Here is a 144,179-nt window from a genome sequence, read left to right on the forward strand (position 1 = left end):
TCCTGAGGGAAATATAGGTGCGGATTTCACTGTCTTATTTTCCAGAGTAGATCTAGAAACCTTCCTCCTTCTCCTTATATTTTCACATTATTTTTCTTTAGATATGTAAGAAGCATATTTATACAGCAGTCCAATACAGATTGTGTAAATCAAAGTCACTCCATCCAAATCAGCAGAGCTACACTGTGCTGATTTAAACCAGCTGAGACACCAGCTGAAAACAGTCACAAATTCTGTGGTGGTTTTTGACTTCAGAGTTCCTCCTTTTTCAAGGATATGTGTGATGAGATCTCTCATGTAGCCCACAGACTAGTGCACTGTGTCTTTCATTTTGAAAAGCTGCATATAAGTCTGCATATAAGTCCTAAAGGTGCTTTTAACTGTCCTTGATTATTCTTCCACTAAGTCTGCAGTTAAGCATAGCTCTGAAGAAATACAACTTTCGTACTCTGACTCCAGGATTTTGTTCTGTTTTTTTTTTAAGTACTGACATCCTTTTGCTAGATGTAATAATCAAATAAATACTACTTCAGGAAGCACGTAACTGAACTTAATATTTAAGAAGGAATATCCTCCTCTCTAAAACATCATTGAAAGCTTATACACAGAAGAAAAAAAAGAACAGTTATCTTCTGAACTGTATCAGCATCCTCTGATATAGCCATCTTTAAAGCGCTCCTTTGGGTAATAGTACTAATTAAATCCTGCAATGCTTATTCAGTCTTCTGTCCATAAAAACTCCCACTGATGGGATCTGAGAGTCCTCTGAAAAGCAGGGCTAACTTTATTTACATGTATAGATATGGATTCGGGTGCTTAACACTACACAGTCTGTTGGAAAATGTTGGCCTCCATGCTCAACTGCTGCAGAAGAGGGGGTTTCAGGGTGGGCTGACAATCAAACAGGGTCCCTTTCGACTTCATAGCAGTATGAAGATGCAAAGGAATCTACAGTGTATACTGTTGGATAGATTTTGTTTTTTTCTTTCAATGGAAAAAATAAACATTGAAATGATAGAAAAGGAAATCAATAGTGACTGATTCTATGATATAGAAATAACTTAAGGGACATGAATTCAAGGCAGTGTACAAGAAGTAACTCTTCACATCTAATGCTCTGTTTCTAAACAGATAAAAGCTCTGCGTAAGGTCCTCAATATGAAAACAAAACAAAACAAAACAAACAAACAAACAAAAAAACACAGAAAATTAACTAAACTGCAAAATGAGTTAATCTTATTGTACATGGATAAATCCTTAAAATTTTGTCATAGCTGGGTGATTGCTACATGGCAAAGTGTTGGTTCTGCTAGTAGTTATGGTTTGGTGTCTACAGCCTTGTGCTGTACAGGCTATTTGAGCAGAACTTTTTTCCTTACTGAAGTAGATCTTGTTAGGAAAACTTTTGTGATATTCTTCCTGAATCTTACCAGGTTTTGGGAGTAAGTTCTATATTCCCTACTGGTGTTTACGTGCCAGATCACTGTGATTGTGATCTTCAAAACATTCTGGCTATTCTAGTTTACCTTATCAGGTCCTGGCAACTCTATTTTCAGAAGTCTGATGGAAAATCAGCTGGATTTTGACTTGTAAAACACAAATTTTCAAAGCTGCCTGTTTACGTTTTGATGGTTTGAACTCCAGTGTCCTGAATGTTAAGCGTCTAAATCCCTTTGGCCTTGCAATGCTAAGAGGACTGAAGAGAAATGGGGATGGTTTCTGTATAGCACTTGGAAGAATATCAGGTAGTTTATTTTTGCCTGTTCATCCAGCTGCTCAGCCATTTACCATCCTAATAAGTCTAAGTAGGCAACCTTCTGTTTCCCTAAGGAGTCTAGATTGCCTGCGGCTACGTGGATTGGTCTCTAATAGGCAAAATACCCTATACACAAAAGATGTCATGCTGGTACATTGATTTTTGCTTGTGGAGGGGATTTTATCCTCAGTGTCCATCTCCTCAGCTGTTTTGCAAATGATTCCTGTCCCTTTCATAAAGGCTGTGGATTCCACACACTGGTCCTCAGTCTCTCACTGGGAAGGAACCCCCCTGTGAGGATATACGGACTCCACACCCTGCTGTGGGACCAGGACAGAAGCAGCTAAGGCATTGCCCTGAAAAGCTGCTTGGCATGCAGCATGCCTGCTGCGTTTGGCAGCCTGGCATTTCATGGCTAATCAGCATGTGCTGGAGCACAGACTGCACAGTTTAGGGTGGAACTGACCCCCAAATGTCCCTTTTCAGGAAGGTCTGATTTAGCAGGTCGCACAGCTGAAGTGACTAGGCTGGAAGGTTTCTTTGCTCCTATATCCAAGACGCCCCTGTCTTGGCAGGGATCATCCAGATGGCTGTGCAAAAAGATGAGCAAGGTTGGTTTTGGACTCCAGACCCTTGCAGCCAAGCCATCCCCTCTGGGCTGCCCAGTAAGGTGCTCACACTCATCTCTCATCCCAGCCACAGCTCTGACTCTGGGGACAGAAAATGCCATCTAGCTAGATGTCTGCTACTGTCAGTTTGACATTAATATCTCTAGAAATTAGTGCCTTTACAAGTCAGTCAGGTACTGACGTTTTAAGGTGATTTTAACAACTGGATAACACTGCTGATGGGAAATGAAAACAAATTTTTTATATCAATATTTTTAAAGAATAGAGAAAAAGAGGTTTTATCTGCTGTAGAGTACTCTGTGCTGTGTTTTAAAGGAAACGAGTTTTGTTGTATTTTTCCTTTTTCCTTTTTCTTAGTAGTAGTAGATCAGTTTTTCTGACTGGACACAATGCAGCAGAGAAACTCTGAAGCTTGTAATACCCTTGAACAGGCAGGGAGCTTGCAAAGCAATTATGGGCTTCTGTAGATTAGGATAAATAGCCCCTCTGAACTACAGTGCAGCTCCATACAAAACCAAAGTATGTCCTACAGCAGTTTCTGCTGTGCTTTGATCCATCTTGAACCTGACAAAGACTAACTTGATATATGGCTTTTTTTCATAAGCCTAGCAATAATTAGTAATATATGTGAAGTTTCCAAATAACTAAACTATCTCCTGCTCTTCTTCACCCTTGAAGACCCCAGTGACACTGTTTCTTACCAAAAGATCTTCAAGGAGACCCTAATGTTTTCAGTGCGATATTATGTTCTCATGAGCCCTCAGAATGAGTTGGGATATGGCAGGAAACTGGACAGAGCAAATCAGGAAGATGTGAAGAATACCTTTTCCACTGAAATTTTGAAAGAAATTTTAGAAAACAAAAACACATTCTCAATACTTGCAGGAAGATGCTCAGGTACTTAACCGATCAAAGGTGCACTTAGATCTTAGTGATCATTGGTTATCTAGATGTCATGTGCTTTATTTTTCTTTACATTTGTGCATGACATTTCTGGCACAGAAAGAGGTACACCAATAAATTCTTTATGAACTTTAGGGGATCAAATCTTTATGGGTGGGAAGAAGGAACATGTCCACAGTTTCAACAGTTTTGAGGGACTCTGGGCCTCTGGACTGTGAGGTAAGGAGGCAGAAAAGAGAAAGGCAGTGGATAGGGAGCAGCAGAACTCCTTAATGCACAGATTTTCTCCCTGCACTGGGTTCCAAACTGAGGCTGTGACTGCTGGAGCTGTGTTGGAATCCCACTGCTGGACCAAGGTGCTTCAGTTGAGCCCTCATCCATTTACCATCATTAAAGGAGCCACAATCTTATAAATGAGACATGACTTAGCCATTACTTTCTGGTTATGTTCCAAATGAATAATCGTATTTTACACAGGTTGCATGCTCTTGAGGGAGAGTTTTGATCTATACTTAGGCTACTCGCTATTAATAACGAAGACCTTTACAGAGGTAGGTGATAGCTCATTAACATTCTTCCCAGGACCTTCTATGTTTAGATGTTGTGTAGATAATACTGTCTTCTGGTACAAGTGCTCAGAAAAAAAAAACAAACTAATATAATCGGCAAATTAGCTGCAGAATAATAAGCTTCATTACAGCTAGCCAGCTACTCCAGCCTTCTGCTTTTATCAATGAATTAAAAGCTCTTCATCTGCAGTTATTACTGTAACGTGACACGGCAGCAACACTGAACAGTTGAGAAGGCGATTTTGCTGAGATAGGCATGGTCCCCCACAGACTCTGAGATTCTGTAGCACGCATCCCTAGCTGTGGGATTGTTCTCCATAGTCAAAGATTTCATTTAAAAATAAAACTGCATTACATCCAATGTGCCTGTAAAGGTAGCTTCTAAAATAGTCCTTCAGTGTAGGACAGCATCAGGATGTCAGTCTGAGACTGCAGGCAGACAGGAAATTATCAAGCCTAATTCAGCCACTGCATTCAGCCCTGCATTTTATTTGGAGGACATAGGGAAAATATTCAGGTTTCTGCTCAAAGAGTAGCAGCTGAAAACCTGGAGAAACCCTACCTTCCCTGGGGATTTCTGGGTTTCCCAGTGGTTTATTTGTTGAGCACAGGGTCTCCACTGCTGTCAGTGTCATTTTCTTAGGTATTTATTTTTGTCCAAGGTAGAAATTATAATTTTAATACTTCTCCTTCTCTTTCCTACTGAAGGAAAAGGTGAATTGAGCCAGTTTGTAAAAGAGAAGAGCATTCAGCTGGTTTTAGATATTGCTGAATGAGAGAAGTGGCCAGTGCACTACCTCTACACTAACTCCTGGATGGTGGCAGATGCCCTATGGGAGTTGTTACAGCACTGGAAACAGAACAATTGGCAGCACAGAGACAAACCCATCTGGACTACTGCATTACAGAAAGATATTGCTGAATGAGTAGAGAACATGGTTGTAAAGATCTGTCATGAAGATGCCCACGTACCCAAGGGTTGTGCCATTGAAGAGTATCAAAACAACCAGCAGTTGGACAAGGCGGCTAGGATTGAAGTGGACCAGGTTGATCTGAACTGGCAAAATAATTATATCTAGATGAATTATTCCTAGCTCAGTGGGCTCAGTAGGATTTAGGGCCCTTTATGTTGTTATGTTCTTTCCATGGTGGGTTTCCAATGATGTTCTATGCCAGATACCTGACATTTTAAGGCCAATATGTCTAAAGGTATGGTAATAAATGTATGACAAAAAACAGTTTGGAAAATGTTTTGAAAAGTCTTTTTAAAGCAGATGTTATCTACATATTCGATTGGAAATCCCTATTGACTTCAGCATAGTCTACCCAGGGGTTATGTCTCCCAGGTTCGGAAGAAAAAATCTTTCATTTGAAAGGGATCTTGTCAGTTTGGCTTTTTCAATAGCTGAAACCTTTCTTTTCCAGGTGCAAAGTCCTTTGAGCACTGGTCACCAGACACAAGGACTCAAGGGCTTTGTGGAGGTGGTGACAGAATGAGCATTTTTGGTGCTTGGGTAGACAGGCTTGAGAAACTAATTGGAGTAAGAAAAACGCTACATTTCTCTTGTAGAAAGCCTTCTGCGCTCCTCCTTTCAGTGTACCTGATAGCTTGGTGACTTTGAATTCTTTAGACATGAATTTGCGGTTCAGTATGTGGAAAAGCTTTTTTTCTCACTGAAAATCATACCTCTGAAATAAATGCTTTTACTGAATTTTATTTTTTGCCTGTCAAAAAAGCATCATTTTCCAAGGAAAAAATTTAATCTTTGGTTTAAGAAGACTCAAAGAGAAAGATGGTGTTTTTTTTTTCTGAGTTTGAATTACTTTTCTGTGCATGTATTTCAAAATGCCTGTTTATTTTTGAATCTCTCCCAGACTGGCTGTGGGAAAATGGCATTTTTCTAAGAAAATAATTTTTCCACAGCTTTTCCTTCTTCTTTTTTTTTTTTTTTTTTTCTTTTCTGATCAGTGTTAATAATGATTAATACCAGACATAACTTTGCACCAAGACTTCTTTGGCATATGCCTCCAATAGGATGTATATTATATATTGGCTCCAGGAACAACTACTTCAATCCAGATAACATTAGCCATTGCAGGTGCTCATGGAAGCAGGAAGGGGAATGCTCTCCCCCACAGTCAACTAGATTGCTCCTCCTGCCAAGGAGCTGGTGCAGTGGAGACCTGGTGTCTCCAATTAGCCAAACTTCTCAGCTGAATCAAGAACACTGTTGATGTGCCAAGCATCTGTGGGCTTGTAGTTTTTTGGTGGACTTCTTGGTCACAGATCTCCTGTGCTGGATGCAGGCCAGATATTTTGGTCCTGATGATGGCAATAGCTTTCCAAGGAATGGTCCATTCAAGAGCCATTTACTGTCTATTGTATCTCCTTCAAGAGATTTTTATCCAGCTTTATTTGGGCTAAATGCTGGTTTGAGTTCTGCTGCACATTCATCTCTGTGTAAAGCTGAGGCAGGACTGTTTCTGCGCCAAGGAGAGGCCCATCATTGCAGGAGACAAGAGAACAAACATTCTCACAGTATAATCAATCTTATAGAGCAGATGGATACAGTAATTAGAGCAAAAACAATTTTGCCAAGAATATTAACATTTCAACAGTTTATCAGAATGGGGGTGTTGACACCGGTCAATAATTTTCTGATTATTGCAAAAACATCTTAAGTTGTTGACTGTTTTGCGTGAAATAGGACAGACTAATTTTGGCCTCCTGACCTTGTTTACAGCAACGGGAGGTAGCGTTCCCACCAAAATATTTTTTTAAAAGGCAAACAAACAAACATGTGTTTTTCTATGATTTGAAGGTATCGTAGGCCATAAAGATGTACAGGGTTTCAAAAGAGCATATTTATTTATATTTTACTCAGTCTCTTGTTACTTGGGTGCATGTTGCAAAAAATTAAACAACTGTTGCCAACAGTTAGCACAAGTCAAGCCTACCCATTCCTCCCCCTCTTCCCATGCGTGGATGAGATAAACATCATGACTATGAGCCCAAAAGAAAGAAAAATGAAAAAGAACTTAGAATAATCCAAGACCATCAATGTTTGAAACCTCTGTGCACTGGGTAGGAAACACTGCTTGCTTTCTACCAGCTCAGTAAAAATCTGGCAACTCTTAATGAGACATGGGATGAAATACTGAAGGTATATACAAGTACATGTTAAGTGAAGGATAAAACATTTTACCGCTGTTAGTATGTATATCAGTCATTTGTTTTTTGTTTCCTTTTTGCCCTTCTCACTTGGTTCCTTCTTCCATTTTTTTGAGTACCGAGGCAGCCCTTTCTATTTGCATTTTCTCTCCTCACTGCCCCTCACATGTCTCTGTATAAGATTTTCCTTGTGCTTATTCAGTGCTGGGCCCACTGGTGCTGCTACACAGACCCAGTGCACCAAGGCTTTACCCCATGCTGAAAGGCTACTTCTGAAAGGAACAGCAAGGTCCCTGAGATAACTGTAGGTTATGCAGCTGGATGTGAACTCCTCAAAGAAGTCAGGGCATATCTCCCGAAAGCATTTCTTGCCACTGTAGCTAAGGATTGCTCACATTCAGGTATTGTCAAAGGGTGGATGTTAAGATGTAAATTCACTTTGTTTCATGCTTCACACAAATGAATCATGCAAGTCATGCTCTGGCTGAGACCAGAAAGGAGAAATCAGTGAAAAGGGAATTTCGTTAGTGTTGGGAATTTCCTCAGATGTTCATAGCCTCAAAATATGGCAGTACAGATGATTTGATATCAAACAACAAAAACAGAAAGCTGAAGAGTAGTATGGCCTTAAATCAAATTTGTTTAGCTCCTGGCATGTCTGAGTGCCAGGTGACAATAAGACCAGTTCCTACTGTAAGTCACAGTAACACAGGTACTATCTGAAGTTATACTTGGTGGTCCAGGACATCTGTGGGGCCACAGCAGAACTGACGGCTCAGGAAACAGAGCTAATGTGTTGGCCACCCACTTTTTTGTGCTCTACCTCAATCTTATTCTTAGGATGTGTGTTCAAGAAGTGTAGTCCAATGAACATTAATATGTCTCAGAAATGATGATATCAGATTGCTTGATCCACCTTTGTAGAATAACTCCAGGGAGCTGGCTATGAGGTCTCATATTCTTTCTTGAGGCAGAAGTCAGTTAAGCTTTTTATGCTACAACATCTTGAAAAAAACGTTTTTTCATCTTGCCATAGCAAATAGCCAGAGACCAAAAGGAGAGCAAGGCAGCAGTTGCAGTAGAAAAGGGGCATCTGCTGCTCAGAGCTCTTGCAGCTGCTCTGTGCTGGATGTGATAGGTTAAAGGCTGGACATAAAAGTCCTTGTGAGAATAATTGTCCCATCTACTAACTGTCTGGCAGTGGCTGTTATCAACAGCTGATGTATTGATTAACCAGGGGAGGGAGTGGGTAAGTGGGAAGAATCATATCTGCACAAAAAAGAGCACACAAAATTAAGGCTAAATCACTGTAAATCTGTCCCTGTGAATGCTTGAAGGTCAAGGAGGTGAATCAGAGATCAAGTAGCACTGGACAGAGTGAGAGTCAGTGCACTAAAGGGCCTGAATCAGCCCAGTTTTCAACCATCAAAGTTTAAGAAAATCACCTTCCAGAGGGAGGAGGGAGGAGCAGGGCAGCTGGATGCCAAGCCCTAGGGCAAGCAGTGGCAGATGCTGCACGCTGGAGCAATGCTCTATGGGACATGATGCCAGCCTGAGGGTCTGCCTGCACAGGAATGATACATTGGATTAGGCTCTTCACCTTGGCTTCAGGAATGAGCTGCATCAGATGTGAAATGCAATCACATTGCTTTGATCTGCTTGCCCACGTGGCTTTTTTTTTTTTTTTTTTTTTTTTTGTGAAAAAGGATGTTTACAAACGGTGCTGTGCTCTTGTGTCACACAGTGCCCTAAGGAGGTACCTGGGGCTGCAGTTTCCGTTTATCATCTGCTCCCTGCTCTCAAGTGTGCATTGCAGAAAGCATTTCCACAGCTGGAGGAGACCTGGGATCAAACCAGCACATTCCCATGATTATTCTCCTGGCCATCCTGTAATGCACCTTAAATAGCTTTGAATTGATTTCACATGAAGGAATGATGCAAATATATATCTATTCTTTCCAATTGTCCTGGAAGCCCTCACTTACTTACGTTTACCAGCATGAACCTTTTGAAGAGGAAAGAATAGATCAGCTAAACATGAGTGAAAGTGGGATGGCTACAAGGGAGACTGAAAGAAAGGTGGCACCCCCCAAAAATGGCCTGGTTTCATAGTACCATCTGGGTTAAAGGAGCCTCAGTTAACTTTCACTGCAGTTAGAGCACAGTTATGAATAGTGACTGCACACACACCATGGTGATTACTAAAGTGCTTTGGGTAAAAATTTTTGTGCTGGGATGTGTGGGAGGGAACGCTTTGTAAATAATGAGGTGACCTACTCCTCAATGAAATTATTCAGTCCAGTGGTTTTAAAATCTGGTTATGAACAAGAATAGGTAGTAAAATGTGCAAAATGTACTGAGCAGTGCTGGTTTCAGTCCTCTTGAATTCATCTCACTCATGACTAGGCATACTCAGAACAGCCATTCCCCTTGGTATATTTCAAACATCATCACTGTTTGTGTTACAAGAAATATTGAGTTTTCTTTCTGTATTCACTACTCATGATGTTTCAGGTATTTATTAAAGAAGCAACCTGCCACTACATTTTTGCAAGCTTTCTATATTTTACCTTTCCTCTGAAACTACTTCGTAGCTCTGATCCTTATTTCTGCCTTTTTGCAGGTTATTTCTGTACCTACATCCTGAACCGTGAGTGCTCCTCACTTCATTATTCCTAATGTCTAACTCAGATCTCCTTCAGGTTAAAGTAGTGCAATTCTCCAGTCATCACTAGGCATGACTGGCCCCACTGGGTTTCATGACTGGCCCCACTCCTCCTCCTTTTCAATCTCCTTCACTCTCTCAGCTGATACTGAATCCGTGTTAGTCAGGGGATAAAGCATTTTGCCCACGAAGGCAAGCCAACAGCAACACCTGTACTTATTTCCCAATCCAAGCTGTCATGATGATAATGATAAAGAATTACTTTTCCTGTACTTTTGAAAGGACATCCTCGCCTACATTTCCCTGCTGGGGTTTGCTCTAAGGTAAGGGGTTTTCAAAAACGCTTTCCCCATGTGAAAATGTTGCCTGGGAATGTGGCAGAAGAAAGGAGAGAGAAGAAATTTTGGTGCATACTAAGTGCCCCTTTGAGATGGGGTAAGAAAGGATGTACAAGAAGGATAGCATCACCCATAAGGCTGGTCTTGTGAATGCTGCTTATTTTGTAACATAAGTAAAAAACAGAGTGTTCTTTGCCTTAAACTCTATTGTAGAAGAAAGTCTGCTTCAAAATTAGGAGCATTCTGTGTGAATTTTTGTGGTCCCATCACTTTCAAATCATTGCAAATGATCCCTTAAGATACCAATAGCATTTGAAGCCTTTTGAGGGAACAACCTATTCACCCAAAAACTTTACCTAAAAACTGTGCATGCATATATAGCTCTGCGTGCTAGCAGAATTAACATATATATATATATATATATTTCTGTTCTCTTTCTCTGTGATAAAAATCCAGGCCCTACAGCATGTCTGATTTTTTCAACTCTTATAGTATGCCTAGTTCAAGGAGGAATTGAAGCTGCTTGTGGTTGCATGGTGTCCTGCAGGAAAATGAGAATGTTTTACAGTCTAGGTGTTGCTTTACCATATTATGGGAGTAAGAAACTGACCAGTAAACAAGAGTCCTAACTACATCTGTCATGGCTGCTGTCAGTCTGCAGCTGAAGATGGAAACCTTCATGTCCTGCATAGAGGGATGGCACCAGAGCACATACTTTTAGGGGACCTCTTTTACTGTGGACAGCCGAGGAGATTTGTTTATCCCAGCTCTCTGGTTAGAGACCATGGTATATTTCCGGTCAAGAACTTTTTCAACAGAGTCTTGGTATTACAGTATAGCATTCCTAGGTGACCCTCTATTATGGACTGTAACAAAATCTGTTGTTTCATGCAAGTGAAGCTATTATTACTTTGCTGATGCTCCCATTGTCCTCTGTTACCTTCGTCTTCCTTTTCCTGTTTCTGTCTTGGACATCTATCCTTCTACCCCCTTTACTTCAGTACCCTAGAAACTACTGGTCTGCCTTTGCTCAAAGCAGAACCAGCTTTCTGAGAACAGTGGACTGTTCCAGCAAAGTCATGTGGCTCATAGCATGGATGGTGGTCAGGGAATCACAGAATCATAGAATGGCTTTGGTTGGAAAGCACATTAAAAATTGTCCCAATTCCTCTGTCTTGTGCAGAGTTGCCACCCACTGGATCAGGACATGCATGGCTATCCAAGGAGTGGGTGACATCAGACACACGCAGTCCTTGCTACCTTATGGTAAGCTGTGACACAAAGACCTGAGTGCTTGTCTGTAAACAGGTGACACCTGGACAGGATGGCCCAGGGCAGAAAAAGATGCTGGGGCAAGGCTGGTGCAGAACAATGTGTGTGGGATGTAGGAGGGCTGCCAGCAGGGGAGGGCAGGAAGGCTCCCATGTGAACCTGAGAGCAAACGAACTCGCTGCCAAGTAGCACTGCTCCTGCTCCAAGGAGGATCGCTTATTGCAGTTTGAATTATTAGCTCATTTGTTGTAGTAAAAGACTGCGTGGACGCAAGGCACTGTGTGGAGACCAAACTAAAATTACATCTGTGCACAAAAAAGGCCTGGGAGCGTATTTATATCCCTGCTTTGCCACGGGACTGTTATTCAAAGCACAATATAAATCATTATGTAAAAATCAAAAAACCTTTGGTCTCTGCAATGTATCTGACATAAAAACACACAGTTGACACTAAGCAGAATTGCTAATACTTGATGCTCAAGTAGACTTATGCGGTATTTAATCTACACTGCTGTCAACATATGGGGCATTTGCATTGGCAAATGGACTGAGCAGTAAGGTTTGGTGTTTTCCCAGCACCCAAGCACTCAATCAGAAAATCACTGAAACCATACGGAAGGGAACCATCCTCCTCCACTTGCTGAAACTTTTAATCCTTTTAAATCATTTTTAACCTTTTAAATAATTTTCTTTGAAACCTGGACATTACTTTCCACATCATCTGACCAATTTAATGTAGTGATGCAAACCAGAGCTCAAGAAATCCCGTAGTGTAGGGCATTGTGAAGTTTGTCACTTCACAATGACAAACAACTGTTGTGCCCATGCCTGGGGCATCTAAGTGCCCTCAAGCCATGGCCCTCTTGGAATCTGGACCCTCTCTTTTATTTCTGACTTGAAAAACACTCATTGGAGAGTCCAGCATATCTGCACGAATCTTGTCTCTTAAATATAGATTAATAAGAATCAATGGGGAGTAAAAATACTCCACTTTTTGTGGTAAAACCACAAAACACTGTCAATACTTCAGTTTTACAGTAAAAGCTAAGCCCTGTGAGCCCTGCTCAGCACTCAGGTTCCTCCTTTTTAGGCATTTGGCTTTATTCACAGCTTAAATTTTATTTCTAGTAAGCACTGTTATTTCCTTACACTTCCCTATGTCCATACAAAATACTCTTTTCATATACTCCCGGCGAAGTCCTACTCAGCAGTGAGCTTTACTCACTTCCCAATAAATTGTCTTTTCAGCTCTCAGTTCATGTTGCATTTATAAAGAAATTTCTTTGTTTCAGAAATCAAGGCTGATTTCTTAATCTCTGCAGAAATTAAAAGTTTGTTGACAGGATTATGCCAGATGGTGAGAAAAAGGAACAGAAATGGACATAAGGTATTTTTGAGGTAGTCTCTCCAGTCCATGAGTCAAGGTGACATATGCTTGTAGTAGCTTAACTCCTAACAGCATAAACCTCCTGCATCCGCATAACAGCATCCTTAATATCTGCATCACCTTTGAAGATACTGCTAAGGATTTAACAAAGATGCTTTTGGTCACTCAGGCCAAGATAAAAGCATGCTTTCTACCCACCTACCAGGATCCAAACCCCTATGGAGGTAATATATGACTTCACAGGTCAGTTGACTTGGAAGGTAACCTCAGTTAGGCTAGGACAAGTAAAAGCAAAGATAATGGAAAAGAAACAGCTATAATAATCATGGCCTCTACTTCAGCACCCATAAAACTTAAAAGGATAAAAAGAAATTGCTTTCAAAATAGGAAAGAAAATTTTGTAAATATTTCTTCTTACGCTTTTATAGAATATTGGATTTGTTGCCGCATTTCTGCTAGTAGGAATGCTGCGTGTATTAGCTTTTAGCGTGAAGAGGAGCATACTCCAGGAAAGTGTTTTCTTTCCCTTCTACTCTGGATATGCACATGCATCAGTTTAAAAGTGATTTCACTTTTATTTTCCCATGTCAAGCAGCCCTTTGGTGAGTGGTGCTTGGCTCTTCAGACACCCTTAGGATGCTGGTGGCACTATCCCACAAGTCAGCTCTGCTTGCACAGCCTGTGCCACAGCACACCTGGATCCAGTGACCATGTCACTGAACATGGCATTTCCTCCCCTAGGAATGGAGAACAACAGCATGTGCATAACTCCAACTTTCAGCTGCAGACTTCTCTGACTTTGCATACATTCAAAGCTCACCAGTCGTGATGCCTTAATCAAGAACATTATTAGTGATTGTTTAAAATAATCTTGCTTAGAAGGGCACTGCAATGTGCAAAGCCCATCTTTCCTATGTACTTTGTGACTATTAATGATTTTTTTTTTAATGTTTATACATTAGTGCAAGGAATAGTGTTAGCATAATTCTAGTGTAAAAGAAAACCAGCTGTATCCATTATAAGTGCATTACTGCCAGGAACTGTAAATATGTTTATGCCTGATAGCCTTTTGACTCAATAATATCCTGCTATCTCTGTTGGGCAGGCAAGTTTTTAAACCTACAGAAGACAGGTTATGATTTTCATAACCAAACTGTATTTCTTTTTGAAGTATGTTATCTGTATTCAAGTATTAAGAAGGTCATTAAAAAAAAATCTGCTCATGATTTTAAAGGAGAACAATTGAAATGTCATCTTCAAAGTAGTGACAAGAAGGTACAGTGTGTACTAAGAACAAGTTATATTCCTCACAGTCATACACATACGCAGACAAACCCTGCCGTATCATACCATACAAACAATTTTAATTGTGTAGTTACAGTCAATAACCACTCCTAGTCAGAACATTTCTGCATAAAGAAAATTGTGATACACTTATAAAAACAGCCAGCTGTAACAAAATAACTGGTGTTTTCATAGCAATAAACTCATAAAAAAGAAATACACCTTTATACAGAAAATTTATACAGCTGTAGCTTTAAAATTGATTGTAAACCAAAGGAAGACACATTGCAAACATCAATTATTTTCACATTAATTGCATAAGTTTCTAAGGTGATCTATTAGTTTTATTTACCTAAGCTTATTTGCATGATAGTAAAAATTGCATACAACAATAAGAGTGAAGCTTATAGTATGAATTGCTTGGATAACATAGAGCACTTTTTATAGGCAACTGTGTAAAGCACATTTTCTCTATTTAAAACTTTTAAGACACTTTGTTTTACTGCCCATCAAAATACATTTATAAATAGAAAAAAAAATCAGTATGATAACAAGAGAAGCAATATTACATTTAACGGAAACTTCCAAAAAAATTAATTACAACATGATGCTGCAGGATCTACAAATAAATAATGAGGACTAAATTGTGTTTCACATTTTCTTTTTCATTTTCTTTAAAACCATGTAACAATGAGAATGGAAAAAAAAAAATACAGTGACCTTTATTTCCAAAAGAAAACAAATCTGAATTACGGCAGTGCCATATAATACAAGGCATTTGTTGGCATATGTTATCTTTAAACTGCATTCCACAGTCTATAGTTCTTTTGTAACATACAATAGAACAAGAGTAACAAACTCTTTTTATTTTATTTTTTTTTAAATAAATGTGAGTTTCCAAAGATCAAGTGTGGAGTGCTACAGTAATAATTAAAAACAAGAACATAATGAAAACAAAAAACAGTAAATCACAAAAGTTGTAATGCTTGTCTGAAGGCTCCAGAATCAAAATCACTGGTATCATGCTTATTGGGTACACTCACAGTGTATCCAGTGAACACAAATTAATATCAAACAATCCTCAACGCTTCATCTGTTGCTGCGAAGCAGTTTGTAAAACAGAGTAAAACATCTAGTGCAGTCTGCATTATCCTTTTTTCAACTTTTGTGCAAGTTTTGGAAGATTCATTGGCCAAACAATGAATAATAAAGGTTTTTGACAGAACGCAAGATGGAATTTTTCATTTCATTAGTAAATACCAGTGGCACTGTTGAAAGAAAATAATACTTTTAGATCAGTCTTTCAATTCAGCATTAATCTCTGTGTTCCCTTCTACCGATAACTCTTCTTCTAGTTTAACTGAAAAAAGCGTGTTCGCATTTTTGTCTTGGATGCTGTCTTCTAAATCCTTGAGCAACTCTTCCTCCTTGTATTCTGCAACATCTACCTCCAACCCAGAATTGTCCTTCAGCTTTCCATGGTGTTTGAGATAATACCGCTGGTTCTGAAAGAACTTGATGATGGTGTACTTGGGCAGGTCAAGCTGAGCAGAGAGAGTCTGGATTGCTTCTTCATCAGGATACAGGCCCACGTCTTGTATGAAACTCTGTAGGATCCCTAGGGCTTCAACAGAAATCTTTGTTCGTGGCCGGGGTTTCTGACGATTTTCATCCTCAGATTCAGCTGGTGATGCTACTGTCGGTTGCCTTGGGGGGAGTCTGGGACCCGGTTGCTGTTGCTGTTGCTGCTGTTGTTGCTGTTGCTGCTGCTGCTGTTGCTGCTGCAAGACAAAGCACAAAATTAATTTTTTTTTGTACACATATTCTTGGTAGCATTTTGTGTTACCATGAAAATCCAGGGGAACAATTGCAAAGCTATAGGCAACTGCTTGGTAAGGTGAAGGAAAACAAAACAAAGGGCTCATTACTGATGATAGTACGGTGAACCCAAAATAAATGAGAATTAGTAACCCTCTGCATACCTTGCATGTATCTGCATGTGTGTAAGCAGAGACTGGGATAAAGGACTGTCAGGATGCGGGCAGAGCTGTGGCACCCTGGCTTTGTCTGGCTGGAAACGCCGATGACGTGTCATTGGTATATTTAAGCTGACACACTTTAATGAACGTGCTTCACGAGTCAAGTGCAGACAAGACAAAATGCTAAGTAGGTGACATAGTGTAGGATTAACTTGACCAGCTTAGTCAGAACTGTAGCAAGGGCAAAGTGAGAAAAGTGCCAGATGAGGGCAAACACACAGGAGCTCTGCCAGCAACAGCAGCTGCTGCCCAAAAGCAAGGGCTGCAAATCTCTAGCAATGGCTAGGGTGAGGGACAGGGGAGATCAAGGGAGGAGCTTTATAGCTAAGTGTGGAAATATCCCACCACCAAACTGAGCTGAGCAGCTGCTGAAGCCTCCCCAAACTTGCAAGCACTACTACAGACTGTGAGAGCTGGAAGTGCTTAAAACCACTCTGCCAAACCCAGTCTTCACAAGGACAAAGAGATCAGGAGACAGCAACTCGTTATTTCCCAGGCTGGCACTGGTCCATCTTGCCTGTGGACACGGAGAGGGTCTGTCTTGCCTGCATTCAAGGATCCCGACATACAAACAGGGAACAAATATGTTTACCTACTGCAGTGTTTGTGCTGGGGATTATTCAGTTAATATTTATAAAGCACTAAGATGCAAAGCTTTAAATAAGTTGCACTATTATTATTAGAAGGGAACATGCTGCATTCCAAAAACTGAAGCAATAAAAATGAGCCAGTATGCACATCAGAAGAATAAGATAAAGCAAATCATGATGTAAATAATTAACAAGAGCTTAAAATGAAGTTTGCAAGCATGGATTCAGAAACATTCTTAAAAGGTGAGGCACTGAGCCCTGGAGACAGAAATGTTTTTCTCATCCACTGCTGGAGTATAGTACATTATAAAATCATGTTTAAAATCAAAAGTAAATTTATCAGCTACTGTTTTTGTTGACAATTCTTTAGCTCTGCAGCACAGGAAGCACTGGTTAGTAGATATTTTGGGTCAGCAAATTTCTTGTCATATGGTACAAACCACTAGTTATTATTAATAAACAACAAGCAGTTGCTATCACCACTTTTCATTTCCCTTTGTGACTCTTCCCTCGACAATTTTTTGCATGTCAGAAGTGGTTCCAGAGCTTTTGGTTGCAGCTCACTTGCAGACCTCAGGTAGCACAAGATATAGTAGGGGTAGTATAAATATTGGATTGGAAGTTTCATTTTGCAGTGCTGCTCATGCTTGTGGAGACTTCGTGTAGGTCTCAACACCTATATCAGCAGTCTCTGTTTGAAAAGATCCTGTTATTGTGCGACACAAACACTGATGGAATCTGGGCTCTTGTCTCATCCTTATTCACATTCTTTCATGTTTTATGGTCTGTGAGCAGCCCCATTCAAAGCTTCAAACCCAGAGAGATTCAAGACTACTCCCAGCACGTTAAATTCTTACAAGACTGGAGGGTTTGTATACACAGTTTGAAAACTTGTGTCTTAGCTACATATTTATGCATCTTCAACAATTAGAGTGCAGTAGAAAACAGAAAAGACTCAGGCCCAGTCCCCCAAACCTTTCACTTACAAGCCACATTAAGAGATTACAGTGCAATTGCTTATGGAATAATATTTGTGAGATCAAACACAAAACTTTTATCAATAAGGCAGGAAAATCTAGGTAAGTAGCATAGTGATACAGTGTTTATACTGTGCATAAGCTTCTCCTTTTATCCCTTTAATAAGCCATTTTATTAAAAACAATGTACATTTCCAAACAAATGCTGTTTTATTACTTAATATAGATCTTTCTCTCTTTTTGCTAAATCAAACAGCAAGTTTCCAGGCTTTCACGATTATGTTAGTACTTGATATCCTAAGGGATTGTCTTATTCAGTTTGCTTTATCTTTAATATACACTTGTGCTGTTTCTGCCTGTGAGATAACTTTATCCTCCCTAGTTCTGTAAGTATTTTTCTGCACAGGTGATACAAATAGTATATCAAGGTCTCTGCTAAGGTTGAGAACTCTGAAAAACAGGGGCAATATCCGCCCTGTAACAGGGAGCAGCTAAAAAGCTGACCTCAGGTCTTCATGAGAAGGGATTAAAGAGCCTTCAGCTCAGAGAGCTGCAGATCATAGAATTACAGCATGGCTTGGGTTTGGAAAGGACTTAAAAGCCATCCAGTTCCAAGTCCTCTGTTGTAGACAGGGTTGCCACATACTAGATCAGGCTGCCTAGGGCCCCATCTAACCTAGCCTTGAATACCTCCAGGGACGGGGCATCCCCAGCTTCTCTGGGCAAGCTGTTCCAGGTTTGACCTACAGTATTTAGCAGACGGCCGTCTGCACTCCCAGTCCCGCGGTGCCTGGGTGAGCCAAAGGCTTGGCCTTTCCAGGCTGAGTGTATGGGTCCTGCAAGCCCTCAGTTCTCTCCCTGGCACACTGCCCTCGTGCCAGCTCACCTGAGGAGCAGCACCCAGCCAAGGTCCAGCGGTCACCAGGCCTGGTAAGAAAGCGCCTCTATGCTCTCCTTTCCCAAGGGTGGTGGGAGAGGGGCTCTGAAGGAAAAACAAACAAACATTGACTCATCCCAGGTTCAGCTGGGGTTAAAACAGGCTGAGGAACCAAGTCCCCTTCCCTCACTCCAACCTGGGGTGATCAGCTGCTGAATGCTAAGCCAAGTTTTCATCAGCAGCTCAATAACCTCCTCCTGCTGAGCTGAGCTCTGAGCATCCCTCTCTTGTGGTCATGAGGCCCACCTAGCAGAGGCAGCTAACACAGGAGGCTTGTTCTGTCCACACACGGCTATGCCCAAGCTGCTTTGTCACACAAGCTTGGAAAAACCCAAACTGAAAGAAAAAGTCTGTGTGGTCACCAACTCATCTTTTAATTCAAGTGGCAGACGGCAGTATGCTGTTATCACTTACCAGGAGACCTGTAGTTAGCCTGGCCAGGAGGAAAGAAACACTAATTTCCTTTGCTATGTTTAAAGCATTATTTACTTAGTGCTCTGCTGGATTGGCCAAGGTAAACTAACCTGAATCTGTTCTGCTGGCACATGGATAATGTGGGAAGGCCTGTCACCATGGTGATGAACTGCATTGCTTTCTTGTTCATAAATGGCATCGCGTTCAGGCTGAGGAAGACTGAGGAACCTTCGGATCATGGAGAGATTCTCCCAGAGGGTCCTGTTCTCTGGTGAGGGATCTTCTTTCCAACGTAACAGCTCACAGAGCCATCCCTTGAAGATAACACCAGCAAAACATTAGTTTTTCCTTGCCTTGCAAGGGGCAAGTGAAGGTGAAATGCAGACTTCAGCAGCACTGCATTGTCTCACCTTCTCCTCCAGAAAGTCACAACTTTCCCTGTATATGTTGGATGTGAAACAAACATCAACACACCGAGACTGCCACCCTACTGCACAGACCCCTGCAAGCCACAAGCATTTTGGAAAGCACATTTTACTTGGTCCCACACCACAGTGCTGTTTGTTCAACAAACCCATCGATCAAGGTAGAATCTTCCATCCCCTCCTCCCCTACACGTCCCCTGATGCCATATACTCTTGTCTATTGCCAGTTTTCCTCTGTTTATCCATTGGAGAGCACCAACACTGTTTCAGTAGCTGGTTAATCAGCTGCTGAGCAGTTTTTAAACACTGGTGGTACTTCTCTAGACAAGAAAGTACTCTTGGTACCTGCTTTGACCGCAGAGCTGCCTGATGTAAATCATAACGATAGTGGAATTCCCTAAAGTCCTTTTAAAAGAGAAAAATTATTTGATGAGATGCAGGAAAGTAATATTGTGTTCCTATCTACCATGAGTAGAAATGCCTCTGCAGGTAAATTTATTTGAAAATGATTATCTGTTTCAGTATTTTTCTCATAGACGCTGAAAAAAACAGTCTCACATTTTTGCATAGGGCTTGAGGGGCACATGAAGGAACCTCATGTTTTTGACTTACCCTTCATACCTTTTCCAGGTCACCAAACAGCAAGATGCCTAAAAGCACACCAATCCTAAACCAGCTATTTTTTGGGAAACAAGCTATGAAGCACAGTGTGCATCATCAGCATATTTTTGTATATTAAAATTTTGAAACAAACTATTACATGCATGCAACCTGCATATTTCTTCCTTTTAGCTTCCAGGATCTGTTTTCAAAACTAGGTCTGTGCAATTTTACTTCTTAATGCTGTGGGAAAGATAATGTGACATTTTATTGAATCAACAAATAATATAAATGTACAGAAGCTTTTAGATCCTTCTTACATGTACTGGTAGTTGAAAAATGGTTTATCCAGACTAGTTTACTACTAGATACAATAGATACATAGATACAATATAGATACGTCATTTTCTTGAAGACATTCATATCTTTAGCTAGCAGTTAATAAATGCAGTGTAAAAATATTGCCGTGACAGGAAGAGATGAAAGTAAACAAATAATCTTAATGCGTTCATACTGTATGAGAACATATTTAGTGAGGTGTGTATAAAAATTTCAAGTATATGCTATTGCATAAAAGTGGAAAAGTGAACAAATGACACAGGAGAATATGCCCCCAAGAAACAGAGATAGAATAAAGGACAAATATTGGCAATATCAGAAGGCAAAAATCTGAGTAGGGCCCAAACCAGGAATGGGGCAGACTACAGTTCTTGGTCATGCATATGCTGGGTATTAACCCCAGGTTTAAAAAGTTGATTGAGAAATGTGGCCAAATGCTAGTCTATAAAAATATACAGGCTGTCCCAAATGGAACCATACCGTATGTTTCCAAAACAGGAGTAAGTGTCCATGAATTCTCCCTCTACATCATAAGGATCCATGGGATGTGTTAGCAAGTTAACTCACAAACCCTCCATGCCCCTAACAATATCCACATGCTGCAGTGGTTCTCTCCCTGCCATCCTTCCAAGGCAATAAACATATGACTACTAGCTTTCTGTAGCAAGTTAAAAGGTGCAATCAGAGAGCGTAGGTGGTTTACTGGGGAAGGAGGGGGGAAGATGAAGATAACAAAATTGAAATCTTTTAATTGAAATGTGGTTATAAAATTTTTAATTAAAAAGGAGAAGGTCTGCCGTGAAGGAGAAAAAAATAGTCGTTTGGTTGTCTGGAGTCTGCACTGCTTCACATTAAATCTGTTTGTCCTCTTTCCAATTGTGATGAAACAAAAAGCAGAGCAGCCACAGCAATCAGGTGAAAAACTTCTCCCCTCCAACAACACCTCTTTAAGGTATACTCACAAACCTAAGAAGAAACTGCACTACACATTTAGAAACTGCATTTCTTTTGTCTGGTGACCATGGGAATCCCAGATGCTCTTTTTGAAAAGGACGATGGAAACTCTTTTGAAGTGATCAATAATAAAATAAATCCTAAGCAATCATGGCTTATGCTGATTAAATATATTTCACAACATTTTGTTAACTAAGAAATTCCTTCTCCTCATATCGTCTTTTCTATGTTTCTATGCTTACTAGATCAGTTCTTAATTTTACTAGTTGCTGATGACTAACATTACATTTCCAATACTTTTCTATTAGCCTTTGCACTAAAAAATTGCATCTAATTCTTTATCTAAAAAAGATTTGATGAACTGTAAGATAAAGTAAATCTCTGCCAGCCTTTCACTAAAACACTGATTTTCAGATTCTGAAGACAGTTGCTTCTGACGGTGTGTAGAATAGACTGCTACTCCAACAAAATGTCTCTTTTCCACTCTGTTCTTCATATTGCTGAAGAAGTGAACAATTATTCTGATGAAATATGTGATGGTCAACAGGGAAATGATAGAGTGAATTCTTTTAAAAACAAGGAAATAAGTAATTTTTTGGGACTTCATTTATTTCTGAAAATGCCTGTAAAAGTTGATATCACAAATAATCTTAGAAGAGATGGTGAATGTGCAGTAACAGAAACTCTGGAGATTTATTTAGTTAAAAGGGTGAAAACTTTACTCCAGGATGTTTTCTTGTGTTTAATTTAATTTGTGTTCAGACTTCTCTATTCAACATAAAGCTCATTCATAAAAGTCAGCTAAATGAAAATGTACGAAATGTTTTTGTAACTTTGAGGAAAACTAATGATACAGACTCTTCTAATACTGAATTTTAAGTTCTGCAAAAATTTGTTTCTTTTGCCTCTATTTGATCTATAGAAGAATGAAGCGCTGTAGTTTAATTCACAAATGGACCTAACAAGGCCGATTTTTCTCCTCTTCCACACCTGTAAGTTTAGAGCAATTTCTGTCTAGTTAAGAAAATTTATTCTGAAGGAGAGCTCGGACAACTGTTTTTTTCATGTTTTTATAATCTTAAAGAAGTAGAAAGGGCACTAAAATAATAACAAAATATTTATAACTCAAATTCAAAGACAACCAGCTTCCTTAGCAAGCAGCACATCATTAAAAATGCCTTAAAATAATTAAGCAGATATATCTATGCAGTAAGGCAAACCCCCAAAACTCTGCAATGACATTGGGAAAAACCTCGATTTTAAAACACAGTAAATTTGCCAGGCAACATTACACTGAATATAAAGAGAGTACAAAGCAAAATATAAACATTAGCCACATGTAAATATGTTTGCAGAACTTTCAGGATGTTACTACTTTTCAAACTGACAAAGTTTAATTTGACACCTTCTGTTCTAAAACCTTTGTTTCTATTCAAAATCACGCCTTTAGCTGCTATCAATCACTATGCTCTCCCTATTACTTAAAATACTGGCATAGGCCCTGGATAAACTGAAAATGCCATGCAGATGAATTCTGAGATAATATGTTCAAACCTGTTATATACAACACAAATCCTGTAAAGTTATGTATTGTAAACCTACATTTATTGGGAACTAAAAGTCTTAAATCCATCTGCTACAAAGAAAATACTGTTATGCACTTTCAAGTAACCAAGTACCATCTGCAAAGGTCTTGCTACAGTAAGCAAGAAAATGGTGAAAAAAAAAAAGATGCTAAACCTAAGATATTTAAAATAAATAAGAGTCTTCTGTCTGGTTTTCTGATAGGGATTTAGCAAAGAAACAGAAGACATTAAAGGAAAAAAAATGTGTGAAAGCTGAACTGCCAAACTAATGCAGGAAAAGCGCAAAGAGGATAACTGCCAAGCATTAGAGTCTGCACGACCCATGAGCACCCTTATTTTAAAGCATACATGCATTTTATCTATGTATCCAAATGTTATTTTATTCAGTCTGAGCTGAGCTTTGTTTAAATAAAATGTTCTGCTCTGTCATGCAGTGTCTAAAAAACTATTCTTGCATTCCAATATCTTTCTTACTAAACAAGAAAAAAAAAAAAAAGATAATTGAAATCTGCACTTAAGGTGTAGATACCAATTCTAACTAGATCAAAGAGGGTAGCATTACCAGCACGAAAAATGCTTTCTGGGCAAAGCTTTCCAAGACAGCAATAAACAAGTCCGGAAAGAAAGGACTCTACGGTGGAGCAACTGAACTCTTTTGTTTGGTGAATTTGCTATAGCGATGATCATTTGCCAAATGTTTAATATTTGTTACAAAAAAACTAACAAAGAATGAAACGTTTTAAAAAAGAGCTGTAATTTGAATTCAAGAAGGCAAAACATTTTTCACTATCAATACTAAAATGTGAACAGCTTTTCTTTGGTATAGCATATCTGACATTATTTTGTATCAGTCTCTGGGGCATATAGTATAATAAAAATATATGGCGTTAGAAGAAATCAGTCTAAATAGGGAGGTGTTTGATACAAACATTTTAGCAGAAAGTTGAATTGCATTTCAGCATCTACTGTGAACAAAGACTAATCCATTAAACAGTACTTCGAACTCAAAAAATTGAGTATTGTAGACTAAACTAAAGTAGGCATTTTGAATGAGCACATTTTCAGCAACTAACTATAAAGCTAGCAATTTATCATTCAGCAAATAATTTTCTACTTTTAAAAGAATCTGTAAGTGTTACTTATGCTAATGAAGACTGTTTTTAATCTGCCCACAAACATGCTAAATAGAGGGCAATTTTTTTATTTACAATGCTGAAGGCACTCCAGTTTATAGAACACAGATATGAAATTACACTTGGTAAAATGGGCTCTTAATTGTCTGAGCAACCCAAATCCTTCACCTTTAACACAAAAGCTTAGAGACAAAACAAAGGAAAAGAACTCATGAACTAAACTTAAAATATTGACTGTTTCCCTTCAAAAGCCGTCCAACTTGCTTTACAAATCTCAGTTTTGTTCCAAATAGCTGTGTTCATCATAGATATTTCCATTTCTTTTCAGAACAGAATCCACGCATAAAAGAGAAGAAAAAAAGACTAACATCACCACTACAATATATGCATATAGTCTTAGGCTTCAGTATTAACTTGTAAGCTGTTCATTGTAGAGAAAGGTTGCTTTTGGAAAAGTCATAATACTTCGAATGAGATACATAATGGTAGCATAGAAGTACTGAAAGCATTTTAAATTATTTACTAGGTTAAAAGGGTGAAATGGTACTTTAAATACATCAAATTTCATCATCTGGGCCATTTTTTGGTGGCAAAGTGGTATTGATCTTTCCAAATGCTTAAAATTAACTATTTCCAGAAGGTCATTATTTGATTAAAGGCATTAAAGTTGAGGGCAAGAAATGATGCACTTTGTCTTCCTTCCCATTCAAATAATCATGTAATTTAATCAGAACTATCCCTTCATGTCCTGTAATAAAAATGTTTGTCTTAAGATATTGTTCTTTACCTAACATATTAACCTTTAAATGTTATGAAGTTCTTAAGAATAATCTCTGCTTAGCAAAGATTCTTCCATAATGCAATGAAGGATCCCCAGCATTTAAATTGATAAGGCCAAATTTCCCCTACGCATTGATTGGAAAACGCATTAAACCCTTCAACTGAGATTTCTCACAGTGTTCAACAAGTTCAAAAATTCAGAGTTCGGAATACAGAAGCTCCTGCCTATGGCACTGTGAAGCAAAACATGCACACATTGTTTCAGTACAAAGAAATAAAAGAAATAAGTAGCAATGGACTCTATTTTAGTTTATAATGAAAACGTGGTTTGCTCTACATTAGCTTATCTAGAAAAAGACAGCAGACAACCCATAATGTAGTCTATGAGTGGAGCATTTCATTTTCAGGCTGACACTACTGAAATCTGACTTCTTTCTGGGTGAAATGCCTGTGGGTTCGGACATGGGCACAAGTCCAGATGATCAGAGTGGTCCTTTTTAACCTGAAATATTCTTCTGGAATTTCCTGACTGCGGGAGAATTTATTCTGACTACAGATTTCTTTTTTGACTAAACTTCTGAAGTTGTTCTGGTTATCCCCTATTCAAAGCTGAGTAGACATGTATGTTTTCCAGATGAGATGAAGTCTGTTAGAAGAAAGACCACTAGATAAGTTCACAAAATTTTAAGGAAAAATAATAATCTATCAGGCTTACTAGGTTTTGATAGTGAACAACATATCTGTTATTGAAAAGCTTTTCATTTTAGCTTATCTTTTCAAGTACTTTTAAGAACTGATTTCTGTGTGAACTGATTTCACACTTTCAAGACATTTTGAAAGCTGCCATGAGCGTTGAATAGTTTGAGATTTCTCTGTTTTGCTCACAAAACTGTGCTTGTAATTCATGAACCAAAAGCTGCTGCTCAGCCTGATCCAGATGAGAAGAGCTGGTAGAATAAGAATGCCTCTTCTTGAAATGTGGCCTAAAGTGAAAATAAATGTCCCCAGAAATACGTTTGCTTTATTATTTTCTTCATAATAATCAGTTCTAAGTTTCAAGCTTTGCCTTTGAGCATTCTGCTAAATCAGAGAAAGTTTGAAACCTGAAGCTGTCCTTTATCTCCAGCTATTTCTGGTTTATCTCTTCTATTGGCTTTCATTACTAGAACATTGAAAGGGGAAGCCAGATGTGAATTTTAAGTAAATCTGTATCTGCCATCGTAATAGATGAGATTTAGTAAAACAAACAAACTGAAAACCCCACAACCGCATAGGGCTTTTCAGAAGAAAGGTAAACTTCACTAGCAGGAAAAACTTCCTTTGAAGAAACAGATTATGCCGTTTCCTTAAATTTCTTATCCAACCTATTATTCAGCTGCACCATCTGTCTACATGTTACCTCTACCTTTTCCCTGGGTTGGGAAGAAAAAAACTGACCGAGTTGCCAGAAGTGACGCTGACAGCATTTCATTGCAATTTTTTGGGGTGATATTTTAGGGGAAAAGGATTCCTAATGTCTCTTCTTCCCCCTGCCTTTTCTCCTCTCTAGCTGCAGCATTTACAAATTAAAGATGTCCTTCTATTGTAAACAACCAAACAAAATTAAAAAAATAAAAATAATAAAAAAATATTTTAAAAAGGCAACTTGCTAAAGCAACCTGTAAAATTCAGTGACAGGCAGCAAACAAGTACAGAAACAAAATGATCTAGAGAGCTGGTTGCCCTGCTCCTGCAGTCTTGTCTGTCGGATCAGACCTCTCCCTATGCGGAGACCTGGTGCATGGCTGAGAGCCAGCACTATGGAAAAACTTGTCGGCTTAAGGGCTGAAGCTGTATCAAAGCTGGTATGTGTGGTCCCTGGGTATGAACACTTGAGATGTACCAGCAGCTCACGGGAAGAAAAAAACAGAACATTCCTAACCCGCTAACTCTAAAACTGGCTGAAAACATAAATATCATTACTTTTTAGTTGTGTTCAGAAGGAATTAATAAACTAAATTAAGGGCTTCTCCCAAGTTCGGTTTCTCTGCTCTCAGCCTCCTCCACCTCTCTTTTCCCTTGTTCAAATGTATCTTTTCTACAGTATTGCCTTCAATTGCCTAGCAATGATAGGCACAAGCTCTAATCAAAAACATAATATGCATTCCTTTGAAAATCTTACATAAAATGCAACTACATTCATATGTAAAGAGAAGGGAAAAAGTAATAGATGCAAAAACTATGGGTGAAGCTTCGTTCTGCCTTCCTCTACTTTATATCCATCCTTTTGCACACACACACAATCCAACTGGCATCGTAAGCACGAAATATGCAGGATGAAAATGGACTTCACAATAATAATAATAAAAAAAGAAATATATATTAAAAAAACCCACACACAAGAAAAAACTGCTAATTATTAAATAAGTCAGTCTTAGTCTGGTACATTACTTTTTATGGTATAGGCACATAAAATGGGTCAGTAGGTTTCACAGAGGGTGACTGGTAATATATGGCCCTTTATCTTTCATTTAAGTAGGAAGAAGTACTGATTTCACTGCAATACCAATGCTTCCCTTGAAAGTAAATACAACCCTAAATCCAACCATGACCCTTAATAGCCCATATTTATTTATTCTTAAATGTGCAATCAATTTTTGTATGGAAGCTATATTTACAGTTTAGCTAGAGAAGAGTCTTTAACAGAAAGAGCCTGGCAGTTTTAAAAATCTTTTTTAGTACTATCAATTTACAGCTGAACTGCAAATGTTTATTATTATGTTGCTTATGGAGATTTAACATTTGCTTTGGGGGAAAGACCTCTGGTTAAAAGGCCGTAGGGCCAAAGTGTCACTTCCGCAATTACTTTAAACATGTGCACATCACGTTGTTAGATTTATTTCTTTTTTAAACTTATAATTTCCCAGAGGGAGTAATTTAAATCTGTGGCTCCTCATCATATGCCTTTTTCTTTCCAGAATTCATTTTGGATCATAGGAAGATCCGCTGTGCACTGAGGAACCACACGGTTGATGAGATGCATCAGTCCAAAAAACATGTCTCAAAAGTACTCCTCACACATCTCCGCACACTTTTAGGTCCTAAATCTTTTCCTCTATATTTTTAATTCAGCATTTAAATACATAGAGAAGATTTCTTTTAACATTTCTCTTGCAGCTCAGCTGGATCCTGCGGGTCCAGACCTGTTGTGAACAACATGCAATGCACTGACCATGTCAAAAGCGAGGGAGTCCTAAAAAAACTGAAACCAAACTTGCCCCTAACTTTCCATATTTTGTTAACCACAAAATGGTCAGAAAACTAAGGGTGTCCACTACCTCAATGCATTTTAAAAAATGTTTAAAAATCACCTGTGAAAGACAGAAACCTAGGTGAATGAGAAAGAAGCCAACAGAAACAAATATGTCACACATGGAAAAATAAAAGCAGCAAAGCCCTTGGAAAGCTAAAATCCCCCAAACTGTAGAGTAGTTGCTTGGGGCATCAACTTAAAAGTACAGGAAAGCTGGAGCAAAGGGAAATTGGAGTGAAGGGTTTGATCCTCCTGGCTGTGGCTGGGAGCTAACAGCAGGGCGATATCAGGTGGCTTGTCCCCATGCTGGGGACTAGAGCAGCCACAAAGAATAAGCTCTCTGGGAAGCACAGTGCTGAGTGTCAGGCTTTTTTTTTCACTGGGCTAATTTAAGCCCTTTTAAAATAACTTTTTATTTAAATAGCATTATATACCATTATGCATATTACACTAGAGATGCTAAGTACTCTCATATATAACTAACACCAGTCACCTAAGTAAATCCACAGATGCAAGTGATGCTTGTGCAAATCTTGCTCAGCTGAGGTCCAAAACATCAGGGAATTCTGCTTGGGCCTCTCAGACCAAGCACCCTTACTTCACAAATATCCTGAAAACTATTTTCATTGTCTTCTCAAATGCCATCCTGTAGTAAGGGAACTTGATGCTGTACAAGAATAAAAGTAAGAAAACCATGGAATAGCTATATGAATTCCAAATAAAATTTGGAATATGCAAATTATATAAATATTTGGAAATTTGATTTTTAACCCCCCCAGTTTCCTAGTCTACTCATTATATATCAGTAGTTGGAGTAATTCAAACCAAAAACTATGAAGTTTGACTTAGAAGTAAAATTTGAGGAAACTGAAAAAGGACATAGTCCATTTCTGTCCATTTATGACAAATTGTCAGAAGTAGTTAAATTAGAAATTATCTACATTAAATTGTCATCTCTTACCTCATCATTTACCTCACAATCCTGTCACATTCTTTGGGGTGTTGAATATTTTGAATTATGTGGTGTAATGATAAGGGAGAAAACACTTCTACTCTTCCTTACTTCTCCCTTAGCCCAGCAGCTCTTCTCCTGAATTTCAACTGGTCACTTATTTAGCAAATTGTTTCTCAGAGTGCTGCTGTTTGCAGAAGATGCTTTTATCTCTGCAGTGGCATGTTTTGTAGTGCTCTGTTTCTCAGGACGAAATTTCCCCCGCCATTTCCTGTTTAGGTTGTTTTTAAATGCTTTAGTTTCCTCATGTTAAAAACCCAACATACTGAACCCTCAGAAGCCCCCTCAGAGGATCAGTGGCCTGCCTACTGCACAGGCAATCTGAGGAATGAAGGAGTGGGGATGCATGTGGGATGCCCTATCTGCAGCTATATAATGGGGGACAGTAGTGAAACAGGGGAGAAGGACTGGTAGAAAACCAAGAAAATGATGAGAGCGTAGATGGGAGATGAATGGGATAGGAAGTCGAAGAAAGGCTAAGAGGAGAGCTAGCTGGAGGAGTGAAGGTGGAGAGGAAAACAAAACAGAAGGTGAGGATATTAAAAGCAGGAAGAGAGATAAAGGAAATCCATCCTGCCAGAAACAGCACCTCTTGTCAGGCAGACAGCAGGTGCTGCCTGAGGAGGAGCTGATTCATGCATCTGGAGAGCAGGAACCAAAACACCTCTACCTAGGAAAGGGAAATTAGAAATTAAAGATTCAAAGAAATGAAAACTGGATTTCTGGATCCTTAAGAGAAACCTGACAGTTCACGTTCTGTGTGATCTCATCTCCTGTGAGTCCTTCCTTCCCTCCTGACTTATTTTGCAAACATCTGCAGTCAGGACACTTCTGGGGCTCCTACTTCCCTTACAGAGGTTTCATGCTCTGTGACCAGGCTGCGGGGTGTATGGGTAGCCAAACTGTCCTCTGCAAAATGTGCCATCAAAGTACACCACCCCGGCATACCTTTTTTCAACCAGCCATCTCATGTGCTTTCAATACTGCCACCACATCACAAGCAACTGGCAATGGATAAAATGATCTCTGACTGTAGCCACTTATTTCAAACCTCCTCTGACTGTAGCCACTTATTTCAAACCTCCTCTGGAAGTTTGTTTACAACTTTATGATTGTACAGGTTATGTTTGATGAATTTCTCTCAGCTGTGCTGCACCACTCATCCTGTCTGACAATACCTGCAGAGTCTTTTGGGGAATCCATTCAGTTGCACTCCACACTTACGTTTTTTCCCTGCTGTAAGGATTGGTAGAACTTTCTATCAAAACTCTCTGATTGTTTTCTTTGTGTAGAAAAACTAGCCAATGGTGATCTACTAAAGGGGAAATGGTTTTAAAAATCCTTACTAAGTATTGAAGGCTGCTTAAAGTGGGGGAGTTGAAAAGCTGAACCAAAAAATAAAATAAAATAAAATAAAAATCTGAAAAAAAGTTATCAATTCAAAGGCAACATCTTGATTCATAAAAACTAATCATAATCTGTTTCCACTAGAAATACCAGAATGTTTTCAATAAAACAAATCAATTTTCTCTTTGCCAAAATTCTCACTACTTTGACAATTCTTTAAAAAGCAGCATCTTTTTCCCAGAGGAGGAGGTAAATAGAAGAGTTAGTGCAGAGTCAAAATTCATGGAGAAAAACTTGGGCAGAGGATTTTATTTGCACTAAATTCAGGTGGCAGTGAAGGCTCCATTTTTGGTTAGCGAGGTGTTTGCTGGCATGTTATTCTGAAAAATAGCACAGTAGGATGACTTCTTTAATAAGTGGGCATAAAAAACGGAGATTAGAAAGTCTCAGAGTGAGAGGCAAACCCCCTGTGTGATATCCAATGTCTTTGCCAAAGCAAGGAAGGTTTTTAATAAAGGTTGTGGAGAAATAATCTCCAAAGAAAGCAGCGTTTCTTCACCCCTATATGTTTACCCTTTTATTTCACTGCTTTGCAGTGCAAGGCAGACCTCAACACACACACAAAAGGAAACAACAACCAAAGGGGAAAAAAAAAGAAAAAAGAAAAAAAAAAAAAAAGAGCCTGAAATTTTAGTTACACCACATGTGGTTTTCATTTGTGAAAAATGAACAAGCTGTTTGTGGTTAAACTGTCTAATCTGCTGTTATCAATCTAGCGCTGCATTCAAGATTTACAGGATACATCAGCTTCTGTGCCACATTAGCTGTAAAAGGGAGAGGGGGTGGGAGGAAAAAGGAGGAGGAGAGAGTTTATCCTGAGGAATAATATTTCCAATGCAGCCACACTCACACTACATCTGGTTGTGCTGGTAGCGGCAGTTAAATTGAAATATTTCACAGCGTGTGTCAGAAACATGCAGAATGGTAATTATGACAGATCTGATTAAGCCTGAGTGCCACTCGCTCCCCGGCCAGCTCCGGTTGTGCAGGTGTGACCTTGTGCGTGCCTGCGTGTGTAAATAAAATTAATTACAAGCGAGAGGGCGAAGGCTCCGGTGACATCACAAAGCGGAGAAACTCCCAAGGGGGAGACCTAATGGAATATTTTCCCTCAGTCTAATAATACAGTTCATATTGACTTGAGGTAATTAGTGGGATCATTAAAGCAGTTTTCCCGGCGTATTTGGCTGCCTGATCAGATTAGTGAAAATGTTCTTCAGAACAAGCCCTGTGTGGTCTGCCAGGGAAGGAGGAAATAAAAAGCAACAAAGCATATTTTGGAATGATAAGCAGCGCTGGACTCCTCGCAGGGCACTTTGCAGGGCTGCTCATGGGAGCCTGGCTGCCCCGCTCTCTCAACCATCTCCATGCTTTCATCCCACCCGCACGTGGCCCCGCTTCATGGGATCCAAGACTTTTTTTAATTTGTGTTTCTCTACCCTTCTACACTATCATTCTGCATCCCTCATTACTTAAAATCAGGTAAAAGCCCGGAGGAAGCACTAGCCTTGGACCAACTGCCTTAGGACAACCGGGGGAAGAAGGAGAATAAACACAAGATCGGTTCCCCCCAGCTTTCCTCAAAAACCTGATAGGCCACGGTTAAAAGGATTGCAGGCAATGGATTGAGAATTAGTAACATTTTCATTTCCTAATGAGCTTACCCCAGAAAAAAAAAAAAAAAAAAAAAAAAAAAAAAAGGGGGGGAGAGGGGGAGTGAGCGAGGGGAAGAAAGAAAAAGAAAAAAAAGGAAAAAAACCCAAAAGTTTCACTCTAATATAAAGTCTTCCACGGTAGCAGAACACAGAGCTCTAATCAAGAAATGGACCATTTGTTTAAAAACAGTCTATTGAGCATGCTCTACCTTGCAAATGGAATATGCCAAGCTCTGTCACAGATGGCAAGCTTTGACAGTTCCCATCCGTAGCGTCGATACTCGACAGTTCAGCACAAGATCAGTGACATTCTGTCTCATTAGAGCCACGCTAATTATCACAGCTAGTTTCAGGGGAAACCATGTGTTGCAATGGTCAATTTGAAGGAGTCTGTGCATCAACAAACTGGTAATAAGGATCAGACACCTTATTATATGACAGCATGCTGCCTATGATCTGATTTACTGAATCAGAGGTACTGAGGCAACACTGAAGCCTGATGGGTTATGGAATCATGTGTACACAATGCATATCTGAAATGTGCTTTAAAAAGAAAAAGGAATTATATAGAAACAGCACAAATAAATTTTTTTAAATTGGAAAGCTATAATAATGACATCTTTCATTTGTCATTAAGACATGAAGAACTATTCAATATATCGTCTACCCGCCTTATCTTTAATCAAATCAAATAAGATAAATAATTCAAAATGAAAACTGTAAAATTATGGATTATGCTAAATTATAATTCATTCCGTACTCTGACTTTTCAGTTGCAATAACATGTACCAAACATTCCTTATGTTGTGCCTTCTTGCTTCCTTAACAGAATTTTGTATTTTGTGAAGAGTTTTCTCTGCTTGGCTCTCTTTTGTCATTTGTGCATTTGATGACTTAAACTTGCAGCTCTCCTTGCTTCTTCCCCATACCCTGATCTTTCCATTGGGTCAAGCCACCAAATCCAGAACCTGGTTACCTGTGAACTGGGACTATAACTTGCTTGGTGCCTAGCAGCCCCAGCCCCATGCCTAGCAGGGACACATTGTAAAAAGGAGTATGACAGTTAAGCATTAACTCCAAAATAGCATACGGCAGGTATGTACTGCATTCATCTGGGAAATCCCTCCTTAGGGCTCAAATACTTCCTGAAATTGCCACTAGCTCCTCAACCTGCCCCAGGAGACTCTCACCAGAGCTGTCTGACCCCACATGTAGGGCATGTTCAGGAAGCCGCTTTTTCATACATGTGTCAACATACCCAATATTTGCCCTATTTGCAAAGGGCTGTCAGGCCCTGAGGAATGTTTTGAAGTGGTCAATATTGTCTTTTCTTATGAGTAAAGTATTTTCCACGCTGAACCTTTTCTTCATTGGCTTCAACTCTATCAGAGTTTAATGCTTTTTTATTCCCTGCATGCAGATCTGTGTGGGCAATTGCACACTGACGTGAACCACCTCAGAGGTTTTTTTCTCTTGGGTGCACCACTCCTGACTCAAGAAGCCACAGTCTACTTTTTTTATTTTTATTATTTACTACTCAGTAAGTCTTTTACCCAAGACTCACTGAGAACAACCTGCTTAACCAAGGTCATCTCCATAAAATGGAGATGACCAGGACTGATGTTGGTCCTACTCCACTTCTACCTGGATTGAGCAATAAGCCCGTTAACTGAAATTCATTCAAAAACATTCCTAAAAGAATTTCCTACAGTTTCAGCCTTTATTTCTGAGAAGACATTATGTAAACAAAATTGAGACAAGGGCAGAGGAAGAGCCTAGAGTGCTCTTCTTTTGTTGCTGCAATAGAAATCAAAAAACCTCCTTCCTCCTGACCTGGGTGAGGTAGAACACACTGACTCTGCTGTATGATATTTTGTGAAAGAAGCAAATCAGCTTTATCTGCCAATTTTCACAGCTTCACTGAATGACACGCCACTTTAATGGGGCCGTTCTTGATCAAGCACAGGAGCCCATCTTGCCTTTTCGGTTCACACTCTTTCTCTCCTGTCCCTGCTGACACCCAATCCCATCCCAGCTCCTGCTGCTCATGGCACATCTTCAGCTGTCAGAGCAATCACCACGGGAGTGAGGGGGAAACGTTAAAGAAAATGAAAGGACTCAGCTATGCAGGGGAGACAAAGCAGAAGTGGGGCAAAGGACTGAACCTCAGGCCAGGCCACCCCAGGACCACATGAGGTGCAGCCTCCTGAGGAAGTAGCTTTGAGAATAAATGGAGACCCTCCTTCTAAAGCCACATTGTCACCAAAGATTTAATTCTGGTGATAAAAAGGTTTCTTTTCCCCCCACTGAAAAACGGTTGAATAGACCGTTACATATCTGTGGTAATGGCATGTTACATCTTTGTGCCAGATCCACAATGCTGTGCTTGTTCAATGTGGGAAGCTGTTTAAAAATGACTTTCCTATTAGAGTATATAGCTTAGTCTCTAGATGGAAAAAGCCAGATCAAAGATATAGCATTTATAAAACTGCTGGTTAAAAGATAAAAGTGAGATAACAGACATCAATTTTTCACTATAAATCTCTGGGTTTACTACAACATTAAAATTTCCAGCAAAAGCGGAGTTTTATATACCTGAACTCTAATGGCCTATTCTGAAAATATTTATGTCAGGAAAAGTACAGTATTTGCACACCAAAAGCAATTTTAGTGCCAATGTTTAGCATTCCCTTCCCATTTAACTCTTTCCAATCTACTCACAAGTGGGAGATGCTCTTCTCAATGCCTACTCTGTGCTCCCTCCCAGGCACAGCTTCAGAGGAGGGAATTGCAGTTGAATACTAAGCCCAGAAGAAAACACTTGTCATAGAATTTCACCACACAAAATAATTGTGTGATGGCTTAGGGTGGAGTCTATAGCATGTTCTAAACCACTGTACTTCCATGCTTCACATGCAGAAACTGCTCATTGCAAAGGGTATAACCGCCTAACAGAATTGAAAGCCAGGAACAGAGGGACAGGAAATTAGGCAACATTGTGCAACAGCTTAAAAGTAACGGGTCAAAACTCTCTTTAATTATATAAGGATTCTGAAATTATGGCTAATAATCTATTGGTTCTATTTTGACATTAAAATCAGAACATGATCTTAGGAGACACAAGTGTCCCAGCTGCCAAAGGCTTCAACACACAGGCATTTTTATTCAGGGAGGACAGAGGGTGTGTGACACCCACTTGCACATGCACAGTAATCTTCAGCACTGCGGATGCAGAAGAGTACTCATTTTACCTATTTATTCTGCAATAAACTTATTTAGGAATAATAATGCAAACTAACAGCTATATACTGCAGCACACAGGACTCTCAGAGATGTGGAATTTGGTATCACCTCAGTTTTTGCAAATTGCAATTTCCTAAGTTTAAGAAAGATTTAGCAACATAAGCTGATTTTCACAAAAGTTTTGCTTTTTTCCCCTACTTCACACTATCTTTGCAGGGTAAGCCATAGAAGTTACTTCTCAAAACAGCAAATATACAGGAGCACTACAAGTCTCTACTTCCCTTATCTCTCGAGGCTCCTAGGTTTGTGGGGTTTTGTTTGTTTGTTTGTTTGTTTGTTTTTATGGAATAGAATTAGATTTCAGCATCTGTCACCATCAAAAAACCCCCTCATCCCCGGCTCCCACATGAAAACATTTTAACCAATGCACAGCTATTGAACCATGATGCCTTAATGATCATTACACAAATCAACTTTTTTTTATTTGAAGTAACGAAATTAAGAATGTGCTCTCAGAATTATTTGAATCAGACTGTTGGGTAACAAATTTAATAAAATGCCAATGTGATTAAATTCTAGAAGTAATGCATACCACACAAAATTTTGTGTGGATTCTTTTCATTTTGACTTATTCAGGTGTGCTGATTAATTTTTAGTGAACAATAATGTTAGCATTTGCCCTTCTTCCACTAAAAAACCCTGTGAGTAGAGACAAAATGTGCTAAACATTTCAGTTTTTCATTTCTATATGTTTTTCTAAAGCTCTCTTTTCAACGTAACCTAACAAAAAATATGTAGGCCTATTATGAAGACCAAATGCAATAAAAACATAAGACTTCAAATATTGACACTAGATGGTTTGCCGATCACAATTCTAAAACCCCCCAAAAGATAATATGTATTTAAGTAATTGGAAATATTATCTTCCTCGGTTCCTTAGTATAAACAATGTAACTTTTAAGGAATGTATTTTGATTTTAACAGAATCTGAATAAGATAAGATATTGATCCTGAAATATATAGACATTTTTGAAATACAGATTGTGTGCATTGCTATATGGGAAAAGAATCCAACCAGGAGGAACCTCCTAGCTAAGTACCCAAACTGATTCAAACCCACTTTTTCAGGAGAGCCAAGTGGCAGTTTTTGAGTGAGTCGGCAGCAAAGTACACTGTGAAACTGCAAGTATGCAAATCCTCACTCTTCTAGGGCAGAGCATGATCTCAGTGATAGCACTGCAATCTCCTCCTGCTTCCATCATCCCATTCTTGTGCTATGACCTCTGCTGCATCCAGGTCAAATATGAGGACCATGCGTGGCTGCCAGTGCACCAGGCAACTGTTGTCAAAGGCACTTACACAGCACAAGGGAGGATGCTTGATTTTTACCTCGGCACTACCTAAATAGAAACTTCTGTAGCACATCGTTTAATAGCCCTTCTGTTCAAAGTGCTCTACTCAGCAGAACATTATCTGCAGTCTCCTGGCTCAGGCGAGCCCAGCCACCTTGCAGATGCTAGCTGCTTAGTTAGACACCCAATCTAATACTGACAAAAATCAGTTTCTGGAAAAATAAAAATAAAAATAAAGCCCTCCAGCAAACTTTTATCTTTGTCCACCCAGACACTGTTTTCAGTCACATACTCTTTTCTGCCATAACCCAAGACTTTAATCAAGTTAATCAAGTTTCTATATCCAAAGCAAGAGAAGAAGAATATTCATTTTTCATTGGTGAGGTTTAAAATGAAAATTTTTAACCAACACATAATTTCCTACTATGTGTTCTCCAGACTTTGCATTATAACTTGAAGTGATTATCCCAGGTTCTCCACTCTGGAGTGAGAAACCAATATCCTCAAATTAAAGAGAACAATGAACCATAAGATCCTCTTAAAGAATATGTTTGAACAAGTCTCTAGTTCATGCAAGAGAGACTTCTTTGCCCCTAGAAATATTTCTCTTTACTATTTACAAGCTTCAATGCAGATTTTTTCGCATGACAGATTTCCCTTACTATACATGGCTTTCCTACATTAGTTTTTTTTGTTGTTTTTTTTTTAATAAATATTGATTGTCTGACTAGTACTCAACTGTTAAGGCAAGATCAAACACATTCAGTTTACCTACGAGGTTACTTCTGTGAAGCAAGTTTCTAGTAAAATGGCACTTCGGCTAAATACAGCCTTGAGATCTTGCTAAATAAATAAATAAACATTATTTTCCTTAAATACAGGAGAAAAACAATCTTTGAAAATAAAGACAATCCCCACAATGAATTGGAAAAGAACTGTTTTCTCTTGTATGTTCAGTATACTCAGTAGCACAGTCTGCACAGAATTCTGCACAAGTTTTTGTACTGATGCTGTAAAAAAAACCCTACTCCATCCTTTGGAAGCTTTTGTTCTTCCAATGCTGATTTTAAAAGGGATTAACTGTTTCTTTTCAAATCAGAATTGGAAGAGTTTTTCCAGCTAGAAATTTTAAGATTACATCCTTAAATAAATACAGTAAGACACAAACTCAGATCAAAAGAACGTGGACCAACAGCTGAGATTCATACCTTAGTTTTATGGAGAACAGCAAAAGGGAAGGGAAAGGTGTAGAGAACGGACAGTTCTCCAGCCCCTGGTCTTGACATGTAAATAAAGACATCTGAGGAGCACACAGGTTGGGAGCTGCTGTAACATTCTATCATAATTAGAAACATTTCGAGAGCCCTGTAATTTCCAATCAAAATTACAGTAATTTCTGATATACAAGCCATGATTCATGACAGAAATTTTACATTCCACGGGAGATTATAGTGGCCTGATGTATGACACACTGAGTACAGCACTAACATAAACAATTCAGTTTAATGTTTAAACAGCACTTGGTGTTTAGAATCCCACAATAAAAGAAACATATTATTGTAGAAATTATCACTTTGACAGTGATTGAAGGGTAGGCAGGCATGTGGCCCATAAAGCTGTAATTTTTACAGTCCACAGCTTGAGTTTAATCATTTTGATATAACATTTCCAAACTATCCCTTTAAATGCTCCTTACAACATATAACTTAAGAGACAACAACCTTTCTGTACAGTTAAATGGAATAAATTCCAAAATGTGAACATCAAAAAAGTCAAAGGTCAAATAAAATTAAAAAGAAAGTCAACACTGAAATCCTGAAAGCACAAGAATGAAGGCACAATTAACTGATCGCTGACAGTTTACCCTGGAAGATGCTGTGTTTTCTATGAAGAAACTTTAGAAAAGTACAGGATAAGTGACTGCTTGGACTTACCAACTAATCTGACATGAAAATTTAACATTGCAAGCACTGGTGTTTTAACCATTTCTATCAAGTGTTGACATAGCAGTGGCTTTAGTTGCACCCATTTTTCTATACATTTTCTCAACTTGCATCTTGAGTACATTCTCAGTTACATCGATGCTTCTGCATACTCCAGTGATGTTTCTCAGAAGACCTGTCACTTACGATAATCACATCAACAAGTGCTCACTGATTTCCCTCTCCTGCCACTCAACTTGACAGAAATACTTCAGTTAAAGAAAGCAGGATAGAAAACTACACAACAGTGGCTTAAAACAGAATGTACAATAATGTGTATGCACACACAGGTATCCACGCAGCCATCCTATTCCACAGAGACTATACAAGCTTTCTTAGATATAACTGGTCTGACTGTAATGTGTTTTTTTTTTCTATACACAGACAGTTCTGCCCCAGCTCTGGTGCACATCCTCAGAACTGGGTCTGCTCCACCGATCCCCATTTCTGACTCATTTGAGCAAAAATCAGAACTCTGGCATTCCTCATTACGGAAGAGAGAATTGCAAAATACCAAAGCTCTAAGTCTGCTTTAGCACCACTATAGATGGATTGCACACAGCTTTTGTCTTGTCCATGTCAACTACGGGTTTATGAAACAAACTCTTTCAGAAGTGCCTGACTACAGAATGAAAGGTAACCAGTCCCTACCTGTGGACTTACACAAGCTCCAAACTGTGGCACTGTGCCAGCAGGCTAACTCACAGCCAGTCACTGAAAATTACACAGAAACAGCTCAAAAAGAGATGGGGAGAAAAGTAAGGCCAATGTACTTTACCTGGCTTTTGGTTGCTGCCACCTTTGCAAACAGTGCTTGAGATACCTTAGCTCTCTTCATTTCCTGCTGAATCTCATCATAAATGGAAGCATTAATGTTCATGGAATTATTTTCTGTTTTTCCATTCCTCTCTGTAGCAATAGTAGCAGTTTTGACCTGGAAAATATATGTTATGAGACAATTTTCATTATGGAATAGTCATTTTCCTCTCATTCCCTCCCTAAACAGTTCCCCTCACTGTTTTTTTCCTTTTATTCCATACTGCTCTTACATTCTTTCAGTTTGTTGAAGACTTAGCACTGTAAGTTCTGACAACTGGGAAACGAGAAAATTCAACATATTGTAACAGGTGAATGCATCTGAAATACTTACCATTAGCTGACCACTGTGAATTTTCATGTTATAAAACAAATTATGTGCAAACCTATCAACCAGTCTTGTAGAGACTTGTGAATCTTTATGAGATTTCTTTGCCCCACACACAAATTAAGCAAAAATTATAACTGTGGCACAAAATAATTTCTACTGAAATAACAAAAAGAACAAAAAACAAAAAAAAAACTACCTAAACAAATAAATAAATATTCGCTGTTCACATCCAGTACACTCAATAGCATGGTAGCATAGAAAATCTGTTGCTTCAGATTTAACTTTTTAAAATATTGTCTGATTGGTTTAATTCCTAAGCTGTTTCTTAAAAAAAAAAAAAAAAAAAAAAAGGCAATAATTGCATATTTCAATCACACGTGGAATCAAAATAAGGCTTTCTTAAAACTCTTAATTCTTGATGCATTTCCCTTGCATACTTCAGATACATATTTTTTCAATTATTTATTCTTCTTGAAGCCTGGCTTAAAGAAAAACACATGTAAATAAGACAGAATAACCACACTACTACCCCTTCCGTGTTTGTTGCATCTGCAGTTTATGTGTTATCAATTGAGAGGTACAAAAATCAGCAGTTCTCTGAGAACGTCCTCAGAATATCCCTACAATATTCTCAACAGCTAAGGAAAGCACCTTTCTTTAGCAGCTCCTCTTGCAGCACTTGCCTGAGGTTAGTGGACCTTCAGAGAAGACGAAAGACTGGATTTCTGCCAAGAACCCTCAAGGTGATGATGCAAAATCAAACCTGCAGATTTCAGTTCAAACCTGCTGGTTCATACTGAAGTTGTTGGGAGCTGAATTAATTTAGCCATCCGGAAGTTAGCTGTCTAGTCTAAGTTAGTCATCCAAGCTACTTCTAAGTTTAATGAACAGAGCCAGGCAATTCCAGAGGGTGATTCAGCCTGCTCTCAAGGATGCATCTAAAACCAGTTTCACTATCAGTTAAATCCAGTGTACATCAGCATCTTTCTGTGCTCTTAAGTCCCTTTGGGTTCAAAGGGAAATCATGACAACACAATAATTCATCTTCTAATCTCACTTTATATGAGCTTTCATGTCACAGGTCTCACAACAAGAGAGGCAAAGAGTTTTGGATGAGGGACATATTTAGGAAAATCAACACTCCTAGAAAAGTCACGCTCAATTTAGCTTAACTATCCTCCATGGTACTTTTAAGATAAAATAATCTAGCCTAGAAACTGGGAGTGCATGCCACTTTTGCTGAGCCTGATTCGTCTAGCAGGCATTTACAGAGCTGTGCTAATGCATGATCATTACTAGGAAATGTGAAACCTCAGCAAGGACAAGGTGCATGCATCCACCTGCCTCCTACTGGCAGGCATTGGCCTTTCTGGTGTCTGAAATCAGGAGTCCTTAATCAGAAGGAAAATAGAGAAAAAAATCCCTGATTTCAGAAGAGTTTATCAAATGTCATGCTTCCATCTGCAAAAAAATGGCACCTTGCAGGAGCAACCTGGAGAGTGAGATATTCCTTTTTCTACATTGTGGCATTTTATGCGTGATGCTGCAGCAGAGGATGGCCAAGCCTGGGTCGGTGGCTGCTCAAAAATGTCTGAGGAATCAGGCAACAGGCAGCATGAGAAGCAGTGCCATGAATCTCCTCTTCTTCACACTTTAGCGTGGGGAAACACATACCTCATGCTGAGCAAATTAGCATAGGGTTGCAAGAGCAGGTTCATCTCCTGAATATCATGCAGTGATATAATTTGAAAATTACAAAATCAGTGGCAATTTTATAATCTTTAAATGAAAAGGATTCACTAAAAGATAACTGATGACCAATAGGAACATGAAGTTTACTACTGGAGACAGCAGTCACTGTGAACATGTAAGAATCATGCTAAGTTAATTAGAAAAATAAAAGTGATGGCTTTGTTAACTCATCTTCTTGGACCAGTCATTTAAATTTTGGTGAAGTTATCCTTCCAAAAGAAATACTTGTAACTGATCTTGTAAGGTCCTCAGGGAAAGATAAGAGGATGAAAAGTATTGTCCAAAGACGACATATTTTGGGAAGAAAGCTCTTTGCTGTTTTGATCCTAATCAAAATGTCTTTTCTGTAAGCATGTTGGTTTTCTGATTACCACTCAGCTTCAAAAGACAGTTTCATGTTGTAGTAGTACTTCATACAACGCTGAAATGAGCTGTAGAGTGAACAGCCAGATCATTAAAAACCAGAACTCATACACCTCATTGGAGACAATTTATATCGTGACTCTTGGTCTACACTTTTCCACGTGCAATTTAGTATGGATATGCTTTTAACCTAAGAGAACCATTGAAAATTCTCATTCTGGTTGACAAATCACATCTATTTTTACACAAGACAATAAACTCAATGGCATCTAATGTGTCACTGAAGTTAAAAAAGAAAAAGGCTCATATTGCCCTATTGCCTTTTGCTGATATTGAATTGGAAAACGAACAACAGAAAACACTAATATCTGCATCAAAATGCCATATTAGCCCACATATCTTCAGGAGAATGAAAGTCTTAAATTTATAAAATGGTAGGCTTGGGGATTACTGAGAGTTGTAGTTCACAGCCATATTCCTTCCCTCTCCACTTTACATCACTGGCCAAGTATAAAAATTCTTCCCCTGCTTCTTAACAGTTTCTCTTTAAAGATCAGGTATAGACTGGACTAGATGGACCATTGGTCTGCTCTGGTCTGATGAATTCCATGCAATAATGCTAATTAACCTCTTGGAGAATATCCATACATAAAACTGTTTCATAATTTATACATAGCAAGCATCTAGCCTGCTGTGTTGAATTTAGAATTGAGTTCAAGCTAGAGGCTGTTTGAAGCTGACTTGAAAAAACACCCTCCTCCACAAAAAAAAAAAAAAAAAAAAAAAAAAAAGGAAAAGAGAGAAAGAAACATGGAGAAACAAAAAGCCTCAACATGCAACCTTAGGACTTGGGAGGGGAGGTAGAAAAAGAATTGATTTTGGATAGAAAAACAAAACAGAGCATAATCTCCCATCTTATCTACGCTTAAACACAACCTCTCACTCCACCAACACATATAACCACATTTTCTGTTTAGGAAACAAATCATAGATTAGCAATTTTTTTTTTTTATTATAGTAATCAAATTTTGCAAATACTAACTAAGAAAGGGAGAATTATTTTATAAGCGTAACATTCTGAGAATCAGAAACTCAGTTGGCCATCTCCCTATCACCAATCAATTTAGTCATTTAAAAATACCTGGAAAAAAAATAACACATCTGTCCCCTCCTGGTCTGCCTAGACAGTTATCTTCTCATCAAACAAAGCCAAGTACAGTGGCAAAAAATTCAGTATTCATTTGATTTTCCTAAACAAAGTAGAGGCTATTGTAGAAGGAATAACCAATCTGAAGTGGTTTTCACAAACATGGAAGTTCATTTCTTCCTCATCAAAACTGAAACAAAAAAAAATCTTTTACAACACATTCTCATAAGTACTCTTTTAGCTTGGGAACAAAAATCTTCTTTAATCCTGGTTTAGCTTTTAATATTACATTGTACATTAAAATTCATAAAGTAGTTCATTCCAGGCAAAACAAACTACTTTTCAGTTCTACTCTGCAAATAGCACAGGAGGTACAATAAATGCTGTTGCTTTCAGAACAGCTTTTATCAGGACAAGGTTTACTACTCCATTATTACTGCGGCGCCTGGAAGTGCAGTTATAGTTAAGTGTCAGTGTTTCCATTAACTCTCCTCCATGGTGGTTTTCACGGGGGAAGGAGAGGGTTGCATTTATTATTTTGTTCATTTTGAGTTTCATTAAAGTGCAACTTGGCACAAGGACTACCAAACTAAGTCTCAAATTTAAAAATTAAAATTTTGCTGGTGGTGATGGATGATGTGTGAATTCCAGGGCTCTAACGTGAAACTGCATGAATCAGGCATTATCTTCAGTTCCTGGAAATACAAGTGTGGAAGTTCACTGGTCTTCAAGACCCAAGAAAGCAGTGTCCTCCTCAGTATCAGTCTTTAAGAATGACATCCTTTCTCTGGGATGCAATCTGAAACTGCTTTATCATGAAAAAACTCTAATGCATATTTGTGGTCAGAAGCCAAAATCAAAATCTTTATAAACTGAGTAGCCAAAACTGTAACTCATGCAAGATTTGTGGATATTTCTTAAAAAGTTGGCTTGCTAGAATTGTATTCTGCTCTTGACTTTATGCATATTCTGTTTTTACACAGGGTCACCATGGACCTCAAGAATCAGCACAATTTTTCTTTGGGCAATATGGGTAGAGAGAATAGTTTCTTCCTCAGCACTTCTGAAACTGAGGTCACTTGTTCTGAGGAAGAAGCGTGCATAACTGTAGGATGGCTATCAGCATATACAAGAAAGCAAATCTGTAACTTAGTCACCTGTCTGCATCCTTTCTCCAAGTTGAGGAGGAGGAAGAATCTGCTAGTATGCTAGGAGCCATCCCTAGCATCAACCTGAGGAACTCCATTCACCCTGAACACAGGTGTTGAAGAAGGGAAAAAATGTACGAATAAAGAAATAAAAAAAAAGGATTTTTTTTTTTTTGGTGTGTGGGGGGGAGGAGAGGGGGGGGGGGCTGGAGAGATTGAATTAGATTGCCCTGCAGTACCTACCTGATGGAGATGTGAATGTTTATACTTTTCACTGCCCTGCAAAAGAGCCTGACAGACAAGATTCTGCCCCAGGAAGTGGTAAGGTGAATAACATCCAAGGGAAAATTCTTGTGCACTCTGTCTGTACTCAGCCCATCAGCCAGTAAGATAGTAACAGATGTAACAACTTGACTAGCTCAGAGGGCTAAACACAGTTCTGAAAGCTCATGCATTAGAGGCTAATGATTTCAATTAAAAAAAAATTAGTAAGATTTTGCTTTTTTGTTTAAGTCAGGGAGAAAGGGAAAAGTAAAGGGGACAAAGAGCTTCTTAAAGGATTTCCAAAAAGAATTGGAAACAATCCAGATACATTAGCTCAAGTAGCAACTAGTAAGAATGCTGTAAAAATGAGATAAATTCGGTGCAGTTCCTTCTAACTCAGCCACCAGGGTTTCTGCTTGGTGAGTTCCTACTATCCTATCAGACCTCCAAGGTCACGCTTTCTGTTTTTGCATGTAACAGTATGTAAAATTCACACAGAACAAGCCCAGCTGCTAAATGGTTAAATCTGCTCTACTGTCTGGCCACCAGTTGGCAACACAAAAATGCAAAATAGATTCTTTTCAGGATGTTTATTTTCACATCCTTCCGAAACTGATAACTTGCAATTGCAAAATAAACCTTCATGTGTGGCATATTAGCTTCCATTTTTCATGGTTTCATAGTTTAATTGTTTCAAATGTTACACTGGTCTAAAGACTTAATATTAAATATGCTGGCTGTTGCCTAAATTCTGTTGTCAGGATAAATGGTCTGTTTTGTCTTTCAACAGCTATCCAAGTATTTCACAGCTAAGCTAGAAAAAATATTATGCTGCATTTCTATGCAGTGAATGTTAAATAATTGCTCATAATAATTTTAGTGATAATCATGTTGGTAGTTTTATTTCCTTCATATCAAATGCTCAGTACACTGTGGTCAGTTTTCTTGGGGTGGGGTGGAGGTAAGCAGCAATCAGAGAACTAGTTTGCATTAATAATTTTGCAGAATCCTGACTACTGTTTATTTCTGCTACAATTTGTAAAATTATATTTTCTAGGGCAATTATAAGAATAATGTCATTATTACTTCTAGCATTAAGTGTTGTACTTACTCTACTAAAATGGATACTTAAATATTCAGACCCAGGGTTCAAAACACTTCGTAGCAGCTGGCAAGTACTACATGTGTTTATAAGTGGATAATTCTGGCAACGTGTTAAAAGTTGTGCAGCACCCAGACTTTGATGTTTCCACATCCCTCATCCGCCTAGGAGATAAAGTGCTCACATTTTGTTGAATGACAAAAATAGAATACAGTAGTTAGAAAAATGCTTGTTTTGTTCTATACTTCTCAAGTATTAGTCCATAAGGATTCCTTCTTAACCTGTTTTCCTTTTAAAAAGGATCCAAACAAAACTGTATGCTGTTTCTACTTTTAACTGTCGTGATTAGACTAACAATGCTCCTGAATGCCACTAAAAAAAATGGCATGCAAATGTAAACAAGTACACAGTAAAAAAAAAAAAAAAAAAAAAAAAAAAAGACTTTATGTTTTGTCAGTAAAAAGTACAAACAACCCTAAGTCACTCTTTCAGGCTGCAATTTGCAAATTTATACAATTTAAAGTGTAAATTGAAACCAATACAAGGACTATCTCTGACTGTACATCCTTGCGGATGGTCCTGCAATTAACTGTTGTTTAGCTGTGAAACTGCCCAAGACCACTTGAGACAGAGTGAGACATTACCTTGGTAGAAAGAGATAAGTTAAGAAGGAGGGTTAGCCTTTGCTCTGATTGGACTCCACCTGGACTGTGGGAGTATGTACAGATATTAATCCAAACTCAAAAGTTGTTTTGAACACAGTTATCTATATTTAACTATTTCCTGCTGAAGCATTACTATGTAAATAGACTCTCCTACTTTATCTTGAAGATCTTTAGTGGATTTTACAGACTAAACTCAGTTAATGATAGCAAAACTAGACCATTAGCACTGTCTGTTCTTTCTGTTAATATTTTTTCTTTTCTCATGAAAAGCACTGTAGCAGGTCAGAAGTGACCTTCTGTCCTCCCTTTTCCTATGCCCTCATTATACATTACTTTAGCATGATCCTTGGCATCCATTAGAAATCAGGTAAATAATCTGTAGGAATTTGTAGCGTTCAGAATAAATATATAGTTGTAGGCATATGCTTGAGCCTGCCTAGTTAAAAAACTGATCTGTGTTTATACACTCAAACATCACAAAACTTCCAAAATTCTCAAGCCTTGCTTTGTATGGCAAACCTAGCAAAACATCATTCCCACATATCTCCAGATCAGTTTGTTTTGTCCTTGTAAAGGTACAACCTTTAGCTAAAGCAATGACAGGTATTTCAGAAAAAGGAATTTTTTTTTTTTTTTGAGTGTTTCACAATTGCATTTCTCAATTTCTCATGACCTGTAAAACCAGCATCAAGTTTCCTTGACCAACACAATGACCGCTGAATTTATGCATCTAATTCTGTCAGACTTTCTCATTTTGGGAGAGTTAAAGAAGGAGTTGCACCAGATTTTACAGAAATCAATAGGAGTTTCATCTGAACACAAACTAAATGAAGCTATAGTGCACATATGCCAAACCTTCAGAGCAATGGATCATGCAAGACTGTTTTGTTACCCAGTTGTCAACAGCTTGATCTGATGAAGGTGCCCCCAGCATTTTGGGAGGGAGTCTTATTTCCTAGACATTTAGTTCAACCTATTTGTTTTCTGGAACATAATTCTAAAGGCAATACAATGTGCTCTACTTCTGCCTTCATTCCCACTCAGTTTAGTGGTCCAAACACTTCAAAATCCCTGCTTAAAACTCTAACATTAAAACAACACCTGAGAATTACAGGGCAAAAAAATAAAAATAATAAAAGACAGTGTGATCCTAGACCAAGTAAAGCTTATGTCTCAATATAAGGAGCAAAAAACTCTGTGGGGGCCATAATAGATAGAGTTTATCTTTAAACTAGAAAATAGCTAGTAATGAACTGCTACTAACATCCACTACACTTCTTAAATTTAATTTGTGACATGCACTGCAAATAACGATTCTGTGAGCATTTAAAGAACACGACTGCAAAATCTTTCCTCTTTTGAAGAAAGGCATCACCCAGCAGGACATGAAGAAAGCACAAGCAAATCCAAAAGACAGAGAGAGCAGTTTACTTGTGGAGGCCGGCTGGGCGGTGTGCTTATAAGAGGTGCGGGGCCCATGGCAGAGGCTGCGTTCAAGCTCCTTTCCCTTTCATCCTGGTAAATTCGATCTCGTTCAGCTTCTGGCAGCTGCAAGAAGTTCTGCATAGCCCGAAGGTTTACGAGCAAGGACTGCGAGGCAGTCTTGGGATCCTCTTCCTTTCGGAGGATTTCTGAGAGCAAGCCCTGTAGGGAGGGGGAAGAGAAAAAATGCTGGACAGTTAGCCTGGTACAATTGTCCCCTGCACAGCCGCTGCTCATCAGTCCTCCTTCCACTGGGCTTGGAATGAGAACAGCCAAACGGACTATTAGATCCACACAGGAATATATTAATGGCAATTTAGGTAACAGAGAAGAGAGCCTCAATTGTGCTCTTAATTTTATTAAGCATCTGTTTTACATACAACACAAACTGAATCTGCCTAATGGGTCTCCTTCCTTTTACTGGCTTAACTTGCCATGAAATCTTTCACAGTTGCCAGACAATCACAAGAAGTTAAGAGTAAATAAAACACACATAGTCCAGAGGCATGATGAGGTTCTCAGGCTTCCCAAACAATGCACACTGCAAACCTCAAGAAATGGCTTTCCTTGTTACTAGCAGCTTAAACAGCTCTTTGAAAGAAGTGATATCTTACACCTAATTTGAAATAATAAACTCATAATGTTATTTAAGTACTTCTTAATGGATCCAGATCCATATTTTTAATAAGGCAGTACTTAGATGTGAAAGTTTTATATTGGAGTTTAATAACAGGTGACAAAACTGACCACTGGCCTCTGAAGAGATACTTCCTCTGCTTTGTCAAGGAAAGAGAGAGGTTTGTCCCTCTCCTCCCACCGTCTCCATTCCCTCATCAGGACTACTCTAATTCTTACCCAGTCCATCGCCTGGGCTTTGCGTGGGCATGTGCTGTGTAGGTCCCTCATCCAGTCCTTTTACTAGCGTTGTCCTTGTCAGAGCCCAACAAGGATACACCAAAGAGAGGATTAGGAATGAAAAAAAGCCAGCACCCAGGGCACATGCAGCAGGCTGCAGATGACAGCATGCTGCCATCTCATACAAATCACGCCAGGCTCCCTACATAACAACTACATCTCACATCTCAGCAATGGAGCAGGTCTGGGAGACCTAATTACTCTAATAGATGAAATATTTATGAACCCGTGAGTGCAACTAGAAGTTTAACATCAACAGGTTCTTAAAGTCTCCCCCCTGCCAAGTTCTCCTTTTAAATATATCAGGCATACAAAATGCTCTGCTGTCTTGAAGTAACAAGGTTTGCAGTAAGAAAACTGTTAATTTTTGCAAAAGCAAACATGAGTTTCTTTTGAAAATAAATGCTATTACCATGCTGGGACAAGGAGAGTCTTCTACTGTGAGTGTAACAAAGGAACATGAATGTGGTATTAAAGAACACAACCTAATGCTCCTTTTCCTAAAGAGATGTTGCATTTAAGGAGGTGGAGAGTGTTCTGCTTTAACTCGGAAGAAGCGGTAAGACTAAGAGAAGCAATTCTGATTGAAGATATCCATTCCTACAGAAAGCTATGGCCCAAACATCAGCTCCTGCCTTCTTTAGGGAGTTCTTACGCTCACAGCACTTAGGGAAGCTGCCATCTATCCCAAAAAGTCCTTTCTTATCAGGCAAAAGCCCTATATGGAAGTGCTGCTGCAAAGCCAATGCTCCCAGGCAGCCGTGCTCAGGCAGCTCAGCACCCAGCACAATTCTGAGCTCTGCATTTCCACATCACTCTTCTGCCTCCCAAGGCAATGAGAATGGAGGTGTTAAACACAATGTTGGGGCCAGTCTGGTCTTCAAGACTCCATATGGGTCTGCACAAACAGAAGGAAGGTGGGATGGAAAACACAAACTAACTTCCCAGCACTGAGCCTGGAAAATAATTTGGAGGAGGATTTTAAAAAAAATAAAAATCTGGTGAATGCTTTCTTACCACTATTCTTCATTCCTCCTCTTTTCTGGTGTCCAGGCAGAAACTATTTAGGAGGTAAATAAATGAGTTACAGACAAAAGCATCATTTGTGTTAAAACTTATACTAAATTCAAAAATTTTCTTAGTGATTAGTCTCAACAATAAACTTATTACAAAATGTGGAAGTTATATTCTCATCTACATGGTTTATGTACTTCTAAGTACTCAAAACACACTGTTATCACTGTTTGTCAGTGGTAGGGTTACACTACCCATCCTCCAAAGAGCATCAAAAATGATTCTGTGCCACTGGAGAGAAGACAAAGCTGTCTGCAGAGCACAAGATGTATGACTGAGGTGTAAAAATGCGTGATTTCTGACTGCTACTGTGCTGAGAACAACTGCTGCAGGATTAAAATGAAGAAAGAAAAGATAAACTCAAGTGGACTGATTCTGCTCTGGCAGGATCTCCTGCATTGGCAGGAGAGAAGACTCCTTACCAACAGCCAACCACAGAAAATGTCCTTGAAAAATACTTTAGCACATACTAGAAAAGAATTACTGGAATAGGTCTTTGCCACACAATAGGCAGTTAAAGAAAACAAAAAGGCAGAATAAGCTGTATTTCTTTTTTTTTAATAACTATTTACGCTGTAGTGAAATAAACAAAGCAAGTTTTCCTGTTGTTTTTGTTTTGCTTTCAGTTTTTCCTGCATTTATCATTATAACAATACCTGCAAGATATCTCTTGGTGATTAGAAATGGCATTAAGTCCTCATTCTCCTCTCTTTTCCCTACCACTGGCGTGAATCTTTGCATGAGTTGGGAGCACAGCAGAGGACATAGATGTGGAGAGAAGAGGGGAGATGACAGCATGGGGAGAAGAAGTAAGGAAGTGTTTGCTTTGAGGACATTTGAACCTAAAATTCAGAATATCCATGCAAATAATAGAAGATAACGGTGTAGTACAAGGCATAGAGAATGTCTTACAATACAGTATGCCTTCTCCAAATATTACTTTGTTCCTACTGCTTCACCTTTTTGAGCACCAAATTTCACCTAGAGAAAGTTAGATGAAAAGCAAAATGGGAAGATCCTAGAAAGAATACCCTCATATCTTCCCATTCATTCTAAAAGGCTTGAAACGGTTTGCTAAGCTGCAAGTCTTGGTGTCGTCTCCTGATACTGAACCTCAGGTTGCATAATACGCCGATGCTACTTGGCCCAGAGGTTATAGGAAAAGTCAGAGGTAGAGTTCTCTTCACTCTTCCTCCCTGTTATTCTTTCACACTGGAAATGTATTTTCTTAAGATGCTACCAGGAGCCATTGAAAAAAGAAAGTTTACACGTTATCACAAGCATAATTCATTACTAATTGCACAAAAATGTTCAATAAATATTATCAGTGCTTTCAAAAGCTAATTATGAATTCTTTAAAAGTGGAGATAAACGAAAGTGTCTGCCAATATGAACAAAAACACTGCCTGTCTGGCCCCCAGTTTGTCTCCACTTTGAACATAATCACTGATTCAAATAGATTTTATCAGCCTTGTAGAACTTCAAAGCTCCAGAAGAAAAATGCAATTTGCCAAAATCCTCCCCAAAATATGTAGAACATCCTCGAACGCTATCTGCCTTCATTGCAGGGTGCTTAAGACCCATGTCCAGGTGGAGGATTATTTGCAGGCTCCACCCACAAGCCTGGATCTCTGCCAAATAAGTTATAAGCAGACACATTTATCTATGTCGCTTAGTAGCAAGAGGAGAGCTGTCATGATAGTGTAATAGCACCTTTTTACCTTTTATTCAATAGTGATATGGATAGTGTGCTTTTTCTTAAATTACAGTACGAAGAATTATATGAATACAGTGGCAATTTCTGTTATACTTAAGCAGGCAAATTTCTCTCTACCACATAATTTACAGAACTCAAATTCAATAAAACATTACATGATGGTCCATTACTGTTATCAATTTTGAATAATCCATCTTCATTTTTCATTTTACTGGAAAATAAAGTGTGCCAAAGACAAAGTGGAAGAAAAAAAAAAGTGCCTGAGAAGGTGGTTGGTGTAAACTTGGATGTTGTTTTAAAATTACATGGAGCCATTTACTGCATCCAAGTATTCTCCACTGAAATAGCTGTTGCCCAGAACTAGTATGGGCACAGTTTTAAATACATTGAAGTTTTTACATAGGAGAAGATGCATTATCTATTAACAAAATGCAATATATCCTGGCAGCTAATATTTTAAACAAGTATGGGGGTGAAGGAAAAAGGAGGAGGATAGAAAGGTATCTGGCACAAACACTGAGAACTACTCAGAAAACCTTGAGATGAAAAACTGTCACTTGTGGGAAGAGGAAAAATTACAATAGTCAGACATGGCAAACGTGGCAGAAAGCACTCCTCCACTTTTCACCAAGCTGGAGATGGAAGTCACTCACCTCTGTACAGCAGAACCTGAGCTCATGCAGCAAATGTTATGGTTGAAAGCGTACACAAACAAAGACAGGTAACTCAGCGTTACAGTTCCAACTGTCCAACTCAGACTAACAGCTCCTCACTGGCACAGCACGGAGATGTCACCCTGCTGTGCACCAGTTTAAGTTATGCCTCCAAGTCAAATGCCACACACACTGGTGGGAACCAAGGCTTTTCACTCCCTACCTCATGTTTGAATTTACTAATGCACTGCAGATATGGGAAAGGAGTTTGTTTACTTGTATGGGATTCTGGAGGTGGTTTGAAGGAACAAATGCTGATGTTCTTCTCCAGCTCTTGTAAGAGGACTTAAGCATAGTGAAGAGCCTCCAGTTTAATGGAAACCATGTAGAGGCAGACTGAGCCAGTGTTCTGCAGGGAGACTGGCACGCAGCACTATCTGTTGATGCCTCTTGCCAAATGCCACCTGGACCAGCAGGCTGACCACAAATGCCAGCAAAGATCCTGGGAAAAAGTTGAACCATGCAGTGCATTGCCATCACATGGGAAATACACTGAATTTATTAATTGTGCTGAATGTTAACTGAAATATAACTTACTGAAACTGACTGAATTTGCAGCTCAGTTTACCAAAATCACCCTAGCAAATTGAGAGACGAGTGAGCACATTTGGTAGCCAAGGTTGAAGCAAACTTGGGTCTGCTTGCACAGATCCTGACTCAACAAACTTTTCCATAGTGTACTACAAAGGGGCACTAACAGGATTCAGTCTGTTTCTCTGCAATCAGTGAGCCGGAATAGCAACTGCTGAAGGACAAATAAAACTTCAGAGCCCACTGTGCACTGAAGCCTTCCTAGCAGGACTGCTGTGGGATTTCTTGCAGGGAGAGGTGCTCCAGCCTCCAAAGCTACTTCTGCTCCTTACAACTGTGCCATTGTGCATGTATGGTGCTTGCAAGTTACAGCTTTCTGGATTTCCCTTTGATTAAACTTGCAAGGAACATTCCTGAGAACTGCACAGTTTTGAAACTTCCATGTTGAAAGTAAGGGCAGGGGGAAAATTATCCAAGAAGAGATTAAGAACGCCCTTTCAATTTTCTTAGGTGTGGCTGAGCTTTTTTCACCACATAAACAGATGATCATTAAAAAACAATCTAGTCCTCAGAGATAATTTAATCTAATTATTTCCTTCAGGCTGGGCACAAGCAGAGATATTTCTAGGTAACATTTTCCCCCACAAATAAAAAAATCTGGAAAATGTTGGCCAAATGTTGAATTACGATGCTAAGTTGGTAGAACTCCCTTCCCCCCATGTCTCCAAAAATCAGAATTTCTGTAGTTGTACTGTCAAGTGCAAGTGTGTAAAACAAGTGGCACACCAGCATCTTCAGCCAATTCAAATGAAGTCCATTTTTAATGCCAAAACACTAAGCTAATTTACTCTGAATTTATAATTGACTTCCTTCAGTAGCTTTTACACTGAAAGCAAATCTTTCCACTCATTTGAGAACATATCTAGACATCTTTTTTTTTTACTTCTTTTGTTTGTGCAGAACCCCTAAGGTCTTCTGCCTTCAACAACTAACAATACAGTTCCTGGACATGGCTCAAATATGCTTATGGCAATATAAAAAATGTCAGTGGTATTTTGAGTTAGCTTTTTCTCTTAGAATACAGATTAATTTAAACATGAATTTTCACTTGCTCTAGCAAAAAAAAAAAAAAGAAAAAAAAAGTCAGAAGATATTATATCAATGTTAGATTGAAGAAGAAAAATAGCTTCTAAATAGCAGGAGTTAATAAATGCTGCCTAAACTTTAGTTACATGTGATGAATCCTTGAGTAAAGTGTGACAAATTCTGAAGCACAGCAACCAGAACAAATTTAAATGTTTTTATGGAAGAAACACAGGTACATATACCTGTACTTACTCAACTGTTACTAAGGGTACAATGACAACTTTCAATTTTGCGAAGATGAAATGTGCCTACAGCAAACTCCTCTGTGTTTCAGTGAGGCTTCACTCGCATATGAAAAGTATAGCTTATTTCTTCACAATACTGAGGCCAATGTTGCCTTGGCTCCTAGTATTTTTCCTTTCTATTCTCTTTGTTGGCCACAATAAATAGTAAATACTACAGATAGTTACGTAGCTAGCTGCAAATACTAATTTGATTAGCTAACACAATTTGTAGGATATGGGGATACTACTCTGTGTTCTTTCAAGTTTATTTGGTTGAATATTGCCAAAATATATTACATATATATATATTTCATATCTTTTGTTCTTTTCACTGGATTTTTTTTCAGTGTTCATGTCTGAATTTCCTCCTAGTTTTGGGTCACTTTGAGTATATTTTTACCAAGCTGGTTAACTATAATGTCTTTAGAAGAATAAAACTTTAAGAAAATGTTGTTACTAAGAATAACATTGTTAGTAAGAAAAATGTCTAATAATTGGAAATCAGTATTTTCACTAGAAATCTGGCTCTACTGCTGCATTCCTCCCATCTCTAGAGCATCTTTGTAAGGCATGTCATATAAATTCAAGGTCCAGTCAGAATCAATTGTTCTTGTACTTTAGATAACAACTACTGTTTATGAATGATAAACGAAAAACAGTATGAAAAGTGAGCTGACCAAAACTGAACAAATGGCTTCAGAAGAGGGGGTTGGGACAAAATAAACTGCTTTTAGGCAAGTCTGAGAAAGAAATAAACAATAAATTATTTATTTTCCCAATTATTTGCTCGTGGTTTTGCTCAGGTAAGATGGCAGCTGCAAGCCACAGTAACTTGAAGCAACTATTAGTATTTCAATACCTTGCACTATCTATAGATAAAATATTACATGCTGCACTAAAGAAATCTCTGTTACTTATTCTTAGATACAATAACTGATGCTGCCTGAACCCAACCTAGATAAGTTGCACGAGTTCATGTATTCCATGAAATCTGGTCCTGAAAACCTCCTCTGTAGTTAAGAGGAAAGACACATGGACACACACACAGCTCTACAGATAATTCACCCTATGACTGCATTTCTTTTAGCTGAAGGAGGATGTAAAAAAATTAATCTTTCTCAAAATGATTACAAATGACATGCTGATTCAAATCTGGTACTAGTGCATATGAAACAGTTTTTATTCTCCAAGTGAGAAACATCAACATTTCAAAAGAATCGCAAATTATATATTTTTAATATACTCAATAATGAGCAAATACTCAAGCCCTAAGTTTAAAAACGTGGAATTCAAAGCAAACTTATGTACATTTAGAAAAACATCTATTTCTTATAAAGAAATTCTATTTTATTTTCTGTTAAAAAACAGACTTTAAAAAATTTAAGATCTTATTAGTTACTCTGAGTATACTGACATTTCTTCCATAACTTCTGCTTGATTAAATTCCACGCAACATGGCATTAAGTTAAATTCATAGAGTAGAATAAATTATAACAGGGTTAGCTTCTAAAACAGGTGTAAAAAATAACACATTTTAGTGTTGCTTATCAGCTTTGCTAGGGCTAATTTTTTCTGCACTGATGAGCTGCAGTATATGCTCTGACGTGGACATTGGCAATCTCAGAAACTACAAACTGCAAAAACACATGAAAGAACACAGGACCTAAAAATAAAGCTTTCTTTTTTTTTTTTTTTTTTTTTTTAATTAAGTCTTTTCAGAAAGTTCCTAAGAGTCACATTATGAAGACCTTCACCAAAAAATGACAGAAATAAATGCAAACAAGAATGAAAGACTATCTCAGAGAGATATCTGGGAGAGAAGATAGGTTTTTCAGCGCATGCATGTGGTCAGTACTGGCATACCTTCACAACACAAAGGCAATCTGTTGGGTGACTTTGTGTACAGTTCTGCAAAGAGCTGTTCATTTCCTTTCCAGGGAAGATGGAGAGGAACCAAGACATCTCTAAGAACAGTGTGTATTCCCACAGCTTGTATTTCCACAAGCCTATCACCCTGGATTTCTGTACGATATCAACATGGACACTGGTCCTGCAAGGAAGTGTGGTTCCTTGACAGGAGCTAAATGGCAAAATAGAAGTGAGGACAGGCACTTAAAAGGTGATAATTACTAAATATATGAATTAATAAGGAGAGAAAGAGAGGGAGAGAGGGAAAGAAGGGTTCTCCTAGATTTAAAAGAATAAGAAAAAAAAGGAACTGACCTGAGTTCGGTTAAAAGCCACACGTGCAAATACTGCCTGTGAGATTCCTGCTCGTTTCAGTTCATCACGGACCCACTGGTAGATTTCGGAAGACACCTCTGTGTTTGTTGAGACCTGCTGCTCCAACGGCTTGTTCATGGATCTACTGACAGGAGGAGGGTGGTTCAAGTACTGTTGGTTTAAGGACTGCTGGGCTAGAAGTCTGTTCACTGCATACTGCTGGTTCAGCAACTGGGCCATTACCAGCTGCTGATTTACCAGCTGAGGGCTAATGGGAGTAGATACAAGTCCAGGGTGCAGGTTTGGAAGTGGGGTCCGAACTGATGGTTGACTACCATGAGAAAGCTGAACGGGGGATGGAGGCTGTTCGGCTGTGTTCCCTGGGACCGGCTGCTGACCGAAGTTGACATGGTTGGCACCTTGCTGGGATAGTTCAGAAAGACTATCCATCTCAACTATGATGGAAAAGAAACATTGAAAAAGCCAACGTAAGACTGAATATCACAGATTTCATTCTCCTTGCAAGATGTGCTAACAAAAGTAAATAAAGATAAAATAGCATATTCAGGGTTGAGCTTACAGTATTCTCCAGCCTAGACTGGCAGGTCTATTACAACATCCTGCTATGTGCCTTCAAAATTAATCTAAAAAATAATGGTGTAGTGGATCTTAAAAAGAAAAACAAACACAAAGAACAACTAACTGTCCATCATTGACACTAAGTCCTTGGAGGAACCAGCAGAACATCAGACCAAAATAACGTGTTTGAAAACACGCATGTGGCAAAATCACTGCCAGAGAGCTTTGCAAATATGCGATGCACCAATTGCTAACCAAACCATGAGTTGGTGGCTGCAGAGGACATTCCTATAGTGATTGATGTAGGGTGCTTCAGAGATGGCAGCAAACAACCAGGAAGAGGGCAAATGCAGGAAACTTCTCTGTATGCTGCAGAAGATGCAAGTAAAATAGTAACTGTGCAGGAGTAAGGAGGGCTGTAACTGGAAAGCCCATCCAGCGCAAAGAGAAGCCCCATTGACTGTGTTACTCTTGTGGAGTCCCTGCCCCCACATCTGCAGCTCCCAGACACAGGAAATCTGTAACAAGCAGGGTGGGGTGTGGACCTCCCTATGCTCTGCTAATTTCTAGATGCTGCATCAACTGTATTGGACTGCTAGGAACTAGTATAATTTATGTAAATTACACAGATGGGCTGCTTTATCTTGCAACCACGTATGCATGGTTTTTTTTCAGTGACTTGCAACGTGGTTGTTTTTTTTTTTCCTTATATTAACTCATCTGCCTTGACACGCCCTCCTTTTTAATTAACAACAGTTTTTTAAACTTCATGAGTTCTTCCAGTTTGCCTCTTGTGCATGATAAGAAGATATAAAATAACTCCAGGTTAATGTAAATGAGTCACATTTTTACCAGTATGTCAATTCCAAAGATTTAGCAATGCTGGTCTGGAAATAGCTTTAAGAAAACACTTTATTTTAAAAAATCTAGTATCTTCATGGAGGTGATGTAGCTATTTTTTCTTATACTAGTAAAATCTATTTAACAAGAATAGTCAATATGTGTGCTTTTTATAGTGATTACAATCTCAACCAATAGGTATTCAGAAAAGATCACCCCTTTCTCCATGAGAATAATAACTGGAAGAAGACATCAGCACTTGGACTCCCACTCACAGTCCTTCATCCTCTGCTGTCCTATGTAGGAATGTACAAACACATCTTTCCCATGTGCTGGTTTCAATGCCCTCAAATGAAGGGACTATGAAACTGTCTTGACAGGCCAAGTAAGGAGCATTTTGCAGGGTATGCCCCACATTCATGGGCTCCACAGCAGAACTACTCCTACAGTGGAGATGGAAGGACATGCTGTGGAAAGGTCTCCTTCCATGCAGGAGCTCTACAAGCATGGATCATCTGAAACCACATGCAGTCTCACCACCATAAACCCTTAGTACAGCCCTGTGTTGCACAGAATATACAAACTAGGCGAAGGAAAGAAGCCACCTATTCTTACCAGCAGAAAGTAGAGATCAAACCTATGTGAGCCATTCTCTTGGAACAGTAATTCAAGCAATTATCACAAAAGTGATTCATGGTCTTCATTACAGCCTTAAGCTATAAAAGGCGAGGAACCCATTTTTGGTAGATGAATGATTTTGCTTCAAATACTAAAAGCTAAGTCAATCTCAATATCTGGTTCAAATTGAGATCCCATTTCTTCATTCTACTGAAAGTTACACAGAAATTTTCGGACATAAAGTATTCAAAATTATGTTAACAGGTTTAAGAAATAGTTTTAAAAATGGACAATACAGGAAAATAAAAGGTATTATGGAGTTCATATGTCTCAGTGGCAGATTTTCTTCTCCAGTAATTCATCAAGTTTAGTAAAACAAGCAAACAATTGTCACTACTACTTGCTAAAATGAATTGAAATCGGTCCTAAATTCATAAAATTACAGCATTCTTCTTGGAATGCAATGCTAGTTACAGAAACCTTCTTCTTTACACATACATTAACCAGAGCAAGAAAAAAAATACATACATTAGAAAAAATTAGCACATTACAGTTCCAAGAACAGGTTTTTAAACAATTATTTTGGGCTGTAGAAGATCTCTAGATTTACAGAATGACAGCTTTGCATCTCTGGCAACCCAATTCAGTGTGGCTGTTTCAATAGCAAATATTTATTTAAATGAATTCTTACACTATATATGTACTTTCTACATCTACTCATGAAAAGCATCCTAAACTTATCATAAAGGGACCTGGCTTCTTGTATGACTGTGACAGACCTCAATGTGACGCGGAACTGCATGTATCCACCATCACAGCAATTTTTTTTTTTTTTTTTTTTGCTTACCCATCATATCTTTTGCCTTCTTGAAATGTTTATACCACCTTCCAAATTCCTGACATTTTGCTGCTGAGACATTTGCATAGTAAGTGCTGTTCACAATGGAAGAAATCATACTCTGTGTGAAAAGGGGAGAAGAAAAAAATAAATCTGTAATACAGAGCAGTACAAGTCAAAGCACGAGTAATTTCAATTGTTGAAACCATTACATTTTTATAGTTTGAGAATCATATTGCATTCTGATTCTGTTGTCCAAAGCTTTTTAAAAATTCATTAATTGAATATAAAACCAAACCAAGGTATATTATAAATGAGAACAAAAAATAGCAGACGTACTAAAGGAAGAACAAAGTTATCGACCAAGAAACATCAGGCTGTAGGATGGGCTCAGGATGGAAGATGCTAATCATGAAAATGCCTTTTGTTTGTTCTAGTTCTGCTTTTAAATTTGATTGATGTTTCACATACCAACACAAGTTTATAAGCATACAGATACTATACTAACTCCAGAAATGCAAGCAGTAACCCCAATAAATGCATTCCCTTTGTAACAATTACACAGAATAGAATCTGGAAAATCACAGGACCAAAATTTATCTGAATGAGTTATTAGCAGGGTGGTAAAACAAAATGCTTTCTAGAAGAATAAAATATGTATGCCACAACCCAAAACAATTCTGGACTTGCTTTTGCAAAATGGTATTTCAAATGATTCACAGAAAAATGAAAAATTCTTATTGTTGTGTCTAATTTCCTAAGTGGATATTATCCATAAAATATATGAAAGGATGATAGAGATCTTTTTTTCCTCAAAGGTTCCTAAGATATCAGATAATTACAGTGAGAAATTTACCTTCTACGCAGCTTTAACCAATTTTTAAACAGTGAAATTTACAATGTCTAAAACTTTCAGTTCTCATACATTCCTTTACAAAATCAATTAAGAAAAGGCCTTAACAAATGAGGCACTGTTTCAACATGAAAATTACATTCAGTATATGATATATGAACAGCAAAATTAACAAATGTAATTTCAATAGCCTGAACTTTGTCAGCCTTCATATTTCTATAAGGAAAGTAGTTACTTTTAGCTTAACTACAAGAATTGTCCAGCATATTGAGAAAACAATGACATTCAAGAAGACAAAGCTCTGATTATTATGTTTCTTTGCTCATCAGCATGTAACATTTAGCTGTATTTCTGCTGTCGTAAAATCAATGTGCAGTATGAACTCTTTGTTACACAAACTGCAACAAACACTGGAAGAAATAGTTCAGAGAGAAAATGCCATAAACATTACCGTAACTCTTCTCTTACAAGGCTAGTTCAGCTTCTAAGTAAAAGTATCTCAATAATTGATCACAGTGAAGTTGATTATAACCATTTGATTTCTAACACAATACTCAGTAACGTGCTATTTGTGGAGTCTCAGAACTGCTAGAGTGGGGCGGTATAACTGATGCCAAATGTGGATACCCTCTACTCATCAGGCAGCTATTTTAGTGTTTCTCTGAATCACTAAAATTCTTACCATTCCTTGATATTAATCTGCCATTTCTGAAATTAACTATAAGCCCTTTGACAGCGGCATAAAAGGAGATTGAAATCTTAATAGAATTTAGCCTGAATGACCTGAACTGAGCTCAGTTAAACCCAATTTCAATTTTCAACATAATAGCAATATCATTAATGTCTAATACTTACAAAATTATTGTTTAAACTATTTTACAGATTATACCACTTTAAACATGGGCCCATGATACATAAGGTGTGACTGAAAACATCCTGTGAATCTGAATTCTATGACAAATTCTACAAATGCACCATTACTGCACATGCCAAACCTGTAGATCTGCTTGTATAAAATGAGGAACTGCAAATGCAATAGGCCACTTTCTCATATGAGATTAAGCACATTTTATGGATGCCATTTAGATTTTAAGGTGGTTTTATTTTACTTTGGCCACTTAAGATGTCTTCTCCTGCTCAAGTAGTTTTGGTAAGTATGAAAAAGTGTAGATTGATAACAATTCAGTAAATTACCAATTATCAGTGGATCTAGGATTTCCTATGTCTCACTTCCATGTCATTTTCCAAAAAAGATATGACAATGAAATGGTTGTCTCTAACATCCTCTGCTTCTTCAGAAATAAATTTAATGCAGTTAATTCATTTTATAATCAAACAGGGGACTAGTCTGTTTAAACAACACTATTAGGAATTTTGCCTTTTCTGACCGAGAGACTATATAATGGTCTAATAATATATAATATATATAATATAATGGTCTAACTATATAATGGCTAATAATGGGATTTTACTCCATACTTTCTAAGATTTAAAAAAAAAAAGAAAAAGCCATAGACATTATCTTCATGTTTTAAAATGAAAATTATTCTCCTTTTTCTTTGAGAACACTCACACAAAACTTTCAAGTGATATTACCTACGCTAAGAATCCTCATCAGAAGGAATCAATGATTTATTTACTAATTCACTGAAGGCAAAATTTTACAACCCAGATAAAATATTACTACCTTGTTAACTCAGAAAATAACTTGACAACATTGAATTTCATTGTTTCTATTCTTTATTTATTATCTTGTCATCAAAGCTGCTGTTAAGTCAGTGCAAAGAGATGCACTTTGCCGTAGAAATTCCTGTATAATTCCTACTGCTGTATAATATCTATATATTTCAAGAGCAGTTTATATATATACAGATGCCCAATATGCTTAGGACTTAAAACTGAGTATCAAACCCTCTGAGTTAGTGGTATTCAGAGATACACACTCTAGACTATAGGCATACTGACATTTTCCTTATTTGCCTGGTCTTTACATATGAGGAGCTCTCAGTGTCTAGTCTTACGCTTATTAATGATCAAAGTAAGAATGGCTGTAATTGCAACACATATTAAGGTACTGTTGCACATAGTTATTCCTTATCTGCGAGACACAGAGGCAGACACTTTCCATGTACAAGGATGACGAATATAAACACATCATACAAATATCAGGCGCATTCGAACGCTTTACATTCATCAGTCAATCTCATTTCTTTTTCACACGTCGCCAAAAAAAATGATTGAAGGCAAAACCTGGTCACAGCTCCTCAGTCTTAACACATCTCCCAGAAGTTTACCCTTGAAAGCAAGTTGCAAGACTTCAAGATCACAAATTTCCCTCTCTCGCCTCATTCTGTCCCCCCCCAGACACTGAGCTTTCAGTCCTACTCTGAGAATCAGAAGATCTAGTCTGAAATGGTGCCACCTTCACAGAAATCCCACTATTCTGGAATGATACCATCTGTTGCAGCCCAAGTGCTCTTTTTTTAGCCAAATAAGTTAATTATAATTAGGCATCCAACAACTGTGTGGAGGTAGGGGTAGAATTCGTCACAAAGTTCAAGCTGAGGTTTGTTTCATGTAGCTTGAACCAAATCCCATTCTCTCAGGGTTATTAAATATCAGAGATTTGAAAAAAAGGCACCATGATTCCTTAGATAAACTGGTGAAAGACATTACCTTTCAAGCAGGATTCTTTTCCTACACCCCCCAAATAAGAACTGATGAGACAGCAGTATCAAACGCCTTTGGTGCTGTGTCAAAAGCTAAGGGAAGGAGCATCCTACATGGCAGGGGAAGGACCTGAGTGTTCCTTGCTGGCTCGTCACCTCAGCCAGTGGTGTGGGTGCTAAAAGGAGGCACTTCACAGACATTTCCTCCAGCACAGCTCTCCGACCAGGTGAAGCATTGTTCGATCACCACTAACAGTATACTGTTGTCCTTTTTGCAAACCAACAAAAACAATGTTAATCAGGTTAATTCAATCATCTAAACCAAAACTGTTCATGCTTTTCTGCCAAATCAACCAACCACAGCAAAATCTGTTATCAGTGATTGCTCAGCTTCCAGTCAAAAAAGCTTTTAACCCCCACAGTCCCAAAACTTCCCCTAAATAACCTTAAAATTGTTTTTATATGGGCAGAATGAGGTTGTTTTCATGCCTCATGAAGGGGCAGTTGGGCCGCAGTATTTACACATAACAAATACATACTGACAGGCTTAGCAGTGAGAAAGAGCAGTTTCCTAAAACAACTCGGCTGAATTAGATATTGGGGATTCCTTAGCAAATGAAGCACTCCCCTCAGAAGAAGCGTCATAACCCAAACTTATTTAGGCCTTTCAGGTTGTTTAACTAGGAAAAAAATCCAAGCTTTTTTGCTACACATTCATTGGTGTTTAAAGCTTCAAGCCTGCTCAGTGGAAGGGGCAAGGGCTGCAAGAACTTATTTACACAATTATCTAAATACGATTAAACAGCTGATGGACAAATATTAAACTGGAAAATGTATAGTCATTTCAGCTTAATGTAATCCTCTTTCTGTAAACACCCAAGATGATTTTTTTTCAACCAGAACAGTCCTGACATCTCATAAGCCTAAGGGTGAATAGCAAGAGATTGTTTTTGATAGTTATAAATATTCAAAAGACATGCAGACCATCTGCTTTCATAATACAGGTAAAGCAAGACTGAAATGGTGACTGCTGTATAAAAATGGTTCTTTTAACAAAGTCTTCCTCTCCTCGAAAACTATAAAGACAGATGTCAAAAACTGTTTACACAGGGTAATCAGGAGCGTGCAAAATGTAATATTCCTTTTACACACAGTGCTTGCTAAAGAGATTTTTTTTCTTTTTCTTCCCATCTGTGTGTTGCAACACATTTCTACAAGTTAAAAACATTTTTTCAAACAGAGATCTCATGAATACCCAAAAACATGCTATCTGGTTTCTGAATGCTAATTAATTTCAACTAAGGAATCTGATTTTTTTTTTCTGTAGGAAGGAATGCATGCTTCTGAAATGGAGCACTTCAACAATAACAGCCACTGAAAACAGAACACCCCGCAAGTTTAATTTTGCACTAGTTTGACACTGGCTATTTTCACAACTGTTTTGCATTCAAACCCGCATCTGCTAAATCTGGCTATAAGACACAAGCAGCTATTCTCCTGCTTTTCAAAGGGGATTTTATTTATGTTTTACTATTTATCAAGATTTCAGTATAAAGCTTTGTAACATCATAACGGTTTTGTCAAATGATAAGTAGAAGGTACCTTGTCTTCCTAGCAGAATATGAACAGTGCTGCCCATAAACCATACAGTCAATTTTCAGAGCTGAAACACTAATCTTGACAGTAACCTTTTAATATATTATATTAATGGCAGAGAGCTGTTAAGCACCTTTTTTTATAATTCTCAATAAAATGAACATTTACTGAACAATCTGTCAAACTACTGGCTCAATTTTTGAAAGCCAAACTTTTAAGGCTCTATCCTATTTTCTCTGCCATAAATCCTGCCCTTTACATCAGCAGGATAGCATGTTCCAGTCCTGCAACCCTAACATGCCTTAAAAAAAAAAGGAAAAAAAAAAAAAGAGTCTTTGTCCCTACACCTAGTTTGAATAGTGATAAAGTTGCAGAGCAGAACTTCAAGATTTGGGTGGGAGGAGTGATAAAAGGATTAAAGGATAGAGGAACTTTGGTTCCCCAATTTTAGCTCCTATTACTGCTTTTTTGTTTGTTTTGTTTGTTGGTTGTTTTCTTTTTGTTTGTTTGTTGTTGTTGTTGTTGCTGTTTTTTTACATAGAAATTGAAACATCAGTGTTAAAGCTGAACTCCGAGGAGTCTTTCCTTCTCATGAGACTTCACATTAGCATTTTTCTGATGAGAATGAACACTCAAACACCAATTGGATAACATAAGATCACCCCCAAATGAAAGATTTTAGCCTGTCTGAGCCTCCGCCAGTCCACATACTGCAAAAACCCAACCAGGGCAAAACACTGTTCCTATGCTCTACTACGGCACAGAACCATCGCCTGCCACCTCTAGTAAAACCAGACCTGTAGCTCAGAAACATGCAGCCACTAGCTGCGGTTTAGACAAGGAATCACAAAAGAGGCAGCTTAATTGCAGATGAAGAACAATGTTAAATTTGCTGGTCCTTTACCTTGAACCCCCTTACTTGTTAAAGTAATGCAAAGAAATTTGTTGGCTTAAGCTCTATAAACGTGTAGAATAAGGGAAAAAAAAATTACACAGATGGACAGAGCAGAAAAAAAACTTTTGTTTGTGCCTTTGGCATTGCACTTGGATGGCTATCTGACCTCTATACTGCTGCCAGGGTCAGGAGAATTAAGGATCTGCATAGCAAATGCTGGTCATATAAGTTAAAAACTGCCTAAAGGTGTATTTTAAATGACGACAAAAGCTTTCCTTCCAATATACAAGCATTTTTTTCCTTCTTTCTCCTGTCTTTATATAGTATAAATGATTTCCTCCTCCTTTTCTGTCTCCTTATGTGGCCTTTAAGAATTCTAAAAGTACACTTGAATATAAACATACAGCTGCATTAAATGTGATGAAGGAAGATTACAAAACGAAGATTCTGAATAAACCATATGTATATAAATATACCCCCCACCAAAAGATTTTGAAATACAGAGATGAGGATTCAGCATCTGAAAGAACTGATCCTTGCATTAACGTTTGCCATTTGGTAAAATAAATTCCTAGTTGTTGCAACATGACCAAGCAGCTTTCTCCCAATATTTTCTGAGCATCTCCCACAGATGGATATAAATAAAACTCAAACAAGAAACCGCTTCCAAAGATACTACTCTTACACTTTGGATAAAACCTTAAGAAAGAGAAAGACAGGTAGGTGGGAAATGTTAATTCTGTTCAGAATTGACTTTTTACCTGCTTTACAAGCTGCATGTCATAGTGTCCTACACTTAAAAAAAAAAAAAAAAAAAGGAAAAAGTCGTAAAGTCTTAACCTCCTCCTGTAAAAGATAAGGAGATGTAAGGCGTTTTAGTCTTCACCGTCAGATGTCCAACATGAATCTTTATAAGCATCCTGATTTTTATTGCCCACCTTGTAAATGCTAAGTACTTAGTAGTAAAAATATGGATAAAACTTAAAATGTAAAATAATCAAAATTTAATAAGTTAATTCTTGGTTTAATTCACTGAATGAAAATATCCCTGTGCTTTGTGGGGTGTATTATTATACCCTAAGATTTTGATTCAGTGGTGTCTGCAGGAAAAGCTCTGAAGCCAGAGAGTTCCATGGGTAAAGCAAGCACTACCCATTTTAGTCAGGAATTCGAATGAAATACTTGTAGGAAATAACTAGATTCCTTTGTACCCGGCTGTTTTTACTTAAACTGTGAATGCACATTTTCAAGTGCCTGTCCATGTTACTCCCAGTTTGATGCCCATCATCTTGGGGTACAGAGGCAGATTTTCTGCCAGATGAAGCTAACTCCACGAAGCTTCAACCATGGAGAGCGCTTTGAGTCCATGGGACCAGAATTGAGCTACTCCAGGGTAAGCTTCAACCCTCCTCCCCAGCCGTGGAATATGACGACAGAGACCTTTCCCTCAAGCATTTCCCTCTCCCAGCTGCTGCTTCTGCACTACAGTGGCACAGTGCAACATGGACAAGGCAAATCAGCATTTCCCATACAAGAAAGAAGGCTGGGATAGGTGGGATCTTGGAGATCATGGATTAATCCGGTGGAAAACTGAAGTAAGTTGCACCTTCCATCTCCCTCTCAAGTGGATTGCTTTTATTTCTAACAAATCTCTTTTAACCAGGTCAGAACCAAACTGCTTCTGACTTGTTTCCTATCTGGAAAAGACAATCCTAATGCACATGCTTCCAATTGCTATCCTAATGCAAATGTTTTGTGTGGCAGGTGACATTTTAGATCTATTAATGCATTAAACATAGCTTTTGGCACACAAAATATTTCCACAAAAAATAAATCATACATTTTCCTGATAGAGATGCAGATAATCTCTCTATCTTCAATGAACCACAATGGTGATTTTCCACTACAGTTTTTGTAAAACCCTGTTCAAAATTGCCTAGCATTAGCCACCATGTTATGGAAGATTTCCTTGCTGGGAAATAGGACATGATTTTCAGCAAGTCTCTTCTCGGATTCCACTGTTCTGCTAGGCAAAGCATCAGATGTCTGGCATGAAGTTGAGCCCTAAGGCATAATGTCCAGACAAGAAGTCATCAGACTCAGTAGCACTAACAGTTGTCTTGCTCAATTTCTTTTGGTGTTTAGGATAAGTCTTTTCTTTGATCTCTTTTCCTTTTCCTACAGAAGATTTTGCAGATTTTTAAAGCCAAAAGGGACAATTCTGAGCATTTATTTGGACTCCACATAAAAACAGACCCTATAAGTTCATTCAGCAATTACTGAATTCAGCTAAGTTACCTGTGGCTGAGTTAGAGTAAACATCAGATAACGATCTGAAAACTTCTTGTGCTGAATCTTTCACCACATCCCATGATAATCTGTTTCACTTTTTTTTTTTTTTAAATGCATGACTAGCTTTTAGTTTGCACTTTATTGATTTCAGCTCCCAGCTTCTCTTATGCCTTTGATTGCTTAAATACCCCTCTAGTGCCAAATGCAACATCCCCTGCCTATCTTTTGTTTAAAGGAGTGTCAGATTTATCGTTTCAGGCTGTGTGTCACTTTATGAGCCACCTGTATTTCTGATTATTCTTAATCCTACAGACTCCAGTTCTTGAGGATACATGTTAAAAATACATGAACAAACTTTGTTGCTCTGGGAGAAAAAAGAAAAACAAAGAAAAAAAAAATACCGAGAAAAAAAGGAGTTATAGCATGAAATTTGCTATGGATTCTTAACTTCTGCTTGGTAAAATCATATGCAGGTGATACTTTAAGCAGCTGTGCTAGAGAAGGTACTAGTTTATCCTCTGCATTGTGTTGCTTTTCACTGACAAGAGTTTGTGAAAAGTCTAGATGCTCTGAAGAGTACATAAAAATATGCAAAGCTTGATAATCTTGAAAGAGAAATGTTCCAGTTAGCTTCTGTGTGGAACAGGCACGTGCACTTTGAGGTTCCATTCATTCAAAAATTATCCTAGATAAGGTTTTGCACACAAATCTCCTTACCAAATGTGCAGAATTGGGCACACAGCTTTAAAAGCCTGGGGACATACTAGCTGGCAAGTATGTTATAGTGGGATTTTATTGGGATACACACAGAAATACAAAATCCTACAATGCTGAGAGAGTACAGATATACTGATTTAAACACACACACACATGCACACACACAAGGTAAATTAAAGAACTGAAATCTCTACATCTAGAAGGGACAAAAACACTGATGTCCTTCACTGTATCATAGTTTTTCACCATCAAAAATTCCATCCTTCTCTATGGTAGCTTGCTGAAAAGTAACAAATCCCTTGGAAAGATGGCAAAAGCAGGAATAGGTTTGACTTTATTGCAGTTCCTCTGCCTCCTAGCACATTGGTAATCACAATATGATTCATAATCTTATTTCACAAACTTACAAAGAACTGCAACTCTCAGTGTAGGAAATCTCTGTACTTAGAAAAATAAATAAATAATAACCTAGAAAAGCAAAGAGATATGAATATGCGAGGAAAGTCTTTGAGAGCTTTTCATGTGCTCCCATTCCTGAGGAAGAGAATTCTTTCTTTTTGACTCTGTTATTCCAGTCCTGGAGTGAGGCAGGTCTGAGGCTGCTGCTGTCCTGAAAAACCTGTCCTCTGATAACTGCTGCGAGGCACCAGGGGAACCTGATACTGTTTGTGCTGTTCTTGCAGTGTCCAAGGAAAGGGAGACAAAAGCCTCCCTTGCCTTAGGTTTTCCTAAATTATTATTAATTAAAAAGAGAAGAAAGGCGGGGGGAGGGGGGAGGGAAATGAAGCAAGCTTTGAGAGCTTTGCTCAGGGTCTTTTTGAAAAACATGTCTCTTTGCTTTGCTTCTGTGTTGTGATTAGAGCCAAGAACTGCATGAGTCTGCTCTAATAAATTGAGAGGTGCTCACCCCTTGGTACTACCTCTCAATAAGTGGGTCCTGCTTTACTCTCATTTCTGTCTGCTACCAGAGTATTACAAATTCAAGTAGTTTTCTCCAGATGGATCTTTATGCCTACACCGTGTGCCCTGATGCAGGCATACCTCAGCTTTAAATCTGCTGACAGCAAAGTTCCAGCACCTACAGAATTTGCTCAGCTTTTGGGTAGGTTTTATAACCACACTGATATCCGTGCCTCCCACCACCGCTAGTAATAACTGAACCAGTTGGGGAAGGTCTCTGCAAACGCATCGCAGCAGTGATTAAGATGTAGACATACGTATCTACTTGCCCCTTAAATAGAAGGCTTAATTGGTGATGTGGATAGCCATTTCCTAATGGACAGAAATTAAACTCCATTTAATTCCTGAGCAGACACTTCCAAGGCACAAGGTTTACCACACATTTGGAGCGGGGAGAGGGGGGAGGAAGGAACGAGCTGCACGCACGACTCTCCCTACCTCTGACAATCACCAAGGAAAAGCAACATGAGGACCAGAATGGCATAAGTGTGGCAGGTGTGAATTGACCTGCACTGGCAAAGCTGTGAGCTGGGAAACTTGCAAATCACATGGTTGTGCAATACTTGGCTCCAGTCAGCGCTATCATGTTTTTATAAAAAAAAATAAAAAAATCTTAAAGACATGTACATCAAGTTAAGGGATTAACTGTCAAGTGACATTACTGAAACAGAGACAATATATTTCTTTATTGTTAATGAAATTCAGTTAAAAGTGAAGGAAGTGATAAAGAAAGTACTGTATTGTAATGTATTTTACATAAGAACGTAATATAGAAAGGGAAATGCAATTAAATCTTAATGTGGACTTTTTTATTTTTAGTTTATCATCTGGTTTACATTTTGAGCCCCTTTGCAGCAGTAAATTATGCTGGCATTTCTTAGGGAATAGCTGCCATGTTAATTTAGTTTAATAAAATAACTGACAGAGAAAAGGGGAAAAAGAAGCAAGAAGAGACAGTACCCCCCCCACACACATACTTCTCCTTATCTTTAACTATGTATTCAAATGCTTTCTATATGAATTGTCCGTGGTCCAACTCCAGCACCATGTAATAATACAATACATTACAACACAGTACAATACAATCTTGGATTTCTGTAGCGCCCTTCATACAAGCATCCCAGGGTGCTTTACAATCATTATGAGTTAAAATTAAAACTGAAGCACATACAATTCCTAATAGAATCGTTTTAAAAATGCTAAACAGAACAAATAACTTTTAAGTCTAGATTTAAAAGTCCCAACAGCCAGAGCTTTCCTTACTTCAATTGGCAATGAGTTCCGAAGCTAGGGAGCAAAGCGACTAAAGGCTCTCTCATGTTATGTTAAAGGATCTCTCATGTTGTTTATACTTGTGCAGTACTCTGCAGCCAACAATTTGCCAATAGGAAGAACAAAAAGACTTATTTGCAATCTTGCTTTAAAGAACATTGGAAGAGTGGCTTGTTAACCCTCTAATAAACTTATGGAAAGAAAATCAGGGTTTGCACTTGGCCATGACTTCATTAAGCAGCACGAATGAATGAATACAGAACTTTGTTTTATGTATATATATATATATATATATATATACATAATAAAATAAGAACACCACAGCAAATATTTATGATGAAAGTTATTCTATATAGCATTCTCCAGATCACCAAGAGTGAAAGCAGAAGCTGAGTAGGGCTCAATCAACAATGCGTGCCACTTACAGAAGAAAAAAATGATCTGAAGAAAACACTTTGTGTTCCTTTTTTGTTGTCACTTCCCTAAAACTTAATGACCATATGATACAGACAACTGCTTACATGATGCAGTTTGCAAAATTGCCGAACTATAACATCAAGTCTGCACATGAAGTGGGAAAGATTGTCACAGAATTTTTATTCCCTTAAAAAAAGCATGACTTTTGTACTTTGTCCACATGAAAACTTAGTCCTCCATACAGCTGACTCAAGGGGAAAAAATAAAATGATGAAATCAACACTAGTCCCATCTCAATACTGGACTTCTCCTTTTCAGGAGCAGAAACACATGACCTCATGACAGCACAGTCAGTAGTAAGATTGACACGTTACAGAGTTCTCTGCACTCAGAAACTGCACTTGCTTGAGAAGCATTAAGTGCTGATCTCATAATTGTTTTGAAAAGGGACTTTAATGTTTTCAGCGTTGCTAAACTGAATGAAGAGGCAGAAAGAATATGTGTTTTAGGTAGCTGCTACCTAAACAATCTGATTGATACAACTACAAAAACAAGAGCATTTGGATGTATTTAAAGAACGGCAATCAAAGATCAAAAGATTAAGCAATATGACTTTTGAACTCAACTCACTGTCCTCAACAGAAACACAACACTAGTGAGGTCAACAAAGAGCACATGAAGTGTATCTATCAGATATAGAGAAGTTATTTTTAAGATTGCATGCAAAAAGAAGAGTTGAGTGTCCCGAGAAAATCTTTAAAATCAGTATACCTCTAAGGTTCACCTTGTGGGCTTCCAGCACCATAAAACCAAATCCCGCTACTTGGTCTCATGGAGGAGCTGCAATGGAGCAGCCATGCAAGGCCAGCATCATGATCGAAGCCCATTCTCCCCCATCCCATCAGTAACAGACTGTATCTCACTCCAAATGCCCATCCTATCAGGATGACTAAAAATCCTGGGCACAAATTTTAATAGTTAATTGAAAACGTTGTAAAAACCTCAATACCTCATCAACTGAAAGAAACATCAGAGGGAATGCTCTTGAGCATCTGGGGGTGGGTTGGAAAGGACCTGCCTGCCAAGACCTGAGCCCAGGCCCTCAAGGATTTACTTCCCCGAAATAATTAATGACATCTTCAAAACCTAAAGTACAGTAACTTCTAAAGTAGAAAAAGGAGCTACATTCCTTACTGAGGTTATTAATTACTAGGTAGGGGAAAGGGGGGAGGAGTGCAGGCAGAAGGAGGAGATGAAGAGAGGAAAGAAGGGAAATACAAGCAGCAAAAAGCCCAAGTACTTGGTCTCAGGTCTAGGCAGGCAAAATTGAAAGGGGAGGGCAGAAACCACCTTTCAGTTTTGTGAAGAAAGAAATAAAAAATGCTCACAAAGCATACAGATTTTGGCAATTCTCAATAGCTCATTCCTTGGTTATTTATAGGTCTGGAAATTTTAATTTTAGTAACAGCAACTTTTTTGGTTTGTGATGGGGGTGGATGTTCAGATTGTTAGAAAAGCAGCCAGGAAAGGTGAGAGGATTTCCATATCTCTATCATGCTGCTTGTTTGCTTTGACCGCCAGGTACACTCAGATCAGGTAAACTGAGAAACACCGATGTTGCGAGCAAGATTTCTTCCTGGCATGCCTGCCAGATCACATAAAGCCTGCATGATATCTGCATAAAACAGCATGCAAATTCAGGGCAGGATATCAGAACAAAGAGCAAGGTATGTGATATATATCGTGCCCATGTCATATGTCTGCAATCATTCACTACAGGATGGAATTTTGCTCAAAATGCAGTCAAGATGTCTATATTTATCACAAGTACAGAACTATTCAGACTTCAGTATCATACCAGTACTTGTTCTGTGGGTGCATGCATTTTACAGAATATATCCCTCCCTGATCATTTACTGCAGAATTATGTAAAAGACACTGGGGGGGGAGAGGGGAAAATGATTACAACACATAAACATTTTCAAAATAAAGAATAAAACTATATGTATAAATTACTGTGCACATAGGTATCACAGACTTTGGATATATTCCACGGAAATATTCATGTCTCCAACTATATTAAAAATATTTATCTATGAGATTTTACTATACATCAGTCCTGGAATTTCTCTTCCATAATGTATTGGCTATTGTTGCCTTGAGAGTTAGGCTAGGTATGGGGAATTTCAAAGGACGTGCAAGATAGAAGAAAAAAAGAAAAGCAAAAATGAACTTTGTGTTTTGGGACGTTATGAGGGAAGACTAGTGTACCTTCCCTCACAAGTACTTTTACAAGGTTTTGATAAAACAAAGAAGTGAAAATCTCAAACCTGTTAGCAATACTGACAGCAATCATCCTGAAAATCTTTTTGTAGAAAAAAAAAAAAAAAAGGAGTAAGATAATATCAGTTGAAAAGTCAATGTCATTTGATCACAGCCATATTCTAAAAGCGCTACCCAGATACTAATTAATCTCTACAATCTCTTGTTTGGTAGATGAATTGTTATCTCCCTCCTTTGGAAAGGTGACAGGAACTCAAGATAAGGGGTACATCAAAATCTTCAAAATCACACCAAAAGCAAGTTTGTTCCAGAATTATCAAATTAACTTCCAATTTTTTGTGTGCATGCGTGTATATACATGAACGCATACACACATAAAGAGAAAGAGAGAGAGAAAGATAAGTCAGTAAAATAATAATGAACCCAAAAAAACCCTTATTAATAACAGCATAGACAGGGTCTGTAGTATTTCAGTTATTTTAGCTGTAGTAGTAATAGGAGACTTCAGCTCCAAAACCCAAAATGGAGCAAAACTGTGAAAAGTTCAAAAATATTAGAACTAAAGCTGAACAGAGAGATGGTAGGAGTATCATTAAATAAGTGCAACATGCCTGATCACATAAGAGCAGCTCCAAAAAGACTGAGGTAGAACACAGCTTCACTGTAAGGGGCCAAAAATAAAAATTGACGGTAGAACAACTTCTGTATAACTCTTTAGAGGCTAGAGAACAAAAACAAGAGGGATACAAGATCTTAGCCCCTCATGAGATGTACAGGTTTAACGGAATGCATAAGATGGCCCGAAACAGAGCCCTGGATTAAATTCCAAGTTGCCTTTCCCCTTCAAAAGAGATCTGGAAAGGAAGCAGAAACAAAGCTAGCCATGCATATCAAACACAGGAAGTCTTTCACTCAGCACTAGCATGTGCTGGTAGTCTTTAGCAAAAAAATCTATAAATCTGAGGAAAAGCAGCAAAACACACTGCAGCACATAATCCAGAAAAGATTCAGCTTTTCCATGACAAATCTGTAGCACTTTTCTACTTTGTTTTCCCCCCAAAAAAATAAATAAAATAAAATGTCTCCTGACTTACGCTCTCAATTTTACGGCAGCTGAGAGCTGTGCATTTGCTTCAGCCTTTCTCAAGGACTCCAATTCAAGTCAATGGGGATTTCCTATCATGTGGGCTCCTACAGCAAGTGGTAAACATGACCATCACAGGGTGGTCATGGCAGCCTCAGAATGAAACAGCTGAAGTAACTTCAATGGAGCCTGTCTATTCAGCGCTCCTAATGGAAGAGTCATAGTGGTATTTTACTGAGGAAGGCATGAAGTGTTTATATCTATACATCCCAAGGTTTTAGTGTAACATGAAAAAAAATGGGAAAAAAATAATTAAAAAAAATCACTCAAGTAGAATTTGGCATTAAGCTTTCTAGAGGTTTCCTTGTTGCTGTGTATTCAAGACATTTAATATGTCTGTGCTAGAAAAATATTTTGCTCAAAATTTTTGTACTTCGTAGATTATCAATATTCTACATAAAAAGGGCAATTTTCTAATATAAAAATGCAAGGTGAATTAAGAAAACAAATAATTCTAAGTGAGAATGGTGACTTTGTCTTTCATGCTTAAACTGGGCTCCGCAAATGCCACGCAATGAGCACACCAGCTTACATACTCTCCAACAAACCCATTCATACCTACACAAAACGAGGTACTGCTAATGACAGTGACAGAAAATGATAACTAATCTCATTTCTACTTTAAGTCATTTTTCTGTGGTTAATAAATTATATCCATAACAGTGTTAATAACTTATGGTACAGTGCCATTGCACTAGTTTGCATTTGTGATGAAGCACTTCATATGGCATTATCTATGCCCATGTACACATGAGGAGAGACCACTAGTCTTCTCTTACAAGAATCTAATGCTGGCATTTTGACAAATCCTCTAAGAACTCACTGCCCTCCACCTTGTGCTTCTCACCTCTGATAGAGCAGCACAGAACTGCGGGCAATTCACAAACTTGAATATATTTAATAAAACAGGCATTTTTAAACCTGCCTTTGTAGGAAAAATATACAATTAGTTATTGGTTAGGAAAATACAGGAAACATTCACATCAATTTAGTCATCTGAAAAAGACACTGTTGGACCACATCTTCCCAGAGGGAAACAGGAAGATTTAGATCAACTGATGGACTTTTGACCAAGCATTTATTCTTCAAAAAAAAAAAAAAAAAAAAAAAAAAATTATTATTAAGACAAAATAAATGTATTTTAATTTAACGTGACAGATCTTTAAAGAAATGGACTACCAAAAAAAAAAAAAAAAAAAAGAGAACAACTTAAATTCCTAAGAAATCCAACCACTGCAGCACCAGTAGAGATAAACAGATGATAAAAATACTAACCATGCTTCAAACAGCAGAGAAAAAAAAAAGACCTCACATCTTTAAATACATTCTTTTGCACGCATACACAAAACAAAAAAAAAAGAGTGCAAAATAATACACAAACATCCTCAAATCAGCATCCTGTAATTTGTGGTTCTGGTAATTTCAGATGCTGTCTTCAAGTATAGTTATTAGGCAAGGTAGTTTTTGTCCATTAAAATTATGATATTAAGAAATATTTTTAAAATTATTTTTTAAAATAGTAATTATTGAATTCTCTCCAATAGCGTGATACTGTCATGAACAAAGCATTTCTTTCAAAAACTGTTCTTCTGTTTTATAAGGGCATCATCTGCATAGATACATAAGTTTTCTACATGAAACACATGCCAACATATGCATGAAATATTCCATCTCTACACAATTTACTGGCTTTCCATCAGTCTAAAGTAAAAATTAACCCTAGAATACCAAAATTGAGAAAAATACCAAATTACATGCAGACACTGTGAGATAGAAGTGCAAAAGCTCACATGCTTTTATAATAGGTATGAGCAAGATAACTTTGCAGACGTATCACTAGAATGGTTTGCAACCAGTGAAGATAATTTTGATTATTTCCACTTCAAAACTTTCTATATTGGAGCCACATCACTGAAAACAATCTAACCATAGGGGAAAAGAGAGTGATGGGAAAACAGCCTGCTAGTATATCTGCTGGAAAAAACAGAGAGTCAAGTCCTCTATAGATTAACTGAAGTCTTTCAGAAACGACAACTCCAATATTCCGAGCAAAAGAAATAAAATCTCCATAAAAATAACTTCACTTCCTTTTTCCTCTCCCTACCACAATTTGTATCATGTAGTTGAAATTCTCTACTGCACCACAACAAGGTACAATTTAAAATCTAAACGGTAACAGTAAAAACAAAGTTCCCACCACAGTATCACTGGCTTCCATACTGCGTAGAAAAAGGAGTTGCTCCCTCATGGCAATTTGACAAAACAATGACAAAAAACAAGAATATGAATAAAGCTTTAAGGAAGCATTGGTTCAATATTTAACAACGCATAAGTAGATATTTCATTTTTTGTTTAGGTCTATTTTGATTAGAACTAATAAATGGCTGATTTTCCTTTGGTTGTTTGCAACAACAACAAGTCATCCAAGGAGCTTTATTTTTTATTTCCCTCTTATACAGCATGCCAACGACTGTCTCATTTTATGAATTAGCATTTAAAACTATTGCAGGTTATCTAACAAGCATTCAGATTCAGTAGTACTTTTGACAGCAGTAAGTAGAGAGTCTTTTAACATCTTGAACACATGTGCTTGAAAAAAGTAGTTACATCAAAGCAGTTCAAAGACTGAAGACAAAAAAACAGTTAAAATCCAGTTTGCTGTGAGACAATTTCAGTGTGGTGTAAACAGCCTTTCACGACTCCCCATGGGAAACGTTGTAAGACTATGTTCAAAATGAATCAAGCATATTTATAAAGATCATGAAGTGGTCAAACGAATTTGCATTTTTGGCAGATTCGCTCCACAGATACTACTTGCTGCAGTCTGTAGAAATCTCAAATCTCACATCAGTGTTGCCGATAGTGCTTTATTATTTATTACATGTTATGCTAAGTACCTGTGAAAGGGGACATTCCTTGGCCAATGAACTCTGGTTCATATCCTTCAGTAAGTCCTTCAGAGCATTTCTTACTGTCGTGTGAGACCACTGTTCAGGAGGCAAGTCTTCTAGTTTAGGGCAACTATTTGAAACACAGATTAGAAAAGGGATTATTACAAGATTGCATCCTGCTGCAGAACATTCCTTTAAGACAGACAGATTTCATTTTGCGCATCAAGCAGATGCATCTGGAGATTGCTCTCGGTCTCCTGATTGTTCCGATTAGTTAATTACTTTATACAACACATCTGCTGTATTGATGCATGAATTATACATCAGCTGCATGTGGCGACTATTTTTTCATGTTACTTCTACCTTCCTGCTCTGATGCGCTTGGTAAAACAATTTAAGGTGTAATGCTTTCTCACGACTGATCATGAAAAGCATTAATATATTAACCATTTTCTCTTTTTTTGTTGCCACGAAATTTAAGAAGCTAGACAGCAACAATAAGTGTGAGCAAGTCATTCTTTTACAAAATGCACACAGATGGTACTGTTCATGATATGCAAAAATATTTTTCTCTTAAGTAAACTTTATGTAAAATGCCTTCTTGTAATGCATCATTTAATTGACTAAAATGCAATATAGTTTTAATGAGATATCCAAAGAAAATCTATGTATCAGAGCTATAAAAGTTTTCTGCAATAGTATGCTGTAAGTTAAAGAATTAGGGTAACTAAAAGGGAATTTAGATAAGCCTTTGTACTTAGAGCACACAGCGCAGCGGGAGTTAAATACAAGCAACACTAACCAGAAGAGCAGAAAGTAACAGTTCACTTCCCAGAGCTGGTATTCAACTTACCTGTGTAACTGGATTTTCAGTGTGACCACATGATACACATCTTGCAGCATGTCTGCTACTGTAGCATCAGGGGCATCTGTCACATAGGAAAGTGGAACTGGATTCCACTTTCCAACCTGGATAAGCCCTGTGGGATACATATAAATATACATATTTATTTATTTATTTATTGAAGGGGAGGGAGGGCAAGAAGGAAAGAAAAAAAAAAAAGTTATTTACCCGTTAATTCTTAGGAGCAAGAAGAAATATCTAATTTTAATAAGGTCATCACTTTTGTTTCTAGCCTTGGAAATCTGGCACAATAGATCATCCGAAAAGCAGCTCCCCAAAATTCAACCCCACTTGAACATCACCATGGATGTTTTTTTATCTATATTATGAAATTATAGAAATGCATTACAGTAGAGAACCTTTTAATATGTATAGAAGCATATTTTTCTCAAGTACCCATGAATTCAATAGGACATGATATAATAGCTCCCAGTCTTAATAAATTATAAAGGATTTTGCAAGGACTGAGTTGAAAATAATAATCGTACTTTGCAGTCTATAAAATGACAATGAACAAAATAAAAGAAACAGAGCTGAATATTCAGTCATAAATGCAAGTTGACTCTCAACAGTCCATCTGCTCAAATATGCTTTACACTTCCTTGTGGATCCTCAGTGGAGCAGATTATTAAGGTCAATAAGCATACTAATGATTCAGTTGAAGTCTTTTTTTCTTAAAAAAAAAAAAAAAAAAAAAAAAAAAAAAAAAAGAAGAAAGAAAGAAAAAAGAAAGAAAGAAAGAAGACTCCACCTCAATATTCCACATGAACAAACTATGCATTAACTAAACAAAAAAATACATTAAGGAAAGAAACAAAAAGATGAAGATAGAATCTGCTAGAAGTTTAACAAGTGAAACTTGCATCTCATTCCTGAAAGAAATCCTGCTTTTCCCTAGAGCCCCTCTAACACAATTCATTGTACAATTTCATCACCTTATTTACCTTTAGCTTGGGCAGCAGAGCTGTGAGAATATCCAAGGGATAGCAATGCCATTTCGATCAGTTGGTTGAACAGCATGTCCTTCCTCACCAGCACAAATTCTGCATGCTCCTCCTTAGAATCGTACTCAATGGCATTTTCATAATGTTCCACTACACAGAAAACTGGAAGCATACTTCCTGTAAAAAAAAAAAAATAAATTTCATGTATTAAACTGAAGTAATAGTAGAGTATGTGGGTCTACAAAGCGTTATGTAAATAAAACCTGTATGAACAGGCAGATGAGGCATCAGGAATCATCACAAATATTTGATAAACATATTCCCGGAGTCCTTTCCCTTCAACCTCCTTCAAAAAGATAAAGTTCTGCAAAACATCGCTCTCTATGAAAAGCAGAAATGCAAATTTATCTTCCTCGATGGGATACAGATGAAAGAATTACCTGTTATAGGAATCACAAGGTTAACTGAAGAGAAGTTGATTCTCTCTGTCCTGCCTGATTTGTTGTGAGTAGCAGGCAGCACGAGAACCTAAATACACACTGCAGATGTCTTCAGTGTGAGCCATTTTAGTACCAGCCACATAATTTTGTTCGTTAACACTAAAATTTTCTCAGTTCTGCCAAAAATATTTCATTACCTTCAGCATCGACAACAAATCACCTCGCATGTTATACATTCACTCTGAAAAGGGCACCCGAGGAAACAAGGCAAAAGTTAACGCTAATTCATGCCTCATTCATTGAGTACACTTGAGCACCACTTTCACTCACATCTTTAAGAAACAAATCATGATTTCAATGCCATTTTAAGGAGCATACCTGCAGTTTGAGCTTTTTTTCTGTTGCTTCATATACGCGCATTCAACATTCCTGGTATTCACTGCTATTTCGGTATGCCTGAAACCAATTACTAATTTCCAGTTCCGTAGCATCTCATGACAGACCCTTCCCTCTGCCTCTGCTCTAAATATTAAGCAAACAGCCTCTTTCCCCCCCTTTTTTTTTTTTTTTTTTTTTATTTTATTTTATTATTTTTAAAATTCCCTCTAGACAACAGGCAGAATTACTAACCAACAACCCAGGCTGTTTTAGGGAAGACGACGTCCCTCCCAGCAGCCAGATTTCCAGACTTGGAGAAAACCACCCCCCACCCACGGCCAATAAAGGACACCTTATCCCACTGCCTCAGGTTCAGCCCTGTCCCAGGATAGAATCTCCCAGAGACAGAAAACGAAAGGGTTAAAAGCAGATGTACCGAACCGCCTTATGGCAGCCTGCCAGAGGGGTATCATCTTTAGCATAAATGATGACAAGGGTTATTTTAACAGGGCACCCAGGAACTCCAATTAGTCCTACAATGTTAATGCCTCTATAACCACTGCCCTCTAGACTGACAGAGCCTCCTAACCTGCTCTGGTGCACAAGGCATCCTGCAGCTGAGAGAGGAGATTTACTGTTGACAACAGAAATGCTTTAAGATCACGTCTGTTGATTTGTGCTCTAACATACAGCAAGAAATCACAGTAAAAAAAGATACCTTTTAAGCTTGTATATTTAAACTACATCTGCTCACCAGAGAGTCAATCTCTGGCAAACAAACCCCTTTAGGCTTGCAGGAAAAGCTCACAAACTCACTCCAATTTGCCCAATAGGCTCAGCATGAAAGACAGGACTAAAAGCTTGCCAATATTTAGGCAGTGCAGGAAGGAGAGTTTTTTTGGGTTTTTGTGTGTTTTTTGTTGTTTGTTTGTCTTTTTTTTTTTTTTTTTAATCTCACTGAGACTGGTCAGGAAAGGAAAAAAGACCAAAGCAAAAGCAGTACATGCAAACTGGTGATTTCTTCATTGCTTTTAATTAAGCTGTAGAGAGCTTTCCAAAACATACACACGTACTTCATCTGCAAAAAGGTTTTGGTTCTTTCCTCTCCCTCCCCCCTTCACACTCTCACAATTGATGTTTCACCTACTAACATCTGACTGAAAGAAAGGACTCAAAATTCTTAAGTAGTTTCACTGCTAATACCTGAAGATAAAAAGTAAACAAAGCTTAATTTTAGCAAACAGGGCATACACAATCAAAAACAGCCGAGACAGATTTGTCCTTTTCCTTATCAGTTGCTACAAATCAGCTTATGATTAGATAAAGCTAGCAATGCACAGGTACTGCATTGTGTGCAGCACACTTTTTGACATGTATGCAGGACTTAGAGTATTCTGAAAAAATGTACTTTAAACAGCACAGGAGAAGCTCCTGGCCAAATTCCTATGTCCAGCATAGATTATCAGAGGTGGATCCTGGTAGCGCGACACAGGTCTCATCTGACTACAAATCAAGCTACTAAATCTTTTAGCAAACTGTCACTCGTGTCCTTCTGTTAATGTGAAAAATGTTGTACAGGAGAGCACAACCTTAGCTGGCTGATCTCTCCTGCTAGTACTTGGCAAGACCTCCAATTGCAGCAACTCCATAACCTTCTAGTATTAAAGGGGAGAGCACTGGTCAGTGCTCGCTGCTAAAAATACAGCATGATTTAAACCTGAAAGCAGTGTTAGAGCTTTTGCTGAAGGTTTATGAGTCTGTGTAAACAGCACGTCTACCATAAGGAGCAGTGAAGTCTGTAGAATCCTTGTCTAAAACTGTCCTGGCATTAAAGTTTGCTGTGCAAATATCACATAATACCAGAGACAGCTGAAATCTCCTATTTAGGAATTTATGGAACTTATATGTTTGCAGGCGTCAGAAAGTCCTTTTTATATAGCCCCACTGCTTCACTGTACAATATTAATGCACTCTGCTTGAAAAGCCGTAATAAATTATATTTTTAATGCTCTTACCCTGGCTTTCTTAAGATGCGTACATTCTTGGCAAACAATCAATAAATAGGGTAATCATGAGCAGAGGCCAAAGAATTTGCTGAAGTGCTGTTTTGCCATTTTTAATAGATAAAGATCTAACAATACGGACTGCTGTGTCTGTTCATCTCAGGATCAATATATTCTTTGTTTTCGCCAAAGCGAGGAAAAAAATAAATGATTGTACGATAAATGTTATGCATCAGACACAATGAAATTCCTCTGCCTTCTAACTTTGTGCGTTTAATAGTCTTGGTTGCATTTTTCACTTAGCTTAGCAAACGCAAGAAAAATCTGGATTATAAACATATACCAATTGTACAAAAGTAAAGGCTGCTTTAATACAAATGCAAAATTACATACAGCATGTTTCTATTTAAATTAGCAAGCCTGCAGAATGTGGTCAAAAAAGGGGTTATATATTTCAGTATGCGAAATTTATAGATTTTTGTTCACTGAAAGTATTTTTAAGGCAAACAAAAGCCATTCACATACAAACAACAGTGATTCTAAACGTGTCTTATCCTTGTGTAAATGTCTAATTACAGCAAACCAGCCACTGAAAAATATGACACCCAAGTTGTTCATTGTTCAATAATGAATTGTACTTAAGAAAATAAACTGTGAAGATTGACATCATAAATGACTTTTCCAATGTGATACCTCAAGATTTCCACACTTGCTTTTTTAAAAAAAGAGAAACTTCCAACTGTTACGGAAATACTGCTATCCTCCCAAGATTGTACCATAATTCAGAGGAAAGGCGAGAATTTGTTTTGGGGGTTCAGTTTTTATTCGTACAGATTTCTGCATTTCTGAGCCCAACACGTACTCTAAGAATTAACGCATTATATTACTTCTATTTCAATGTAGGAATTTGCTTTAATCAGGACAGCTAGCCTTTACCTTAGCAAAAATCAGACTCCACCCTGTAAAGCAAGATGCTCCACCCAAGCATAAAGCTTACATTTCCCAAATGTGATTTATATCAGAGTTGGGAATATATAGTATTTTAGAATGGAGATTTAATCCTGAAATACAAATGAAGTAGAATCTACAAAAGTATGCTTCCCCCCACAAATATTATAATTCATATTTCTCAAATGCAGAATTAAAAAAAGTGTTACCTTTTCTAATATTAGTTTTCATCAGGTGTCCAGAGTGTTTTAAAGGCACTCCTTGCATTTTAGTTCCTGTACTTCCAAGTCTTCCTCTTCCTAATGGGCTCCCATTCTGTTCCAAGCGCGCAATTTTGGCTGGTGGACCCTTCGGATCGCTTACATTGTTAGACATTTCTGAATGTTCTTTCCCCTGAGTTGCCTCGTTCAAATGATCCATACTCAGTCCCGCCTCTAAAGATCACCTGCCATGATTCAAAAAAAATATATGTTGTACACGTGTGCGCATATGTATACGTATACAGCCTGCACATGTACAGAGATGTATATGCATCATAAGCCTATAAGGAAGAGCAAATAACTATTTTAAACAAGGCAGAAGATGCCTTAAAAAAACAAAAACAGAAACAAACCAACAAACTTCTCCAAAAAAAATGACCCTAGTTTATAGAGAAATTAATCACCATAATCCAATGGAATTATTTTTTAAAAGCCAACTAGAGTACCTCTTTAACAAAACCTTCCCAAATATTCTTATAAATCTGGCAGAGACTAAGACTCATAGAAATGATGACGTTTGTCAAGATACATGCTCCAACACAGCTATTGTTACAAATCGCATAGGAAGATTTGTTATTAATCCTGGGTGGTTTTATTGTGTTACAAAAAACGAGAGGGAGAGACAGAGAAAGAAAAAGATTCCAGTGAAACTGTACTTAATCTACTTGATAAAAAAAATGGATGCACAACAATAGAGAGATTGTTCAAACTTTAGCTGAGGAAGCAACAGATTTATTAGTGAAGTAGAACATTGTCCATTTACAACTTCACTCCCACACTTTAAAAATAAAAACTAGAAGAGAATTTAACATTTAACTTCAGAAAACAGCGATGAGAGGCGGTTGCTTTGAGTTGCCCGATTGATTTTTTTAGGAAAGTTCAACAACTTCTGCAAAGTTTAAGATAAGCATATGAAGAATTCTTAAGGCATTAGGCTTTCACTGTTAAATAGAGCAGTCTCTTATTTTCAATTTTTTTAAAACTAAGAGGAAGAAAGGCAGCATCTCACAAAGCACAGTGCTGAAAAAAAAAAAAAAAAAAAAAAAAAAAATCACAATTTCGACAGAACTTTTGAAAGCCTTAAATATAAAGAATCTGTTGGTGATGTGAAATTACCTGCTCGCACAAATATACAAAACCCAAATTCGGAAGTAATTTCAATAACAAATTACAAGAAGGCGTATGTTAGCTTGCCTGTATTTCTCTTTTCACAAACTTTCGAAACCACAGTCCATGAGTAACAATTCCAGCTAAGTCACTAAAAATCCCCAACGCCTAGAACATAACGCAGCAGGTTTTGAGGATTTTTGCCACTCATCAGAATCTATTTTACCAAGTATAGGGGCCATCAATTGCTGACAAGCGAGACATCTTTCAGGTTATGATTTCATTCATCAATACTGCTATGATTGTCAGGGATTTTACCCTGCCTTTCTCTGACAGAGAAAGGAGTGACTGCGCTGACAATTACGCCATGCGTATAAGATAATCACTAAGGACAGGTGACTAGACATTAATTTATGAACTAGTTTTTACATTACTGAGTGCAACTACTAATACTGGGGAAGTTCTGTTCAGAAAGACTGGTGTGAATCTGATAATTGCTACTTTCTTTCAGTTGCCTAGTAATTCAGCACATTTTCCGCACATTTCATCGCAAAGCTATTAAAGCATAAACGTCTCGGAAATTTTTCATATATGCTATTCTATGTCATTGATATATACGGCAATGACAATTCTATAAGTTGCTTTTTGTCGTGTGAACACTGCATTGCTTTTCCCGATAGAGCGAAGAAGGAGGTAATATATTAATCTGAACGTTTACAAACAACCTAAAGAATGCCAGAGAACAGCCAAAGTTTAGAAAATCATTATTTTTCCTCACACTCTAAGGTGACACACTAAGGTTTCCCATTCATCTTGATCCCATCTGCTTTAGGTCGCATGTTTCATTAACGGAAAACATGCTTATTTTAGCCGCTTTGGGATGAGTATTCCTTTTTTACTGTGTTAACTGCAGTCCAAGGAGAGAATTACAGTCCCAAACCCTTAACATCTTCTGACATTTCTGACGATGCTGACGTGCTACAGAGCTGCTTTTCTGGTCCTTCTCAAGAATAAGAGGATTAAAATTAAAAAATAAAAATAAAAGGGGAAGGACAATAAACAAACAAACAAAAAAAAGCTTCACATAAGAAAATCCTCATCACTTTTGGCAACTTGGGAAGTACTCTAATGCACCGAAGCTCTTTGCTACAAAAAGTATCTAGTCATCATGAGTCAGAATCGCACTCCATCATGTACAGTGCATAAAAGTGATAGATCACCGCTCAGTTACTGCCCTGACTGCAACCCAACCACCAAATGGGTCATTTCACTCGGCCTTGGAATACCCACCCATCGGCATCCTTTCCCCGCTTAGTCATCTTGTAAAAAGCTTTATGTTACAAAGCAAAATTACATGCACATAAAACACCTAATTTACTCATTTAAACTCCATGCCCAAGGCTAAAGTTCACTGAAACCTCAGCGTGGAATAGTGATGAGCACCAACCAGCGGGGCCTGCCCAGGGAGAGGGCTGCAGGGAGCAACTATTCTCCGCTCCGCTGCCAGGCCGACTGTCCCCGGCTCTCGCATTCAGGCATCTCTCCCAACTACAAGTTCTCAGCACGGGCGTTCGGGGCCGAGCACATTTTCGAGGCACGGTTTCCCAGCGCCCGGGCACACCGCGCAATTTCTGAATGGGAACCGGCCGGGGTCCCCTTTTGTCGCGACGCTATTCTCCCGGTTCTTTTTCTCCTCCCGAACCAGCCCCCTCCCCATTCGTTTCCCCTCCTCTTCCCTCCCTCCCCCATAAAACCCCATAATCACATTTGAGAGAGGCTCCGCACTTATCCGTTCCATATGGCTCTCGCGATCCAGGCCAAGCTTTCGCTGTGACCTTTTAAAGAGACAAAGAAGCAAAGTACTTATCTAGAAACAGAAACACTGCAGTTTTCGGAGTGAAATTAGCAAAACCGACCCGAAACTCACCACTTCAAAACTTGACAGCATATAAATAACAAAAACAAAGGAGGTTTCCTTTGCAGCCCGAGCTCTTGAGGAGGAAGAAGTTCGAGAGTGATGTTTTCCTAGGTCCCCCCTTTCTGGGGGGTGCGGGGGGCAGCAGACCTGAGGGCTACTTCCCCTAATATTCTTTTTTTGTTGTTGTTTTTTTCTCTTGTTTTCTTGTTGCTATTTTCCTTTAGGCGGGGAGGGGCAAAAATAGGTAGCGAGAAACAGAGTAGCCATGAGCAAAAATGGCAATGGACAAAAAAAAAAAAAAAAAAAAAAAAAAAATCTATATTAAATATCTTTTGAGAGAGCGGCAGAGGAAGGAGCTGAAGAGCAATTGATCAGACAAGTGCTCAAAATTCAGAATAAAAAATAAAAATAAAAATAAAGTAGCAGGTTTAAATGGAGGTGGGAGGTGACTTAAGTCTGGCTGTCCTTTCAAAAATAAAACCAATGCAAGTGAGAGAGGGGGGTATTAGGAGGGGAAAAAAAAAAAAAAAAATCAAAGCCAAAAAAAAAAAAAAAAAAAAAGGCAGCTTTTCTATCCAGTGTGAAGAGCAGAAAGTCTACTTCTAGGTTGTCACTTACACTATTATTCTCCAATAGGCACCCAGAGGAGCAGCACACACAGAAGGAGCCCGCTCCCCTCCCCCTCCGCAGAAATACACACCGTAACAGCCCCCAAACTTTCTGCGGAAACCTCAGCCTCGCAGATCGCTACTGGAGATTAAAAAAAAGAAAAAAGAAAGAAAGAAAAGAGGAAAAAAAAAAAAAAAAAAGTGTCGAGAAAATCGCAGGAAAAAGACACTAAAACGCCACTTTTAATCTCGCCTTTGCGGTCCCGGGAGGAAAGAAAAAAAAAAAATGCAGAGAGGAGGACCTGTCTCCTCTCATTTACCGGGGGCTGCTGTGGGTGCGGGGGGAGCGAAGAGAGAGGAGGGAGAGAAAGCGCGGAGGGAGGAAGGAAGCACCCAGCAGCACCACTACAAAAAGTGACGAGGTTGCACTCCCTGCGAGTCCAGAGCCGGGAGAAATGAGAATGGGAAATAATAATAATAATAATAAAAATATTTAAAAAAAAAATCACGAAAAGATCAGTGCTTTAAAAAAAATAAATAAATAAATCGGGCTCCCTGTCTGCAAAGCAAAAGAAAAAATAATTATAATAAAATAAAAATCAAAATCTGGGAACTCCGAGAAGAGTTACTTAGCAAGATGGGGGGTGGGAGGGAGAAAATATCAAATAGAAAGATTGCAAAAAGCCAAGAACAACAAAACCCAAACCAGCCAAAAAAAAAAAAAAAAAAGAAAAAACAACAACAACAACAACAACAAAAAAAAAAAACAACTGCACACACACACACACAAAAATACTCAACCACAATAATAATGGAAAAAGAATAATAATGGCTGGCTTTGTTTTTTTTTTTTTTTTTTTTTTTTTTTTTGTCTCCCTCCCTTTCTGTTTTTTAGTGCTCCCTTCCCCTGGCTGCCTGGGCACGGTGGTGATTTAGGCCGGTTCGGTGTTGTTGCTGGATGTTACACGGATATCTGTGTGTGTGCGTGTGTGTGTGCGTGTGTGTCCCCGGCCGGAGCTGCTCGCTCCGCTCCCCCCCTCTCCCTCTCTGTTTCTGTCCCCATTAAATTATTAGTTGACTCATCACTACTCCTCCTCCTGCTGCTGCTGCCGCCGCCGTCCCCTGCTCACAGCCTCTCCTCCTCTCCGCTACCGCTCGCTGCCGCCGCTGCCGCTGCTTCTTCTTCCTCCTCCTCATTTTAATACAAAATAACACCGAGGCCACCACCGGCTTCTTTTTTTTTTTTTTTTTCTTTTTTTTTCTTTTTTTTTTTTTTTTTTCTTTTCTTTCCACAGCCCCCAAAGCGGGAGGAGGAGGAGAAGGACGACGACGACGCAGCCTCCCTGCTGCTGCCCGGAGCCCTTCCCCGGCGGCCCCGGATCATCCGACGCGTCCTGGGAGGGAGAGAGAAAGTGGCAGAGGAGCAGGAGGAGGAGGAGGAGGCGGCGGCGGTGAAGGCGTGGGGGAAGGGAGCCGGGAAGCAGGGGGGTAGGGGGCAGAGCAGAGGGGCCGCAGCGGGGAGCGGAGCGGGCCGGGCTGGGCCGGACCGGGGGGGGGGGGGGGAAGCCGGTAGGTGAGCGGCAGGGGGGGCCGAGGGAAGAGGGCGTGCGGCTTCCGGGCGCGCACGAATTTGCAGGCAGCTGGGTGCGGGTGAGGCGGCCCTTACTGCGCCGCGCCGCCACAATGCCCAGCGCGCAGCGCCGCGCAACGCCCGCAGGCGGCAGATGGGGGCCTGCGGCGGCGGGAGGTGGGGGGAGAAGAACGTCGGGGAAGGGGGGGGAGAGGAGGAAGAGGAGGAGGGGCGGGGGTGAAGGCTGAACAATATCCTGCCGGCGTGCTCGGCGCGGCCCCCGCCCCGCCTCGTGGAACTGTGCGGTGGGCAGGTGCACGGCGGCAGTGCGGGGCTGCGGGCGGGGGAGCGAGCGGGGCAGGAAGTTTGCTCTTTCCCCTCCTAGCTTTATACCGACGGAGCTGAAGGAACAGCGGCGGGCGCGCTGCTAACGCACAGCGGAACCCCCATCCCCCCGCCGCCCCCTTTCCCCTCCCCAGACGTCCGGAGGGGTCACCCCGCAGCGCCCCGCCGGGCCCCGAGGCTCCGCCGCCGCAGCGCGGACGGGAGGGGACGGGCACCGTCGAAACCACGGAGGGGGGCAAAGCGCGGAAGATGGTAACGTGGGGACAAAATCAATAGCTGCCAGCCAGTCGTAGGGCTTCCCACAATGCACTCGGGAAAAAGTAACCCAACTAGACAAACTTGAACGCAACAAGTTTGTACAAGCCGCGAGATAAGGGGGAAATTAAACTTCTTTATTGATAAACTGCGCTCTGTTTGCCTAGGCTGTGTCTGGAAAGGAGAGTTGCATCATCAAGCAAAGAAGGGATGAACTGTGCTACACAAGCAGACACACAGCCAGAATAATTAGGGTATCAACTTAAGAGAATTTGTGAACTGCACATGCAAAATTGAAGGAGCAAAGGTGGAGGGGAGTGGGGAGGGTGATGAACAGAGCATGGCCTCTGCACAAAGAACAGACAAATCAATACATATAGAAAGAGCTAAATTATCACTACGCACGTTACTATAAAACAAAGGGAATGTATCAGGGCTAGGTAAAGAAAGAAACTGATGTTTACTGAAATAAACACAGACAGCATGGAGAGAAAAGGAAATTGGTAATAGGGTGAAATACATGAAATATTTATCATATCTAGCAAGGCACAAAATAGATTATAATCTCAGAAGCAGAGAAATGAAATGCACAAAAATGAGTACAATGTTACATAATGCTGTTAGTCAAAGCAGAGAAGTGGAGGTGGAATGCATAGGAAACATGAAAAGTTGTACAGATGTTGCATGTCCTGAAAAAGGTTACTAAGACTGCTACCGAGAGTGCTGAAAGGAAAAAAAAAAAAACAAAAAAACAAAAAAACAAAAAAAAAAAAAAAAAAAAACAACCAAGAAACAGGTTTCACAAAGAAAAACAAGGGAAAATGTCAATGACACCTTCCATAATACGTGATCAAGGGATAAATGCCTTGCGGCTGTTTATTTAGAAACCTATCTTTTTCCAAGACGGTAGATCGAATGTTAAAAAAAATAAATAATAGTAATAATAATGAAAAAAGAAACAGAGAATAATTATTTCCCAAGATATCTGAGCCTTTGGAGGAAAGATAGTGTTAACTTGAAGAATTAAAACTTCACAAGCACAATGGAAAGTATCAGCATTGTATCAGTTTTGATCTGTTCCAGGAAAGCCTGGTACAGTCATCTTCAGCAGCAGCAGCAGCACCAAACACGGAGGAAGAAAAACGTGAAAGCAGAGGGGGTTTGGGCTGGGCGACTGCTGCCTGCGGTGCAATGGACAGAAGAGGCAGTGAGGGTAATTGGAGTGATGCAGAGCTGGTTAGAATAGAGCAGATATTTAAAAATAATGATTTGGAACAAGATTAGGGACTCGAGCACCACCCTACAAAAGTGATTACCGGATACGACAATAACAACAACCAAGAAAACAAAAAGATTAGAATCTGCTCTAAAGTAACTTCTGCTTTGGTGTCAGAGACCATTCCCTTCATGGTCAAAAAGCCCTTAAAATGTTCAGAGTTTAGCAAAGTGATTAATCTAAAAAGCAGAGACGGTGAATTAAAGGAGCAGGGAGATAACAATCTGATAATACAGGAGCACAGAAGGCCTAATAATGATATTATTATGCACACTAACCAAACACTGACAAACAAATATTCTGTTAATTATATAATCATGCATATGCTTCCTATGCTTGAGATAAACGATTACAGAAAATCACTCTCTTCTTGAAACTGCATATATGTGCTAAGCCCTGTAAACTCCCTGCAACATGGATTAATTTAATTTCTGCATATCACCTATGTCTGGGAAAGTTATTTGCCGCAGACTTGGCAGGCGGAGCGTGGAATGCAGGCTTTGACCAGCAGGCATGGGTAACTGCGGGCTGCTGCGTCCTGACGTACAGGCAGCAATCAGATCTCTCTTATCAATACCCAACTACTTGGAATAAACTCAAGATAAAGATATCTGATTTTCATTTGACCTACTCTAATTTACACTTCACTGTGTCAACTTTGATATTAAAATGTTCCATTAGAACAAAGATATTTATAATAAAAACATATATAAAGAAGAGAAGATGAATAGATATTGTCATGGATACGTATGCAGGCAATCATTTAAACATGCAGCAGGAGTAACATCATATTTTTTCATAGCTTCCAGTCAACAAACGGTGGACAAATATATGCTTAATAAAGCTTATCAACCCTTACTAAAGTTGCTGCACTGTATGTTTTATACGTAGATGTGTCTCACACTAGGTTATGCTGAAATAAGACAAATAGTTAGAAGTTGGATTGCAGTTCTTCAACCCCACAATGAATTAACTGTCGAGCAGCAGTCTCAGTGGCTGCAAAACAAAACAAGTTCTCTGCTGTGGCATGGTGCCTCGGTGCCTTCTAAGGTCTCTATTCCAATCTTTTTTTGTTTAAAATAAATAAGGAAATATGGGCCCATGTCTTGAGGCTTGGCTCTTGGGCAAGGTGAACAGAAAGGACCTGGCAGCAGAGCAAAACCAGTATGGCTGTGTATTCTCTTTTATCAGATTTCTTTGGGGAGATCAGGCTGATTGGGTTTTGCATGTACGTATTTCTGACAACTCTGCAGCCATTTGGGTAATTCATCAGCTCCAGCCCATGCTGGAGGTGATGCAGAGAATTGCTGTAGCAGTAGGACCATCAAGAAATTCACTTTGCTGATGATTTGAACAGTATTTTTCCCACTGTGAAGTGACATGTGTGAGTAGCAGTGACTGCTAAACAGCAAGGCGATGATAATAACAGTCCCTGGCTTTCTGAAGGGTGTGGTAGTTTGCACCCTAGTGGTTTGCACCTTATTGCTAAGTGAGGTAGACAGAGGTATTAAGGGGGAAGAGTTCTGGTGCATCCTTGCTTTCCTTTCCCATGTCTATCTGTGCAAGCCTCAGAACAATGGTGCTGTGGTGCAGACTGAGTCCTGAAACCCTACTAAGTGTTGCACCTCTGATGGAAATTGCTTCTCAGTCTCCTCAGAGTAACCTCCCCTCTGTTTTGCCTTGACACCAATGAAACCCTACAGCCAACCTGGCTGCGGCAGTCACAACTTTCACCCTACCCAAGATCTCTGTACACCCCGATGGGAATCACAGCATTCAGCCACATCCCCCACGCTGAGCTCCGAAGTTACACACCAACCTAGATTTTTTTTTCACTGCAACCTGCCCCAGCCCGGAGAGTATGCCTGTCAAAAAGCAAAAGTGCTATGAAATGAAATTCATAGTACTGAGAGGCATCACACACAAGCTGTCGTCCCCTCTCACATTTTGCATGAGCAATTTCTTCTCATTTGTGCTCTCTTACATACAGTGTCCTGAAACAGTTCTGTAAAATGGATATTTAACTTACAGTAGTCAGCTGTATTGAACTGCACTTAATTGCTTATTAAGTGAAGTAAATTATCCTTACCATATTCGCCAGAGGTGAAAAATCTACATATATGGCTACATGTAGTGCATTCATTAGTTTACGGACCCCAAATCCCTTGGAAAGTATCAGATATCTACACAGTGTCCCATGGTGCAGTATTTTGTAGTTGGATGTCTCCGCCAGCTTGCAGATATGTAAAATCATATACAAACAGACATCTCCCTATTGATTGCCTATGTGACGAGGCTCGTTTACTCCTGTAACCATTTTCTGCAATGTATTTCAATAATGGAATTTTCTTTTAAAAGTAGGATTGAACAGGAATATGCAAAATGCAGTTTAGGGTAAAACAAATTGCTTTTAGTCAAACTACTGCACCATTTTGCATAAGCACCTTTCGTATCTCTGTATCTATGCTGACTAAGATACAGCTGAAGTAAATGCATATATTTATACTGATATGGCCCCAACAGTCATTTTGACTTGCCCATTTCTGCTACACAAGCCAAATTATTGGAAGAAAATTATGGAGGAAAAGCCAACAAAACCGTTGGCATGGGGAGGAAGTGAAGGGTGAACATGACTGCCAATGAGAACAGAAATTCTTCTACCCTGCTGCCACAAGGAGTCTAGATGGTTGAAACTGCAGTAGGCAGGTGTCCACATTCCCATAAAATATTACAGTGATGAATATTAATGGCTTAATCACATAACTCTTACTCTGTAGTTGCCCGATCTCTATCTGCTCTGTGGATAAGCTGAGTTCACTCCCCAAGCATATCAGCATGACAACTTCCACAAACACTAACGCCATGGTATTTAATATAAACCAATATTTTTATGACTACCTCAAATAACAAGCTTCAATTATTTTTTCAAAGCATTTTCTAGACTGTATCCTCTTCCATCCATAACAGTAGAGTAGATCCTCGATGAGTCATGCTTGTAATTTCCATGTGGCAACTGCAGCAAACTACTTCACATAGAAATAACAACAACAACAAAATGCAATGGAGTTTTCTATAATTGTTTAAATGCAATCAAACAGCTGGAAGGAAGGAGGAAAGCCAGCATCTTAGGATCAGCGAAGTTACCTATGTCGTAAGTATGTGTTCTGCGGGTCACTAATTTCCCAAATTTCTTCCCTAGAGGTATAATTTTCATGCCAATCAGGAGAAGATATTTAATATGAGACATGAGGAGATGAAACGAGAATGGTTCCTGTTAAAGCCCTGATCATCACAGCGCTAGATAATTCCTAGGTAAGAGTCTAGAATGTAGTTGTTGCCTGTTAGAAGAGTTGGTTGGTAAGCATTTAGGGATATATCTGAACAGAAGTTCTCTTAATTTAAAGACGTGTAAACTATGCCGCCCCAGATATATAAACGAGTGGTGTTTCCATTGGTTTGGCTTGTTAAGAGCAAAGCTACACCAAGTTATCTCCAAAGTGGTTTGCAGTTTGTTGATTGACACAGCTTCCCTTCTCTTTCCTGACTCCTTTTCCATCACCACCAACCACTGCATTTCTTTCCCAGACAGAAAGAAAAAAAAAAAAAAGGTTTTTAAGAAGACAGAAGTTTACTTTGACACTTTTGAGTGAGGATGAATTTCACACAGCCCAAGCAAAACTGCACAGTATGGCAGAAAATAATCTCAACCATTGCGGTTAGCACTGCAGGAGGACTAACATTGTCAGCTAGGGTTCCGGTGCTTGCACTGTGTGCTCCAACAGCATTGATCTGTTACATTAGAATATCTCATCAACAGGACAAACAACCATCTTTTTCTTTGACCTGATAGCATGAATAAAAACTGAAAAAAAAAAAAAATATGGAAGAGTTTAAATCTAAGGAAATGGTTAGAACTGATTGATGATTTGAACTATGTCAAACTTTCATTATGAAACCCAAAACCACATGAAATGTCCTATTTCCAGTTTCATTGTTAACTCAGAACTCTGCCCAGGTTCTTCTAGACTTTTTTTAAGGTTCAAAACCTCTTAAGTAAAACTGCATCTAATTATGGCCAAACTTGACAGGAGTCAATATTCACTGTACATAAAATACATGCAAAATGTGTGGTTTTGGTGTAAAACAAATTGAAAGTTGGTGGTTTTGGCCGAATTCACTTTTTCTTCTAGGACTTGCTCCAATTTCAAACTCAGAAGATTCCGCAATAAGGAAGACAAAATGAATGAGTTTTTCACAGTTCTTTTCGGGAACAATTAGCTGCTATGTTCACAGTTCTTTTAAGGAACAAGGTATCTGTTAATATCCAGGCGCTAAAATAAAAAATGTTTAGCATATGCAGTGTCACTAAGATAAAGGTCACCTATACATGTGTCAGAGTATGCTTAGTTTAAATGCAAACAACATAAGGCAAAAACAAGTCACTTTAAAATGTTACTTCAAGTACCTTATTCAAAATACTTGCACTGATTTTAAATGATTTAAAAAAAAAAAAAAAAAAAAAAAAGAGAGAGGAGAGAGAAACTATAATAAAAACATGCTCCAATATTTAATGTATTTGTTTTATAAACCAACTATATTTCTAAATTTCCTGTGTGGAGTCTACAATGGAAATTGGCCACAATGGGCAAGAGCATTTCAGAACCCAACGGAATGTGGCATTTTTAGGGGAAAATGAGGATAGTATTCATGATGGTTTATTTATGCTCATGCAAGTATTTGAAAGAAATGTCTTAGTGTAAAAAAAAAAATGTCTCTAAATGGCAGTGTTTGCATTTTATATTGATGTAAGAATATCCAAGTAAGAAATGAGTGGGAAAACTGAAGCATGGACATGAGGGTTCTTAGCAGAGCTCCAGCTTCAATGAAGTCAATTATTTTCACAGTGTCCATGTTCATTTTCTAAGGATATTTTCTGTGTCATTTTTTTCCTGCGAGTTGTATTACAATCTCATTCACACACTATCATTTTTCCTTCAAAAATGTAGGTAACATGCTCATGGGAAGCTTTCCTATATTCTGTTCATGAAAAATACGGGGTGCATTCTCGCGACTCAGTTTTCTTTCATTGTTATACCGGTAGAAAACATCTCTGCATGATATCTAAAAATGTGCAGCTTCAAATGTGGTTGGACACACATGAAAAAATGCTCCAAATTTTTACAGTCACAGAAAAGTAACGTTCAAATCAACTTACTCAAATATTTCTGAAACACGGAACACCTTCAAATAAAAGAATTCACCAGAATGCCAACAAGAATCAACTACATAAAAAAAAAAAAAAAGGAACTATCAGCTCACATCTATGTGTGTGCATTGAGCTCTTTTAGAAGTACCTTTAGAAGTACTTTAGAAGTAAAAGGAAAAAAGAAGAGATAAAAAAATAAATATTTAACTTAATATCAATTGGTTGTTGCTGTGGGCAAGTAGCACAGGGTTACTCTCTTTTGCTTGATTTAGTTCTGTGAAAATCTTTCCACGACCAAAACAAATACCATGCCCAGTCTGTATTGAAGTTTTTAATAAAAAGCAGTAAAGCAATCTGTTTCATTGTCAAAGGATTGAAAGAAATTTAATTAATGCCTTCAGAGGGAACGCCTATATAAGTATCACAATCACAAGAATGTGTGCATATGCATATATGAATACATATGCACAGCCATAGTCTACCCTGTTGCTTTCATGTCATAACACTATAGGCCATGGGCAGCTGAAGGCAAAAGTGAACTCATACAATTTGACATATCTTGATGACACAATTTTAAGGTTAAATGACACTGTGTAGATTATGAGAAGTTTAAACGCCAACTTCATCATAGGATAATTTACCCCTACAAAAGAAAGGTGGTACAGAAATGCTAGCAGACAAACAAATTAAAAATATTAAGTTAGAAACAAGGAAAAATGAGTTTATGCCACGTTGGCAGAAACAAAAAGAAGCAACAACAATAAAAAAGAAATGCAAACCCCAGAAACAAAAAACAGAAACAAAAAGATGCAAGAAAAGCAGTATGCTATGTTAGATGTTTATCTATACATAAGAGACAGGTGTCACAAAAACAAAACAAAAAAATCATGAAGCTAAAGAGAAACTTTAACTCACCACTTTCCATCTGTTATATCTGAATTCATGCATAATTGATTATCCATGACTGGTAAGTTCTTTTTTTTCACTAGCCTAACACAGTTTTCTAAACATTATGTGTTAAATCACCACCAAAGTAAAGGGTGTTTGAGAAACCGTAAGGGCAGAATAAAAATTTTTTTAATGAAAAATAACATGTCAGTTAATAATAGAGCTGACCTATGTTTAAGAGAGAAATTTTAATCATGTGCATATTAAATATTAATAACCTATTCTGTTATTGTTATAATAAGGTTAAGTAAGCTTCTCCATGCTTAAGGAAAGAGAAAAAGTAGGAATATGTAACAGTGAAAAAAAAACGCTGAGAAGCAGAGACATAAGGAAAATGTGTCAACAATAAACAAGAGGAAATGAGAAAGAAGGAAAAGATGAAGGTGGAAACTAATCTCTATGTGTCATTATGACTGCCAGAGTACTGGCAAAGAAGCAGCATCCTTTTATTTCAATTTTAATCATTTCTGAATTTTAATACCCTGCTTCTTTTGTAATTCTCCTGGCATTCCCTATATGCATCCATCCCAGCCAAAACACCAGTGTAAATTAAATGGCACACAACCACACCACTGATGTAGCGCTCCCAGTAGAACCAATGGAGTGACCATAAAGCAGAGGAGGTAAGTCTACTTTTTGCCCCCGTAGACCACTGGCCAATTGAGTAACTTAATGTTCTTCAATTCCTTTAATTTTGCAAAGAAGGGCAGTGGTTAGGTAACCCAGCAATACAGAGCCATTAAAAAAAAATAAAGCAAGCCAGTAGTAATACAATAATCAGTGACCATCAGGGCCTGGAAAAATGAGTTTGCTCTCACTGGCACTAAGGAGCATCACATGATTATTTAATTACAGCTCTAATTTTTGTCTCGTGGATGGCAACATATCAACAATTAATAGGGCAAATAGAGGAGACTGCATTTTTAAAGAGACAGAACCTATATGAAATACTGCTTGGAAATGCAATTTATCAGACAGTATAATGCATCTTAAGGCATATTTTTCTTCATGCCACACAAATAGAAAAGTTCCAGTAGTTCAATTTTCCTGCATAGTATCTAGGAAATTCTTCTGGAATCCTTAGAAAATAATAACTGCACCTATGGGTATCCTAATAGTCATTTTAATTGGTAATGTAGAAGTCAGTTTCTCATAGGACATGCAATCCAAATAAAGTTGTGAAATCACAAGTTTCAAATACAAAAATATAATTATAAAATGATTCTATTCTTTAACTAAAAAGATAATGAAATGGCCAAAAGGATTACAGCATTCAGCAAGTCAAGTGAAAAAGGAAATCAATACTATGCAGTCAATGGGACAAAGATTGATTTTGGTTTATTGTTTATTTATTTATTTATTTATTATTTATGATGAGTTTTTCTTATGGGTACTGAAATTAGGGGAAGCTCTGCTCTGAAATGGTTAGATGCAGATCCCATTCTGCCTGGTCCTGCAAACAACTTCATTGTAGAACAGGGGAATTATGGGCAGCTCAGTGTGTGGAGGAACATCTTCCACATGCTGTACAATTACCAGAATCTGAAAATATATCACGTGGCAAACTCTCATGTAACTGATCTTCCTAGCAAACACATTCACTATTCCACAGCTATGTGTGGACAAAGTAAGAACCCTCTTAAATTTACCTTACCCACAATGTATTACAGATAATATTCAACAACTGACATAGGAAAAGCAAGCTCAAAACTTCCTCCAAACACTAAATTGTATATATGAAAAACCTACCAAACTACTCTTACATTTTTTTAATCTTACGTCTCAATAAGCAAGTTAAACGTGCTTTTTCATTTGTTGTTGTATAGTCTATCCTTTGAACAAGTGAAATGATGACTTTGGGCTCTTGCACAGAAAAAAAAAAAAAAAAACACCCTTGCTAAACAACAGTTCATGTATTACTGTAAAAATAAAGCTAACTAGAGAAGAAATATTATTACAATGGATGTCCCATTCCTCTTGAAAGTTGTCTAAAATTGTTCTGATTGAAGACATGAACATTCTGGATTGGAGATCTTAATCTATAATCTTAAAAAGAAAGCTGGCAAGCAAGAGCTTGTATGTAGAAGTATATATATCATTCTTTTTATGCACTGGTTACTATACAGATAACATGTCTCACAAAGACTGTAATTAAATGTCTAGTGCAGAAATAACACTAAAAAGCATACAGTATTATTATATTACATTGACTTCTTAGGAGTTAAGACTGTCATTTTAAAACTTTTAAGGTGCCTCTAATTATTCTTGAAACTTTACATTTATCAAGGAAGCCCACCTATGATGAAAAGCATTAATGATTTAAAGTCTTTCTAATACAGATCTCTACAAAAATGTTAATTTAATCTTTGATTATAAACATTTTAAAACTCACTCTAAAATTTCTCCTCAGTTCTTTTATCTGCCTTTGGCTTCTCTGTGAGTTTGTGCACACACACTCTCACTCTCTCTTCTCTCCTTTTCTGTCTTTTATTTGCTGCATTAAAATTGAGAATATGGGGTATGTATGATATTTAGAATTTTTATTCTGCTCTTTGCAAATTTTTTTAGTTACTTGGCTGTTACAAACAGATGTATTCTAAGTGCAGTTACTGAAAAGGAAATATCTCTGTTGTACCTTTGCATGTGGGTTGGAGTTCGGAGCAGCAATTCTTTGCACATTTACCATGTTTTCCATTCTGGGACTGATTTACAAATATAAAGAATTAATTAATCCTTTAGTGCTCAATGAAAGGTGTATTGTTAATCTTACAGATAGGTAAATAAACCAAAGGCATATTAAGGCCTCTGAGAGAGATCATACTGCAGCTTTCCCTTATTCTGCGTGAAGTTGAGTGCTTTGGCACTCCATGGGCTCGTGACATTGAGGATTTTAAACATGCTGCAGTTTGTGCTTTACCTGAAACCATACATCTTGTCAGCGCCAGAACTGAAACCAGGACCCCAGGCACCAGAAAAGGTCAGGGGACAGTCCTCTGGGTATACAAGATCCCAGTGCACCACCACTTCTTACATGGAGCAGCAAGTGGAATGACACACAAATGATTGCTGCTGGCCAAATAAATCCTGTCAGAGCAGGATCCTGGGAAGATGAGGTGCATTCTAGGTTTAAAGCACCTCCCTCATCTCCTCAGGTCATATCATGTCATAATGTGCCAAGGGAAAGAGATAGAGCAGATAGTGGCTGGGAGTTATGCAAGGCCAACACGGCTGATAGATGGGGCCCATCATGAAGCTTCGCTCCCAGGTGCAGTTCAGGTGACTGAGGTCTACCTGCAGATGAGCAGATTCATCTGTTTATCAGCTTGCAGTTCATAACAGAAAAGCAGGAGAGAGCAGGGGCTAAACACTTGCAAACCTACAGCTGGGGAGAAGCATTTCCAATAGTGCTTTAACACAGCTCAAGGCCAGCTGCATGCCCACACTCCTGTGAGACGCCTTCATACGGCCCATGCCAACCTTGTCATACTCTCATGCCTACAATCTCACTGGAAAACCTGTCTCAGAAGAAGCTGTGGTTATTTTGGTATTCCTAATAAAGAGCAAAAAGGGGACCTTGGCGTGAATGCTACATAGTATGTCACTAAGTCCCTCAGCCCATCTGAGCACCTAATGCTTGATCCCATATCAGAACTGTCAAAACAGAGGTCTACAGACCTCTGCAAAGATCCTCTAGTATGCTTGAGAGGAAAGTCAGGACCAGCAAGTTTAAGAGAGTATATTTACAACTCAGACAGTGCCTGAGGTATGTAACTGCTCTACAGCCGTACTCCACTACTGCTATGCTACTCCTACTATATTACACAGATTACAGCTGGTATAAAGCACAAGAACCAGATCAGAGCAATGAGCAATGTCAGGACTGGCAATTCCCTGTGAAATGAATCTCAAAATTTATACTTATTGAGAGCATGCAGTACAGGAGCCATTAGAAAGTCAACATTTGTAAAACAGCAAATAGATATCAATTAAGTAACAAAGTGTTGGTGATAACTGTGGTAAGCTGAGATGCCACAGGACGGCAAGCATTTGAAAACACCTACATTTCAGCGGGGATCATTACAGCACATCCTTTTTGAAGTATGAACTACAAATTGTGGTCAGGTGCTGTTGAGCTTGTGATAGCAGTACCACTCATAAGAGACGTGACATACAAAATAACTTAGTGTTTAATATAATAATTTTCAGACTCTTTGAAAAAGAAAAAAAATGGACATCTTGGGTAGAGACTAATAATGGAACATTCTGATGGAAAATTTAGGGATGCCTTCTGTAAACTGAGAGTTACTCTCCCTGCAGTTAACTTCAGCTAAAGATACTTAGGTCTCTAGATCAAGATGAGAAGCAATACCAATGGTGTTTACTGACATGGACTTTATAAAATCGCAATATTTCAATATAATAAGTAATAAGAACTGTAAGTTACTTTTTATCCATCAAACTGATATACTTTTTTTTTTTTTTTTTTTAGTATCAGTAGCAACTTTGTGACAACCAAAGTTTAAAAAATGCACTTGATTGCATAGTGACAGATTTGCAGAACATTTTTCATCACACACACATATGTGCTTTCAGTTATTAATAAAATGCTTCTGCCCTTAATCTGCTGTTGCCTGAATATACAATTTCAGTGACTTGGATAGACAAACACTGTTAAGGAATTCTGTTTTCACTGTTTGAGATGCAATTCAAATACACCCAGCAAAACCGAATACTGTGTCTTTAAAACTGGCTTCTGAATGCCACAGAAAGGAATACTGAATCATTTTTCTACATAGTCCCCAAGGAATGATTAGAAAACTTTCTTTTCTTCCCCTGTCCTCCTTTTCTTTTTCCTCCGTTTCAGACAAGGAAGAGCCAGCTGCCATGGATAGCACCACAGGTAGATATTAAAACGGAGACAGCCATTATTTAGTGGCGACAGGAATATAAATACATGCACTAACCTATAAACCGGTGTTTACTTCAGGAAAGTAAGTCGTATTTTTCCTCTGATTGCTGTGCTGTCAGTTTAATGCAGCGTAAATAAACAGTAGGTGCATGATAGCTTTAAGTAGAAAGTGTTCATTCCACAAGAGGAGCAGATTACTGAAGCCTGATGCCTATAATGGCAAAAGCAGAACTCCCATTTTACCTGGAAATATAGCATTTCGCGCTAAGAGGCTTGTGGCTTTTCTATTAAATTAATTTGTCAAAATTCTATGAAAAATATTACATACCCAACAAACTTAACCAAAAACATTCATTTTTGCAGCCCTCAACTTGAACCATTTGAAAAAACAAAAGCCAATCACTCCTGTGTAATTTCATCATCCCATTGCTCTAAATGAAAGCTTTATATAATCAAGCTAATATAACAGAAAATAAAATGATATATAGAATTGCCCATACTTTGAGTTATTTTGTTCTTACAAATATATTCCCCGACTGAAAGTAAAAAAATTCCCCTTTGGAAAAAGCAATGATTTCTGAGAAGATTGTATATACACTCTACATCTATTAACATAAATTATAAGAAAGTAAAATGTTCCAGATGTGTTTAAACTGTTGTGAAAGGAAAGTTTGTGGCTTCATTGGATATATATTAAATATATCTAGAGAGAGCAATGGCAGTTATGTACGAGAAGGCAATAAAATGCTTCAGTAGTGTCTATGCTAAAATAGCTTAGTTCCTAGAAATGCGGCTAACATTTTAGAAGTCACATTCCTTCCATTTTTAATTCAGAAATCTACTTTTAATATATATCTCTAATATATTTTTTCTATATAACATAATCTATTTTATTAATAAAATAATCTCCTTGATTTTTTTCCTCCAAAGTACAACTTGAAACCTTAAAAAGGACTTTGAATTTTTCTGACAATGATTTAAAAATGACTAAAAAATAGATGACAATAAAAAGGTGCCATCACTTCCAAAGAACACCAGACTTCAAACGGCATCTCCTCAACTGCAACCGCACGCATCTGAACCCCTTTATCCCCCAAACCTGAAATGTAAGATGAGTCAGTGCTCGCTCAGGACTTTCCCACTGTTACGAGGTTTTCAGGTTGAGGGCTGGGACGGACGTGCCAGTGGTCCCACAGGACGGAGGCTGTGGTGCTACCGGGCAGTGGCAGGGCCGCTCTTGGCTGTGAAGCGCAGCCACAGAGGGCAAATGCTCATCAGCTGCCCCGCAGGGCCTACGCTGCGCAATGAGAGATGCTCTGCTCACAGACAGCTCTGGGCTCGTGTGGCACAGCCTCTATCTGGCAGAGCAGCACGTCCCATTTGTGAGTTACGGGTTGGCTTGGCTTTGCAGCGCTTTCTGGGAGCGTGCAGCAGGTTAGGGTTGGTGTGTGCTGCTGAAATAACAGGAGAGGAGAAACCGAGACAGCCACTTTCCTATTTAAAGTGTTAGCAACAAAGAATATAAAAAGGAAACAGCTCATTTTACAAAGTGTACACACAAAAAGCATTCCATTTAAATATTTTTTGTTCCAGTAAACTCTTTTGCATACAAAGGACTTATTTATTACATATTTGAACTTGTGGGAAAAAGGGAAGGAATGCACTGATTCCTGAAATAACTCTACACTCTGCTTGGAGACTTCGCTATTCTGTGCCCTTGTTCTACTCCGAACAATGTTATTCCAGGGACGAAGGAATTCCTGGGAGTAGGTTGTAGCTTTTCCACTAGCTGTTTGTATTCAAGAGTGGGCACGCACAACACACCAGCCCATGATCTTAATTTTTCTTCCACTGCCTCATGATGTGTGCGTGCTGTTTGTTCAGATGCATGCCTATGCGTTAACACGTTACATTTCTGCTTGCTCATTTTGCTACCTGCTCTGTGTTACTGCTGCGCAAACCATTGCTTTGACTTGGAAAGTGAAGCAATGCCAATAACAATCTCAAATAGAGAATTAATTAGAAAATGAGTGGATGTACAAATGTATTACAGAGCATATAGGAATACGAGAGCACTCTACAATTCTACAGATAGTGCTGCAGACTAAGAGGAAGGTGCAAGCAACAAAGAACATCCTATATTCACATCCTTACACTCTACGGTTACTGTTTTAAGTTGGCTTTGAATAGTGTGCCTGATTTGCCACATTTCTATCTGGTGATTGTGTTGAATGCTTGAGGAGATAGTGAAAGATCCAAGCACTCCTTGTGCTAACTACCGCTGAAATTTTACACTTATTGTAACCTTTCCTAACAATGTGAGAAAAACAGAGTAAATATATTAAACTTGTTTTACAACAGATGCTTAGGTTGTTAATATTTAAGATGCCTATTCATGCTATTCCTGTCTGCACATTTGTCAAAAATGTAAGCTTGAATGCTAATGTTTGCCAGCAGACTACAGCAGACAAATATACGAATGCACTGTGCTGAAATAATTGGAAGTAGAAGTAAAGGGCTGCTGCTGCCCAGGTGGCAGGGAGCAGGGGGACAGGGCAGGGCGCTGCCTGACCACACGCCTTCAGCATCTGCATCCTGAATTTGGGAATTCTGTGCACAGAAGCACCGTGCTCAGTTGGACTGACTAAAGCCAGTAGAAAGCTTTCGTCATTTGCAACTCGTTTCGGCTTAGGAGCTGGTGCAAAGTATTTCAGCAAACTTGCATTTTAGCGAAGTTTCTCCAGGAGTGAGAAGCCCGCAACCCGGCACAGGGAAACTCCGAGCCAGGCAGGTGCCTGTCGGGAGCGCTTCCCGGGCAGCGAGCGCAGACAGCGACCAAAGTGCGCCGATGTGAGCCAAACCTCGGCTGCCGGGTTCGGAAACGGAAAATAAATAAATAAATAAATAAATAAATAAAAATGAAAATAAAATCCCGGAGCGTAGCGACGAACTGTTGGCACCGTTCCCCGCGGCAGCAGCAGCGCCGGGTCGTGCCACGGGTAGGCGAGGGGGGACGCTTTCCGGACGGTCCCTCCACCGGTCTACTCGGGGCTCGGCTCCCCGCAGCCGCCCGCGCACCCTCCGCGCCCCGCGGAAGTCCTCAACCCATCCCCGGACCGCGAGCCGTCGGGGCTGCCGCCGGCCCCGCTTCCAGCGGCAGAGAAGCGCGCGGGGCCGCGGAAAAACTTTGCCAAACTTTTCGGGTTTTTCCTTTTCTTCCATCTGCCCCATCCCCGCTTCCCCCTCCCGTGACGGAGGCGGCGGGCCGGCGCGCGGAGCGGGGCCGGTGGCAGGGAGCGGCGCGGCGGCAGGTGTGCGTCCCGCTGCGGGAGGCTGCGCCGCCGCACGAAGCCCCCCCGGCCCGCGCCCCCCGCCCGGCCCCCGCCCCTTCAGGACCCGCTGCGGCTGCCCCCGTCCCCCCGTCCCCGAAGAGCGACGCCGAAGGAGCGGGAGCGACTCACTCATGGGAGCGCGGCGGGCGAGGCCGGCGACACCTCCGGCTTCCGAGGCGCCGGCGAAGTTAATTGCACTGAAGTTCAAGTTGTCTTTTCACCCATCAGGAGTGGGCGTTTAAAGGAAGGAGAACGAGGAGGAGGAGGGGGAGGGGGGAGAGCCTCTCTCGCTCTCGCTCGCTCTCGCACACACACACACACACACACGCACACACACACACACACACACAGACGCGCACAGACGCGCACACAGACACGCGCACAGACGCACACGCACGGCCGCTCCCGCGCTGCCTCGGCAGGAGGAGCCCGGCCGGAACGCACCAGGGCAGCACCAGGTACCAGCGCGGGGCAGTCCTGCTCGTGCGTGTGCGTGGATCGCTGCGCGTGTGCCCGCGGCCCCCCCACCCCCGCCGCCGCCTCGCACGGCCCCTCCGGGCGGGGACGGGCGCGCTGCCCCGGGGGGGCGGAGGGGCGGCGGGCACAGCGCGACCGCGGGGCTCCGCGCTTTACGCCTCTCTACTGTGTGCCGCGGCGGGGGGCAGCGATGAGAAGGGGTGCGGGGACCAAGCGGCGGCAGCTGGAGCGCGGCGGCTGCGCGCGCGGGCGTGTGTGTGTATGTGTTTGTGCATGTATGTGTGCATGTGTGTGTGCATGTGTGTGTGTACGTGTGTGTGTGTGTGTATGTGTGTGTGTGCCCCCCCGCCGAACGGGGAGTCAGGTGGGACACACACACACGCGCTCTCACGCAGCCCCCCCCTCTGTCTCTGCACTCCCTGCCCCTTCCCCGCTTTCCTCCTTTGCCTTCATCCTTCCCTCGCTCCTTTATTTATTTCCATGCCCGCTCCCCGCCGCTGCCCCTCGCAACCCCTCCCGGGCAGCGACCTCCGAACCGCGGTGGCGACCTCCCGGGACGGGGCCTTGCGGCATAAGGGCACGCAGCCCCCGGGGTGGCCACCCCGTCGGGTTCCGCCGCGCCGCGCGTTGTCGGGAGCTGCGCATCAGCCCCACACCCCGGTCTCGGCTGCTGTGTCACCTGGCACCATGTGCTCCTCAACAGCGCTGTTTGAGAATTGTCTTTATTCGTGGAACTTCTCCGTGGAGAGGGACTTTTTTCTTTTGTTTTTTTTAAACCCTTCTTTCCCATCTTTGCCACTGCACAATTTGGATGTGGAGTTCCTGGAAAGTGAACGCTGGCAATGAGTGCAGCTTTCCCTGAAAGCTGAGGCTGCTGCTTATTCCCTATTGAGAAGAGAGGGGACCGTGGATGTCAGCTCCATCTTTTTTTTTTTTCTTTCTTTTCTTTTCTTTTTTTTTTTTTTTTTTTCTTTTTTTCTTTTTTCTTTTATTTTGACTTTGAGGCATATTTCCTCTTCCTGCTCTGGGAATTGGCAGATACAGTTCCTGTAGGCAACTTTGCATCAAGACAGAGACTGTGGAGTCGATACCTCAATGGTTTTCTTAGCTGTGCACTTCTATTAATTGGTGTTAGAAAGTGCAACCTTGTAGCACAGTTATTGAATAATCATTAATCTGTGGAGGATACACAAGCCCAAAGGTTAATAATAACAATTAATAATAGTGACTTTGCTAGCAGGGAGACTATTTTCTCATAATTATTAAAAGGCACTCCCATTTATGCTATGTATGGAGAGGTGAATTTGGCCCTGGTGTGCTGTGTACCACATTACTGCAGCAAGCCCACAGATGAATCCTTCCCATTATCTCCATGCTGTCAGGCCTCTCACTTTTTCTCCCTTTAAAATGTATCAAGCACTGCTCTCATTTTAAATAGAAATGCTCAAGCTTTAATCAATTCTGACATTTCCACTGGAAAATAACATTTAGCTCTCTTACATAGATAAAAATTTATTTGCCTACAGCTGGTCTGCTGCAGTGCTTTGGACCTATTTGCTTCTCAGAGAAGAGTTGGCTTTTCATGGTCTCTAGGTACCATGGGGCAATAAATAGAAAGTCAGTGCAAGGGAAATGTTCACACTTTTGCAGGCACAACATTCCACTGCCTCCTCTCTGAGCTCTTCAGTCTGCCTAACCAGCATGCTCCTGTTGTCCAAGACCCGTCTCCTTTATTTGTATCACACCCCTGTCTGGCCAGTCAGTGAATCCTAATAATAATCGTGTTTCATGTCTCAGAAATCTAATAATCAAGTTACTCATTCGTATAAATTGCAACTAAGCTGTTTGGGTTCGTTGTTCTATCCCCACTTTAAAGGCAGGGAAACTGAAACAGGAAAATTAACGCATTTGCCCGAGGCCACACTTGGATTTAAGAGTAGGTCCAGCACAGGAACTGAGTTCTGTACTTAGACCATGCTTCCTCTTAAAGATTCTGAAGCACACTGTAGAAAATGTTTTTAAAGAAAGGAATGTAGTATAAACCATGTTTTTCATTGACTTTGTATACTAGTCAAATCCAATTCCTTTTTTTTTTTTTTTTTTTTTTTAATATATATTATGTTTCCTTTTCTAAACACAAGATTTATTTGACTTTTGACAAAGCATGGCGGTACCTTTCAGTTGCAGTCAGCTTACTGTGGAAACAAGAAGCATTTACTATGAGATTGTGAGCAGTAATGGGAACAGAATTGCTTGTTGTTAGGTTATTGTAAACAATATCCATTGGATGTTACGGTGTAGTTGTAGGCCAGCACAACATAATGAGAAGTTCAGCATTAGTATAGATAAGGTGCTCTTGCTTACCTGGTATGCATCAGTTTCCACTGTAATTCTCCTTCAGTGCTTTCAGCAGCAAAATACTTAGTGTGGCTTTAAGCACTGAAAAACATGTGGGACAACCATATACCACGAGAGTTATGATTTATATCATTAAGCAGTGAGTTTTGCAGAGTTGTGTCACTCATGTCAGTGAAGCAAGAAGTATTCTGCCGGCCCTTTAGCTGTGGCATGTCATCAAAGCTATATTATGGTATGACTGAGCGCAGATGGCATGTCTAAAAAGTAGGTGTACAATATAACTTTCATATTACTGACACGTAGATATTTCCTCTTCCTCAGTGTCCATTCCCAGATGTTTGCTTGCCCAGACTTCTACAGGAACTATAGAAAGTCCTGCTCATCCCTCATGTCTGGATTTGTATCGTCAAAACCCGTACAGAATATGTGTTTACATATATTTGTATGCATTTATGCTGACAGCTCCTTTCTGAGGTTTTTTTCAGGGTCCTGATTTGAGGAAAGTGGATGCAGATCTCGCTCAAATAATCTTTCTCCAATACCATCAACATTGCCTGCCAAAAATAAAAGTGGCATATGAATCACAATAATTCACTCATGATTTGGTGGATTTAAAGCCTGCGAAGGAGCATTAGAAATCCACATGATGTTCCTGAGTTTTATGGACTTCGAGTGGTGGTAAAAGTATATTTAGCCAAGGACCTATCTTATATGTACTGCAGATCTATCACGTATTCAAGTGAAGGGCAATATTAATGAAACTATCTCTGTTCAAATGTTTATCTTTCAGGTGAGGTGACGAAACTGTTGAATCTGCAGACTGAAACCATCGGAAGCCTTTCCTGAGGTGCCCCTTACCGAAATGTTACTATGGCATAATGATTTGGAAATAAGTTTTGTGTGAGAAGAGCTATCAGATCCCCTGGGAAACATTACAGATACTTTTCAGTTCCTTTCAGACATGTAAATATGTTTAGACATGAGCAGAAAGTAGAGCTGGGGAGTGGAGTAGGGCAGGGAGTAGGGTGGGGTTAAAAGCTTCCTCATAGATCCTGGAACCAAATAAACATGTGTTTTTTTTCTTCTTATCTGATGTTAGCTGGAGCTTGAAATGGTCAATATTAAGAAGAAACACCGCATAAATGTGTGTATATGTAAGAGTTATGTTGACCCATGATTAAAAGAGAAGGTCATCTTCTGTCATTCATCACAGGTAATCAACAGAATGATCATAATGCTCAGATGCTTGCACTGATCCCAAGAAATACAAACCTTATAAAGTATGACTTGTTTCCAGCTCATAGTGTGCAGCTATAACACTGAAAACTGTTGCATGCTACCTAGCATTTGTCATGATTTTTTGCTTTCTTCATGATTTGTTTTAAGCTAAGCACATCAGAAACTAAAGAAAACATTTGAGGTTTTTTTCCCCTCTTAACCTACAAGAACAGCAGACTGACTTCTGTAATGTGCTCATGTGCTATTACCTCTGAAACAGAGCAAGAAGACTGCTCACTAGGAAGGTCTGCCCATTACTGTCCAGCTGCCTAATGACATGTTAAGACTTGGTTTCAGTAACTGTGCTCCAACCAGTATTACTATAATTGGTTGCAGTTGAAGATGTCAGTAAAAAAATACAACCAGGCTGGAGTGTCCTATGCATATTTTAAATGCAAATGGACATTATCAACTGTATCATAACTTTATCTGATGTCTGATTTCAGTGATGGCTCTGTGGAAAAGACTCAGATAACTTTTTCTGAACACAGCCACCCCTTTCAGTGCCATTTCTGCAGTCTGTCGATTAGACACCAATCTCCTGAACTTATGCCTGTGTCATCCCACTACCTGTGTCTCTCCAAAAACATATCTTCATTCAAAGGGTATCATGCTAGTAATATAACAAATTCATCTGTCCTTCTGCAGACTGGCTTCAGTTTCTTCCAGCCATTCACTGGAGGTGCTTGTTTCTAGGCCCTGATGCTGCACAGTACCTCAATCCATTCAGCTTCTCTTCAAGATGGTAACTACTTTCCGCTCCACATATCTGCTGCGGAAGATCTTGTGATTACCTGAAAAAGTGAATTGCATCCTGTAGATTTCCCCTTAAAACTTTTGCTTCACAGAAAAGTTCAGCTTGTGACAGATGCGTCAGTGATGTGAGACTCACTTCTCTGTTGCCTAATTGCCCTCTCCACCTTCTGTCAATCTGAAACTTTCATTTTGGAAAGGATTGAAGGAGTTGTATTAATATTTGTGCTAGCCACTATTTTTCCTGCACATTTTCTCCATTCCTTTGGTGTCTGGTTTGTCTTGGCTGCTTCTAAAAATTCTGTTGCCTCTAGTGAGGGACTGCCAGATTAAACCAGTACAGAGAAGCCAGGTGACTGTCTACTTTTACAAATATAGGTTGTGTATAATAAATTCAGGTTTTACATCTATGCAAATGAAATCATCATATGATTCTGACTACATGCATTTTTTTATCAAATATGGCATATATTTCACAAATTATATTTAACTTATACACATGTTCCTATTCTGAATACCTGACTAGGAATTGCAAAGTGTGCCACCAGATCTTAGTAAATGGGCTTATGGAACAAGAAGAAATAAGGGAAAATCACCTCTTTTCCTTGCATTATGGACAAGTCCAGTGTAAGGGCTTTTCCTAATCTAGATGGCAATATAAACACCACAGAGATGTTCAGAGGTACATCTTTTTGTTGGGAATTAAAGAATTTACAAATAATAAAACAAAATACCCTAAAAAAAGGAAGTTTTAAAGTAATGTGTCTTTGGTCTAGTGTTTGTCACAGCTACTTGGTATGGCCTTCCTCTAATGTTTCAGTCATGCAGAATAAGACATTAGTCACAGTGTCAAAATAAGCATGTTACTTCTGCAAAAATGTATTTTCACCTCAGGAATATTGTGAAGTGAAAATAGGATTTAGCACAATTCTTCCTTTTGAGTTTTTCTACAGACAGGACAGTTTAGTGATACACAGACAGTGTAAAGCTCTAAATCTTGCAAGATGATCCCCAACTGCAGGTATGACACACCTGGAAGAATCTGCCAACTGAGTGCTGGCTAGGATTAAGCTGAAAAGGCAAGAACTCAGTGCTTTCAGTGTTAACTGTCCTCAACAACTGCTGGTTTGTTTTTTTGTTGTTGTTGTTGGGTTGTTTTTTTTTTGTTTCTTTCTTTCTTTCTGTCTTTTCAAATAAATAAACAAGTATTTTATTGAGCTCAAGATGTCTCTGTCAGTATTTATATTTCAGACTGTAGGATAATCTGAATGGAGTGAAATGTGCAATTCAGATGGAATTGATGTGCAATCCAGAAAACTTCTGCTAAACAGAGGCAGTTGCTAAACCTCAGGGTAGTACATTAGTCCTCATAATTCATCCTTTTCCATCTGGGAATCCCAGGCTACCTTTTGGGCCTGCTCATGCCCAAGTCCTCTGGTCCCCAGCTCTATGATGTTTTGTTCCTCCTCTCAAATCACCTCATTGGCACAACCTGACCCCTTCTCCTTGGGCTTCCCTTTTTTAATATACATATATTTTTATTTTATCTGTATTTTTTAATTGAGGGTGGTGTGTATGTTCCACAGCAATTTCAGATAGAGTGGACAGAAATAATCCCAGGAAAATTCAGCTTATGTTCCAACCCTGAGAATAACCTAAACATTAGATTATGATCTAAGGAATCCTGAATTTGTTGTGGGGCCTCAAGGGCACTGTTTCAGTAGAAGGGTCAAGAATGCTTTTTCTAAAATAACCATCAGACTGATGGTCAGAGTCTTTCCCTGGGGGAGAGGAGTGTGCCTTTCAGGGCAAGAGCAATGAATCCCATGATTTTCTGACTGCTCTAATCACAGAGTTGTTATACAGAGGGAGATGAGAAGCCAGCTTCTCCTCTAGCTATGTTTTAATGAAACATCAGTTTTGAAGGAAAGATCACAGGAACCTATTTTCATACAAAGAATCAGGGTGTAGATTCTGAGTGGATGGAGGCATCTTTCAGACAGCCCTGGGTTTGTAAAGCCCTGTAAAGAGCCCTGTCTTTACAGGTAGCCCTCAGGTAAAGGCCTGGCTTTAGAGGAAGGCAGTACTTTGTATTTGGGACAAATCTGAGTTTTTTCTCTGTTAGTGCCAGTCAGCTTATGTTGGGCTCAAAACACAACGTGCTGGCTGTTTTCCAGGCTGCCTAAGCCTCTCTGTATGCACAACACTTTAGAAACATGGTTCTGGATATCAGATACAGGACCATGGACTTGAATAACAGGATGCTGGAACACCAAGGTTTTGTAGCACCAGAATTCTTTGCTGGATTACACCATAAACCATATAAATTAGTATCTGTTTGTTCATAGCAGTTGGTTCCTTATCAACACCAATACTTAATGCCTGTTAGTAACTGTTCTCTCAGTAGATTTTATGGTCTGTTTTAATTTTGTATCACAAAGGACAGCACAGAAAAAAATGCTGGACTGAGTATAATTTATAATGAAAACTCTCACTGTGTTTCCCATTAGAAATGGTAACAGTTAAGGCACTCATATTGGCTTGAATTCTCTAGGCTACAAGGTTCAGTTTATATATTTGTGGAAGCTAACTAAACTAAAATAAAAAGTTGTATGCTTCTAACACTTTTTAACTTTTTTTTTTTTTTTTTTTTAGGAAAAGTACAGTGAAATTCAAAGTTACTTATTTCTCATTTAAAAAATCATTTCATCACTTGGTCTACTTGCAAACTCCTCAAATCAGGGAGCAACATACTTTTGAGAAAATGATGACAAAATGACAACAGCACAGAGCACAGATTAACCCTGCCACATCATAGCTGGCTGCTTTTGACACGTACAGGATGTATGGGCACAGTTCAGACAATTTGTCACGTGTGTTTCCTTCCCCAAACCTGCATGATATAGCTGAAGAGGAGGTTACAAAAGCTGTCCTGAAAGCCTCCCACTTGTGATCTGCATCCTACAACATGGAATATTCTAAATATCATGGGCTTTCCCTAGCTAACAAGCTGGTTATACTGGCTATGCATAGAGATACAGATTTGGGTCTTAATTAGCATCTGCAGTTTAATCAAACCATTTATGATCCTGAGAAATCTGAACTGTGGTCTTTCTGGTTTTTTCTGATGACAGACAAATATCATAAACAAGAAGGAATTAAAATAATGGTTTAATAAATAAAGCATTTGCAGCAGCCTATGGTTGTGACAACTTTCCTGAAAAAGTAGGAGGTTTGAAGCTCTGTTTTTTCAGTGTCTGAAGAAGATTTTAAAGATAGTAGACGCAAGAATAACACACTAGGGAACTCACAAAAGTTTTTGTAGTTTAAGTTTAATCAGTATTCAATTTAATTTCATTGCAACTAACTCTCTCTCAGTGACAATGCTGTAAATCTCCGGCTAGGCTTAGTTTAATCATAAAAGAAGTTGGCCCAGGAGAAAATCAGGAATAAATTGCCATGAAAGTGGATTGGCCTGTTCAGTCTGGTGACCTAGTGAAACAGCACAGGACTTTATAATCTTTGGCGCAGACAGGTCTTCATTGTTGGAGGAAGCAGGAAGTGTAAAGAAGGCTGTAATTGCATATTCTTTAATAAGAAATATAATTGTTGCTTTCTCCAAGCAGATCTCAGACAGATTTTAATAGTGAGCACACACTGAAAAGTCTCTGAAACACACCCTTCCTTCCTAATTTGTTCATATACATTGATATATTCTAATGTATTTACACCCTCTACAAATTTAGTCCACGTAGAGCATTTCTGATGTGCAGTGTAACTCTTTTTTGCTTTTAGATCACCTATTATGTAGAGAAATATAATGGAGCGTGACTCAGTAAGAAAGTCCAAAATATGTGTTTGTTATCATACTTTGAAGTTTCTGTCTTAAAATAAGTGTTTATTATTAACATGATTATAGTGATTGGAGTCTTTACTGCAGCGTCAGGACTGTGCTATCTTTCATATTCACTGAATCAGTTCCAGTTGTGCACAATGATTTAAAAAACAAAACAAAACAAAATAAAAATCAAGCAGTTTTTGTTTCAAGACACTTTGAATTAGCAGTGATGTAGTATAATTTTCTGTGTTGAATTTGAAGGAATAACTTATTGTTTTGAACTAGTAAGGAGAATAAGTCTTGGGCAGTATGAGGAAAAGCAGTGTTACACAAAATGTATTGTAACCACAGAGCATGAACTTCATCAAAAACAGACATGAGCTTCTTCTAGCAGAGTTTTGTCTGTGGTGTCTTAAATGCAGTTTTCCTTATTTCTTCACATTCTATACTCTTGTTCTAGTCATTACAAAACAACTGCTTGTTTTAATTGGCAGTAGGTGCAAGGCTTCCTGTCAACCATGGTAACAGAGGCTTGAGATTTACAAATGATTGTTTAGTTTTTATCAAACTCTCTTGATCTATACAGTTAAGCAAGAACATGCTATACTTTGGAAATGAGTTCAGCAGTGACTGTCCTTCAGAAACTCTGCTATGTATTGTTCTGCAGTGCCACAGACAGCTTTTTTCAGGACAATTAAGATCACAGACACATGTTCTGTTGAGTATCATGTTTTAAAAGGCATAATTCTTATTTCTGGGAAATGCAAAGTGAAGAAAACATTAGCTTTTCCTCCCAGGAGTCTCATTTCTTCGGCTTATTTATAAAACAGATACCCCACCAAGACAGTGGACTTCTAACGCTATGCATGATGATGCAACTGCAGAACAATCGGCTTGAAAACGTTAAAGAATTCAGGCTTCATGCACATTTTTGTTTTATTTATTTAAAAAAATTAAAAGGAAAACAAAAAGGAGAGGAATAAGGAAAGGAGAGAGAAGAGAAGAGAAGAGAAGAGAAGAGAAGAGAAGAGAAGAGAAGAGAAGAGAAGAGAAGAGAAGAGAAGAGAAGAGAAGAGAAGAGAAGAGAAGAGAAGAGAAGAGAAGAGAAGAGAAGAGAAGAGAAAAGAAAAGAAAAGAAAAGAAAAGAAAAGAAAAGAAAAGAAAAGAAAAGAAAAGAAAAGAAAAGAAAAGGAAAGGAAAGGAAAGGAAAGGAAAGGAAAGGAAAGGAAAGGAAAGGAAAGGAAAGGAAAGGAAAGGAAAGGAAAGGAAAGGAAAGGAAAGGAAAAGAAAGGAAAAGAAAAGAAAAGAAAAGAAAAGAAAAGAAAAGAAAAGAAAAGAAAAGAAAAGAAAAGAAAAGAAAAGAAAAGAAAAGAAAAGAGAAAAGAAAAGAAAAGAAAAGAAAAGAAAAGAAAAGAAAAGAAAAGAAAAGAAAAGAAAAGAAAAGAAAAGAAAAGAAAAGAAAAGAAAAGAAAAGAAAAGAAAAGAAAAGAAAAGAAAAGAAAAGAAAAGAAAAGAAAAGAAAAGAAGGATTCTCTTGTAAATTTCCCACTGGTTTTAGAATATATGCACTTATCTGATAGTACTTGGTGAGAGTTCATTAAGTCCTTTTATATCTTTCACTAATCAGTCACCCCTTGATTAAGGTTCCACTTGCTCAGGTGACCTGTGGATGAAGTGTCCCATCCCTAATACATATGACATCTTGACAGAGGAGATTCTATTAAAAAAACAGTATTTGCAGAAAGGAAAAAAAGAGCACTACTTTTTCCATAGTTTATATGGTTTGTCTTTTTCAAAACCGCACGTCTAAGTAAGATGTACAAGTGAGAGTAGGAAAATGAAATCATGGTTTGCTACTGCTCGGCAATATTCATACAGTGAGTCAAGTCAACAATACTGAGGTTGAGAAGAACACAAACCAAGGAGGCTGCCCATGCAAATGATGCATCCTAGTTGCTTCCTCATGAACTCTTCCATGAAATCTTGCTGCACCCATCTTGATTGCATATGCTAATCCTGTCTTTTTAATTGACTCATAACAGATTTATCTGGATTTCCAACTTCCTCTTCTCTTTAGAATGTTAATTAAAAGAAAAATGATTACACTTAAGATATTCATGACAATAACATAGTTTTCTGCTAGAGAGCCAAATTTTGGTTTTATTTATATGGAACCATTTAAAATCAATGATCTTGAGTCTATTCTGCACTGTAAACTTTTAATATCCACAAAGTTCAAAATGTCCTTATCGGGAAAAGAAGAAATTTCATATAATAGATTTTCTAAACTTCACCACAGACAGAAAAACCAAAGAAAAAAAAGAACAACTTTTATGATAAAATTCATCTAACATGTCAAAATCCAGTTGAGAATAAGTCAGAGTGAAAATGAGCCCATAGATACTCGTGCAGATGTGTATTCTTCTTCTGTTCCTCTAAATCAGTCACTGTCACTGCAGGGAGCTTGTATTTCACCTTATAGAATGTAGAGATTTTGAGGCATGTCCCTTGTATAAGCAGCAGATTGTCCTATGCTATTTCTTATGTCAGATGCAGATTTTTTTTTTAATTTTTACTTAGAACTTAGGAGTTCTCTAAACAATATATTTGCTACTTTTTTTTTTTTAATATATGATTAAAATAGGATCTAATGAAAGGAGAAGTAGAATGAAAATGAAGGAGAAGTAGAATGAAAATGCCCTTTCTCCTTTTATTTTTTTTTTTCTTTTTTTTTTAAGAAAACCAACAATTCCAATTGTGAAATTGTACAGGGCCATTTTATTTTATTTTTTTATTATTATTATTATTATTTTTAATCATGTTTGTCTGTTTGTTTTTCTTTTCTTCTTAGCAAGGCATTTCATGCTCATACTCTTGCTTGGTACCCCCGTATCATTGTTGTTGTCATTTTATTTATTATTTTTATATTCAGTAGATTAAATCATACTATCCTATTTGGGATCTTCCCACCACTACAGCTTTTGCCACCCATAACCTTACTTTATGATCAAAGGGGAAATAAAGGGAAAGCAGCAATGTTAATAGGCTTTCCCATGCAGTCGCTCTGGGAATGGTCTTTTTATAAGTGTCTTGAACTTGACCTCTTCAGACGGCCCAGAGGTCCAATGCACATTTTGAAAGTTGCATTTAAATTTTAATATTTTTATTCTGTGAAGCCATTTAAAACCTGGCCCTCAAAACACAAAGCATAAATCTTTCAGGACAGTCATACAGTAAAATTGATGCGTACGGAAGAGAAGTTCCGGAAAACCCCTAAAGCTCTGTTGCTTTGCTTTTCATGTCATTTTATGGATACCTTCCCTACTACACTACCAAATAATCAAACAAAATCCAATGAATAATATTGTGATTTCATCACTCTGGCATTTGAACTTGCAAATACAATTTAGCAATGAATTAGGAGAGGAAAAGTTTTGCGTTGCCCCACCCTCATTATAAAAATGTTCTTCAGAGCCAAGCATTTCAGGCATTAGAAAGATTTACAGTAATAATATAAGTAGTTATAATGAACTTGGGAACAAGGGAGTCTTGTAAGAGATTCACAGAATGAGAGGGAGGTTTTGTAAGCAATTCTATCAACACTAAATAAATATTTAGGAAGATAGTCTTCTCTTAGTAAGCCTGTGTAATAATTGTAGGGCTAATAGGAAGTATATGATTTGGGTACAAGAAGATATGTATCTCTGAGTCCATACAACTTGTTTGTGTGGGTGAATCTAGCTCTCATTAAAGGCACTGATTTGACTGTCCTGATTGCTACAGTCTTCTTTCCATGAAAATAAGTAAGCTTTGTCACCAGCTGTGCAAGATTTCCAGCCATCCCTCAGTTCAACTGAGGCGAATCCCTTTTGTTTGTGATCTCTTTTTTGAGGGGATGGCAGCCCGCAAGGCAGCCAGATGTGACAGAAAAGGGCGCTTGTTTTAAATGATCAAACTTGATCTGTAGGTGGGGGTTATGGAGGTTACACCACTGCCCATTTCTACAATACTAGTGTGCACTGTGCAAGCCTTATAACACATGCAATTCCTCTTTTATTTTCCTTTGCTTGCACAAACTTCTAAGCTCCAACTCCTAAATCCAAATCTCTGACCATATCAGTACACAGAGAAAATAGGAAGTCTGGGAATGGAGAACAGCAAGGAGCAGGAGGAGGCAGGTGACAGTGGCCTCCATCCACCTCTGTCATGCTTGCTCTGGTACCCTGTTTTAGTGTCCTGCTGCAAGGTGAGGGGCTGGGATGGAGCATGACCTCTTGCTCCTGGCACTCACCCTGGCTTTCTGTGTGCCTTGCTGAGCTAAAGATGTGCACACAGAAACAGGGAATCCCGCTGAATTTGCTAGGAAAAAAAAAAAAAAAAAAAAAAAAAAAAAAGCCAACCTAATTAACTTAATGAGATTTGGAATATTACAAGGGAACTCCAGCTGGAACCAGATCTGAACCTGAGTGCGAAACATTCCTGAATATACTACCACAAACTTGTTTCAAGGAGAACATGTGCTCAGACATACAAATGGCTAGATTCTGATCCTGGTAACACCAGCATGAGTCTCTTGACTCATATAAACCTAACTCAGAGGACTAGCCCTGAAGACTATAAAATGAAGGTGCACACATGCCACAGGAGAATATGAAAGGAGGGTGGAGGTAGGAGGATTTAGCCACACATCTCGCTCGAACACCTGAAGACAGGTAGACCTGGCAGCAGTTGCCTGAGACAAGACTTTCATCCTACATAATCACTACTTTCCATAATTAAGAGTAGTGTCTGACTGAGTTCACACTTACCGTGCTGTAGTCTTGCTACACTCAGGTTCTCCACACAACACCTCTTTCCCTGTTCTCTAACAAACACACTTTACTTTATTTAAGATAAGTAGCTGAGCTGCTATGACTGTTGGGCTTCTTGGGAGGAAGGGGACTGGCTTGTGAATACCACGAAGATAGAATGAGGAGTGAAGAAACAGATTTTCCTTCCACTATAATGCAATAAGGCAGCAGGCTAGGCTCAAAATAGGCAGAGGAAGTGTGGAATGACCCAAGTGATGACAGGCTTGGTGGCATTCTCCTGCATGTATAGAAGACACTTGTTTTGTCCATATGTCTCCATACTGTAGCTGAAAACCTACTGTAGTGTTCTCGTGATATTCAGGCTGCAAGTTAAAGCTGAAGGGGAAAACCAGTCTGTTTCCATCTAGTTTACAAACTTTTGGAAAATGTCAGTAGAATAAAGATCTTTACATTACCTAGTCTTTATTCTTTTCCATCTGCAGAAGTACCAAAACCTCTCACTTCAATCAAAGTTAATCAAAGTGAGTTTTCCTGAAATAAGAATTGGCCCTCGATAGAGCTCTGTCTTGTCTCCTATTTAAGAGTATTTTCATTACTTTCTGATTACTTATCCAGTGTTGCCAAATTTAACTTTTCTTTATTAAGTAATTTAATGCTCAGAGCTCACAGAAAACTTAACATGTCATCCTTCCCTTTCATTTTAATTGATTCAAAGCAAACTCCATTTCTTAAAGCAGATTTTTTTTTCATTGCACATCTGAACTTGCAGTGAGAGAGACTAATGCAAAACAAATAACAACTTACTTTTCTCGAACTTTTGAACAAGCTAAAACACATCTAAAACTGTATTCACAGTAATTGATACTAATTTAAATGCTGAAGCTGCATTAACAAGAAATGAAAAGAAGTATTTTGGGTCTTATCTTTTGCAGTGTGAATGTTTTTCATGATCAGCTTTTCATAAATGCAGAAATATTATACCTTGTATAATTTCCATGGTGAATGCTATTGCTGTTTGGCATTTTGTGGGGTGTGGTTTATAATTCTATTAACACCATCTGTTGTTTAAAAGATAATATAGAATGTTTAAAAATTACCAAAAAGGCTGGTGTACACAGAATCAAGAGCAATATTTGCATTTTGCTCTTTGCCTGGCAATTTGTCTACACATTCTGATTCATACTAAGCTAGTTGAATTTAACTCTTTATGGTTCATGTGATACTTTAAATATCTTCACTGGACTAGTACATTATGTATCTGAAACAGTCTTTGCTGCCAGATCTTAAAAATGCTAAAGGCTAAGGAGGGTAATCAAAGGACTAAGGACCCTGAGGATCATCTATAAACAGAATTACACATCTTTAAAAGGGAAAGGCAGGCCAACAAGATAAATAAGGAACGGATATGTTTGCATGAATTTCTGCTAGAAACACTTAGACACATCCAAAGGCAAAATAAATAAATATATAAATAAATGGATAGATAAATAAATAAATAACCCTTCTTTCCTGAAGCTGAATGGAAACACAGCATCATGAGCAGGTGGTTTTACACATTTTACTCCACCCACAGCCTGAGAACAGAGCCAGTTAAAATACAAAGGCAGGAGAGGTCATAAATACAGGAGGTAAGGGATGCTTGAGTGAACTTGGAGGAAGATCAGTGACAAAAGACTCGGAGAGATGCCTGTGGTTGGCCTGCATCTTGGCCAGGTGGAGAGCTATTTCAGCTTTGCTTAACAGGCTTAAACCATCATGGCCTTCTCTGATCTCTATTACCTAACTGCTTGAAATAAATAGCCAGTTGCATTTAGGGAGAGAGGAGAGATAAAACACTATTAGATATGAGCTTTTCAATTACAGTTTGACTCTTCTGGATTTATGGGGCAGAGACAATTGCCCTCTTTTGCTAGAAATGCACAGAGAAAAAGATATTTTCCAGCATGAATCTTCAAAACAAAATCTGTAGCTCTTTGGCTTCCAGCTACAGATTTCCTGTATGAAGGATACACAGAGGAGAACAAATCCCTTTACTAAGAGTGGAAAATACTATGTCAAGGAAAGGCCCTAGCTATTCTAGTACAGTATTCATATTCTGTGGTTAAAAAAAAAAACAAACAAAAAAAAAACAAAAAACAATGAAACAAACAAACCAAAAAAAACTAACCAAAGAGACAAAAACTCTTGTATGGAGTATATACACTTTATCAAGGAATTAGGCTGATTTTAATTCTAGAATAATCGTTTCACTCACAATGCAGAGTAATTATTCCTGAATAAAGCCTTTTTTTTTTTTTTTTAATTGCAATGAAGTGTCCACAGGGAGCTATCACAGAGTAGTTATCCCAGAATTGCTATGCTGCTTAACTTCCCCCATGTAGACAAGTCTTAAGAAATTATATCCAAAAGAAGATTGAGGAGAAAAAGTTCTGTGCGTGTGTTATAGCATGAAGTGTGAATTCTAAAAAATTTACACTGTAATGTAGATGCTGTAAACCACACATTTATCCCAGGAAAGTACATGGTTATAGTAGCAGTAAAAGATTTTTGTGGAACTTAGTGTAATAAGAATTCACACCTTTTCTTTTTATTTAAAAGTTACTTTCAAATATTTCAAATTGAGCTTTTACCTCTACTCAATGCAGTACACTTTTTACTAAACAGGCTTTTGGTATTCCTCCTCTGGATCTTTTGGGAATCTGTACTGGAATATAGTAGCATCAGTATGGTGCTGGGCCATACCTCTTTAAATGAGGTGAAATGCTATACCTTTGGCATTTGCCTCAACAGCAAATTAAACACAAGAACAAGAAAGAGGAGTGCTTTATTAGCTGAGCCGGTACCCCTCCTATTATATTAATACTCTAAGTACTTTACTGATATGCATGGGGCAGCCTAGCCTCCCTCTTATGTCAAGCCAAATGATGTATAGTTGCAACTATATTGATTATATTTGGGTCTCATTTATATGCTCCTGTAACTTGCTTTTTATTAAAACAAGTCAGTACAAGTCAGAAAATTTCTGGAATTTGTGATATTGGTTGGGAGTTTGAAAATCTTACCACTTCAAGTCACTCCAAGCTCCCTTAATTGTGAATAACTCACCCAGGATCATCTCCTCTGACCCTTGTGCTATTGTGAGGAGGTCCTCTTACACTATGTCTCAGGGAAGATCTCAGTGTGTCAGTGTGGTCCCTGGAGCACAATGTGTTACTTTGTGCCTTGGGACTTGTCCCCACTCCCACCACCACGGTGGTGTCTTTGGGAAAGCCCTTCTAACAGTCAGTACCACTCAAAGCCCAGCACCCTTGGCTCTGCCCACTTACTGAACACACTTAGAGTATGTGGCAACCTGCCCAGCTGGGAGAGGTAATAGGGAGGTGCATAATACTTAAACACGAGGAAAAGAGCGCTAGTTCTGCTGAGAGCACTGAAGCAGGTCAACCAGCCATCATATCCACATGCCAGGGATCTCTAAGAAGCACCAGAGTCATTCCCGTACCTGGTGCTCAGGACCTGGCCAGCAAGAATTTCCACCTCTTGTGAAAGGTCCCAAGTTTCATGGCTGCTCCAGGTTCATACCTCACACCAAGCAAAGACGAGGCAGCCTCCTATGCAAGGACTGATTAAACCAAGGCCTGTAGTTTGGATATACGTGGAGGAGAAGATCTGTGTTCTGCTTTGCTTTCTTTTTTTATCTGCAGGAGTCATATTGTCCATGTGAGGAAGTTGCTGGTAAGAACTGCTCTCTACAAGGTCACCAGGTAACCCTCCCCAGAGCAGAGAAAAGCAGTGTGCTATTTGCAGACCCACCTCCCTTCCAAATCCAAGTGACTGCAGGGGAGAGGAAGATCTGGATGGTCCCTGCCAAGCTTTGCAGTGACCTTAGGTGCTGCCTCAGTGGACACGTCTCCGGCAAGGGCTGAGACATGTGCAGTGCCATCTGGGCCCACGCTGGCGAGGTGACCCTCCCTCCGGCACTCCGGCTGTGGACACCTGTGCCTCTCGCTTCCTCCAGAGCCTCAGCCCCTGCTCCTCTCATCTCACCCCAACAGTGCTCAGGACACTTCCTCCATCTCTTCTCTCTTCAGACAAGAATGACAAGCAGCTGCCTGGCCATACCGGCTGGTCTTTGTGGCCCCACGTTTCCAACAGCATTAGTTGCCAGCTTGCTTTCTCTTATACTCAACACATGAAACACATGCTGTGCTCTGAACCAGACCACCAATGGGGCCAATGGCAAAATCCCTCCATGCATATCCCCCTTGTGCTGCCTCATCCTTTCTCCTTGTCTGTCTGGGCACAGGCAGGAGGTGAATCTCTGTAACAGGGTGCTGGAGAAGTCTGCAACCTCCTGGGAATTCCACTTACCCCTGCAGTCACATAACCAGTGTAGGCAACAACGGCTTGTCTGCTGCCAGAAGAGGTTCTTTCACCTCTCCACAGCTGCTCCAGAAAGTATGGAGTGGAAGTTTTTCTTAATATGCCTCTGATCTCAGTGAGTTTGAGATGACATGTGCAGCCAGCAGGAATAAATAATATTCTAATAATCTAATAATTAAGAGGATCTTCTCAAATTCTGTAGGGAGAAGCTTCTCAATATTTGAACACTTTCCCTGCTTTCTGGGGAAACACAAAACCAAACAGGGTAGGGAGGGGTGTTTGTTTTCATGAGTCTTCTGGCACTTCTTGTTGTTCCATCTTGCTGAGCGTGTCTGCCAGACCTTTCCTTTCCTGTTCTGATACTTTGTGATCTGGAAAACAAACAGTAATTGCAGAAGCGTTTGATTTAAAAAAAAAAAAAAAAAAAAAAAGATACTAAATTTTATTTATTTACTTATTTATTTGTTTGTTTGTTTTTTTTATTTCCAAATTTTTAGTGTTGTTTGGGCTAAATCTGAGAGCTGGCTGATGAACCCCATGCCAGAGTGATATTATTCCTATTTTTTGGCACCAGGTACTTGTTCCAATTGCTTTCAACTATTTCCAGACTTGAAAATAAAATATTTGTGCTGATTTTGGTAATCAGCTTGTTTCTGCACACCTTCTTAACTGTGATATTGCTAAGGGTAACCTTTGTACCCTTTCAAATACCATAAGAGAACGTTACAGTTAGTGACTTTGCATTAAATTGGACAATCTGTCCAGAAACGGTGGAGGTATTCTCTATTGGCTTGTATTTAGTTTATGCTTTTCATATTTTTCCTTGCTTCAGTCCTGATTGTTAACATTAGGAAAATGAGGAATGCTACAATTACAAGGGCTGCTCTGAAATTAATGCCTCCTATTTTATTATGTCAGCCCACAGTATCAGAGGTGGATGTTGGTGGTATGGAAGTAGAGGATGAGATTTTCCACCAATATCCCATTACAAGCTGTTGCCATGTGGTAGATGGCAGCAGAGAGGCAGTCTGACAAAATGGCGACTGACATGAAAGTGCATATGAAGCAAAGGTGTGGAACTGAATTCACCCATTGACATTCATCAACACTTGCTGAACTTTTACGGAGATCAGACAGTGGATGTCAGCTCAGGGAGGGATGGGTGGTGTATTTCAGCAGTGGCAGCAGTGACATGAAGGACAAACAACGTTCCAGATGGCAGTGCACATTTTTACAAGTGCATTCTTGTTCATTGCTGTCAAAAATGCATAACTAATGGTGGTGACTATGTTGAGTAATAGCATTTTGTATCTGAGAATTTGCTCTATCAAACAATGTTCTTGTGCTCTTTGTATCTGTTGTAGTTTCCATGGAAAGAAATAGGAGGAATTACTTTGAGAGCAATCTGCGTACCATGTTTGAAGGGTCATTTTAGGCTAAAGTAGTGGTTTAAAGTCATGCTAGCAGGTCATATGGTAATAGGAGTACAACTCATTTTTTAATCGTGTAACACATTTGTAATAAGGTCCACTCAAACCCTTTTCTGTAGCTGCCATTCACTTTAATAAAGAGCCTTCCCTTGGTCCATCAGCTAGAGAAGCTGTAGCAATAACAATTTTAATTATTAATACATAATTTCTTTTGTGTAGTTTCTCCTTAACTTTAAGGTTTCTCTGGCACATCTTTCCAAATACAAAATCTGAACAAATGGGACTAATGATTTTCTTAAACTTTGTTTTTTGTTGTGCTGTAAGTAAGGAATGGAAGTCATTCTGAGACTTGAAAAGTCTGGGTACTGTACAGACCTGCAACGTACTAGCTATTGGGTTTTTACTTTGCATGACTGAGGGAAAACACTCTTCCAACATATTCTGTACATTTCTCTGAGTGCCTCATGTCTGAATGCAATTTTTGTTGGATTCATGTCTCCAACATTCATTTGCAGAGATATACAAAGCAATCAGCCTGACGTCTCTGGTCTCTATTTCTCCAGTTTCATCGAGGGCATTGAGACTGGTGTATAAGGAAAGGTCTTGGCCTCTTGAAAATCAATATGAGAAACTTTTTACTAGGGCATATAGTCATGTAGACAAGGAGTAATGACTTTCAACTGAAAGAGAGTAGATTTTGATTAGATACAAGAAAGACATTCTTCACTATGAAAGTGGTGAGCCTCTGAAACAGGTTGCACAGAGAAGCTGTGGGTGCCCCATCCCTGGAAATATTTAAGTCCAGGTGGATGGGGCTTTGGGCAACCTGGTCTAATGGGAGATATTTCTGCCTATGGCAGGGGGATTGTGACTAGATGACCTCTGAGGTCTCTTCCAACATAATATTCTATTTCTATAATGTTATGATTGCAATGAATACTGTATTTGATTTTCTTTTCTTTCAGAGAAATTTTCAACAACCTTAGTCCGAATCTAGTTTTGATCCTGGACAGAGACTTCCTGCATTTTCAGAGAGGAATATGACTGGAGTAAAATAGATAAGCAAGGATCATGTGGTGCTGGGCCTCATGCTAATCATACTAGTTCTTAAGTTCTGTTCATCAATTCATCTGTAAAAAATAAAAATAAAAATCCCAAACCTTAATTAAACTGCAGTGTTTTTCCAAAACAGCATGTTGCCATGTAAATCTCCAGACCCAATGACAGTTACACAGGCTATGTAACACTTCCGTGTGAAGACAACCATGGAATTAAAAATGGGATTAACCCTCACATGGTGTACATGACCCTCTCATGTATAATGAATCACATTTGTTTTGCCTGAATGACCGTAACCCCTTGATTCATTATTACTCTTGATATTTCACCTTCTGATACCTTCTGAGTGTATCAGAGTATAAAAATAAGGCTCCTTTACGCACAATGCATAAACAGAATCGATTCAAATGTGCCATTTCACTCTCACAGACCCAAAAAGTCCCTTAAGATATAGGTTTATCACATCTGTTAACTTTACCCAAGACCAAAGGTGCTGACATCTCTGTATGATTCATAAAGAAACGTTCTGTTTACACATCAGTGTGAGTCTCAAGAAGGAGTTCAGAAGAGGCTTGAAATATAGGACAGAAATTGAATGTCATATAGAAAAGCATTTGATTTTCCCATAATGGTAGCAGATACAAGGTCAGCATGTGAAACATGAATATGTTTATTACTAGCAGTGCCTCAGTCAAGTTCCTAATCCAAGACTTTTCTTTAGAGGCGTGTGACTCATCTATAAGAATTTACTAAGGTGGCAAATTTGGCACGAGAGTGCTTGTACTTTAAAGCGGAAGTTTTTCTGTATAATTTATTAGAAGAATAGATGTTTTACCTTTAACTTCTGCAATTATGTAGGAATTTTCTACTCTGAAGTATCCGGATGCCAAAAATCCATACAATATACACAACAAAGCCAAAAAAGGACACTTTTGTATATTATTATTATTAGTAGTAGTAGTAGTATTACAATCTTTTAGTCAAAACTGATTTCAGAAGAAAAAATAAATGGCTTTCAAATACTTAAGAATAATTAAAGCATAATAATCTTTATTTTTTTAGTAAGAAAAAATGTGTTATAATGAATCTTGGAAACATATTTCACTTGTAAACACATTCGAAAGAACCATACATTCTCAGAAGTGTAGTCACATTGGAAGTAGTTCATTAAAATGGTTGTGACTTTTTGCATCATGTTCAGTTTGTGGTATTTGCTCCTGTGAGGTAAAACTGTAGACATTTGATAGTACAGAAGTTACTGATTTACAGTCAGTCTTTTCTGTGCATAAATGATAGGGTGGGGAAGGGTGAAAGGGAAGCCAGTATCTATCTTTTCTCTAAGGCTAATTCGAAGGAACAGTAACAGATGAATGAGAAAAGATATTTACCTCTTTTAGGGCAGGTCCTCTGAGTTCAGCTGCTAAAGCTTTCTGTTTTTCAAGATGTTTGGTAACATGGACCTCCACTGATGTAAAGCACTATGGAAGATATTGCACTTCATAGAGGCAGCATGCTCCTATACTGAACAAGAACCCCAAGATTTCCAAACCACTTCAGATGCTGTCTGGGGACAGAATCCTGCCTCTCCCCTCTCTGCCTCCCATGTCAACTGCTCAACTGCTCTTGTTCTAGCGATACTAATGAACACTAATGGACCTTAATGGTAAGAAAGTTCTGCTCAAACCAAAGGTATAAACGGAGCAGAATCACTTCTCTCTCTCCACAGCAGGACAACAACCAGAATTGATGCGCAGATAGCCACTGGCAGATGCTTGCTAAAGATGGATGATTTTCCTTTTTTTAACCTTTTCTTGTGTTTTTTATTCTTTTTAATTTTAGTTTTCATTTTTGGCAGTCTTTAGTGAACTTTTAATTTAGATGACAAATTGAAAATAGGAAAATAATCCTCTAATTGTAGGGCTACGTGTCTACAATTCTCATTTAAAAAAAAAAAAAAAAGAGCATGGCCGATAATTCTGAATATCTAAACCACCACTTTGTTTAGGTGTCTCTTTCTGGGAAGCTATTAGAATGTTATTCAATTTATCATGGTCTGTACAGCAGAATTCAGGACCTGCTGCAACATTTCATTTCTTTTTTTTTCATCAACACTTTATTATTGAACTGCTGTGGAGCATTTGGTCATATAGTAAGATAATATTTACATTTCAGCAGTGACCTGTCAAGGATTAGGCCAGAATGATATTTTTTTGCAATTTTTTTTTTTTTTTAATTATCAAGAAAAAGACTGTTTTGATCCAGCAAGTTTATAACCAAAGTGTACAAGAGGATATAACAAGGGTCTGAGATAAGTGAATGGGCTGTAAATATGTCAAGAGAAGGAGGAGAAGATAGGAAAAAAAGGAGGAGGGGAAAAAAGATATTTTTTCCATACAAAATAGCAGTTCCCATTCTTTTCTTGCTTGGTCTTAATTTTTTTTCAGGGATATAGATTCCAGAAAAGATTATTTGCAAGTTAATAGACTTTCATCCTGCAAACACACATGCAGGTAGTTAATTTCATACATTTACTTTAGAGAATTGAGGCTCATGGGCTTAAAATTTTTCTGAGTTCAACTTCATGTTTGGTTCTGGTTTGCTTTTTTTATGTGTGTGTGTTTTTTATTATCTTCTTGTCTTATGTCACAATGACAAAATGGCAATCAGACACTTCTGCTTGTATATTTACAGTAACTTTGAGTGATCATATGGGGACTCACACAGGAAAGCATAACTTACTTTGAACCTCCTACCCTTTCCTCATGTATGGCTTAAAATAAGTAGGCACAGTTATCAAACTCTTGTCAGGACTTGTAACTTGTCTGCAATAACAAGGTTAACCAGCAATAGCAGTCTATGCTCTGTGGTTACATGCCAGTAAAACACTGACAAATTGAAAACTGTAATGAGAGTAAACACTTTATGAATGTACCAAGTGTAGTGACACTTTTGCATCTAGAGCTGTGGTCATGCTGAGTGGCCTTGTGACCAGCCCCTATCTTTTGAAATAAAGCCCTATTTAAAACTCATCCTGTGTTTTAAACAATGGTAATAAACTTCTACCCTACTTTTCAGGACATGTTTTAAAATGATTTGCTTTTGTGGTGTATTCCTACTTCCCCCAGTAAACTAGACTGAAAGTTAATAACCAGAATGGTTTCGTAACTGAAAACATAAATTGTCATGGAGCTGAATAGGGTTGTAATTTATAGGCAATCAGAATCTTCAAGCAATAATTGTTCTATTATTTTTGTTTGGGTTTATTTTAGTACTTTTTTTTTTTCTGCAGATATGATTTGACATGTGTTGATTAATAAAACATTCACTGCAAATCATTTTCCAGCAATGAATTCTCCTAAAATGAGCTCTGTGATGTTTTATAAATCTCATAGAGGATTCTACACACAGAAAATTGTGACTTCCTGCTTTCATATATAGCACGTATACACACAGCAAAGATGCAAAATTGTGGGTTATTTGGAGATACAGGTCTGAATTTGGATGTTTGTACTTAAAAGTGGAGAGAAAGATGTTTGCTTCCCCTCCACCACACGCATTGTTTGGGAGCAGGGAGCAGTGCAGTCGTCTGCACGGTGCGGTGGGCAGCCCTGGCACAGGGATGCACAGCTCTCAGCAAGCAGGTGTGTCACAGTCAGGAGTGAGCTGCGTTGGCACTGCTGTGCGGGGAAGTTTGCACAGTTACTGCCAGTGCTGGCTGGAGTAGTCATTATCTTTCTGCTTTCCATGAGTCTTCTTAACATCTGCCTAATTTCCTCATCCTTTCTGCCCCTCTGAAAGGGGATGTTTGGCAGGTACCCATAAGAGACATGTTGGACACGAGAGGGACAGCAGGATAGGCAGAAACCTTTGGACCCTGGCATAATTCAGGTAACCCAGGGTGTTGCTGCTGGTGGCTGGAAATGAAAGTGAGTGATTTTGAGTCTTGAAAGTTGTTTGTGCTGTGAGGTTCTCCTCCCAGTCAAGCCCTGGCATCCACGCAGGACCTGACAGGCTGCCTGGTGGGTGTCCTAGGCAGCCCAAGAACTCCTGCATTCAGCTTTGTTGTCACTCATATTTAGGGAGAAGGATGTCAAAAAGGCAAGTGAAGGAGGTGGGGCCATAGACCTATTATCCTTCCTTATCAGCCCATGGAGCTGGGCCAGTACCTGAGGGAACAGCATGGAGCCTGATTGCTCACCTCCCATGGAGAGAAGGTGCATGCCTTGAGAATGTAGCTGGGTGGTTTTACTCTCCTGCCAAAAATTCAGAAATTTCCCTTCTTATATCAGGATGAAACAAGTGTTCTAAGGTAACTCTGGAGAAGCCAATAACCTAGAGGTTATTAGGACACTCTTCTGGAGGATAGAGAGCCATGCTGCAAGATCTGATTCTGCTTCTTTCAAACCAAACCAACCAGATACCATGTATGGCAGGTGTCCCTTTTTTTTAACACCATAGAATTTTTCCAAGAGTGGGAGGTTCTCCACCTCTCTGCACAAATCTTCTTCCTCCCTGTGTGAATTCTTCAGGTTGTCAGAGAGAGGTCAAGTAGAAGAGTTAAAAGAGATCAAGTTGTCATTGGCCTACTTTAGTCAGTTATGACACTAGTGATGCTTTTAGCAAATGACGATAATGACTTGGGAAGAACAAGTGATAGCAAAGGGAAAAGGACTGCACCATTTCCCAAAAGAAGACTCAATCTGTCTTGGCCTTGATGGCAGGGGTGACAGGTCACCAACACGGAGAAGAATGCATCTATACAAGGGTGAGCAGGCAAGGCTGCCTGTCTTTGGAGATACTTTGTGGGCTGCAATCAATCACGCTATCTTAAGTTCAACACCCTGAATAAACCAATTAAAGTGCTTATTTTTTCCTGTGGGCTATACAGAGAAGTTAGGAACTCGTATCAGCTATCGGAATGAAGGAGTTCAGCACCATTTGAGATACTCTTGTATCTCCTGCCTGGCTTGCAGTTTCTGCTTCAGAAAGACAAAGATCTCCTGTGCTTGTGATATACCTGTCAGCCTTTGGCTGGTATCTGGACCATCCAAAATTATTTGATACTTAATTCTGAACAAAGTAATAGAATTCTGGGCTCCCATTCTGAAATAATTCGAATTATAACTGGTTTAGATGCCTGGAGTAAAGTGTGCCTATATAGGCGGTCTGAAAATTCCTTTTCTCTCTTGGGTCTGAACAGATAATTGCAGAGGCATAATTTTGCAGTCTTGGTGCACCCAGAAAGAAAACAAACTCGGTTTGGAAAGCTTATGCAGAAGATCCCATCTATGCTGTGCTTTGCTGGTGGAGATCAGATGGCAGGACTTATTTCATGTTTCCATCTAATCTCTCTTCACTGTCTTATTTTATTTTCTCTTCTCTCTCTGGTGATCAATGGCTAGACTCATCTGTGATTCTGGGCTGAATCCTACATTAACGCAATTTCTTGGATCACCTTCAGATTTGGCTTCTTCAATAGAAATACAGTATTTGCTCCTTTTCCAATCAACAGACTTAATGCCTTCCATTTCAGTAATTTACAAATTCAGATGGCATTGAACTGTCTCTTGGAAAATACTAAATACAACAGATGAAAGGGTTGAAGTAACAGTATTAACTTATTCATTTTGCCTTCCCAAGAGGTTAAATATAGAAACAATGCTCCAAAATAATTTTCTCTTGAGTGAGCTGATGTTTGAGCTTTAACCCTAGGAATGACCTTCCTACAGCTGAACTTTAGAAACTTTATAAATAGTTTTAGCTACCTGTTCTGCCAGGTCAACTGCCATGTTGTGTCTGGCATACATGTAATCTTCAGTGGAGCTAAAGGCACATTTTTTAGCAGCTCTCTGCCTTTCTGAAGCACTGACTTTGCCTACTCTTTGTAGCTAAACTCAGGGTAAACCTGTGTTGCATTTAGCAGCATCCCATGGAACTGTGAAATAGAGCAGAGCTTCATGAAGGTTCATATACTCTGCCAAATAGACTTTGGCTGAACTTGCCAATAGCCACCATCTCCTATTGAAATGTATGTGATTTAGTCCAAAACCAACTGTCAGTCACAGTAGGAGCTGTGTTACTAAACTATCAGTGCACTGTCAAGCACAAACTGCTTCAGGTGCACGGCGAAGTGGTACCCACTCAGTGCTTTGCTATAATTATATGGATGTAACAAACGAGGGAAAAGGTGTTGTAAATCTTCTCTTTCATCAAGCCTTTCACTGTCCTCTTGTCTTTCTCCAGACTGTAATAATGGCCACAAAATGCTTGGAACACAAATTAAAAATAACAGGTGTTAAAATGGAACGTTTGAAAAGAACTGGAGTACAACAGAAAACCAAAAGAAAAAATGACCCTGTGTAATTTGTTCCTTTACTTGGTGTTTCCTTCTCAGTGGTTCAGATTATATTAGCATTTTGTAAAGATTTTTCATAGGTATGGATGTGGGAAAGAAATACTGCCAAGGTATCTGCCACTTAGAGCCATGTAAGTAATCACACAAGCAGAAGAAATACACTACCTGGCACAGAAGCAGAGAGTTTGCAGAAGATAGGAGTACTCTAATCTTGGTTCAATATATATTTTTTTAATTTAAATATTATTTTATTTGTGTTAAATTAGATCTTGAAAGCTACAGCTGAGAACAAGACTCTAATGAATATGTGTGAGTAAAATGACACACTGAAGAAAAAGTTATGTTAGAGCTCAACAATTTTGAAATGACACTAACATTTTTGAATGTTATATTTCTGATCCAGAAAACGATGAACAGTCATAATCTTAAACAGTGAAGTATCTTAGTCATTGTATTGCCTCTTAGAGAAGCTGCTCACCAGTCCTCTTTTCCTCTGAACTCTGATACACTTATAAAATTTCCTGCAGTCTAGAAGTCTTTGATAAATCCAGGCTTTTTTTTTTTTTTTTTTTTTTTCCCTGTCTTTTTCTCTTTTAAAATCTCTCTAGAATATTATGAAGCTTTTCCCACCAGTAGTTTTCTGCAGTCAGAGAAGTCTTGAGTACTTACCACATGGAAAGAGGCTCTAAAACATAACGAGGCTACTGCTGCACCATCTGATAGTGCTGCAGCTGAAAGAGATGGTTGGAAATGAACAGGAGGAATGTTGCTTCAACTAGAGCACAGGAGAGAAAGTTGTCCAAACAAGGTAGGTGAAATGAAGAGGCAGATGAGAAAATGATGCTAAATCTTCCTCTCTGCAGGAATCAAAATGAAATTTCCTAAAATAGGTGTTTTGAAACTGAGCTCTATAGTCCAGGAAATGGTGAGAACGAAAACAGAAAGTTGCAACACTCAGGTTAAGGGCCAAAAACTCCTCTGAGACTTCATTTTCTATCAGAGGCACTGATAAGGGCAAACACTTTATGATTTATTCTGCCAACGTCTGATCACTTTGTCTTCTGCAGACAGCTCTTTAACAAAGTGTTTTAGCTCAAACAGCATGATACGCACTTTGTGAAAGTAACAGAGTTACAATACAGTGCATGTTATACAAATACTTTAGCAACCAAAATACCACTGACCTTCCATCTATTCTTTTTTTTTTCCTTGACATTGAGAATTGACTTTCACAGTTATTCTTGCAAAGCACTTAGATGGACATTTGTTAGTAGGTAATCTGCTTATTTCCCTGATGCCCACTTCACATGTATACAATCAACATTTTCTCATATCTATTATTCAGCAGTTTTTTGAACAATCTATTTAAACTGAGTAGAAATAGCTTTTGCAAGCAGTAGTAATATATAAATTGAATAAACATATCTTTCAAAAACTTACACTTTGTCCTGCGTGTTTTCTTATTGTTAAGGTTCCTTCTCTTTCTGAAATAACCACACTTACATTTTTATATATCTTGCCAATGTAGATGTAAGTTTAGGGGGTCAATTTTTCTTTCACACACAAAATCCAGTTCATTTTCCTCCATGAACTTGAAATCATCTTCATAATGTTTAGTCCCTTTTGACTGAAAAAAAAATCTTTGTATTGAGAAAGGCACAATGAACCTCTTTGTAATGTTTGACTACTGTTTTTCTGATAAGACAAACATTTTTGTCTTATTTTAAATAAAATAAGGAGAAAAATTGGTTTCCATGAGATCTACGAGAATAATACTTCAGCTCCAAGACAGTTGGATGAACAGTTTTTACATGGATTATTCCAGGGACCTGGTGGCTTATTTCATAGCCCAACATGTAGCTGAGGGAGGGAAATAGTGAAGTAGGGAATAGGAAGGAGGAAACATTTTCTTCATTGCTGACTTTTTTGTATCATTTAATGATGACTTAATGACATCTCTCTCTACTATCTTTAGACCAAAAACCCTCTGCTTCAAAACAAGCAGCCCTTTTCACAAGAAGGCCAGCTGGGTTAACCTCGGTGGCAGGTCTGAGCCTGGGCTCTACTCTCATTAACCTTCCTGCAGACAGGATGCAGGCTGTACCACAAGTGGTACGTGCTTTCTCAGAGCTCTCCCCACGCATCCAGAAGGTCAGATAAAGTTTTTCTTTTTTAACTAGAAACAAATCAGAAGGCAGGAGATAGCTAGCTCATCATCATGCTGTAACTCATTTTCTCTATGTAACATTTTCCATACAAACACGAAAGAAAGAACGTTTGATTCTGTGTTGTTTTGAGACAAGGTTCTCAGAAAAGCATAGTTTAATCTGAGTTGTTGAGGTATTGGTCACCAAGACTATTTTGATGTGGCCTCAGGGTTTCCACTACTCAAAGGTACTGATTTAATTACTATTTGCCCTTCACAGACATTTGGAGGAGAAATTTCAGAGTAGTACACATAAGAATAGTTTAACAAACAACATGTAGGGTACCAGTGATGAGCAGTGTAGAAAAATCTGTGAAACAGATGAAAATATGTGCTTATGGATTCATTCTTTTTGCACATAGTTGGGCACAAACAACTGGATGCTATACTGCTGGTTTTTTGTTTTGTTTTATTTTGTTTTTGTTCCGTGTTTTTTTTTTTTTTTTTTTTTTTTGTTTTTTTGTTTTTTTTTTCCAGTTCTTTTTTTTCTTTTAAATTCCGTGACTTAAAAACTTTGGGTATGGAAAAAAAGCCTTCTATTACCACTGCTTACATATGAGAAGCTCAGGACAGAAAGATATTTTTACAAAGTGACAACGTATTTCCTGCAGAAGAAAAAGCAAACATTGATATTCAAAGAATCTGCAGGATGGCTCTTAAATGAAGATAAAAAGCACAGGATGAATTTAATTTTATCGTTTACTGATGACACTTGCAACTTCTTGTAGCAAGCAGGAAGATGATATGGTCTTTCTGTTTCTCCATGAAAATAATGTATAAATATGCAGATAGTTTATTATTTTTAAGAGGCAGACTTAGATAGTTTGGAAAACTGAGCAGCTCCTCACAAATACACGAACATTCATGCATTTTCTTAACTTTCTGCAAGTATTCCTGAGTTCATAATTATTTTACAGCCTCTTTAAATAAAAGGAGAGGAGATCTTAACAAGTCTTTTTTTTTTTTTTTTTTTTTTTTAAATCCAAGGGCTTTCTTTTGTAAAACATCACCACACTTTTATTTAGAATCAAATAATTATTAGACTCAACTGTGAATATTTCTTCCTTATTTTTATTACTCATATGTATATTTTTTATTCTGACCTCAAGGAAATGAATGTTGGTAATTCATTGTTGCAGCTCTGTTACCGACCACTTCAATGCTGAGAAATGCTGGCCAACACGTGGTTCATTGTGAAAATTATTCAGAGACTTTTCCCATAACTGTCATAAACTAGCAACGTCATCACAAAAACAGCTGGGGCTTTTGTAGTTCCTATTGTTACAGTATATATGTGTACCATATACAGATACACTGCCTGATATTTCCAGTGTAGTTTGACAAGTGTTTAAAGCAGATTTATGTTCTCCTATGGAAGGTAATGTACCTTGCACTAAATTGTTTTCATTTACTGACAACTGGCAACAAGGGATATGGGCATGTGGCATACCGTGAAAGAATATTCTCTTCTTACATTCCCTGTAGAAAAACATGTCTGGGACCTCCATTCCCCAGTCCACAGGGCAGATCTTTGGGAATGTGAGGTGAACACTGACAAAAACAACTGCAGGCCCTGGATAAGAGGCAGAGTTGAGAAGTGCAGCCTACTCAAGGTAAGACTGCTACCAAGGGCTGCTACCAAGATTACATCATTTGTCCTCATAATATTAACAAGCTCATCTCTGACATGCTGTTGAGAACAGCTTTGTAATTCCTTTCAGATTAAAACTATGTGATGTATTTTTGCAAATGGTTATAATTCTTCAGAAACTGTAGTTGAAATTTGATCCTAAACACATATGTGTAGAAGTGCTTTTTTGTGATTTTGCATTGTGCCTTTAATCAAGTTTAGCATGCTATATTAATATTACTTTACTAATGATCAAGTACTTCCCACTCCTGAAACTGCATATTGATCCACAGTTTACTGAAATCGTGGAATCGTAGAATGGACAGGGTTGAAAAAAAACCTCGATCATCTAATTTCAACTCCCCTGCCATGTGCAGGATTGCCAACCACCCGACCAGGCTGCCCAGAGCCACATACAGGTCAGTTAGAGCCTTTCCCTGGCATCAGAGGGCTTTGGATTACTTGTGCCAGTTCCTTAAGACAAAGGCCCTATCCTTGAAATCACTGATTCAGGGGGAAACTAAGTGTCTTGCCACATCAGGGACAAACTGCTCTAAGTTCATAACTACTTTGTTGCTTAGGGGGGCACGGTTCTAGGAATGCTGAGAACAATATGTGAAAATCAAACTTTGAAACTTTGTAATTAATTTTCGTTCTGGTGAACTAAGAGAACCCAGAAAAGTGGATTCTCAAGTACTGAGGTGACCAACATTTCTAAAATTCATCAGCAAGCAAGCTTTTGCTGAGTAAACTATAAACTTCCACTCTATTGCAGAATGACTGTTGGTTTCTGCCTCATGAAATCTAAATGTAGCTTTTTTTTTTTTTTTTTTTTTTTTTCAAAGAGTTAATCAAAGTACATCACCAAGAATAAGTCATTTCAAGAGTTATCATCAATGAACTTGTTTGAACCCAGCCCAGCTGCTGCGTGTAGCTTCAAAAAGATGCTACACTCTCCCTCCCTTGTCCATCACAACTTTCCAGAAAATAGAAGAGTAACTGTTGCAGCTACAGAGAAGTCTGCAGAAAAGTTGGCACCAGATGTATATTTGCCATTCTCAATGGGCTTTCTTTTTACTTCTACAGCCAGTGGCATATATACATTCTGGCAGATTTTTATTTATTTATTTATTTATTTATTTTTTCATGTTTTACATGGTTTGTGCCACTTTTAGACAGTTTCCTCCAAATTTTGAATCACTTGTGATTAAAGGCTGCGGATATTACAGTGGAAGAGTTTTCATTTATTTACTACATCTTTTATTGTTTTTTCTTTTGTTGTTGTTTTTATTTTTTTGCTTTGTGTATTAAATGAAAATCTCTACAGTTGAACTGCAGTCATTTTCAATGGGAAAGTAACTATCTTTAAGTAGTATCTGTATGTCTTCACTTTAAATTAAACAAATAATAAAAAGTACTGCAAAGCCCCCCAGCGCTTGCAATACTCTAAAAAAAAAAAAAAAAAAAGAAATTGTAATTGATTCATAGAACAGAGTAACAATTTGTTAATATTTGAATTATTCACTGGGAGCATGTTAATGTGACACCACATCTCGTAAATCACATCATACCATTATCAGAGTTTTTATAGCAAAATGGATTAAAGGGGGAGGATTCATGTAATAGGGCAAGAATGTAACTCACACATTAGTCAAAGACTGTGAATCAAAAGTAATTAATTAAGTCTGAATGTGCTTAAGTACATCAAAAGAAAACAAAGACAGTATAAAATAACCTGGGGTTAAAGAAAGCAAAAATCACTAGAATTTGACCCAGTGACTTTTAAGGGACAGTACCATGTAAATCCATAAAGTCATCTATCACAGGCTCTCAGTTTGTTGAATGTTTTAATTAAGGAGATTCTGTCACGGTATTCTTACTATTAAGAAAATATTGTGTGCAAAAAACTTGGGATGGTGAACTCAATTTACTTCATCATAAGCATATTCAAAGATTGTTTCTAATCCTGAAATTTTATTGCCACCTTTTTCTTTTTAGAAGACCATCACAAACAGTAATATCAAATGATAAGGAATGTAGCACGGAAGAAAGTGGCATGGGAAAAGAGATATGAATGTAATGTGAAGAATGGATTAGATAATGCAGACAGAAGTTCTGAAAGGGATACTAGTATTACCTTCAACACGTGGTCCAAGAAAATGTTCAGCACATTAGGTAGTTGTGTGTTTTCTCCTGCCTGCTGAATTACAGTACAGTTCTAATTCTTACTTGAAAAAACAAAAAGTTTAAATTACATCAAAGTCTGCAGAGTCAATCAAGCTCTGCAAAATCTGTGGACCATAAAAAAATGGAAGATATTCACAGGCATTGAGTTTGCTCAAGCCTAATGATAATCCCTTGTGAAATGCAAACTGAAATTTGTTTGCCTACCAAAACAAGGCCTTTTTCTTATCCCTTTTCCCATTTAGAGACTCAGGCATGTGTAGGCTTGTTACTGTACTTTATGAATTTTGGCCTTTATTTCTGTGAAATTAGTGTTATCAACTTAATTTGACAAAATGTAAATTCATATGTAAAGCTGACAGACTTGGAAAAAGTAATAGAAATTGAAAGAAGATAAACATAGCATTATGAAGCCGTGTTCTTTTAAATAGTTCTTTCAATCTGAAGGGCTACATAATTACACCAAGCCATATGTGTGTCTTTTTTTTCCTTAATATATATTCTCAAAACTGGACAAGTGCTAATAGCACTGCTAAGGAGAATGACATCTATCATCCAAAAAATTCTCATTATAGCTTATTTTATCAGTTTGATGATGAAAAAAAAATCAGCTATAAATTAGAATAAATCAATTATAATATTTTAGTTGAACTTAAAATAATATTCTAAGATCTGATCATAAAAGCATGAAATCAGCCAAAATCCAGCCACATTAGATTTCACTTCCAACTTTACCTCAAGGCCAACATGATGAATCAAGTTTTTCACACATGACAGGACAGGTATAATTTGAAAAATACATTCTATAACACATAAATGATATAGTATAAACTAAACACTCCATAGGTTATGGTTTTTAGTGTTCTGGAATCAGGATTTCTTACGTCAGTTGCGACATTTTTAATGTTCCTCATTGGTGCTTTAATAACAAGCTATTTGATCTATCTAATTGCTCTCACGTTAATAATTACATAGGGCTGGGAAAGCTCTAATTCTTTACTGTGCATATGGGAGGATGTATAGTTATGACATCCCTGTAAAATCTTCATGAGAAAGATGTGACCCAGGGCATTGAGGAAACTCTCGGAAGAGCTTATGAGCTGGGCACCATGCCATGCTGACGTGGCTGCCCTGTGCCAGCTTGCTGTGCCGGCCTGGGTGGCCGCCGTCCCTCAGAGCCAGAAATTCTCCCCAGAGCCATTTGCCTGAGGGTATCAGGGGAATTTCTGTCTCCAATGTTTTTAAGCACTCTGTCTTAACTATGTCAGAGTGTGTCATGGATTTTGGCCGTGTTCTGTCTCAAACAGAGAAACTGGTTTTGGGAGGTGGAGGGGAGTGTTCAGGACTGCCTAGGAGTCACTATAACAGGGATTTGAAACCCATATCTGCACTGCATACAAGAATATTAGCAACATCTTCCTATTTACTGTGGTACTGATGATATCACAGAGTGGAGACAAGCCAACACATTATCAAGGGATAGCTGGCTGCAAAGTGCTGTGTCTCATGAGAGGCAGTCCTGAAGGAGAAGTTTGTCCAGAGAGGCTAGACATTCCTCAAGAAGGAAATGCTAAAGGCACAGGAGCAGTCTGTCACCATGTGCCATAAGACGAGGGAAGAAGGCCTGGCTGAACTTTTGTGGGGAACTCTGGGGAAAAAAATGTTTACCACATTCGGAAGAAGGGGCAGGCAACTCAGTAAGAGTATAAGGATGTTGCTAGGATATGCAGAGAGAAAATTAGAAAGGCAGAAGTCCATCTAGAACTTAATCTGACCACTGTTGGAAAAGATAGCAAAAAGTGTTTTTACCAATACATTAACAAAAGGAATGAGATCACATGGTGTGTGCAGGATAACTGGGGAATCAGGTCTAGTCCATATGGATTCATGAAAGGCAGGTCCTGCTAGACCAACCTGATCTCCTTCTATGACCATGTGACCTGCCTAGTGGATGAGGGAAAGGCTGTAGTCTACTTAGACTTCAGTAAAGCTTTTGATACTGTTTCCCACAGTATTCTCTCAAGGTCTGGTGGCTTAGGTACTTGTACTCTCTGCTGGATAAAAAGCTGGCTGGAGGACTGGGACCACGAAGTTGTGTTGGATGGAGTTAAATCCAGTCACTGGTGGTGTTTCCAAGGGTTAAGTATTAGGGCCAGTCCTGTTAAATGTTTTTATTGATGATTTGGACAAGGAGATTGAGTTCACCCTCAATAAATTTGCAGATCACACCAAACTGGGAGGAAGTGTTCACCAGCCTGAGGTTAGAAAGGCTCTACAGAAAGTCTTGGGCAGGCTGGGTTGATGGTCTGAGGCCAATTTGTATGAGGTTCGACAATACCAAGTGCTGGGTCCTGCATTTTGATCACAATAACCCAAGGGAATGCTGCAGGCTTGAAGCAGAGTGGCTGGAAAACTGCAGCAGAAAAAGATCTGGATGTGCTAGTCAACAGCCAGCTGAACATGAGACAGTGGTTTGCCCAGATGGCCAAGAAGGCCAATGGCATCTTGGCTTGTATCAGAAGCAGTGTAGTTGTAGTCAGCAGGACTAGGAACATCTTTGTCCCAGTGTACTCATCATTGATAAGGCTGCATCTTAAGTACTGCATTCAGTTTTGGTTGTAATGAGGGGGAGTCAGCCTCTTCTCCCAGGTAACAGTGATAGGATGAGGAATAATAGCCTAAAGTTGTGCTGCGGAGGTTCAGTTTGGATATTAGGAGAAATTTATTCTCTGAAAGATTGGTGAGGCATTCAAACAAGCTGCCTAGAGGAGTGGAATCGCTGTCTCTGGAGGTGTTCAAGAAATGTGTAATGTGGCACAAATAATTTAGTGGGCAGTGGCAATAGGTTAATGATTGGACTAGATGATCTTAGAGATCTTTTCAAACCTTAAAGACTGTAGGATACTATGATTCTGTTTCTATGATTCCTTTGCTCCCTTAATTTCCTTCTGCTTATTCCAGCAACTCCATGTGGTGCTGCAATGGATACAAGTGTTTTGTGGGTCTTTATTCTTGTGTTTGAAGCATTTCTTCAGTCTGGACTGTTTCTCTTTCTCTCATCTCCTCCACACACCCACTGCTTGAGTCATATTAATGACTTATTTCCTTAAATTCCTGATGGGGAAAAAAAAAAAAAAAAAAAAAAAAAAAAAAAAGCCAAACATTTCCAGCAGATTGAACTCCTTTTGATTAAAGCTTATCATTCTTGAGCTGATATTCCCCTTGCAGTTAATGCTTGTCAGCGTGATGGCTACTAACTCTCCCAGACCAGTGCTCTTGTCTGAGAGAAGTTTAAATCAGGGGACATATAGGTAAGTGGATCTGTGTAGGTGCAGAAAAGACAGCACTGGATTGAATTATCATGTCTCCTTGAGAAGGTGAGAGAGAGTAGATGGCAAGTGTAAGGTGCAAGTGCATGAGGGAGCGTACAGATGTGAATATTGATGATGTGGCCCTGCTGCTTACCAGTCTAGTTGTGGACCATGAGACAACACAGGTGACCCGGCACCCGCCAAACCCCAGAAGCCACACCAGGTGAGAAAGCAAATCCAACAAATCCACATTTCTTGTTCTGTCACATTTTAAAGACACTTGCTCATCTCCAGGTCTGCCTGAGGACAGGCACACCCTTTCATGTACTTGGGAAAGGGAAAGGCAGCCTTGGCATCCCCAGGAAGATGGAGGCTTGAGAGCAGCCTGAAAGCACCTGATCCCTGGGGGGACATGAAATGATGCCAGCTTCCACTCACCTGTGTGTCAGGCAGCGGCTGGGCAGCTGATTTTCCGTGGAGAATGTACTTACAGCCTAGTCAGAAATGTAAATGGTTTTTATGTAGGAAATGGGTGGGGTGACTAAGTAGGTAAGGGTGAGACTGAAATTTCAAAGACTTCTTGGGCTTTAAAGTTGGAACAGAAGTTTTTTTTTGCCTTCCTCACTCCTCTGAGGTAGGCTATTTCTATGAAGAAAATTCTGCTCACATTACAAAAAGGGGATGTCAGGGGGTTTGACTGTCATTGAGGTTGAAATGAACTTTGTCACCCTGTTTAAATATTTAAGTCTCCTGATACAGGCAAATACATCATGAAGTGCTAAAAAATATATTTAAAAATACAGCTGCCTTTGAGATTAAGCATTCCTATTCCCACTGTATCAGTTCACTTTGCTAAAGCAACCCTGATGTATAGAGTACAGCAAGAAATTTTGGGCCAGAGGAGCAACTCCTTTATCACAGTCTGCCTATTTGCACATTGGAAATGACAACACTTTTGGTTAGGCTGATAGTTTCAGACACTCTGTTGATTTTACTGATTTCTGAGAGGTTAAACATTGTATTGATATGCATGTGCTAGTTTTCTTTCTGCATGTAGTCATACTAATGTCCTGTTCCCTTAAATAGCTCTGTTTTTATTATGGTTTCATAGCATTTTGAATACTAGTGTTTTCAGGGGATTTGTTTTGGCTTTTGTCTTACCAGTTTTACTTTTTCTGCAAAAGTATAGAGTTTCCGCTGCCACCTTGCAACTTTGGTTGCATTAAAAAGGGCTAATTTTGCATATTAGAGAGAAAATGGCTGTCTAAATCTACTCTGTAACACGTCACTGGTTTCGAAAAAAACATTAAGAAAGGTACTGTAAGCCCTTTTTTTTTTTTTTTTCTTCCAAATAAAAAAATTGGGGAAGTAACTGCAATGAGGTTTATGGCAGAAACTAGTTTTATGTCACTACATTTTGATCAAGATGATCTCAAAGGACAATAACCTCTTGGGCAACTGTAAATATGGAAGGCTGAAGGTGGAGGTGTGTGGGTAAGAGCCATGAAATATGGTCATTATGTAAAGCCTTACTTCAAGTACGAACTCCAGGCTCTGTATCAACAACCAAGGTAGGCTTTCTGTTTAGATTCACCTCAATCCATAGAGGTGTAGGGACTTGAGCTCATCACACAGTTTTCCTCTCTTTTGAGCCTCACAAACTTCCCTTTGTGAGACTGAGACTGGGAGCTGGAGTGATAAAGTGATAAAGAACTGAGTGAGTCCTTACCTCAGACACAATGCTGGAAAAGATATGGAAAAGGTAACACAGCCCAGTGTGAGCAGCAAACTGTCATCTTGCTGATGGTTTTTCAACCTCCAGCTCTGACTCTGTGTAGGCTTGATTGTAGTGGACTTAATCAGTAATAGCTTCCAACATTTGAATGCATGGAGGATGCCTCAGAATCCCACAGCTGATGAGAAACAAGTTATTTATTTATACATCTTTGTAGATTGCTTTGTTCATTTCTTGAAGGCAGAAAACATGTTGGGTGTTTTGTTCGCAAATATGTCCCGTAAATCCTTCAATATCCAAAGAAGGAAACTTCTCAGGTTGTTTATGGCCTCACAGGATCAATGATAGGAGTTTGATTCTGAAAAACGTGCACACATACAGTTCTGCTGAGAATAAAGGGAGCTGAAGTGTCTCAGAGGTATTGAAGATATAATCACTCAGTTTTTCCTGAAGTGCTTTTTTTGGATCTGTGACTCTATCAAACCATATATCACATATTGGCATTTATGTCCTTCAGCTGTATGACATCATTTATGAGTTAATATGAATTTCATTAATGTGGTTCAAGCTAGACTAAAGCCAAAGCAGGTCCTGTGTCTGAAATCTGAGCTCCTGGTTACAAAGGAACAAACTCTTACTGACTGACTCAGTTTTTTTTTCTCCTTTTATGCTCAAGTTAGTGAAAAGAAAAAAAAAAAAAAAAGAATATGAAACCAGGAATTAGGACACAAGTTAAAACCTGTGTAAGAGAAATAGAAAACAAACTGCAAATTTAAGTCCAGATCCCACCACTTTCAGTCACAGAAGTAATCAGTGTGTAAATAAGCACTGTCAATGAGCACAAAGGAATGGGGACACCTTCACCGTGTCACTGACATATTTCACCTCTGATTGGCCTCTTATTTTCCCATTTGTGGGCAGTGTTGAGTACTGCCTGAATGACAAAGCACGTGCATGACAAACTTTTTGGGCCAACGGTTTAAGCAACATAGCAATATGGTTTGGGTCTGTGTGTTTGTTAAAGCCTTATCCTTTGTGAATAAAACAACTTACGTTTATAGTCTGCCATTTATACTTGCAAAGATGTTTGGACTTCTACCTGTCCATCCATTTTCTGGCTGGCTTTGGTTTCACACTGCTTTCTTATGAGGTGTTGCTGTAGCGATGTGTGGTGAGATGTATGCGGTGGGATATGTGCTGTGCTGGAGGTGATGAGTCTGTGGTCCTCCTGTGCATACTGGATATGAATTCCTTTCCAGCTATGTGGACCAGCTGCCAGCCAAGTTCTGTCTCCTGCACTAACAAGTTTCTGCACTGAGAGAGACACTTTTTTCACATCTGGAGAATAACTGATGCAAAGTGCGATGATCACAGAGGATGAAGCAATCCAAACATAAATTAGACTGGTCATATACTTATCAGAGTAGTCATATTCATGAATTTGAAAATACAGGCTAAAATCTTGAATGACCTATGGTTGCAAGGAAACACAATTATGGCTTTCCTGACTTCTGTCTGAGACTAATTTCTTGGTTAAATTACTGCACACTATCATGATATTTTATATTTAATTTTGATTTTAAAACAAAAAAAAGGAAAAGATCTGAAAATGTTTTCTAAAGAATGTGTTTGGATTAAATCACATCCCTAGAGAATGTAAATTACTACTGAGAACAGTCATAGAAACATAGAATGGCTTAGGTTGAAAAGGACCATAATTATCATCTAGTTTCAAACTTCCTGCTATGTGCAGCGTCACCAACATCTAGATCAGGCTTCCCAGAGCCACATCTAGCCTGGCTTTGAATGCCTCCAAGAACGGGGCATCCACAACCTCCTTGGGCAACCTGT

General features: G+C 38.8%; 1 protein-coding gene across 9 annotated transcripts; it reads right to left on the bottom strand.

Annotated features, from left to right (window-relative positions):
• Positions 1-14,675: 14,675 nt before the first annotated feature.
• SATB1 (SATB homeobox 1) lies at positions 14,676-104,978 on the bottom strand. Of its 9 annotated transcripts, XM_048950605.1 has the most exons (13): positions 86,081-86,714; positions 85,919-85,988; positions 82,996-83,231; positions 79,018-79,194; positions 78,023-78,149; positions 77,176-77,299; positions 59,190-59,301; positions 56,306-56,760; positions 47,712-47,924; positions 39,471-39,626; positions 19,043-19,246; positions 18,468-18,563; positions 14,676-15,756 (listed from the first exon to the last, which is right to left on the bottom strand). In XM_048950605.1, the coding sequence occupies exons 3-13, from the start codon at positions 83,204-83,206 to the stop codon at positions 15,271-15,273; spliced, it is 2,361 nt and encodes a 786-aa protein (XP_048806562.1). In that variant the 5' UTR covers positions 83,207-83,231; positions 85,919-85,988; positions 86,081-86,714; the 3' UTR covers positions 14,676-15,270. The 9 variants fall into 9 exon arrangements, with proteins under 9 accessions (XP_048806562.1, XP_048806565.1, XP_048806560.1 ...); XM_048950608.1 differs by lacking the exons at positions 85,919-85,988; positions 86,081-86,714 and adding an exon at positions 104,650-104,978 and having other exon boundaries at positions 14,676-15,753; XM_048950603.1 differs by lacking the exons at positions 85,919-85,988; positions 86,081-86,714 and adding an exon at positions 104,650-104,978.
• Between the last annotated feature and the right edge of the window lie 39,201 nt (positions 104,979-144,179).

Source organism: Lagopus muta, chromosome 7, assembly GCF_023343835.1.
Source record: "Lagopus muta isolate bLagMut1 chromosome 7, bLagMut1 primary, whole genome shotgun sequence".
In the NCBI taxonomy this organism is placed as follows: Eukaryota; Metazoa; Chordata; class Aves; order Galliformes; family Phasianidae; genus Lagopus; species Lagopus muta.

Coding starts and splice junctions, on each gene's coding strand:
- SATB1 (XM_048950603.1), bottom strand. CDS start 83,206: ATGGATCATTTGAACGAGGCAACTCAGGGGAAAGAACATTCAGAAATG. Junction 56,761..59,189: donor GAAGGCAAAAGATATGATGG/GTAAGCAAAAAA, acceptor TTTCCATCATAG/TTGAGATGGATAGTCTTTCT. Junction 39,627..47,711: donor CGCCCAGCCGGCCTCCACAA/GTAAACTGCTCT, acceptor TATATTTTCCAG/GTCAAAACTGCTACTATTGC.